Genomic DNA, 144,179 nt, shown 5'->3' with positions numbered 1-144,179 from the left:
TAAGGTGATAAGTAACAGTCAACATGGATTTGTCAAGAACAAATTGTGTCAAACCAACCTCTTAGCTTTCTTTGACAGGGTAACAAGCTTTGTGGATGGGGGGAAGCGGTAGATATGGTATATCTTGACTTTAAGTAAAGCTTTTGATATTGTCTTGCATGACCTTCTCATAAACAATCTAGGGAAATACAACCTAGATGGAGCTACTACAAGGTGGGTGCATAACTGGTTGGATAATCATTCCCGGAGAGGAGTTATCAGTAGTTCACAGTCATGCTGGAAAGGCATAATGAATGGGGTCCTGCAGGGATCGATTCTGGGTCCAGTTCTGTTCAATATCTTCATGAATGATTTAGATAATGACATAGAGAGTACACTTATAAAGTTTGCGGACGATATCAAGCTGAGAGGGGTTGCAAGTGCTTTGGAGGATAGGATTAAAATTCAAAATGATCTGGACAAAGTGGAGAAATGGTCAGAAGTAAATTGGATGAAATTCAAAAAGGAAAAATGCAAAGTACTCCACTGAAGAAGGAACAATCAGTTGCACGTATACAAAATTGGAAATGACTGCCTAGGAAGGAGTACTGTGGAAAGGGATCTGGGGGTCATAGTGGATCACAAGCTAAATATGAGTCAACAGTGTAACACTGTTGCAAAAAAAGCAAAGATCATTCTGGGATGTATTAGCAGGAGTATTGTAAGCAAGACACAAGAAGTAATTCTTCTGCTCTACTCCGCGCTAATTGGGCCTGAACTGGAGTATTGTGTCCAATTCTTGGTGCCGCATTTCAGGAACGATGTGGATAAATTGGAGAAAGTCCAGAGAAGAGCAACAAAAATTATTAAAGGTCTAGAAAACATGACCTATGAAGGAAGATTTAAAAAAATTGGATTTGTTTTGTCTGGAGAAGAGAAGACTTGAGAGGGGACATGATAACAGTTTTCAAGTACATAAAAGCTTGTTAGAAGGAGGAGGGAGAAAAATTGTTCTTCTTAATCCCTAAGGTTAGGACAAGAAGCAATGGGCTTAAATTGCAGCAAGGGAGGTTTAGGCTGGACATTAGGAAAAACTTCCTAACTGTCAGAGTGGTTAAGCACTGGAATAAATTGCTTTGGGAGGTGGTGGAATCTCCATCATTGGGGATTTTTAAGAGCAGGTTGGACAAACACCTGTCAGGGGTGGTCTAGATAATACTTAGTCCTGCCTTGAGTGCAGGGGACTGGACTAGATGACCTCTCTTGGTCACTTCCAGTTCTATGGTTCTATGATTTCTATAGTGGTATGCCAGCTCTGCTTTAGTTAAGGTTGAGAACCCCTTTATGTTTAAAGGATGACATTTCTAAGTATACTAAAATCTGCATGCTTAGTTGGATTGTCTTGACATTTGCTATACTTCATAGAGGTGTGTGGGTTAGGGTTTGTGATCCAAATTTGGGGTCATTTGACCAAATTGTTCCTGAAATACAGCCCCCTGGAAAAAAAAAACAAAATTTCATAAAGTCCACAGATTCTACCAATTTTTAGTGTGCACCTAGGGCTCAAACCAACCTTAAATCTGCCCTCTTTGATCAATACCCCAATATTCCCATAATGTGCATACTCACACTTGCCTTTGCAGATGTTGTAGAGTGCTCTGGGAACAGAGCATATGGCTACAGTAGATCAGAATCTAATACCTTTGCTTTGCTAAGGCAAAACTTTTCTTTAGGTGGAGTATACTGAACAGGAGCTACCTACAACTGCCCTACACTCACACATTTAGCCTACTTCACAGAAACACCATAAAACCTGTTAGATTTTACCATCTCTTCACCTCCTTTTGCAACCTTTTCAGTCTAAGGCACAGGATGCCAATTAACAGATACTTTCACTTATCCATCATTAAATTCCCAGACCTCATCTGGAATACTGTGTGCAGTTCTGGTCTCCCATGTTTTTAATAAAGATCAATTCAAACTGGAATAGGTGCAGAGAAGGGCTACTAGGATGATCTGAGGAATGAAAAACCTACCTTATCACAGGAGACTCAAAGAGCTTGGCTTGTTTAGCCTAACCAAAAGAAATCTGAAGGGAGATATGAATACTCTCTGTAAATACAGCAGAGAGATAAATACCAGGGAGGGAGAGGAGTTTATGTAAAGAACCACTGTGGACACAAGAACAAATGGCTATAAAATGGCCATCAACAAGTTTAGGCTTGAAATTAGACAAAGGTTTCTAACCATAAGAGGAGAGAAGTTCTGGAACAGGCTTCTAAGACTGAACTTGATAAGTTTATGGAGGGGATGGTATGATGAGACTGCCTACATTGGCATGTAGCTGATCTGTGACTGCTATCAGCAAATAAACCCAACTGCCTGTGATGGGACTCTAGACATGGTGGGCTCTGAGCTACCACAGAGAATTCTTTCCCATGTATCTGGCTGGTGGGTCTTGCCCACATGTTCAGGGTCTAACTGATTACCATATTTGGGGTCAGAAAGCATTTCCCCCTGGGTCATATTGACAGAGACCCTGGGGGGTTTCACCTTCCTCTGCAGCATGGGGCACGGGTCACTTGCAGGTTTAAACTAGTGTAAGTGGTGGATTCTTTGTAACTTGAAGTCTTTAAATCATAATTCGAGGACTTCAGTAACTCAGCCGAAGGCCTATTACAGAAGTGGGTGGGAGATCTGTGGCCTGCGATGTGCAGGAGGTCAGACTAGATGATCATGACAGTCCCTTCTGGTCTTAACGTCTAGACCATTCTCATATTCCACCTCGCTGCTGAAAAGCTCTGTGGCAAGAAGACTCCTGTGCACTACTACTGACCCAGCCCACACAACTCAGTGCTGAAATGAGGCATACTGGATCTCTCAAGGTACACGTGCTCCTCTTTCCTCTGGTCACATATCAGGGAAGGGGCAGGGAGAGGGGCTCAGCTCCTCTCCACTCTGCAGAGAACCAGGACATTTCAGATCACTTCACATCACAATCTGAACTAATCCAACACAATCCAACTAATCTCTTCACCATTCAATACCTTTCCACCTAACACAGTATTTTCAGTGCTAGGCAGCAGAGTTCAGAGTTAAGGTGTTTGAAATACCTTAACTCTTCATTTCCTGGTTTTCAGAGGTTTGATTTTGTGAACTCAATGTTCTGGAAGAGCAGAAGATACCACTGGCAGGGCTGGCCCTAGATCAAATGGCACCCCAGGCAAGGAGCATCTTCACTGCCCCCATCCATTTGTTAAACTTTTGAATACCTTACTGCACCCTTAGCCCAGTGTCCCCTCAAGCCAAGCACCCTAGACAGTTGCTTGGGTCACCAGCCCCAACATTGAGCCCTGACCACTAGGCAATGTTAACTGTCCATTAACAAAGTTTTTTGCATGTGAATTACAAGCTATGTTTATTCAGTACTTTATGATTATCTTTCTATACCTGTTCATTGTATGAAGGTTTTCTTCTAATGAACATACTATGTACATATCTGCTTTTTAGTAGTAGTATAAACACTGTCCCTGTAGCTTTACAACCTATCTCATTTCACTGAAAATAAGGCACTATGTCAATTTATCCGGAATGTCATTCTTACTTGAGGTGTTGAAGTAGGGTGACCAGACGTCCCATTTTTAAAGGTGACAGTCCCATATTTAAGCCCTCCTGCAGGTGTCCTGACCTTTTCTTTAAAAATGGGCAAATTGTTCCATATTTTCTGTCTCCCGGCTATCAGTACTGGCAGGTCCTGCTGCTGGCCAGATCCCTGCTCGCCAGCTGCCCGCCTACCAGCGGTAAGTGTGTGTGTGGGGGAGTCCAGTGGCCGACAATTGGGTGTCCAAGGCTGGTGGTAGGGCAAAGCTGCAGCTCACGGGGTCGGCTGATGCTCCTGCTGGTCCATCAGCGCAGCCCACACTGCGTGCCAGCTGTCAGCCAGCAGCCCCCCCCCCCCGCCAACATCCTGGTTCTGTCTGGCACTGGCTGTGCACTACGAGCTGTGGTGACTGGTGAGTGTGGGTAGGTGCCAGGCGGTGGCCAGTTACGTGTCACCTCTGCTGCCCACCCATCAGCCTTTTATGTGCTCCTCCTCTCTCTGCTTTGCCCCTTCACCCCCCAACCCCGCTGCTCCTCCATATCCACCTCCTGGCGGGCCATGGAGCTGTGTTCTCCTCCAGCACTGTGCGGAGAACCAGCCCCTGGTTGGAGCGCTGACCTCACAAACAGCCTGGCCGGCAGCCTCCTTCCTTCTCCCCCTGCCTCTCGCTGGGCCGGCGCCCTGGGAAAGCCAAAGATCCACTGGCCTGGTGTGTTGGACAGGAGGAGCTGAGCCCTGTGCATGCCAGAGCCCCACACAGCGCTGGCACAGGGAAGACTCTCCGCCCCTCAGCTAAGTTCTGGAGTGGTGGTGGGGAAGTGATTTCCAGCCCCTTTGCACCCTAACACTGTAGGCTCCAAAGCAGGCCACCGGGCAAGGGATTAGCACCCTCTTCACCCTTCCCCCATCGCCCTGGGTCCTGCTCCCAAGGAGTGTAGGGCTGCTCCATCCCCTGGGCACCCTCCCCTGCTGAGCCACCTCTCTGGCCAGGTTTGCTGAAGCCCCTGCAGTCAGGTTCCCTGGGCCCTGGTGCACAATGCATCCTTAGGGCTTAACCCCTTCCTGCCCGTGCTGTAGCCAGGGGTGGACAGGAGAGGAGGGAAGGGGGAACAGGAGTCATCTGGGTTACGTAAATTGCCAGCACTAGCCTGGAGGTGTTAGCTGCCTTTCTACACTGTGCGGGCAGGAAAGGACAAGCTGCTTCCAGCCACACAGGGTGGAGGAGTGGGGGAGAGAAGAGTTCTGCAAAGACATGGGCCAGGTCATCCCTCCCCCACCTCCCCTGCGGCTGGAAGCAGCTCCTGTTCCTTCCCTCCCATAGTGCTGAAAGGCTACTGCTGGCTACATTCTGGTGTGAACCCTGGCAGAAATCTGGGGAGGGGAGCATGTGACCCTGTGTGCCTTGCCCACCCAGGTTACTTCCAGGTACCAGGCAGGAGAGGTGGGTCCATCCTGGGGGCCCAGACAGTCATGGAGGGTGGAGAGTGCCGGGCAGGGAGGGGAGAGTTGGTCACTCCCCATGTGAGAGAGATGTACAGGAGTGTGTCACCTCTTCCCGTGTGGGTGTTGGGGTGTGTATGTCACTCCTCCCCATGTGAACCCTAAAGCCTTAAAGATAAGGTAAATAAAAAGAAACCAACTATGCAGGATTTCTTCTTAACAGGGGCTCAGTCAACTTGATGTTAATTTGAACATTTGTACTGCATAGTTCTGATTGATTGTCATTGAACTTGCTTGAATATGAGTAATTTTACCAGGTGTCCTGTATTCAGCATAGGAAATATAGTCATCCTCTGTTGAAGTCACACTCCTTATTTTCTCTGTATTGGTGGTTTTCAACCTTTTGTCATTTAATCGAGGTGTGGACCCTTTTGGAAATCTTACACATAGTGTGCGGACCCCCACGGGTCCATGGACCACAGGTTGAAAACCACTGTTCTACACTGAACATAATAAGAAAAGGAGTACTTGTGGCACCTTAGAGACTAACCAATTTATTAGAGCATAAGCTTTCGTGAGCTACAGCTCACTTCCTCAGATGCATATCGTGGAAACTGCAGCAGGCTTTATATATACACAGAGAATATGAAACAATACCTATTCCCACCCCACTGTCCTGCTGGTAATAGCTTATCTAAAGTGATCATCAGGTGGGCCATTTCCAGCACAAATCCAGGTTTTCTCACCCTCCACGCCCCCACACAAATTCACTCTCCTGCTGGTGATAGCCCATCCAAAGTGACACTTTGTCACTTTGACACTTTGTCACTTTGGATGGGCTATCACCAGCAGGAGAGTGAATTTGTGTGGTGGGGTGGAGGGTGAGAAAACCTGGATTTGTGCTGGAAATGGCCCACCTGATGATCACTTTAGATAAGCTATTACCAGCAGGACAGTGGGGTGGGAATAGGTATTGTTTCATATTCTCTGTGTATATATAAAGCCTGCTGCAGTTTCCACGATATGCATCTGAGGAAGTGAGCTGTAGCTCACGAAAGCTTATGCTCTAATAAATTGGTTAGTCTCTAAGGTGCCACAAGTACTCCTTTTCTTTTTGCGAATACAGACTAACACGGCTGTTACTCTGAAACTGAACATAATGTAATTGACTCATTTCATATTGCAAACATTGTAAATTTAGGACTAAATCAACCTACAACTGTTTGTTTTCCTTTCAATATTTCATTTAGGCCCTAATCCAAAGCCCACTGAAGTCACTGGAGGCCAGATTTTTTATGCTATTTCAGGGGTCAGCAACCTTTGGCAGGTGGCCCATCATGGTAATCTGCTGACGGGCCATGAAGCATTTTGTTTACATCGATCTTCTGCAGGCAATGCCCCACACAGCTCCAAGTGGCTGCAGTTCGCCGATCCCAGCCAATGGGAGCTGCAGGAAGTGGTGCGGGCCGCAGGGGACATGCTGGCCGCTGCTTCCCGCAACTCCCATTGGCTGGGAACAGGGAACTGCAGCCACTGGGCGCTGTGGGGGGCAGTGCCTGTAGACAGTCAGCATAAACAAAATGTCTCACCAGCGGATTACCCTGATGGGCAGCGTGCCGAAGGTTGCCGACCCCTGAGCTATTTTGTTGTCTAAATAAGCAGTTAGGAATGTAGTGGGATTTTAAAAGCACCCAGGCGCTTAGATCCCATTAAAATCAATGAGACTTAGGAGCCTAGGCACTCAGGAAAATTTGAAAATCCCTCTAGGTGCCTATCTGCACCTTTAGGTGCCAAAATACCTTTAAAAATTGGGCTCTGGGAGACTTCCATTGGATGGGCCCTTTGGAAAAAAAGTATCAAATGAGGGCCTCATCTTACAAGGGCTGATTACTTTATTCAAGGGACCGGTGACAGATTTTTAAAGGTCCCTAGCCACATGTAAATACCTTTGAAAATTTGGGCCAGGGTGTCCACGAATCCCTTGAATCAAAGACTCAGCACTTCATGGAATCGTACTGTTATATATCAGATAAATTGCTGAGTCCAAGAACAAGGAACTAATTTTACCACTGATTTTAACATTTAAGGGCCAGATGCTAGGATGGGGACCCGGTTCTATATCTTCATTTTAAAACTTTTGAAAGCAGCTTTCAATGGCTGATGTCCAAGAATAGGTTGGCGCTCTGCATAAAAATCAAACTGATACATAAAGTTACACAGCATCATCTGGTTAGATGCTGTATTGAACATGTTGCATGTGATTTTAATCTCACATTTTGCTTTATATTTGATGAGAGTTTCATGGCTAAAACCTGACTGAAACATTTTGAAAATGTCCCTATAAGTCTCTAAACAGAAACAAGCAGCATTCACAAGAGACTCCACCAATGTAAAGGCTGGCCCATTTCCAGTTGGATACTGAAACTATTCACAATATAATTCTTATTTATTATAATAAATGTTTTGTAGGGGGAATGTCAATAGTTAATAAGTCCTGACTATTGCCATAAAAGGATTGGCTTAGAGATCTCATAAGTGATTTGGGTTGGAGCTTAATCGCATAAAAATTGGAGACATTATTCAGAAACAAATTGAATCACTATAAAATGATGTAGCAAGGACAAGGGTAGCTATATGACAGACCCAGAGGCTACTCTAAAGCTGCCAACATAATTGTCTGAGGAATCTGCCAAGGAGACAGATGCTGCTGATGGAAAATAATGTTCCATTCTTTGGCATCTGGGTCTAGTGATGGCCTACCAAAGACAAGCACAACTGAGACTGTATTCCTTTGCCTTGCAGAATGCTATTTCATAAATACCACATGATTGGTACTGCAGTCCCTTCTCAGTCCTCAGTCAGGTGAACTCCCAACAGATTTCTGCAGTCGGCAGAAATGGCTGCAGAGTTTGACCCTATATTTGCATTATAAATCAATCAATCTCTTATATGAATCCAGAACATATAGAATACACATTGGAATGCCTACAGATCCTGGAACCTACAGCTTTGAGTCTGAGAGGTAATGGTTTTAATGGAAAGCATGGCTACATAGCATGTCCCCCCAGTACAGAAGGGATGTGGACAAATTGGAGAAAGTCCAGCGGAGGGCAACAAAAATGATTAGGGGCCTGGTGCACATGACTTATGAGGAGAGGCTGAGGGAACTGGGGTTATTTAGTCTGCAAAAGAGAAGAGTGAGGGGGAATTTGATAGCAGCTTTCAACTACCTGAAGGGGGGTTCCAAAGAGGATGGAGCTAGACTGTTCTCAGTGGTGGCAGATGACAGAACAAGAAGCAATGATCTCAAGTTGCAGTGGGGGAGGTTTAGGTTGGATATTAGGAAACACTATTTCACTAGGAGGGTGGTGAAGCACTGGAATGGGTTACCTAGGGAGGTGGTGGAATCTCCATCCTTAGAGGTTTTTAAGGCCTGGCTTGACAAAGCCCTGGCTGGGATGATTTAGTTGGTGTTGGTCCTGCTTTGAGCAGGGAATTGGACTAGATAACCTCCTGAGGTCTCTTCCAACCTTAATATTCTATGATTCTATAACATCAGTGCGGTTCTCAACTCTGAAATGGAGGAGGTTTGGACTGGGGTACACTCACATCTTTGTGCTTGAGTTCGTATCTGAGCCTCTCCTTTTGGAAAACAAGGAAGAAATCTTCTTGAGAACCTGTTATAGAGCAGTGGTTCTCAAACTAGGGCCGCCACTTGTTCAGGGATAGCCCCTGGCGGGCAGGGCCAGTTTGTTTACCTGCTGTTTCTGCAGGTTCGGCCGATCGTGGCTCTCACTGGCTGCGGTTGGCCGCTCCAGGCCAATGGGGGCTGCAGGAAGCGGTGCAGGCTGAGGGATGTGCTGGCCGCCCTGACTCCTTATTCACATACCTACTAGTCTTGTGAACCTGGGGGGCTTCACAGCTCCCCGCCACACCCTGCGGCATGTCCAACCACACAAATTTTACTTCTGAAAAAAGTTCCGGGATCTACCCCAAGTACCTTGTAGCTCTAAGGATTAAAGCAATCCCTTTACATGTTCCCAAATAATTTTCCCCAAGGTGCACCAAAGTTATATCTGGTGCCTGCTGATGGGTCCCCACAAGGTACATAAGTGGAATCCACTGGTCCCATAACATGCCCCTCCTTCCATGCCAGCTCAGGACTGCTTCATCATTAAGCCCAAGCTGTGAATCCTTAAGCAACCTGGACACCCTCCTATGTCCAAAGTGAGCAATACTGTGCCTGCAGATCCACACTGCCATCTTCCTGGCCCATTTGCCAGTGTCTGGAATGAAAACATAACAAAATTAACACTGACTCTCCACCTGGGGTCTCACGTACATACTGTGTGCTTCCAAATACCAATGTCCAATTGCCTAAATGCCCCAGACCCCATACCTACTTTTGCGGAAGCTTTTGCCACCTCAATCTTGAATGAGTGAAAACCAAATTCCTGAACTGGGAACCCCAATCTTGTTAGTCCCCATCTCAACATCGTGACAAACTGGTATGTTGTGAGGGGACTCCCATCACTGTGCATAAAGAGGGGCGCATCCTTCCCCTGTCAAAGCATCCACAGTGCAGACTCAGGGCTCACCAGCCTCCCATAAGATAATGGGTTCACTACGATCTCCTTGATCCATCTTTGACTCTCACACATTTAATAAAGCTGCTTGTCCCCCGTTGTGTGTATCCGGCAGTTCCAAAGCCCTTCCAGACAAATTGATATGGGATCCAGGCACTAGCACGCTGATCATAAAAGCTCCAAGAAATGCTACCAGAAACGCTGCCCTGAACAAAGCCATCTCCTGTCCACTACAACATATGTTCCCAAGGATCCACACCAGATCTGCACCAGATCCACAAGCTTATTAGCTGTGATGGGACGTGTAGCCTACCTGGGGCCAGCGCTTCGCAACCACCCTACTAGAAACCTTCAGCCTAAGAAACCACTCCAAGGATGTGGCTTCAACTTGCTGACAAACATAAGGGCTGATATGTGATTGGAGATAGTTGAGGACTCCAGTCAGAGTGCAAACAGCATCATGTACTGAAGTACCCGTTCCTCTGTAATGGGCCATATTGATGACTGGCCTTCCAAATCCTGAAATAGCACAAAAATCATTAAAACTTCTCATAGTTCTGCCATTTTCATGGAGCCACCAACCTATGCACTCCGCTGACAACCATCATACACCAAGAGTTCCATAAACCTAACAGCACCCGCTCGGGTTCCTTGCTGGCTTCTGGTGCCAGCTCCCAAAATCTGTCCATCTCAAAAAAGAGGCAATGCATCTGCTATGCCATTAGCAATCCTCGGCACATGCTTGGGAGAGAAACAGATGTTAAGGCTTAAGAATTGTAGCACACATGCTCTTACCAACCTCATGGCCCTGTTTGATCTGGAAGTCTGGTGACTGATAACATGCACCACTGCCATGTTGTCACTCCGGAAACACACCCTTTTATTAGCAAGCTCCATTCCCCAAATGGCCACTGCAACCAAAATGGGGAAAAGATTCCAGAAATGTCATGTTGTGCACTATCCATTTTTGCGTGCAGGTGGAGGGCCATTGCTGTGTTCACTGCCTGCCTTGGTAAAACCCAGAGCTCCCAGAGCAGGTGAGTGGATTTTTAAATCAGCCTCCAGTAATCTTTCCTCTCGTCATAACACCACACCATTGAAGTGGCTCAGAAACTGCTCCCACACCTCTAAATCCTCCTTCATCTCTCCAGTAACTCATATAAAATGGTGAGAACTTGCTATGTCTGCGGTGGCCACTACCACTCGGGCACAGAATGCCTGTCCCTCAGCCAACACCCAACAGGCAATGTTAAGGTGCCCCATAATAGACTGCAGCTGTCAGAGTGTAACTTTCTTGGCCCATATACCTCTCCTAAGCAAGCCCAGTAGCATCTGAAGTTTATCCTGCAGTGTCGCGATATGCCAGTCCTTGTGTCTAGTTCTATTCCCGAGTAGGTCAATGTAGTGGAAGGTCCCTCTGCTTTTTACCCCAGCTTTTTAACAAGGGTCTGAAAGGTGTCCAACAGGTAAACACACTTATCCTACTTCATCCTGCCTGCAAACAATCATCTAAATAATGCACTATTTGCTGTAATCCAGCTTCCCACATCATTGCCCAGCGTAGCGTTGTATGAAATGTTTCAAATTCTGAACAGTATATTGCACATCCTCCGGGCATAGCTTTACGAAACAAAATTGTCCCTCAAAAGAGTGAAGTCCAAAGAGGCACTGGCAGCAGTCCAAAAGCAGACTGGATATCACACTTAGCCATCGTTGCCCAGGACCACAAGACCTGAGCATGCACACAGTTCCATTAATGGAGGAACAGCACACAGAACACAAAACTAGGGCTGTTTCATCACTAGTTGAGCTACCCCGTCCATGTGACAGGTGATAAATCAGTATTTACCTAGAGCCTTCTTAGGGACCAAGCCTAGGGAAGAAACCCACAAGTTCTGAATAGGTAATTGATTGAATGGCCCTGCTACCCTATTCTCAATTAATTCCAGAGTCATCTTTTTCTTTACAATATGTTCCATCCTCACCAAGGATTTCAAATTTGTAGACATCACATGACTTGTTTTCCCTGTAAGGGGGATCCTAAATCCTACAGTAAACCCTCCACAAATATGCCCTATTTTCTTTGTTTGGGTAATCCCAAAGGAGCAACCTTAACATCTCCAGTTTAACTGGGGATTGTCCAACCCACTGCTTTCAGCTCACTTCCCATCCCTGGTTGTGTTCTGTCCTCCGTATCCTGCTCCTGCCCTGCAGGCAGCACTTGACCTACCCTCATCCTGTTCCCCCACGGCAACCTTCCCCTACAGCCCTGGCATGAATGAGCTGTATGGGCCCCAAAGCACATTTGGCAAGATTGCCTGAATTTACAGATGATGCAAAAATAACTGCTTTCATTCAATGCCCAGTAAATTCTGTTACGTGACTCAGGCCTCTGCCAGGCTTGCTGTGGAATGAACAGGCCACTGTTCACATGGGCTCGGACCCGCCACCGAGGCATCATCCATTCCAACCACAGTGTATGACGCGATATGTACCACAGGATCTCAGTTTGTGTTGCCACCCTCAAACTCAACTGTCATAATTAAACCAAGCCATGCCTCCAAATGCATTATATTCCTTCCTGATTATATCCATATATTTAAACAGTGTTGGGCTTCTCTCTGGGTAAGCCTCGGCAATAACTCCAGCATAGATAAGGAAGGCAGCCTCCCAGTTTTCTCATGTTCTAGCTGCCCTGGTCCTCTTGGGCATTTCATTGCCCTGCTTGCTCTGTCCTGGCGTACCATCTGTCAGCACCTCCCTGAGCAACAATGATAATATATCTACATAGTCACCTTTCAGATTTTTATCCCCAGTAATACTGTGAAGGTGAACATCCGTTGAGTCAGCCACCCCAGCATACCCATTCTCGAGACTGACCCTTGGGGCACCCTGAGTGCCCTGGTGCCCCCCAGTTACCTCTGACCAATGACTCTATCCAGTCAGTTTGTAGCAGATGTGTAATACCATTAGCAATCATACACAGTGTGTGTACCCCAGACATCTCTGATGCAGCTCCTAGGACTCCCAGTCCTTCCTCTGGCCTATTTATTACCCTGCTAGGTTCACCCTCCCTTCCCCACAAGTAAATCCTCAGAGGGAAAAAATGAGCCAGATCCCTGAACCATACCAAGGTCCCACCTACAAGACACCCATTGCCACATTAGTGGCAGGGCTAACGTGAACACCCTGCTCCCGTGACTTCCATCTGGTGCTGATCATATTCACCCTGGCCATCAGTGTTACCCTCCCTTCCTGCAATCTGTTGAATCAAATGTTTTGGCTCTGGGGAGCCCATTATACCTTGCAGTTGTTTGGGAACTACCTCAGAGGCAACCACCCTGACCACTTGAATCAATTCTTTGCGGACTGTCCCACCCACAAGTGTAGCCAGCTCCCGCACAAGATTGTTTGCTTCCCCTGGATCCACCTCACTCCTCAGCCAAGGGGACTCCCGCTGATAACTGGACCTGGTCCAGAGGAAAGGGAGGTTTTCCCACTGGGCTTGCCCTTTATCAATTCCCTTCTCATCCAGTCCCTGGAGGATGAATCAGCATCACCATGCTGGCCTGCTCTGCCTCTTCAGCAATGTAATTGCCTCTCTACCCCCCCCCCCACACACACACTTTAAATCAATATACCCCTTTCTCAGGCAAGCCAGACAATGCCCTCCCTCCCTCTGATTAAATACGTTGTGGTCATTGGGGCTTCACTCACAACCAGGTGCAGCTCCAGTTGTTCTATTGTCAAGGCAAGCGGAGTGGTTCATAAGGACAACTGAGTTCCTATGAGGAGGTCTGAGCTGCAAGTCTTGACATTCTGTAGGCTTATAAGGGCACTCGACAGTCATTTTACTCTGGATTTGAGCATCAAAGCAGGGAGACAGCTGGTGATTGTTCAGGGCAGCTGTTCTCTTCCCGCTTTCTCTGCTGCCTGGTGGTCTTTAGGAATTATATCGTTTGTTAATAAATATATAATAAATTTGCAGCCACTTGGCTAAATCTGGCAAAAAATCTACTACTTCTGTCCATCTTCATTAGGCCCCTGCCAGTTGAAATGTTGCATTAACATAGGCCAGGATTGGCAGGTGCATGGCTCAGCGACTCTGAAAAACCGGTCAAGTGTATTGGGGCACATCTTGAGCTCAGTACAGCATCTGCAGCTCCCATAGACTTCAAAGTCCGTCTCCTTTTCTGCTCCTTTCACAAACTCCATTGAAGTCCTGATTTCAAACCCACAGTATTCAGCTGAGTTCAGAATGAGGTAAAACAAGTGCACCTAGCCCTAGACAATAGTTAAATTCTATCAGTGCTCCATGAATGGGTTGTTAAAAAAAACAGTTACAAATTGCATCTACTCTCCATAAACATTTAATCAACTTATATTTAGATAATCAAATAAGGATCAGCATCAGCATTCCTTTTATGTTTTGAAAGTGGAAAACAGTGATGTACCCACTTTGGCTTTTCAGGATCCAAATGACTGTTAAATTGTTTAGCACAGTTCATCTAATAACCTCCCTCCGATGGCTCCCTTGTACATGCCTGTGGAAGTTAATTCTAATTAGAATTGCTGTGAAACAGTTTGGCATATGTCTCATAAAATTCTTTGCCCTCTGCCCTCCTCCATACTTAATATTTCCTAATTAACTCTGAAAAGAAAATGAAAAAGAAGAGACTTGCATGTCAGTTTTTACACAGACAAACATAGTAGAGGTCACGGCACAGCACCCTCAAGAACTGCATTCATATACAATAATCAGTTAGCCACAAAGGGAAATACTATCTTTGATATGATCTGAAAACAGATCTTCAGCTTCAAAGTCAGTGTCCTGCTGCTTAAAAATAGCTCAACTCGAACCAGCCAACTAATACTCTACAGTTCCTAATTTTGCTTTGAATTGCAGAGCTTTATGACTAAAGAGATGAATTTGGTGCTACTGAATCACTGAGTCCATATATGCATTATCAACCTAAACAGAGTGTGGCATCTGCCCTGACACTTCTTAGATGAAGATATCCTTATGCATTTTAAGGACAAAACAGTGAATAAAGAAGTTACAGTGAAGGACTGACTAGGTGAATCACAATTAACCTTTCTGCACTGTGATAAGAGGAATTTTCTACATTTAGGTGTTAAAACAAAACTGAGTTTATTACTACTCACTATCACAAAATTCTGTCCACCCTTAGCAAGTTTCTCAGTCTGCTGTTAAAATTAATTTCCTCTTGTCCTATACTTACATTGCAAGATCTCCGGAGGCAGTGACTATCTTTTTCTGTGTTTGTACAGCATCTAGCACAACTGGGTCCTGGTTACATGACTCAGGCTCTTTAGTGCTACTGCAATACAAATTAAAAAATAAAAATGATAATAAACTAATAATAATAATAATAATATGAGCAAAACTAGTCTAACTGTTTCTGGTCACAGCTGAAGTAGTTTTTGATTACATCGTATTGAAAGTTGCATTCAAACACCCCTGAGTTTGAACCTGATACAGTCATAAGATGGAAACAAGTGGATATCTTAAAATAATATATTTTGCAGGACTGATAGGATTTATTTGTGTTTTGTTGTGTTATGCGTAGGGTCTAGTTGTACTTTAAATACAGTGTTCTGCATTGATCAACAGAAACCACAGTTACCAGATTAACTTCCCGCTCTGAGTAGAGGGAAACCTGGTGTGGTGTATCAGAAACCACTGTGGGGTAACCGGGGTCAAATGCTGACATTTCAATAGTGATCACTATTTGTGTTTTTGTATGTACTTTTAGTTCTATTTTCTATGGAGTATTTAATGCCACAGTAAGTTATGCATGGGGCTGAAATATTGCAGGATCTGGTTCTCATGATATTTCAATACTGGATAATTGAAACACTGTGAAAAGACCAGAACTCACCTTATTTAGACCATATGCAAGTTAATCTATTCTTTTCTGGTACTATACTATAGCAATCACTGTGGAATTTGAGCATCAAAAACAAAATTACTTGAAAAGAAAAAAACAGGCACACATAAAGCCAGAGGTATTTGGGTTTATTCGGGTTCCTGAGGAATCTGAATTTATAGCCTAAATTTTTGCACATCTACAACATAAATGAAAAGAGGATGGAATTTCATTAGGTTTCAGGCAAATGGAATTAATGTAAATGAATCTAAATGTCAAAAATGAATTTCAACCTGGCCACCCTCCCTTTTGTCATTCACTTCCTTGTTATTCAGAAGCTAACGTCCTACTCACACAGTAGGCATAACAATATTTTAAACTGATGGGCAACTGATGGGCAAGATCCCCTGGGAGAATAACATGAGGGGGAAAGGAGTCCAGGAGAGCTGGCTGTATTCTAAAGAATCCTTATTGAGGTTACAGGGACAAACCAGCACTCTCAGCAAATTTGTGGATGATACTAAACTGGAAGGAGTGGTAGATACGCTGGAGGGCAAGGATAGGATACAGAGGGACCTAGACAAATTGGAGGATTGGGCCAAAAGAAATCTGATGAGGTTCAATAAGGATAAGTGCAGGGTCCTGCACTTAGGACGGAAGAACCCAATGCACAGCTACAGACTAGGGATCGAATGGCTAGGCAGCAGTTCTGCGGAAAAGGACCTAGGGGTGACAGTGGACGAGAAGCTGGATATGAGCCAGCAGTGTGCCCTTGTTGCTAAGAAGGCCAATGGCATTTTGGGATGTATAAGTAGGGGCATAGCGAGCAGATCGAGGGATGTGATCGTCCCCCTCTATTCGACATTGGTGAGGCCTCATCTGGAGTACTGTGTCCAGTTTTGGGCCCCACACTACGAGAAGAATGTGGATAACTTGGAGAGAGTCCAGCGAAGGGCAACAAAAGTGATTAGGGGTCTGGAACACATGACTTATGGGGAGAGGCTGAGGGAACTGGGATTGTTTAGTCTGCAGAAGAAAAGAATGAGGGGGGATTTGATAGCTGCTTTCAACTACCTGAGAGGTAGTTCCAGAGAGGATGGTTCTAGACTATTCTCAGTGGTAGAAGAGGACAGGACAAGGAGTAATGGTCTCAAGTTGCAGTGGGGGAGGTTTAGGTTGGATATTAGGAAAAACTTTTTCACTAGGAGGGTGGTGAAACACTGGAATGCGTTGCCTAGGGAGGTGGTGGAATCTCCTTCCTTAGAAGTTTTTAAGGTCAGGCTTGACAAAGCCCTGGCTGGGATGATTTAATTGGGTATGGGTCCTGTTTTGAGCAGGGGGTTGGACTAGATGATCTCCTGAGGTCCCTTCCAACCCTGATATTCTATGATTCTATGATTCTATGATTAAACCATCCCGATGTGTAGAAAGAATAGTAAATATGGCAGGCGACCAGCTTGGGTTAACAGTGAAATCCTTGCTGCTCTTAAATACAAAAAAGAAGCTTACAAGAAGTGGAAGATTGGACAAATGACCAGGGATGAGTATAAAAATATTGCTGGGGCTTGCAGGAGTGAAATCAGGAAGGCCAAATCACACCTGGAGTTGCAGCTAGCCAGAGATGTTAAGAGTAACAAGAAGGGTTTCTTCAGGTCTGTTAGCAACAAGAAGAAAGTCAAGGAAAGTGTGGGCACCTTACTGAATGAGGGAGGCAACCTAGTGACAGAGGATGTGAAAAAAGCTAATGTACTCAATGCTTTTTTTGCCTCTGTCTTCACAAACAAGGTCAGCTCCCAGACTACTGCACTGGGCAGCACAGCATGGGGAGAACTTGACCAGCCCTCTGTGGAGAAAAACGTGGTTCGGGACTATTTAGAAAAGCTGGACGAGCAAAAGTCCATGGGGCTGGATGCGTTGCATCTGAGAGTGCTAAAGGAGTTGGCAGATGTGATTGCAGAGCCATTGGCCATTATCTTTGAAAACTCATGGCGATTAGGGGAGGTCCCAGACGACTGGAAAAAGGCTAATGTAGTGCCAATCTTTAAAAAAGGGAAGAAGGAGGATCCTGGAAACTACAGGCCAGTCAGCTTCACCTCAGTCCCCGGAAAAATCATGGAGCAGGTCCTCAAGGAATCAATTCTGAAGCACTTTTAGGAGAGGAAAGTGATCAGGAACAGTCAGCATGGATTCACTAAGGGCAAGTCATGCCTGACTAATCTAATTGCCTTCTATGACAAGATAACTGGCTCTGTGAATGAAGGGAAAGCAGTGTACTTGTTGTTCCTTGAATTTAGCAAAGCTTTTGACACGGTCTCCCACAGTATTCTTGCCAGTAAGTTAAAGAAGTATGGGCTGGATGAATGGACTATAAGGTGGATAGAAAGCTGGCTAGATTGTCGGGCTCAATGGGTAGTGATCAATGGCTCCATGTCTAGTTGGCAGCCGGTATCAAGTGGAGTGCCCCAGGGGTTGGTCCTCGGGCCGGTTTTGTTCAATATCTTCATAAATGATCTGGAGGATAGTGTCGATTGCACCCTCAGCAAGCTTGCAGATGACACTAAACTGGGAGGAGAGGTAGATACGCTGGAGGGTAGGGATAGGATATAGAGGGACCTAGACAAATTGGAGGATTGGGCCAAAAGAAATCTGATAAGGTTCAACAAGGACAAGTGCAGAGTCCTGCACTTAGGATGGAAGAATCCAATGCACCGCTACAGACTAGGGACCAAATGGCTCAGCAGCAGTTCTGCAGAAAAGGACCTAGGGGTTACAGTGGATGAGAAGTTGGATATGAGTCAACAGTGTGCCCTTGTTGCCAAGAAGGCCAATGGCATTTTGGGATGTATAAGTAGGGGCATTGCCAGCAGATCGAGGGACGTAATCGTTCCCCTCTATTCAACATTGGTGAGGCCTCATCTGGTGTATTGTGTCCAGTTTTGGGCCCTACACTACAAGAAGGATGTGAAAAAATTGGAAAGAGTCCAGCGGAGGGCAACAAAAATTATTAGGGGGCTGGAACACATGAGTTATGAGGAGAGGCTGAGGGAACTGGGGATGTTTAGTCTTCAGAAGAGAAGAATGAGGGGGGATTTGATAGCTGCTTTCAACTACCTGAAAGGGGGTTCCAAAGAGGATGGCCCTAGACTGTTCTTAGTGGTAGCAGATGACAGAACAAGGAGTAATGGTAGTTGCAGTGGGGGAGATTTAGGTTGGATATTAGGAAAAACTTTTTCACTAGGAGGGTGGTGAAACACTGGAATGCGTTACCTAGGGAAGTGGTAGAATCTCCTTCCCTAGAAGTTTTTAAGGTCAGGCTTGACAAAGCCCTGGCTGGGATGATTTAGTCAGAGATCGGTCCTGCTTTGAGCAGGGGGTTGGACTAGATGACCTCCTGAGGTCCCTTCCAACCCTGATATTCTATGATTCTATGAAACCATGTACAAACCAAGACTCCATTCCTACAATGAGACCCATGCAGGCAGAGCCCTCTGAATGCCTTTAAATACAGTTCTGTTACAGTGGGACTGGACCCTATAACAGGCAGTAGGGTCCAGTGCACCTGAGAGTCATCAGCTGCCTCCATTTGGGTTTAAGTGAAGGCCAGGGAAGCTGGAAGACAGGAAGAGGCTGATGAAAAGCTGCCTGAGAAGGGGAGGAGAAACAAAGCATACAGTAAAGGAGGAAAGAGCTGTAGGAGTGCAGTAATGAGTTGCTGCTGGTGATACACCTCTACCCCGATATAACACGGTCCTCTGGAGCCAAAAAATCTTACTGTGTTATATGTGAAACCAAGTTATATTGAAATTGCTATGGAGGGCCATGTAGGGAAGGTTGTGCCTCCACAAACATCCTGGCCCCACCCCCTATCTGACCCCCATCTACTTCCCACCCCCTGACTGACCCCTCAGAACCTCCAAGCCATCCAACCACACCCCTGCTCTCTGTCCCCTAACCATCCCCCAAGACCCTCTGCCCCTTATCCAACTCCCTGGCCCTGGCCCGGCACCATTAACACGCCTCTCAGAGCACCGTGTCGGAGCCAGACACGCTGCCACCATAAGTGCCGACTCCGTGGTTGCTCCGGGGCTCAAGCACCCACTGGCAGCTCCCTGTCCTGCTCCCCTGCCCCAGCTCGCCTCCGCTCTGCCTCCTCCCCTGAGTGTGTCACTGCTCCACTTCTCCCGCCTCCCTCCCAGGCTTCTCCAAGCCTGGGAAGGAGAGGGGAGCAGGGAAAATGCTTTACCTCATTATATCCAAATTTGCGTTATATCGGATTGCCTTATATCAGGGTAGAGGTGTAGTTCCTGAGGAAAGCTCATAGGAGGACTGGCTATAGCTGAGGAACCCTGCCAAGTTGTGGGAAGTTTTGTGCAGAGGCCCCTAGGCATATGAGGAAGAAACAGCATGGTCAGTGGGCCCAGAAGCAAGGGGTTGACATTGAGGGAGGTCCCCAGGAGCAGGAGTAGGACTCACAGGTGAGAAGGCCTGGGGGAGTAATACACTGCAGAGAGCTCTCTTACTGGAGACCTGACTTGAAGCTACAGGAGAAGATTTTGGGGAAAGAAGTGGGTCTTGGAACTCTCAGGGAGGAAACATGGGTCTTGGAACTCTCAGGGGGCCCTGGAACAGGGATAAAGGAACTGGGACAGGGTAGTTAATGACTCTCGGATGGGCAACCTGGGAACAGTTACCTGTGAATGGGATTGAAGGGCTGCTGCATTGTAACCTTCTCTTACTTTGTGGTTTTAAGAGGAACTGTTTTTACCAAGAGCAATCTGAGAATTGTGTCACTCTATATGAATACAAAGAGTTTGAGTCTGCTGCTACAAGAGAATGTTCCTTTGCATGGTCCATATTAAGGGGAAACTGAGGCAGGTACACTTATTCCATGGACTGCCACAGGAAGGGGCTTGAGGATGAGCCGCCCCAGAGTAAACTCTATATGTACATAGAGGTCTGGCCAAATAGAGCTCATGGTAAACTTATGGCCTAAATTTAAAAAAAAGTATTTAGAAAATGCACTAGTATTTGAGATTAGTCTGCAACGTAGTTGTTTTTAATAAATCCCTATCCCTAGTAGAGCATTAAACTATATTAGCTTTAACTATGTCTGACAACAGCTCCCCTAATCAGTCCTACTTGAGACTAGCCTGTCTTGCTCTCTGCAGTGGGCAAGATCTCTATCTTTTTTTAATTAATTCAGACTCTTTGCTACCCATGTTTCCCCAATGTATTCACACGATTATTCCAATTTGCATTAAAAGAACACCAACATCATTGATTTTTAAAAAAAAAAACTATTAAAAATACTATTTCTAACAAAGGACTCTTTAAATAATATGCTCTGAATTAATCTTTTAAAATTCAGCTAGTACATCCAGGTTTTTATGCTCTCCTGATGTTTATGAATCTCTTCAACAAGACAAAAAATGACTAGTTAGGTATGCCATTTTAAGCCAGCTGAGATTCTGCCAAAATGTTTTGTGTGCATGTATTATTTTACTTCTTTAGTAATGTAAAGGTTTGCTTTGAAATAGATAGAGACCTAGGCAGAGCTTACATCTAGTTTTCTAATTTTGTGATCATGTCCACTCTTGTTCGAAGTCACAATTAGCGTAAAAGATTAATCTGTATCAATTTGACCAAGCCTCTTCTCTTATAGCCTCTTTAGGAGAATTTATACCAACAGTGAATCTGATCCCAAAATCAGAACAAACAAAGAAATAAGAAAAATCAAATACTAGAGTAGAAGGATGAAGTCAGGCTCGATTTCTTTTTCAGATGCAGAGAGGTCTTTGGAGAAGTTGCTTAAGCAGCATTCGATCTTTATGTAGTTTTCTGCTCAACTATTCCCATGCTAAGAAGGGCAATTCTTTTTAGGATGCTTACACTTCTTTGTCTCTCCAACCCCTTTACAGCCCTTCCACCCTTGCAAAAACAAATTTGAAAAAATGTATGGATTTCCTTCTGTGTACATCGAACTGTAGAAGGGTTTCTAAAGAGTCCTAAGGAGAGGCGAGTTGATGCCTCAGTATCCCTCCTCATTTTTTGCACCCTCATCATGTTCTCTCCACATCAGGAATACAGAGTACAAAATGTTCCTTGCTCTGCAGAGCTTAAGTACTAGAATAGAGACACTGCACAGCTTCTAGATGACAAGTCACAATGATAGCCAGAAAAGAGGGAGTATACCCAGGCATTCATTTAATCAGACACACAGAAAATATGTGATGCACAATAAAGGTATATAGCCAATTCCTCCCTGCCCTATAATAAATGACCATAGTGTATCATCTCAACCAATTTCTACCTCCCACCCAAATATTTGTAGGGGTTGGGGCCAGGAATAAATCCCTTATTTCTGCAGGATTGTTGTGTTAGGTGTGTGTGAAGGGAGAAATTCTATGTGATACTGGTCTGTAGCTCAAACAACTTAACAAGTGATGTTTGGTTTTCTTACCTAGGGGCAGGAAGGCGATTACTGGCCTTAGAATGGGAAATTAGCTTTAAACTTGATTACAGAATGTAAATGGCATAGATCCTCCATTTGTGTCAATCAGCATAGTTCCTTTGAAATCCAATGAACTACACTAATTCACCCAGTTGAAAATCTGTCTCATTTACACAAACACACGTGCATGTATGTGCATGAGTATTTATATGTGTATTTGCTGCAATTTGTTATAAACCTCTCCTTCAGTTCTGAACTCTCTATACGAGGATAAAACCTTTACTCTGTTTCTGAAAGATGCTGCCTGAAGTATCACTAATAAAGTCACTAGTCACTAATAACAAATCAATAAAGTCATACCGCAGAGTTGATGTATTGCACTAATACATCATCAAGGTAATGTCTTTCCAAAATATATTGGTACTATTAATCAAGTGCTAGTGCTTCTACACTGTGCTAGGTTTTTTCTGAAAGCAAAAACCAAAAAGAGAGGGATACATTTTACATTTTGGAGGAGTGTGGGAGGACAGATATGTGCAAAACCAACAATATAATAAATTATGACAATGACGATTGACTTGCATTTATGCAGCTCTTTGTTGTGTAAATAGAAACCAAATTGCTTTACAAACTTTAAATATTTTTTATATTAAGATTATTCTTATTTATCCAGCCAATACAAACTCTTTGAAAAAAAAAATACAGGTCCCAGCCACTCCTGACTTACTCTGAAGAAAATACACACAATAATTAAAATATATATGTAACATATTCCACTCTTTAAATATATGAGCATCTGGTTAGCATGGAATGCTTAGTCAGAGGATGTCTACACACAGGAAAAGTTGTCTGCAGAAAGGAGTTATTACTTTGTCTTCTTCTCCATGAACCCCCTTTTCCAATGCATATATTCCTCATGTTCCCTTCCCATTCCCTTGCCCCCCAGTCCCACTTCTCTCCGCAGACCTCCATATCTGTCCCACCTATACCTCAATCCTTCATTACTCACTAATTCCAGCTCCTAGTAAAATATTTTTCCAGCTCCCCAATTCATCTGTTCTCACCTCCCCTGTGCATCTATGGCCAATATATTCCCTACCTTCTCTCACTCTGCTGATGGAGATTTGTCATTAGAGGCTTCCAAGCCTGCCCAAACTAGCAATACATTAATATATCAGCTCAAGATTGGAGGCCTTTCTGGAAGATATGCTTTAGTCAAACACAAGTTATTGGCCTTGATACAGGATAACTGGACGGAAGTTCTGTAGCGTGTGTTATACAGGAGTACAGACTACAGATGATCAATGAACTGGTTCTCAACTGGGGCAGGTTTCAGGGGATCCGCCAAAATAAACTGGACTCTGGCACCAGAGCTTAGGAAGGGAGCACCACCTCCACCCCTGACTCACCTCAGCGGGCTACCCAGCCTGTCTGGATTGGAGGGGAACAACCAACAATTGTAGTGTCATTGCTGATGAGAAATCTCCCCCTGCCACCAGAATGGGTTGCCTCACAGCCATTGACTCCACGAGCAGGCAGCAGCTAGCTAAGGAGACACAACACTGCTCTGCCCTATTACATCAGCATTTCAGGGAGCAGGGCCAAATGGAAGACAGGAATTTGGGATGGCATGTGACCCCACGTGACCCCCCCACACACTGATGTCACCTCTGTTTGGGGGTCTGCAGGTTTGTCTGTTTAAGTTTAGGGGTTCCAGGGTATAAAAAGGTTGAGAACCACTGATCTAATGGTCTCTTCTGGCCTTAGAATCATAGAATCATAGAATATCAGGGTTGGAAGGGACCTCAGGAGGTCATCTAGTCCAACCCCCTGCTCAAAGCAGGACCAATCCCCAATTAAATCATCCCAGCCAGGGCTTTGTCAAGCCTGACCTTAAAAACTTCTAAGGAAGGAGATTCTCACCTCCCTAGGTAACGCATTCCAGTGTTTCACCACCCTCCTAGTGAAAAAGTTTTTCCTAATATCCAACCTAAACCTCCCCCACTGCAACTTGAGACCATTACTCCTTGTCCTGTCCTCTTCTACCACAGAAAATAGTCTAGAACCATTCTCTCTGGAACCACCTCTCAGGTAGTTGAAAGCAGCTATCAAATCCCCCCTCATTCTTCTCTTCTGCAGGGTAAACAATCCCAGCTCCCTCAGCCTCTCCTCATAAGTCATGTGTTCCAGACCCCTAATCATTTTTGTTGCCCTTCGCTGGACTCTTTCCAATTTATCCACATCCTTCTTGTAGTGTGGGGCCCAAAACTGGACACAGTACTCCAGATGAGGCCTCACCAATGCTGAATAGAGGGGGACGATCACGTCCCTCGATCTGCTCGCTATGCCCCTACTTATACACCCCAAAATGCCATTGGCCTTCTTGGCTACAAGGGCACACTGCTGGCTCATATCCAGCTTCTCGTCCACTGTCACCCCTAGGTCCTTTTCCGCAGAACTGCTGCCTAGCCATTCGGTCCCTAGTCTGTAGCTGTGCATTGGGTTCTTCCGTCCTAAGTGCAGGACTCTGCACTTATCCTTATTGAACCTCATCAGATTTCTTTTGGCCCAATCCTCCAATTTGTCTAGGTCCCTCTGTATCCTATCCCTGCCCTCCAGCGTATCTACCACTCCTCCCAGTTTAGTATCATCCGCAAATTTGCTGAGAGTGCAATCCACACCATCCTCCAGATCATTTATGAAGATATTGAACAAAACCGGCCCCAGGACCGACCCCTGGGGCACTCCACTTGACACCGGCTGCCAACTAGACATGGAGCCATTGATTACTACCCGTTGAGCCCGACAATCTAGCCAACTTTCTATCCACCATATAGTGCATTCATCCAGCCCATACTTCTTTAACTTGCTGACAAGAATACTGTGGGAGACCGTGTCAAAAGCTTTGCTAAAGTCAAGAAACAATACATCCACTGCTTTCCCTTCATCCACAGAACCAGTAATCTCATCATAGAAGGCGATTAGATTAGTCAGGCATGAACTTCCCTTGGTGAATCCATGCTGACTGTTCCTGATCACTTTCCTCTCATGTAAGTGCTTCGGGATTGATTCTTTGAGAACCTGCTCCATGATTTTTCCGGGGACTGAGGTGAGGCTGACTGGCCTGTAGTTCCCAGGATCCTCCTTCTTCCCTTTTTTAAAGATTGGCACTACGTTAGCTTTTTTCCAGTCATCCGGGACTTCCCCCGTTCGCCACGAGTTTTCAAAGATAATGGCCAATGGCTCTGCAATCACAGCAGCTAATTCCTTTAGCACTCTCGGATGCAACTCGTCCGGCCCCATGGACTTGTGCACGTCCAGCTTTTCTAAATAGTCCCTAACCACCTCTTTCTCCACAGAGGGCTGGCCATCTATTCCCCATGTTGTGATGCCCAGGGCAGCAGTCTGGGAGCTGACCTTGTTAGTGAAGACAGAGGCAAAAAAAAAAAAACATTGACATGTCTGAATCTGTGGCTATACTACGAGCTAGGAATATTATTCCTAGCTTGTGTGTATGTAACCCATGTGCTTAATAGGGAGATATCTCTTTAGGAGACCCATTCCGGGGGGAGTAGGAGTGAGCTGTGTCTGGGTCATTGTTGCTAGGTAGATTAAGCACTCTATATGCAGAAGCTTCTGGAATTGAGTATGGTAGTTTTGGGAATGCTCCAATAAGTTCCCTGTTGCTAGGGTCAGACTCCATGAGGGCGAACAGTCAGGGCAGCTGCTTTACAGAAGGCCCTGTGCTCTGTGTGAGTTGGGAGAAGCTGAGCCCAGGAGCAGAAACAAGCTGTTGTTCCTAACTCTGAAGCATTTTGCAGCAGGTTAGTGATATTGTTTATCCTCTAACAGGAAAGCATGGGGCAATGCTAATTATAGCAAGGGGAAATTGGGAAGGAAAAATAATTTCTATTTTAATTGTACGCTTTGAATGTTGTTTTGATTTTAGCCAAATTGTTCTAGTTAAATTGTCTCAACTAGTGCGATTCACCAACTTTTCTTTAAATGAAAGTCATTTATATTTTGCTACTCTTAGTTTTGTATTTTCTTGTAACAGGGTTTTCTTTAACTAGTCTATACACTTTACTGATTGGTTAATCAGTTAGCTGACTGGCTTGGAATGATTTCAGCAGGGGAAGAGTCTGCCTGGATTCCAACTGAAGATTCCTACAAGCAAGTGGAGGGAAGATGTTGTTTTAGACTCAGCAAACTGTATAGATTTGGTGATCAAAGACTCTAACTGAGACTTAGCTGAACAGAACCTAAGCTTTTGGGAACACTCAGTTTCTTCTCGTCGTATTTCTGTGGGGACTGAACTGTTCACATTTTAATTTGTTTTCTTTTTTTATGTTTATGTATAACTGTGAAGGTAATGTCTGTGGATTCTAAAATAGCCATGTCATGCTGTAAAAAATAGATTATTATTTGTTTCTTTATCATAAGATTTTATAAAGTTTTTAAATTAAATTCATTTCTTTAGTTCCTTTTGGGACTTGAATGGGGGGAGATTGACTCTGTGCAATCCTCGCTGAAAATCCTTAGAGACTGAACTCTGGGTCTCCAGCTATTTTCTATGGGAGTAGTTTTTTATTTTGTTTTTATTTTTTTAAAGCACTGGCGACGGGAAATGAAGTGAACTCTAGCCCACCCAAAGGTAACATATATATACAAGCTAAATCAAGTATGTATGTATACATATATATATATATATATATATATATATATATACACATACATACTTGATTTAGCTTGTTAAGAGCTAGCATGAAAAGACAGAAAAGATTCAAGTTAAGAGAGAAGAATTAAATAATGAATGGTATAGAAAAATTGGCTCCTATTGCAAATGCCTACTATGGAGTATAATATTGTCATAATAACCTACATTCATACAGTGTGAAAAAAGCTATCCCAGGCCTACGCACCACTTAAGTTGCACTAAAGCCCTATTTTGAGGACCTAACCGGTAAGCACCACAGTGGCACTTTGCACAGGGGTGAGTTACACCCACAGCTCTTTTGATGCATAAGGATACAGATATCATGGCAACCAGCTAAACTAATAGGACTTGATTCACCAGAGCCTGTGATGTCAGAAAGTTCATCTAGAGGCGAGTTGCAGTTGATTGGTACAGCCAATGAGTGAGATGGTGATGTTCACCAGAGAAGGGGCATGGCGAAATCTTCTGGGGAATGCACTGTCAGCTGGGCTTCTGTGGAGCCAGAGCTACAAATTAAAGTTCTGCTCCAATCATGGAATCCCCCAAGATGGTGCAAAGGAGGAATCATGGGGCACAGCCTTCATTGCTGTTGCACAATGGTGCAGATTACAAGCGGGTGGGAATCAAGCCTTTTAACTATATCTTTTATGATGGTTTGTGGTGACAAAATATTCTTTTAATCTCTTTTCTATGTATTCATTATTCACTTCAAAATCAGCTCCAAGCTAAGATAAATTTCAACTAAACCTTGAAGTAGAATCCAATTTAGATGTTCCGCTAATTCAGTAAAGCTAATTAACTTGGTTCTGCTTTTTGAATCGGTTTGCTTGAATTTAATGCTTATGGTTGGTAAGCAGATAGATAAAGAGATAAATGGGTCACTGTATTTATGACTACTCATTATTTCCTTTAATATTCATGCTGAATAGTGTAAGTTCTGATTACAATTAAACTGCTTTTATTCCATTTTAGCAGTAATTGACTGAAACAGGCAATTTGTACTTTGATTCTGTCTTTTAAGTAATTGACGATCACAAACCATTTCTTGATAACACATTTAATCATTCAGCTCTTTTTGGATTGTTTAGAAATAGCTTCATGTAGTCTTGTTCAATTTAGTGAGAGTTCCTACAGGATATTCAACAATTTTTCCTCTCCTGGTTGTCCTCTTTTCTCTCTAATTTCTCCTCCAGTGTTTCCTTCAGAGGAACTTCCTCATCTCTGTTCTAACTTTTGGGGGGGATTCCACAGGGCTCTGTCTTTAGTCCCCTTCTCTTCTCCATCCACACTTTGTCTCTGGGTAATCACATCCTCAAACACAAATTCAGCTGCCATCTCTATGCTGAGGAGTCTCAGATCTATGTCTCTGCTCCAGACAGGTCTCCTTCTTTCCGAACTAAAATCTCAGGCTGTCGTTCTGACATCTTTTCATGGATGTCTAGCCATCAACTCAAGCTCAATATGGCTAAAACAGAGCTCATAATCCCACCTCTCCGCTACCTCCGTTCCTGATTGCTGTGTACAACACCACCATCCTTCCTGTCACTTAGGCTTGTAATCTGGGTGTCATCTTTGACTCAAACCTTTCTCTCTAGATCCTCACATCTAGGCTATGTCCAAAACTTGAAGATGCTTTCTGCATAGCATTTCTGAGATACTACCTTTTCTGTCCATCCTCACAGCTAAAGCGATCATCCAAGCTACTCACACCATTCCACTTCTCAGTTACTGCAGCGTCCTTTTCTCTGGCCTTGACAGATGTAACTGTGTCCTATTCATGTCCATTTAGATGGCTGCTGCAAAGATAATTTCCCTAATCTGTCATGTTGACCAGGTCACCTTCACTTTGCCTCCCTCCACCGGCTCCCCCTTCTCTATTGCATCAAAAAGAAGGTGCTTGTGTTCACTTTAAAGGCCCTTAATGGTCAATCCCCACCCAACCTACCATCTTTCTTTCACTCTCAGGATGTGGACTCCTGCCTCCAATCAACCCATGAAACTAGCCTCCATTGCCCACTTGTTGAATTTTAAACAAGCAACATCATACATTTTGCCCCTCACACTTGAGAAAAGTCCTGTGTAAACATCTGTGAAGCTACCTCATTATTCTGCTTCAAAATGCTCCTCAGAACTCTTTTGTCATGATGCCTATAAAATAACGGTTAGGCCACAGGTGTGCTGAGACCACTGCCTTTTATGCTGACCAACACTGTGCCACTGTTTCCTTGTATGCCCCTTCTGTCTACAGTGTCATCCTTTGTCTTTTGTCTTATACTTAGACTGTAATCTTTCTGGTGCAGCAACAGTCTTTGTGTTCTGTGTTTGTACAGTACTTCGAACAAGGGGGTCCTGATCCATGAGTAGGGCCCATAGGCACTACAATAATACAAACAATTCTTAATAAAACAGTTATTAAAATAAACAAACAAGCAAACACAAAATAACTTAGGGTAAGTTCAGCAAAAGGTTCACTGACTTCTGAGCAAGACTATACTGACTTTACTTGGAGTTTTGAGCAAACCTGGGTTCAGCTGGTGATGGAATGCTGGAGAAATTGGTAGCTTACTTTGAATGGAAGGTTTGAGTTCCTTTGAGCAACACAAAATAGTACCATGTATCCTTAGCAATATTATTTTATACCATTGACCTTATGAGATAATGGGGACAGATCCTCAGCTAGTTTACATCAGTACAACCTCTTTGAAGTAGGTGGAACTACTGTGATGCTACACCAGCTGAGAATCTGTTCCAGGTTTTTAGTCCTATTTATGGTTTACTATTATCACCACAGGGTGTTAGATACATTGATAATAATTTAGAACAGTGGTTTTCAACCTGTGGTCCGCAACCAAAGGGGTCTGCATCTCCAGTCAAAAATTTTCAGGGGGCTGCAAATGAAAAAAAGATTGAAAACCACTAACAGAACAAAGCTGAGGGTCAGTGGAAGTTCATGGGAGGCTACAAGAAATCTGCAGGTTTGCCCTGATATCACAGTTTCCAAAATCTGTTTTATCAGCCTCATTAATTAATTTCCTACACTGTTGAGCTACTCCTTTTTTACCGTATTAGATGCACATGAAGCTGAGAGTTTAAAAACATGAAATCATGTAACCTATGGTTCCCATGGCAGCTGTGACCAAAGTTCAGCCTTAGGCAAATTGTCGAAAGGTTGGTCTCCTTTTTGCAGACAGTACGCATCTATAATGTTAGGACCTGCCATTTTTGCATCTGTCCTTGAATTGTGGGTACAATTGCACCATTATGGCAGAGTGAGTCACAAATTGCATTAATAGAAAAGGAGGTTGAGACTTTGGTCTGGCTTAGATATAGGCAAAGGTATCAAAATAAAAAATCTGGGTAAAGATAAAATTGGTTTACATTTTGTTAGTTAGCACATTTTTGTAATGAGCCTAACAAAAAATATATTTGGGGTTTGGGCTGTCACTGTTGATTGGATATACAATTATTTAGGAAGTAATTTCAACCCAAATGCTTAGAAGGGTTCCGATTGGCTGACTGGATGACAGAACTCCAAACCTCTGTCATTGGCGGGATATAGATTACATACAAATATTATAGCATAAAGACATAACAAAAAGACCATTACATATATATTTCTTTATTGAGGAGCTACTCTACTACAGAAAACTTCTTTTAAATCTCTTTGGTTGAGGACCGGGTAGGCTAGCTGCTACCTGTAAAACTTTTCCTATATGGAGGGGAAACCTCAATATTGATACAAAACTGATTATTAATAAAATTATTATAGCTTATTTTTATAATGCTAGGTTGTTATACGTGTGTGTGTGTGTGTGTTAAATTTCAAGAAATACTTATAAGTATTTTATATACATGGCACTTGGAGAATAATGGTTTCTATATTTATTTTTAAACATCTTGTTTTATTAAAAGAAATGTTGAAGCTAATTAAATAAACTTCTAGGAAATCTCTGCTTTCTCTCTATAAACAAGATGGTTGAAGGAGATGAGACAATTCAAGAATAATATCTCCCCCTTGCCCATAGATCTATACTTAACACCTCCAGGTCATATTACAGAGTCTGGAATGTTTGCTGATTTTTGTCCTTGTATAATGTGTTTAATAGGAGTTTTAATTCTCAGTTATGGGTGAGGCTACTTGTGATTGTTATCTTGGGAAGTGTTTGGTTAAAAGGCAGGAGCGTTTTCTCAACAATCCAGATTCGCCATTGCTAAGGAATGTGCAGATGTTCTGTTTAAAGGGACCTCAGAAAGAAGAAACACATAGCACTTGGTTTGACTAAATCTCAGATGCTCCACCTTTTCTCTTCATAAAGAAAAATCTTCATTTTAAACACACACAAAGAATTCTTGAAACATTCTTAAAAACTGGTTCCTTTTATAAACAGTCTAAAGTTTTCAAGTAACTTTAAGGAAAGCATTTATAGATATAAATTGTTTTTTTTAGAAAATCTTTGTTTAATCCTTAAATGCATAGAAATGGCATATGCTTCTTTGAGATATTCATTTGCAACTGAGTTGTTTTTAAATGCAAGCCCCATAATAACTGCATGATTATATAACTATTGCTATATCAACAGTAAGATGTTTTATAGTAATTACTAAATATAGTAATAATACTATAACTGCTTACTTAATAAAGAAGCCATTGAGTGTAAAATATTGTTATTAATTGGAGAATTAATTTTCTATCTAGCAGTGCTATAGCAAGTTTCTTCCTAAGCTCAAAAAAAGACAAGAACCACCTCTCCAAGAACTGTTAAGGACAAGAGTCAATGCCTTCTTTGAGAACTATTTAAGCTAAAGACTGTTTAAGAATCTTGTAAATTTAAAAAGATTTTTTTAAAGCTAAAAGACAAAAAATTATATAAAAACTAAGGGTGTTTGGACTTATTTGAAAAACTATTTCCTATCAGGGAGTGACTGCAGCCTACTTCCCTGCAGCTGCAGACACCCCCCTTCCTTCTCCCAATAAGTGACTGAAGACTCCTTCCCTCCAGCCCCTTCTGTTGCCAGCTTCCTGGCTTATATAGGCCCTATGTCTTCCTGCCCAGCTGAGCTTCTTCTAATTAAATCCTTGTTCCAGGTTCTCCTTCTCCAGGCACAGCTTGGGCAGATAATTGGCTATCTTATGCTTTCCCCCTCAAACCTATAACCTTCAGGGGTGTGGATGCCTCCTGTCCTGCACTTGCTGTAATTGGGCACACAGATGATCGCTCTCTTCCTTCACTTCACCCACCAGAAGATATGTTTCCTTGGTCCTCCATAGCGTACCTGAACCTTTTCCTCTGGAAATCCAGGTCTCCTTCTGCTAGTCACAGGGCCTGCTCAGCATCTTCCAGTTTCTCCTGTAGTTATTTTCCTTGTCCCCCCAAAACTTCCCAGCTCCCTTTTCCAAATGGGCTGAGTTCCCACCATTGTCTGATTCTCTTAAGTGTTCATACCTCTGTCTGCTCAGGCATTCTGTGTCCCAAATCATTTTATCGGCTAGTTCCTCCATAGCCACTACAATGTGTGTAGATTGACCAGCTGCCAGGTCCATGGTCATCACTGCCATTTCTACCCTGACAGTCTCCAGCATACTCCAGTATACTGATACATCCTTCTTTTTTATTCTCTCTCTGGGGTCCATATCTTCCCCTTCACTATCCCCTTACTTCTTAAGAGGACAGTGTTTTTCTTTATTTGTTTTTATATGGCCAGCCACATGGCACCTAAAACAAAGTCTTGTCCTTGTCTTTTCAGCAGGCCATGCTTTGCCCTTCTCTAGTCTAGCCACCCCTCCTGGTTAGCCTTCAGCTTGCAGCTCGTATATGGGCATCTCCTTCTTAGGTGCCCCTGCTGACCACAGGTGAAACACTCCCCTGCCTCTCCTGTTCTCCCCACAGGATGGACTCTTTTGGACTTTCTCCTCTTCCAAGTAAGGCTTCTCTCCCCCATCCCAGAGGGGCATTCTTTTTTCAGGTGTCCTCATCGCCCACAGGCTTACCACAGTTTTGGCTGGACCTCTGGCCTCCTGTCTCTGATACCTCCCTTCCTATCTCACTCCCCACAGTCTCTACTAACTTCTTCCTGCAGAAACTTAAATAAATACAGTTGCTTTTCCACCAGATGTGCCAAATAGTTTTTCAGGTACACCTGGGCCTCTCACATTATCTGCTGGTTCTCCAGCACCGGCCTCAGCAAGGGCTAGATCTGTCCCTGCTGTTTGTCACCTCCCTTCTGCAGGGACAGCAACTCTGGAGTCCTGCCTGGGAGGGTATAAGTGCCCTCTGCAGAAAAGTCTTCCTCATACTGAGGCTCCATTGTCTCTTTCCCTTTTCCTCTTTTTCTATTATGGCTTTTTGCCTTGTATCGGATGACTACATTATGCAGTCCTTTATCATCCACCACTGTCTCTTAAGCTCCCCTTGTATCAGGGAAACTGTTTGCCCACATTCTCCACCAATTGTCATGCGTTTAACTCATTGCAGGTGGCACCCCCTTCTGGCCATTCTGGGGATTAGCTCTACCAGGTGTTGCACCCTCCTCTTGCAGTGTCTTCACCCACCCTGTCTCACCCTACGGCCCCTCTCTCTCCAGGAACTGCAGCCTCCTCTTTGTGACTCAGCCCTCCGGCCAGGCATGTTCCCCTTCCGGTAGTGATGTAACAAAGTCTTTCCCAAATAAACTGTTTCAGGCAGTTTGCTGTTCTCTGCCACATCCCCAGTGGCTGGTAGGGGAACACAAGTCCACCCTCTGCTCTGAGTTTCAGGTCAGGGGCCTCAATTCAGAAGCCAAGGCCTGCACTGTCCTACCTTGCTGCTTTCCCCTGAGCCTTCTCCCACCTTCCAGGCTTCCCCTCTCTCTGAGTTCACCAGCCTCCCAACTCTCTTCTCTCAGGGAGTGACTACATCCTACTTCCCTATAACACCAGAAACCCCTTCTTTCTCTCAGGGCATGATTGAAGAGTCCTTCCCTCCAGCCCCTTCTGTTGCCAGCTTCCTGGCTGATATAGGCCCTGGCTCTTCCTGTCCAGCTGAGCCTCTTCTTATTGAATCCCTGCTCTCTGTCTCTTTCTCCAGATGCAGCCTGAGCATTTAATTGGCCATCTTAACTCTCCCACGCCTTGTGTGTGAAAGACACCTCACCACATCATCTATAAACTGATTTAGTGATCTATGATACAATAAAACGGATGTGTCTGGCTCAGCAAGACAGGGTGCTGGAGTCCCAAGCTGGCAGGGAAAGTAGGATCAGAAGTAGTCTTGGAACATCAGTTGGCAACCCGAAAGGAGTTTCTGTAAACCAACCCATCACACACATCATTATAACCTACTCAGAATTTATACTTAACTCAATTGAAAATAATATTTCACCTCTTATTTGTATTCATTTTGTTTTTTAAATTAGAAAAACAGAACATAAAGACAAATCTAAAATGGACTCACCCATTCTGAGGTAAGGCAAAAATGGTCCATAAAGTTCCCACTAACCTAAATGGTAGGAACATTTGCTTAAGTCTTGATGAGTAGATAGTTAACTGAGTTCAGCAGCCGGGAAGACCACAGTTAATCAGCTCTGACTTCACTAGTAGTTACCCAGGAGTTAATATGAGTATCTTACATTTTAACCACTTGCGTTTCCCTGGGTATACAGTAAGATAGGTATGACAAATGTGAAGTTTTGCTCTTAGTCTATCACTATGCAATATTGAAAACGGCACACACGCTTTGCTGTATACAAATAATAATGTCCTGACTTAAATAACAAAATGTTAAGGAGATCACAGAATACTAAAAAGGAAATCTGTATCGAGGAAATATTTTATAAAATGGTATAAACTCTTAGCAACCGTGTCTGCTTTAAAAAAGTCCTGAGATTTGAGTCAGTGATTCCTTAAATAGTAAGCACTACTTGTAGACTTCCAGTGAAATTGATTTAAATCATCCACAACCATTACAAACATACACATTTTATCATGAAAGTACTGATTAGTGATTAGGGAGGTCACATACTAAACTTATGCTGATAAGGCTGAATCTGACACAAAAAAGAACAGTAATGTAAAATCCCCACAGATAATATACCTCATTTTCTGTTAAACAACTCAGCTAAGCATATATTCCAATCTCAAGAAAACTTTTTTCAAAGTCATATTAACTTTGAAAATTAGAAATCAGTTCAATCCCAAGGCAAGGTGTAGACACCAAATTAAACACAAGCCCATTTACACATCAGTGTTCCCTGTTTCCCTTTTTGTTGTTGTTGCTACATTCTGACGATGCATATGTCGGAATCAGAATTTTCTTCCAGAGTCTAGCAGTGGGGAGCCTGTGAGCTAATCAGCTTTGGCTCACCACTAGCTGTGACTATAGTCTGTGTGAGTTAAATGGAGGCATTTAAAAGAATGTCGCTAGCTAAGGAGGCATAACACAAATTGTACAAAGGACAATTTAGAACTTGAGAATGGATGAAGACATGGAGATATCAGTGAAACATTCAGAAGCTAAATCTTCATTTTCCACTTGTTTGAACTTGAGGCTTATTAGCTTTTCCTCTCCTCCATCTGTTTGATAGGGCACGTTATTAATTGACAATAGTTAGCTGGTTTATTTTTGTCCTAAATTACTTACAATTGTCAATAGTAATAACAGAGGTGTGATGACTCTATTTTTAAAACATTCAGACAGATATAGCATTGTCTTGCTTTCCTTCCCCACACAAGTCTCTCAGTGGCTTCACAATTGCAGAGTTTGGAGTATACAGGGAATGTCATGTCCATCGGGTAATAATTATGAAATAACATGTCACTTATGAGGGAGCTTGTCTTCACTTTCCCCCTCTTCTCTTTGTAAAATCCCAGTAGAGGTTGATATTTTAAAAACCTATTTAGCAGAGTTAGATATTCCTAGGATTTCTTTCTCCTAACTGACTCCTACTAATTAGTCTTACACAGCTCCCTCAAAGCAGGCCAGGACAGCAAAAGGAAGCTGCACAGCTGAATTAAACAGTTGTAGGACCCATACTGTTGAACATATTCATAAATGATCTGGAAAAAGGGTTAAACAGTGAGATGGGAAAATTTGCAGATGATACAAAATGACTCAGGATAGTTAAGTCCAAAGCAGACTGTGAAGAGTTACAAAGGGATATCACAAAACTGGGTGACTGGGCAATAAAATGGCAGATGAAATTCAATATTGATAAATACAGAATAATGCACATTGGAAAACATAATCCCAACTTTACCTATAAAATGATGGTGTCTAAATTAGCTGTTACCACTCAAGAATGAGATCTTGGAGTTACTGTGGATAGTTCTCTGAAAACATCGATTCAATGTGCAGCAACAGTCAAAAAAGCTAACAGAATGTTGGGAATCATTAGGAAAGGGATAGATAATGAGACAGAAAGTATAAAATTATCTATATAAATCCATTGTATGCCCACATCTTGAATACTGTGTATAGATCTGGTTACCCCATCTCAAAAAAAATATATTGGAATTGGAAAAGTACAGAAAAGGACAACAGAAATGACTGGGGTATGGGACAGATTTTATGTGAGGAGAGATTAATAAGACTGGGACTTTTCAGCTTCGAAAAGAGGTGACTAAGGGAAATATGATAAAGGTCTATAAAATCATGACTGGATTGAGAAACTACATAAGGAAGTATTATTTACTCCTTCTCATAACACAAGGACTAGGGGATCACCAAATGAAATTAATAGGCATCAGGTTTAAAACAAAAGGAAGTATTTCTTCACACAGCACACAGTCAACCTGTGGAACTCTTTGCCAGAGGATGTTGTGAAGGCCAAGACTATAGCAGAGTTCAAAAAAGAACTAGATAAATTCAAGGAAGATATTAGCCAGGATAGACAGGGATGGTGTCCCTAGCCTCTGTTTGCCAGAAGCTAGGAATGGGTAACTGGGGATGGATGACTTTGAATGAAAAGGGAGAAAAAAAACAGTTAAAGATAAGAAATGTTGACATTAAAGAATCATCATGTTTTTATTATAGAATGATAATCAACCCCTTGAATTGCATCCGGAAATAATACCCCCTCCTCACCACATAATGATATTGTGAAAATAAATCAACATTTGTGAAGCACCCAGATACTAGAGTGATGAGAACCATATAAAAGCCCAGGAGGAAATTAATCATTCTGTCTTCTGAGCCCAATTTGAATAGTGTGCAGTAAATCAGGATAAAACAAAATATTGAATGGATTGTCATTAAGTGAGCACCAGCCATTCTGTACACTAAAAGAGGCAGGGTCCTGTGACAAAAATAGTTTATGATCATGTAATTAGAGCCTGTATAGAATCATAGAACTGGAAGGAACCTCGAGCGGTCATCTAGTCCACTCCCCTGCACTCAACTTCTCCTCCTCTTTGTAATATAGTAATACATGTAATAAATGACTTGTAATTATGCATTGTGAATGAGTACAGGTGAGGTAACACTTAGACCAAGGCTTAGGTGGCATAAATGTGGTTTTGCCATTCTTCTTTAACATAGATTTTCCAATCTTCTTAAAGTGGTAGTGCTGACAGAATACAGGTAACGTGGTGTTGGCAGATGTAAGTAAAATATATACAAATATGTAACACCAGCCCCCTTTTTTCTGGGAAGACCCAGGGCAGGGTGACACAAAAACAACATGACCCAGAAACTGAAAACCCAGGAGGAAAAATACAGAAGTTGGGTAACTGAAGCTTGCACATGCATAACGTATGGGTTGCCTGAAATCTAAAGGATTGATATGCTAAAAGCTGATTGGATAAAGATTAAGTAATCTGTAAGGTAGAAATGTATAACAGACCTAAGTGAATATGCGCCCAAATTGAAGAACCCCTGACCAGAAACTGAAGAATGGGACTGAAGGCTCAGAGAAGGTGATCCCTATAATAGAATGTGGAAGAACGTCCCAGTGCCCCAGAATGTGGTAAATTTGGGCCCATTTAGCAATACTGTCTTGTGTGTTATTATTTGTCTGGCATAAATAAATATTTGGAAAGTATAAGTGACAATACTTCTGACTCAATTTCCCAACTTTCTACTCAAACTGTAATTTCACTGAGTTTTAAGATAAGAAGAAACCACTAGATTGTCTATCAGATCTGCTGTATATCAAAAACCATGAAATTTCACCCAGTTACCTTTACCTGAAGCCCACTAACATGGGTTGAAGTAAAACATGTCAGTCCTCAGGAGACTAAATTGTTGTGTGCCACAGCCAGAGAACAGGAGAGACCAAAGTGCCACCAATGCCTGAAGCCCCTGCAATAGCAGGGAATTGATTAGGTGGGATATGCCCAGATGATCCTAGCAGGTGACCCACACTCCATGCTGCGGAGGAAGGTATCAAACTCTCAAGGTGCCTTGCAATCTGATCTGGGGAGAAATTCCTTCCTGACCCTAAATTTGGTGATCATCTTAATCCTATAGCATGTGAGCAAGATCCACTAGCCAAGCATATAGAAAGGATTTTCTGTACCACATCAGAGCATTGGGACACTCAGTCTGGTCTCCCCTCTCCAGCAGTGGCCAATTACTCATGTTTCAGAGGAAGGCAACCCTCCTCCCCAGCCCCTGCCCACCACCACCAGAATATCCCAGGCCAAATGTGCAATCAATTAAAAATATTTCTTTCCTTAGCTCTGTAACCAACTGGCTGAAACCCTGAAGTATGAGATCTGATTATTATTATCATTGTCTTAATGAAGAGCTACAACAGTTACAAGCATTCTGAGGGCAATGCACAGCTCACACTGTTCACTCCAGGGCCCATGAACAGAGGTTATGAACAGGAGGATTCACAGATTCAGAGACTCCAAGCCCAGAAAGGAGCACTATGACCATTCAGCCCTACATCCAGCATATGCAGGCCATAGAATTTCTCCCAGAAACTGGATTAAAAGATCTCTAATTTCATTTTAAAGTCTCCAAGTGATAGTGAGTCCGTCACTTGCCCTGATAAATTGTCCTGATGTTTAATTACCCTCACAGCTTGGAACTCCCATCTTATCTTAAGGATGAATTTGTCTATTTTCATCTTCCAGGCACTGTATCTTGTTATGCCTTTGTCAACAAGGTTGAAAAGCAGCCCTGCTGTCAGATCTCTTTTCCATGTGTAAGTACCTACAAACAGTGATCGCAAGTCACCTCTGTCTTTTTTTCGATAAGTTGAATAGGTTGAGCGTCTACACTGCCCTACTCAGAGCCTCACCATAGGGAGCATACTGGGGGATGAGGCAGAGCCAGAATGCTGCTGCATTCTGGACATATTGACTCTTTGTGGGCCTTTACCAGTTCTTGCAAATTAAAGCCTGCCAGCTGGTTCCAGCCTATAAGGGTCGGGGGTTAAGATGTTATACATCCATCTTTGTGCCCACCTTCAGTTCTACATTTAGCATCCCAACAATTGGTTCATTTAGCCCAGATCCTCAAAGGTATTTAGGCACCTAATTCCAATGGAAGTTATGAACCCAAATATATTTGACTGTCTGGGCCTTTGTGTTCATCTTGTTGCTTCCAGATGCCCCAAACTGAAAATTAATCTAGATATTGTCAAACTAAGATATTACATAGATGTTAAAGATGAGCTTTTAGGTCATCTGTTCTATTCCCAATGTAGGTATGTTCTCTCTTGTATATTTATATGGTTTCTTCAGCTTAGCTATTAGTGTCCTAAACAATAGGCATTAAACTTTTTTCCACTATCCCTTTGACCCAGTGTTGCTGTGAAACAGATTATCAGGATATTCATCTTTTTATAAAAACTTAAATGATCCTTGCCTTAATTTCATCCCATTATTTCCTTGTGCATCTCGTTGTGCTATACTAAGATGTTTGAAAATGCTACAATTATAGCTTACATCTTGGTTTTGAAAGTATCGTGGCTTTGAGAGGTTCCTCCCTGTCCACTTCAGAGGGAGGCCACTCCACCTCACTACACCACCTAGCTATCAGGAGTCAATTGGCAGGGGATTAACAAGGTATAGCATCAATTAACGGTCTAGGGCCCTAGCCCCTTGGGGCAGGGGCAGGTAACCAGCCCTCTCTAACCCAAGCTCCCTCACTTAGGCCAACATCAACCTCCATCAGCCTCTAGCCCTCTGGCTGGGGCAGAGTAACTAGTAGTCTTTAGGCCAGCTTCCTGGCTCGGACAGAGCACAAGCAAACATAACCTTTAGCTGGGCTAGAGTTCATTTCATTGACCTCTTCCAGTGCAAAAAAACAAAAAATAAAAACCACTCCTATAGAAAAGTAGCTGGAGACCCAGAATTCAGTCTCTCTAAGGATTTTCAGCAAGGATTGCAAAGGGTCAACCTCTCCACATTCAAGTCCCAAAAGGAACAAAATAAATGAATTTAAGTAAGTAACTCTATAAAATCTTATGATAAAGAAACAAATAATAGTAATTTAATTTTTACAATCTAACTCGGCTATTTTATAATCCACATACATTATATTCACATAAACATAAATAAAGAGAACAAATTAAAATCTGAACAGTTCAGTCCCCACAGAAACACAGCTGGAAGAAACTGAGAGTTCCCAAAAGCTCAGGATGTGTTCACCTGAGTCTCAGTTACAGTCTTTGATGACCAAATCTTTGATCACCACTCAGTCTGCTGAGTCAAAAACAACATCTTCCCTCCATTTGTTTGTAGGACTCTTCAGCTGGAATCTTCAGCTGGACTCCTTGCAGATTCTTCTTCTTCCTCTGCTGAAATCACAGTTAGCCAGTCAGCTAACTGATTAACCAACTACTCAGTCAAGCATACAGAGTTTTTAAAAAAAAAAAAAAACGGTTACAAGAAAATACAAAATAGCAAAATATAAATTACTCTTTCCCCATTATCACATTTAAAGAAAAGTTGGTGAATCATACTAATTGAGACAATTTAACTGAAACCGTTTGGCTAATGTCAAACAACATTCAAAGTATACAAGTAAAATAGAAGAAATTATTTTTTCCATCTCAGTTTCCCCCCATCTATAATTAACATTGCCCATGCTTCCCTGTTGGAGGTCTAACAATATCACTAACCTGCTGCAAGATGCTTCAGAGTTAGGGACAACAGCCTGCTTTGTGCTCCTGGACTGAGCTTCTCCCAATTCGCACGGGGCACATGGCCTTTTGTAAAGAAGCTGCCCTTACTGTTTGCCCTCATGGAGGCTGACTCCAGCAACAGGGAACCTATTGGAGCAGACCGAAGACTACCACATCCAATTCCAGAAGCTTCTGGATGTCAAGTGTTAAATCTACCTAACAAGCTGGCTCAAGAGAGAGCCTCTTCACCCCAAGGATACCTGAAAGAAACTGGAACAAAGGACAGTAACTGCAGGGGGTGTGAGTGATTGCTGGACCCAGACTAGAAGGAGACTAATCTGTAAAAGGAAGTTTACTGGAACTCCTCTGAGGCTGAGATTGTATCTGTATTCAGTTTTCTTACTGTATTAGGCAAAGATTTGCTGGTTTTATTTTGTTTTACTTGGTAATTCACTTTGTTCTGTCTGCTATTACTTGGAACCACTTAAATCCTACTTTCTGTATTTAATAAAATCACTTTTTACTTATTAATTAAAAAAAAATGACCCAGGCACAACTCACTCCTACCTCCCCCATTGGGTCTGTTAAAGAGATATCTCCCTATGAGGCATATGGGTTGCACAGAGACAGGCCTTTAGGCCTCAGGTGGGTAGGTTGCCCCCACGGGTGGGATTGGCAGAAGGGGGTAGGGAGATCTGGTTCAACCCTACTGCAGCGGGTCCCTTCGCAATGGCTAGTGATCCCGCCACTGGGTCAGCAGGGATTCCACTGCAACACACTCACTCAACTTCCAATCTGATACCATAACCAAACTAATGTCTGGTTTTCCTGGGCTACTTCCTACCACAGTCTCTTTGTAGAGCTCCATTGTTTCCAGTCCTCCATCTCCTCAAGGTACTTGGCAGACAGCAGTCTCAGCAGCTCCTCAGGGTATTCAGCAGATAGCAGACCCAGCAGCTCCTCTGAGTATTTGGCAGATGGCAGCAAGGCAGAGACATCTGTCTCCTTTGCTGGCTCTGGCCCACCTCAGCTGGAGGCCCTGCCTCTTATACTTCCTGTCCAGCCCCTCTACGTCCACTGCAGGGGCCAGTCCTGGCCTGTCTCTGCCCACCAGTGGGAGCAGAGTGGTTGCTCCCGGTCTGCCTGGGAGGGAGGCCACCCTGCTTCACTACAGAAAGGCAGGTTATAGGGTAGATATTTTTGTTTTTAAAAGATCTTTCATTCCAAGAAATAGACAAATTGGCCAGAGCCCATCTGCCAGTCAAAAAGTGAGAGCACACTAACAGAAGCAGAAGATAGATAAAGCTACCATTCTTAATGGTAAATGGCAAGCTACACTATGTGTGTGGAAAACTAAGTCTAATCCTAGCAGACCAAATTCTGCCTTCATTCCTCCTGGTGAAACTCCATTAAAATCAGTGGGATTGCATAAATGGAATTGACAACAGAATTTGACTTCCAGACCTGTGTAATTAATATGAATAATAGCAACCTTTTTACATAAATTCATTTAGTGGTTATGAAAGCTACAGTATTAACAGTCTTGGAGACCTGAAAACTCTTTCATGCCATAGGTAAGATAGGTCACAAGCAACAATAGAGAAAGTTGCCCAACTTCTTCTCACCAACTGGGATTTCACCTCTGTAGTGGTGAAAGTGTGTACCATCATCACCATATCTATAAATGATTTTTTTTTAGATTCTGTGTAGTTGTTGGTTGTTGTTATTATTGTTGTATTTACTGTTGTTATTAAAGTGTAGCTTAAAAAAGATAAGTGAAGATGGACTTCTCATCATGATGTATTAGAGCTCTTTCCATTTTTAATTTGCCGACTTTTCCGCATCTGATCCAGGAGATTAGTGGTCATTCCTTTCTTTCAGAATCTGTTTTGCACATTAGTTTGAAGATATACATTGCCTTAAAATAGTCATAATGAAAATGTTTGGTTAGGTTGTTGTAAAAGAAATAATTATAGCTTACTGCAGTCAGCTATGGTTTTGCAGTTGACAGTCTTACAATGTATCTCAAATATGCAATCAAAGCAAAGTAAGGTTTTATGCGTATGCTAAGCTTTTATACACGTTAAATATTAAAAATCATCATTAATTATTACTTGGTCAACAGTGAGCTACAGTATATGGCATGTATACAATATACCATTCTTTGTTTGGGATATCTGTGCATAAATGTAGGAATGGATTTTTGAAAGTATTCAGTTATTGACTTCCCCTTATCCATGATGAGGCCATCTCAACAAGGGCAAGATTTTTCAAAAGCGACTAGTGATGTAGTGGGTGCCCAAGCTGATATACTTTAAAGGGGTCTGATTTTCAGAAGACACTGCCACACTCTGAAAATCTGGCTCATTTAAGGTGTCTCACATTGGGCCCCCCGAAACTGAGACACTGAAAATCACCAAAATCTTGGAAGTGTTGGCCTTGTTGAGATTGTTAGACTTAAGTAATGGTAGTAGACAGTATAAGGCCATCATCATGGATAATTAATATTTTTCCCCACAGCGATATATTTAGCGTCTACATTTCAGAATTATAGCCAGCACATGCCACTTGTGGCCAATATTACTTACTATTTTTGAAAATATTTTTCCTCCTCTCTCCTCCCCTGTGTGTCTGGTTGTAAAGAACCAAAATACATCACCTCATGCTTTTCAGGACAGAGTTAATGGCAATGTGTGAAATGCACTAATGTCTGGATAAAGTACAGTACTTTGCTGTCTTGAAACATCATGGGTGACCAAACATTTAAAAGGTTGTTGAAACTCAAATGATACACTGGAGAAATGCACATCACACCACAATTAAAGGAATGGGACACATACACATTAGATCAAATTGCCATCACAAAAAAACTTGGAGATAACTTGCCTCATGTGGCCATAAAGGGGCATTGCAATATTTTGGCTTAGCTGGGACATCTGGTCAGTTTATGTAAGGTTCTTTATGATGCTGATTCAACACTGAACAGCTTTCTTTTAATTTCACCATTACTGATTTTCTAAAGTTCTGCATCATTCCCCCTAATTAGTAATGATAATAGGTTAAGTTAAGATAAACCACACTAATTATTGTAACTCTGACTATTAGATGCCCCAGGAAGCACCCAAGAGTCTACTTTGTGCCATTATGGGCTGATTTCATAGCAGTCTTATTGGCACTGTACCAAACCTGCACATATGGACAAAAAGGAGTTTACAATCACTTTCAAAAATACAAATTAGTAGTGCACTAAATACTCTAAAATTAGAATTTAAAACCAGTTGTTTCAGTAAATAACAATTGCACTAGTGCCATAGCAAGCTTGAAAAGTGCATTTAAAATATATATATACAGGTTTCTTGTGTGGTAATTGAAAAAGATTTTATATGTTTTTTTCTTCAGAAGAAAATATAAACAGAAAGTATCATTAACTATATGAAAAGATGACCACTCTGGCCTTTTATCACAGGCAAAAAAACCTTGCAATTTAGTCTGAATGTTTGAACTAAGAATCCTCCAAAATGAACTTAATACCAGGTGAAACCAGTCTGAAATACTAAGACACACTATTAACTTAATAAGGTAAAACTTATAAATTTAACAGCAAAGTATTTTTTTAAAATATGATTTTGTTGACCCATTACACCATGGGTAAAATTCTGCACTCAACTGCATCAGTAAAGCCATGTAACTCCATCAACCTAGGTAAAGTTACTCTGTATTACATCAATGTAGCTGAGAACAGAATTTGTCTCTTAAATTCCAGTTTCTCTACAATCCATGTCAGTCCCCTTTTTTCCTTTAAAATGTACATGGACTTAAGCCACAAAGTTCAGACCTGGTTTGCCAACACGCAAAAATTTGGGACTATTTAGATCTGAAATTTTATTATAGTGATAGGGAGGGTGTTGGCAAAATTTGGATTTGGATTCAGATGTGGACAAACACTTATAGGCTGAAATGGTCTGGGCCAGAGTTTTGTTTCAGGCCCCTTTATACTTTAAAAAATGTTTGTTAGAAATTTTTAGGGGTTGCCTCTGGGACTCTAGCCTCAGCATGGTGGTTCAGGGAACTATGTTTTGCAGCACCTTCCTTTGCAGACAGACTTATATTTAATGCAAGAATCTGGCCAGGAATTAATAGAGCTCAGAGATGTATTAACTGTCTGTGGTTCTTTTCTTTGACTTCTACTCCACAGCCCTAGGAGGCTCCAGCCAATAGCAGCAGGACTTCACTGTAGGGAACAAAAAGATCCTTCTTCTAAATCCTTAATCACAGCTGTACATTACCATCTGGAAATGTCTGATCATTTTTAGAACAAGCTGCAAGACCCACCTTTTTGATAAAGCTTTTCCATCCTAACGGTAAGGTATTTTATATTTTAAAAATAATAACCACATACACCATAAGCAGAGGCTCCTAGAACTTAAGAAAACTGGAAAGCAGAATACTTCATGAAAGATGGATACTGTAGAAAAAACAGATGGATACTTATAATACTTGGGTTGATTAGACAATCATATAGAGAAAAGAGAAATATTCAGGTGTCATCACTAAAGATGCTCGGGGGTAGGAATATATAGAGTTACAAAGAAGAAAAATGAACAGCAAATGAACAAATAGCATAGTTTTAGAAATTCTTTATATGTGGACATTACTACAAAATACATTAATGACACCAGGAATATAGAGATAGACTGACATTACCAACTAATGGAAAGGGTTCAGAGTAACAGCCGTGTTAGTCTGTATTTGCAAAAAGAAAAGGAGTACTTGTGGCACCTTAGAGACTAACCAATTTATTTGAGCATGAGCTTTCGTGAGCTACAGCTCACTTCATCGGATGGGCACTCCTTGTATTCCCTTGCTTCTAAGGCTGGGAAGAAATTAAAATGAAGACTGAGTCACTGGATATTGGGAATGGAAGTACCAGATTCATATAGCTAATGATACCAGCATTCAATGATTGTGCTGTGCTAATAGACTAGGCAGTGTAGACAGTGGTGTGCTAACGTATTGTCCAGTTGTAATCTGCAGTGCAAATATCTGTGGCCTAAAAATCACCGTCTCCACTGGAAATTGACATTTCCAACTTCTTATCATGCTGCTCTTTTCTTGTTATTTTCATAAATCACAAGCTATTTAAAAAAAATCATATTGGCTAATTCTGCTCTCAGGAACACAGGGATAAATTTTAAGTCCATTTATTTCACTGGAAAACTTGGTGCATGGTATTTCCAAATATGAATCTATGGAAAAATCCAAAGAAATATTAATTGCAGCTTTCAAATCCAAATCTTAGCAGCAAAAGCCAGATATAGGATTTTTGGGAAGGGCAATGAGATTTATTGGCCCTCTCCTCAAAATGTTTGAGGTCCTCAAGCTAAAACTCATTTTAAATAAGAAGGGATTGGAAAGAGACATATGGATTGACACCAGCTTCCTCTAAGGCTGCAGAAATACAAGCAAGATGCTTTGGGTGAAGGTGATCCACACGTAGAAACATTCCCCACTCCCACCAAGGGACAATTCTTCAAATAAGCCATTAGGTCCACATCCCCTGAAATGTTTTTTATACAAACTGTTGCATTTTAAGTTATCTCTTTTTTCCCAATAATTTAGCTACAGACAGAGTAGCCAGAAATATGAATATAATATATATGCTCAAAACGGGCTTTCCATCCCACTCCTCTACACTGACAGTGATAACCATGGAAACACAACAAAATACAGCAGCATAAACAATTTATATAAAATTAACTATCATAAAGGATGGACGAGCAACTGGGCCAAACTTGAATGAGAGACATTATGACCAGTCGCAGAGGGTCACAGCACCTCTCAGGTTTGGCATCCACAATCAATAGTGTGGGGACTGACTTGCCTGCCCCAACTAGGCCCTGATCCCACGGTCACCACCACTGAGGCATCATTATTCTGCACCTCAGGCAACCTGCCAAGCTGAAAGTCCAGATACAGGAGTGGGGGTTGCAAGTTGGGGAGACCGCTCCCACCAGGAGTGGGGCCAGAACTCAGGAATAGGTGAAACTGGGAATGGCCTCCTGCCCACACACAAGGCAGAAATACCCCCATCTCCTGGGGAGGGCAGTGACTCTACGGGCCTGGGTCCTCTTTGACTCCCCCCCATCCACTTCCCTGTTCTTAAAGTAACAGCCGTGTTAGTCTGTATTCAGAGTAACAGCCGTGTTAGTCTGTATTCGCAAAAAGAAAAGGAGTACTTGTGGCACCTTAGAGACTAACCAATTTATTTGAGAATAAGCTTTCGTGAGCTACAGCTCACTTCATCGGATGCATACTGTGGAAGTATAGAAGATCTTTTTATACACACAAAGCATAAAAAAAAAATGTGGTACGATCCACTGTCTACAGCCAAGCTCTACGATTCAACCGCATTTGCTTCAACCCCTCAGACAGAGACAAACACCTACAAGATCTCTATCAAGCATTCTTACAACTACAATACCCACCTGTGGAAGTGAAGAAACAGATTGATAGAGCCAGAAGAGTTCCCAGAAGTCACCTACTACAGGACAGGCCTAACAAAGAAAATAACAGAACGCCACTAGCTGTCACCTTCAGCCCCCAACTAAAACCCCTCCAATGCATTATTAAGGATCTACAACCTATCCTGAAGGATGACCCAACACTCTCACAAATCTTGAGAGACAGGCCAGTCCTTGCCTACAGACAGCCCCTCAACCTGAATACTCACCAGCAACCACATACCACACAACAGAACCACTAACCCAGGAACCTATCCCTGCAACAAAGACCGTTGCCAACTGTGCCCACATATCTATTCAGGGGACACCATCACAGGGCCTAATAACATCAGCCACACTATCAGAGGCTCGTTCACCTGCACATCTGCCAATGTGATATATGCCATCATGTGCCAGCAATGCCCCTCTGCCATGTACATTGGTCAAACTGGACAGTCTCTACGTAAAAGAATAAATGGACACAAATCAGATGTCAAGAACATTCATAAACCAGTCGGAGAACACTTCAATCTCTCTGGTCACGCGTTTACAGACATGAAAGTTGCGATATTACAACAAAAAAACTTCAAAACCAGACTCCAGCGAGAGACAGTTGAATTGGAATTCATTTGCAAATTGGATACAATTAACTTAGGCTTGTTACGAATTACACCTGGTAGGACACGCACACAAGTGCTACGAATTACACCTGGTAGGACACGCACATAAGTGCTACGAATTACACCTGATAGGTCACGCACAGTTCGAATCTAGGCTGAGGCACAGAAACAAAGTCCACAACTGCAGAGTTCCCAAAAGACACTAAGTTTATTACGCTCGAGCGTGGTGCCCCCCTGCTAGCCAGGAGGGGACCCTGAATGCAAATTATACAAAGGTTATATACCTTTTAGCAAAGCATGTTGCCCTCGTGCATCGGAAACCTTAGCCAATAAATAAACCCTTGTCTTATCTACCACCTATCCCTGCTTGGTGCATTCCTCGTGCTATACCAATATGTTAATTACACAGCATGGTCCTTAAGCTATGCATCAGTAACTTTTATTATCAGGATGGGAGGCCTCACATCAAGGCCAAGAGACAGGGAGTTAGAGACTGACAAAAAACAGATACTGGGAGTCAAGGCAGGCTGGAGACAAGGGGAGGATTTTCACAGGGATTCAATATCTAAGGATTACTCCTCCTGGTGTATGATGTGCTGGCATTTAAACAATGGTGGGCCCCAAACCAAAATGGAGTCACATGTGCTAACTTTTCCTTAACAGGCTTGAATAGAGACTGGGAGTGGCTAAGTCATTATACAAGGTAAGCTATTTCCCCTTGTTTTTTCCTACACCCCCTCCTCCCAACGTTCTTGTTAAACACTGGATTTGTGCTGGAAATGGCCCACCTTGATTATCATACACATTGTAAGGAGAGTGATCACTTTAGATAAGCTATTACCAGCAGGAGAGTGGGGTGGGGGGAGATATTTTTTCATGTTTTGTGTGTATAAAAAGATCTTCTATACTTTCCACAGTATGTATCCGATGAAGTGAGCTGTAGCTCACGAAAGCTTATTCTCAAATAAATTGGTTAGTCTCTAAGGTGCCACAAGTACTCCTTTTCTTTTTCCTCTTCTTAAACTCTTCCATCGCCATGGTATTTATTTTGAAAGCATGGGTACTCCTCAGTTTCAGATTTTGCCCCACTCCACCAAAAACCTCACTGTGGCCCTCTGAGTTAACCTGAATGTTTTCCCCCACCTTCCCATATGGCTTAATGAATCAGTGATGGGGCCTCAGACAGAAATCTGGGTACCCTTGCCATTGGCTTTGTAGGATCCAATGGGCAGATGTGGCTGGCTATGTGGAGGATCATGAAAAAAAATGATTTTATGGAAAACCCTGTGACACGCTTTCACCCCGTAGCTCCTGGCTGATAGCTTTCAAATCGTCTTTATAATAAAAGAGACTGGAAAATTATTTTTAAAGAATATGACAACTAAGGCTACCATAAACAATTAAAAGTACCACAAAATCTGGGGATTGGCAGACACAGGGGTTTTTTTGAGCCTCAAGACCTCTACTCATCCCCTATTTGAGTACTTTAGCAGCCTGATCCAATGTCCACTGGTGTCAAAGGGAATTTTTCCACCAATTTGAATAGGCTTTGAATTAAGCCTTAGAGGAAGTGAAGATATAGGACACAAGTGTGGGGGAACAGAGTTTCTTTCACATGGGTTCCTTTCTCCCCCTTTCAACTGGGTGCCTACGTTTACACATTCATTGTGTAGTAAACCTCTGAATTTTCAAAGAGTTGTGTGGAGTTTAGCCATAGAAATTCCTGTGATTTTAAAGGGAACCACTTATGCCAGATTCTGAAGACCTTACTTAAACCAGTGAGTCCTTTCTCAGGCAGGTAGCCCTACTGAAATCAGTACAACTAAATGAGAAAGTTAGTCCCTGCTACAGTGAGTAGGATTTCCACAATCAGTCTTTCAATGTCTCTCTTAAAATGTAGGAGCAAATTTCTGTTCCGTGTCTAAACAGCTGCTTTCTTCACCTTAACATGAACTTCAGAGCTAACTTGATGGGTGTGTTTGATCAGATGGAGAAGTGCCCTAAAATATAATCTACTTCCAATTTCTCTTTTTTCCCCCTCTCTAACCTTGTTATTCTTCTATCTATAGTGGAACCAAAGCACTAATAATCATTTCCCATAAGAATTAATGGCTGTGTGTCATGCTGTGATCTGATATAATGCATATTATTTGACTGGGAAGGAAGGTAAAGTGATATCTCTTTAATAAAAAAATTAGCTATCAGCATCACATGGACATGGTGGTGTCAGCTGTGGTGTATAGCTCCTCCAAAACAAATTTGAAAAAAAAATTACTATAAATATAATAAAAATCAGTAAACCCAAATTTCTATCACATTATGTTATGTTCTGACCCCGATCAGGTGTGACCCCATGTGGGTGAGCGTCTGGAGAGAGAACACAACAAGCCTTTACCTCTTGCACTTCTGCACAGGGGCTAGCATTAGCTTTCCTGAAAGGGCAGGGTGAGGCCTAGACCATGATCCTGCTCCTGCTGCTCAGCTGACTCTGGTGGCTGAAACTGGCAAACAGCTGCAGGGGGGAGTTGCACTGGGAGGGGAGCGGGAAAGATGGGCCCAGCCAGAAACTTTGAACTGAGACCTAAACAGGTAAACTCCCGTCTGAAGACATTAGGACCCATGAAGCCTTTGGAAAAGAAACTACAGGGAGGAGCCAGTCAGCAGAGAGCAGCTTCAGAAGCAGTTTAACCAGGGACTGCTGTTCTCAGACTGCCTTCGCAGTTTTCACTCTTGAATTTTCCCTCCCCTGTGCTGATTGGTTCTTTTCTCCTACCCCTTCCTCCCTCAGAGTCTCCAAATAACCCTCTCTCTCTCTGTCCCCCTTTGTCTTAAACTAATCCCCTCCCAGCTAATCCCCAGCCAAAGGATTTCAGTAACAAAACAAAACAGTCAAACAAAAAAACAGATGACACTAATAGGAAGTTTTCAAACCATCACATTGTTCCCTCCACATGTATATTCTAGCCCTTTCCCTTAACTTTCATCTGTCTCATCTATTTAGAATATAAACGCGCTGGGACAGAGGCAGTCTCTCATTCTGTTTGTACACTGCCTGCCATAATGAATCCCTGTTCTCAGCTTGCCCCTCAGCACTCCCATAATAAACATAATAAATAATAACAACAAATACTCCACACTATACTGGAAAATGAACATGGCCCAGTGCTAACAGAGGCACATTCTTTATAGAGTGTTGAAGTGATTAGCTGTGCTCGCCCACATCCCCATGAGGATTATTGGCTGAGTCATCCAGAAGTGTTTTCATCTTCTCTGGATTGATCTTGAAGAGCTGTGCTCTCTGGGCTAAGGCCAGTTTTCAGTATTTAAAGATATTCAAAACAATTTTTTTAATAAAAATATGCAGATGCCTTGTGGAAAACTCATCAGATCTGCTGACCTATGTGTTTTCTGAACATCCCCTCCCTTTGCATAACAAGAGGATCTTTGAAAGACAAGGTGGGTGGGGTAATATCTTTTATTGGACCGATTTCTGTTTATGAGAGAAACAAGCTTTAGATCATACGTAGAGCAGGTCTGTGTAAACTTGAAAGCTTGTCTCTCTCTCACCATCAGAAGTTGGTCCAAAAAAAGTATTACCTCACTCACCTTGTCTCTCTAATATGCTAGGACCGACACAGTTACAACAACAGTGCAAACAAGAGGAGCTTTGTTCTTTCAGAGATCACCTGCTCCTGCTTCTAATTCTCCATCTGAAGATCATACTCCTGTGTTTGTGACATCACAGTTTGTTGGGGAGATGATTATGAAAGGTATTCTAACCAGATGGGGAATAAGGAGTCGATACATTCGTAAGGAGCATAGCAATGCTCTTTTCTGAAAATGTTCTGACTAATAAAACCCAGGGAAGGAAGGAGGGAAGAAATCACTGTGTGGTAAACACAGAACTGTTTCTAATTAGGATTTTTTTTAAAAAAGTTTTCTGTGAGGCATTCTGCAGCTCTGCCCCTGGAGCAACTCAGGATCCTGAGGGTTCAAAAGTGATTTAAAGTTGCTTTATCCCTTCCTCCCCAGGCTGTGAGTTCTAGGCTGCACCTCTTAGAGGCACAGCACAGAATCTCACCAATAAATGTTGGGATCTTTTTACTTGTCTTCTGGTTTTGGAGTCTAGGGGTCACATTTTCAAGCTTTTCTCCATAACCATGAGGTCTAGAAGCTTACATTTTTTAAAAAAGTGAAAGTTGATTTTCTGATGTAAAAGTCTGGCTGGGCTTTTAAGGAAACCATCAAATACCACAAGACTCATGATAAAATTAGAAGAGGCAGCCACACTCAGTCTGCAGCTACACACATCTGCTGGCCAGCCCCCAGTAGAGGGGAGAGAAACAGTCACAGATGCTCCTACTACACTGAAGCTCAGTTATCTGGGAAAAACATTGTACTCCCCCAGACCTAATGGCAAATCCATATAACTGGGTCCATTCACTCATAATTTGTGCAGGAGTTTAAGCCCTATGAAGATATGGAATAAGGGGATGTTATACATCAGACTCACTGATGACAGGAAGAGCACATCACTTGATTTTTGTAAATCAAAATAATATATTTTGAGTGTTAACTGCCTGTTTCGGTTGAGTCCCTTAGTCTAGACTTGGGCTGGCAAGAGAGATCTTTTTTGTTAACATTGTTAACTTGTTTTAAGATGGAGTTTGATAAGTTTATGAAAAAGATTAAAATATGGGGTTGCCTGCAATAGCACAGAAGTAGATTCAATGACCCAGGAGTCCCTTTCCAGTCCTATATTCCCATTTTCCATTTTAAATAGGAAAAAAAGATAATGAGGGATAATGACTGACAAATCATAAGATCTTTGGGACTGGAATGGACTGTTAGTGGTGTCACCTAATCCAAACAATTGCATTATGGCAAAATGGATTTAATTATTCCCAAACTATCTCCAATCTAATTGTATCTGTTAGCTATCCACATGGGAGTTGTACCTGTGTAATTGAGAAGAGAATTTTTCCTTCTGTGTTTATACGGCACTCTCTTCATGGAATTAGAGCACATAATAACTATTAGAAAGGATCTATCAAAGATCAGTGTCCTCAACTAAGAGGTTAAGCACTGCATATTTGTATCATGGGATATGCTATCTGGAATCGTGGTTTTGGATACTTCTGTTGCTATCTTCCCCTTGGCTATTTTATGTTTGTTTTCTGCTTGCTGACCTAAATTGTGTTTCTCCCTCCATAGGAAGTGTCTCATTACCCCCAGCATGTGAGCCATTATTTCCTTCAATCTTTGAAAGTGAGTGCTAACAAAATACAGAAAATGGAGACTTGGGATATCTCCTACCCTTCTGCCATCTCATCATTCACATCTATAATTAATGTCTAGACCCATAGACCCTACACATTCAGTGGGTCCACTATGTTCATGTTATTTTTCTGCCCTTATTTTCTCACTTCAAAACTCTTTGTCTTTCCTTAAACCCATCTGAGCTTTTAAATAATATGAACTGGGAGCTCTTAAGAAAATAATAAGTTCTCTGAGCAAATGGATTTTTATGTGTTCTCTATGCTACATCAGGTGACATACATCACACAAATAAAGATACACTTTCCTTAGAGCTTCTTAAAGATCCTTGCTGTACAGATAATGGGAATCAATTTTATGGTCACACATGCTTTTTATTATTGCTCCTGACAATATGATGTCTCTCCTTTTATCTCTGTTTCAAGATGAAGAAATTATAAAGTGGTCAATCACATAAAAAAGCTTTCCTTAAAATTGAAGTCAGGAGCTAGTGCTGACTAATGGCTGAGTGCTGAAACAGAGCCAGATCCCTTCTTTGTTAATCACAGTGAATAGTACCTTACTCCATATGTGGGCCCACTGAAATGAACAGGCCTAACCAAAGAATAAGGTCTACTCACTATAGGGAATCTGGGGTTTAATGAATACATTCAATCTGGGTAGTCTATGCAAGAGAAGGAACATTGTGTAGTGGTTGGAACAAAGGGATGCAATGTATAACTACAGGATTTCAATCCTGACTCTGCCCCAGGCTTGCTTTTCTAGATTGAAAAAGCTAATCACCCTCTCTCTGTGCCTAAGTGTACTCATCTGTAAAATAGGTTTAATAATACTTATCAGCCTCAAAGGGGTATTTTGAGTCTTATTTAACAAATTGTTTTATTGCATGTTTAGATGCTTAGAAGAAAAACACTTGATATTTGCAAGTTAATTGGAGGTGGATTTGTTTTTCCGAATTTCAAACCCACTTTAACAAAGGAGGTACAAAATCTGGAATTTAACTAATTTGTTGTCAAGTTCATATCATGGACAGAAAAAAAAAATACTGTTTTAAATTATGAGTGAGAAAAATACAGCAAACTTGAGCAAGTATTATCAGCCCCAAAATAATTTGAGTGATTGACGAAACCCAGAACTCCACCTGCTTTCTCCATCCCTAGAGCAAAGTGTTTTCTCATTCAGTAGTATGCAGCTACACACTTGCAGGTGGTGCTACCATGAGCATATTCTGTATGTTGGGATGTAAAGGACTAAATCTGAAAATTAGGGGAGATATTCATTTAAATCCTGGTTGGAATGTGTGAGCCTAGCTGCTTGCACATGATTTTGAAAGATTAATCGGTTTAAGCAAATAACTCATATTCAGTTATGGGGTGGGGTGGGCTATGTTTATAGGCCTCTTTATTTGAAAAAGTTATGAAAGTGGGTATGTTTGTGCAATCCAGTAAATACGTTTATTGTAATATATAACAGAAATGAGAAATCACTTGGATGAGTCAGGCCCTAACAGGATAAAGTAATGAAACATCTTGCAATTATGTAGCAGTGAAAAATATTATATACTATTACTGCTCAAAGTGGGAGTGCACTTTGTTAGCTAAGTAAATTGCCTGTGGAGCCTTCTGCTTCAGAAGCAGACCAACTCTCTGCATGTACGTGTAAGAGTTGGGTTCAGGGGAGTGGAAGAGTAAATGGGGACAGACTGGGCTTAGTAACTGGGTCAAAATGTCAGCTCCTGTTTTGGGAGAGAGTAGGGTGGCAACAGAAGCAACAACACTGAGCAAGAGAATGTAGAATCACTGGGGATGCTATCAGCATCAGTATGTCAGCTATGTCCACAGATCTTTGCCTGTTTTTTCACAGGGTAGTTTTGGTTTCCTGATTTCTGGAAACATCATGTTCACATGAGGCATGCTCAGAGACATGGTGATTTATTCAGGTTATTGTATCATCACTGTGACATCTTAGTTCCCAGCTGCATTGCAGACGACTAGCCTGTCTCTCTGTATGTTTACAACCCTCAGTACCATAGCACCTCATAAACATTAACAGATTTGTCCTCTTTGTGCGAAGGAGGAAAGTAGTATTCATCTCCCTCTAATGTTTAGAGCACAAACAGGGATCTGAAGCACAGAGAGATTAAGCAATTTGCCTAAAGTTACACAGGAATTATAGGGTGGCAGGAATTGAACCCAGGCCTCCAAAGACCATCTCCAATGCTTTAATCAAAAGACTATCCTTCTTCTCATACCTTACAATACTTAATCCCACCCTTATAACAAACATGAGAACTGGATTTGTAAAACACACAATTTTCCTCCTTTGGTTAGTGTTCCAAATTCAGTATATAATAATTGTAGCACATGTATTCCAAAATTCCAATCTATGTGCCTTTTGTGAATCCGGGCCAACATTTCTTGCATAAACATTGGGACATTGACTTATACTTTCCCTCCCTACCACTCCCTATGATGATACAGGTTCAAAGTTATGAATTCTCTGACCAGCAATCATAGTATATAGGGGGAAATATTGCTTTATTTTATGTAATATTCCAGTATTACCCAGTTCTACATTTTAAGCACATATCTTATACATAAACTACAGCATCATTAATCTAATTGATAGTTGTAGAAGTGGGCTGTGTAAGAAGACTCATTATTATTCCAAAATTGTAATAGGAGTAATTCCCTTGTTGCATGCCAGGATTTGCATATAAGTGGTGCATTATGAGTCTGTAGAGCTAAGAAAGTTATCCTGTTTTTTTCCTCTTCAGAATTACTACACCTGTGCACAAATCATTATGAATATTTTAATAAATACCCCCAGGATATTGCTTTTAGCAAAGCAGACAGTGAGCTGATTAAATTCATGTGTTTAAAAAGGAAGGGAGATTTTTAAAGTTATAACAGATCATATCAACATTGGGAAACGTGTGGGTAGGGGGCAGGAATTATCCTGCTTCATACAGGCAGGAAGAAGATTCATGTGCTGAAAGACTATACTGACATTTGTTTATTCAACAGGTAAATTAACAAGCACCAAGGTTAAATATACATAATTGGGAAATATATACAATTAACCAGGAAAAAAACTATAAAATTAGACCTGGAAACAGTTTTCCTGACCTGTGAAAATTTTAGAGATTTCAAAAATGGTTCCTGTTCTTCCTCAGAACAAAATTGAGACCATTTGAAATTTTTCATGAAAACAAGAGAGAGAGACTTGACCATCGCCAATAGCTCAGTAGTTAGGGTACTTACCTATGCGAGACCTATGTTCAAGACTGCGCTGTATGGACTTGGCTCTTTGAGTTGGTGAGTAAGTACCCTAGTCACCAGGCTATTGACTATAACAGATGCGATGTCTCTGGTTTTGACCAGAAATTCCATTCTGGATCTGACGAAAGGTTTATTGAAATTTATATGTTCCTGCAAAGAGTTTCATTTTTGACAAACTGAGATTTTCTAATTGAAAAATATAAACAAATAAGAATAATAATCCCAACCAAGCTCTACTTGGGACTGGCTGAAACATGGGATTTCTGGTTCATGAGAAACGTTGCTTTATCAAAATTCAGTTTTGTTCTGAATTAGAAAAAAATATTCAATAAAGCAAAAACTTTCCCCCAAACCAGAAATTCTTTTTAAAAAATGTTTTGGGAACGCCAACACATTATGTTTCCAAAATGAAATCTGCTCCCTGGGACCCTGGCAGCTGGGTAATAATTGCCTCTTCTGGCCCCTGCTGCACCTGCTACTGAGCACACCTCCTCCTGCAGCCAAAGAAGCAGCAGAAGGAGGTGGCATTAGCTCACAAAAGAGTCCAAAGAGCAAGCACATAAAGCCCCAGAGCAGCTAGAACATGCAGGGACAATGAAGCTGGGCTGCTAATCAGTGGAGGGCTCTTTGAATGCCCCTACCAGGGATTAAGAAAGGGCTGTTATGTGGCTGTTTATCCTGTGTCTTTTAAATATGTAGCATGAAACTAGGCTAGGCAGGGCAAGATCTTGGCAGAAACTTTACAGTGAAACAGAGGGAGACTGAATAGTTTTAGGGATAATGCTGTTGGAATTCCCTCCAAGACCTCTTTCCACTTGGTTTCCCAAGAACTCCATTTGACTCCATACCTCATCACTCACGCATCTTTATTTAGCATATAGCAATGCTACGCTCAGTTGATCAGACTCAACCATAGCACTTGGGGGTGGATTCAGGGTACATCATAGCTCCACAGTTACCCAGAAACTGTCTCCCTTTGTATACATCTGAAGAAGTGGTGTTTTACCCATGGAAGCTTATGCTCAAATAAATCTGTTAGTCTTTAAGGTGCCACCAGACTCCTTGTTGTTTTTATATACATTGAACATTTCAGTACATTTTGGATACATTGCATCACATCTTTTTGGATTGGTTTGGGTACTTTGCAGCAACCAATCTGTGTGCAGCATGCTGTGTCTATGTATTGTTCATGCTTGACCTACTCTTTACCTCATCTCAACATTCCTAACTTATCCTGTTCATTGTTATCTTGTTTGTAGGGAATGGTTCCCTGGGTATTCTCCCTCATATCTTAGCTGGATCAGACATTTGGTCTTTTTAGCCTTATGATCTGTGTTCCTCCCTAACTTTGTCTTTCAAGAAACAAGAGGCCTCTCTCCATGTGTTAATCACTCAAGTCAGTCCCGGCCTCAGCAACATTTCCCTGCTTCAGTCCTTCTATTTTATATTAGTATTTGTTTCATCTGCATCATCTGCCTGTCTTTCTGTCTTTTTAAGTTTTTTACCCAGCAACACATGCCAAAGACCACCGTAGTCGTAATTATTTGAACCACCATCAACATTAGGCTTAAAGTACAAACCAAGGGGTTCAAGCTCACTTTCTCTGGTACAGGCCACAATGGTGTTTCCACTGCCTGAACAGTATTGCCCCAATTGCTTGTTCCACTGCTATTAGCTGGGCAATGGGAACCAATTGTTCTATTGTCTTTTGTACCAAATCATTGGTGTTAATGGTGACAAGAGATTGGTAAGCAGTGACTCCCATTTGGTGTTGTCTGTCATGGCTTCTGCCACATTGTCCTTTATCTGCACATTTGACCATAGGGCATGAGTCCCAATTTCAGTGTGAGAGGCCATCCAGGCTCCCCTGGCAAGTGTTGTCCCCACTGAAAAACTGTGGTATCCCAGAGGACACACTGTGTCCCCAAGCTATACTACCTCTGTCTCTCTCTCTTTGATGACTAATTGGGCCCAACCTCCCTCGTTTGTGGTCAGGTTAATTTGTGCTGAGCGCTCACAGAATCATCTCTGCTTGATTTGTTTGCAGCAGGCTTTGTATATTTCATTTCCTCCTATTGTTTCCACTTTACACTGGGATAATGCTGCTTTGCTTATAGGTCCCATTCTCTATTGTACCCATACTGTTAACATATACCAATTCTTTAGAATTCCCTATCCATCTAGGAACAGGAATCATAATTGGCATCATCAAATTGGCATCATCAAATTGAATAACATAGCTGAAGTCAACGTACTTAGATCTACCGACCCTGGGGTCCACACTACGCGATGTCAACTGGAGATGCTCTCCCGTCAATTCCCCTTGCACTTCTCATTCAGGTGGAGTACAGGAGTTGACAGGAGCGTGATCTGCAGTCGATTTAGCAGGTCTTCACTAGACCTGATAAATCGACCGCTGATGCATTGATTGGCGCGCATTGAACCCCCGGTAAGTGTAGACGAGGCCTCTGTTCCCGGTACCACAACTGGATTAATGTCTGGTTCCCCTGGGCTACTTCCTACCCTGTCTTCCTACTCCATAGTCGGCAGGTCCTCTAGTTCTCTGGGATACTCTGCAGGAGTGGTGCCCAGCAACTCCTTTCCCTTGTCAGCTTCTGTGGACAGCCGGGTATTCACCCGGCCTAGCCTCTGCGGTCTGGAGCTCTGGCAGCTTCCTGGTAGGAAACTGCAACACACATCTCTCCATCCAGGTCAGCGCAGGCTGCACGGGGCTTCTCCCTCTTATACTGTGGTTCCAGTTGGAGCATGCCCAGCAGGGGACAGGGGGCATGGCTTCCTCAGTCCATAGTATGGGATTAACCTCTTCTGCCCCACTGCGTGGCAGGTATATCCCATTACACCCCCTAACATTCTTAATTCCCTTTCCTACTAGTGTGGTTCAGATAAATGTTCTGTTTAACAACCTGGGCCCAGCTTTATTTTATTCCCCCAGCTTTATTTCATAGAATCATAGAATCATAGACTATCAGGGTTGGAAGGGACCCCAGAAGGTCATCTAGTCCAACCCCCTGCTCGAAGCAGGACCAATTCCCAGTTAAATCATCCCAGCCAGGGCTTTGTCAAGCCTGACCTTAAAAACCTCTAAGGAAGGAGATTCTACCACCTACATGTATACATGTCTACATGTATAACAAGTTTGATATAACTTCTCCTTTTCTAATCGTTTGACCAAATCAAATCAAAATCCATCTATTAGTGTGTTAACCTTAAAGTTGAATCCCTCAATATCTGCAGAATTCCATAAGGAGCCCCCTACTCAGTGCCACCCAGTACAGTTGCCGTTATGTCCCTTTTGGCTCTGTGTTTTTTGTATCCTTTCTGGAATACGCTTCCCACCGGAGCCAGCCATAATCAAATGTCTGTCCCGATATTATTAGTAAAATATTTCTTATATGGGGCTGGGGAGGTTCCAGGCGACCTGTATTTTGTAATGTTTAAAATGAGTGGTAGATGTATCCATACTACATCTTCTACCATTGCTTTATGTGTGGTTATTTGACAAAATAGAGGGGAGAGTGTTGACCCCTGTGGTGAGAGGACAGTGGGGCCATGTGGGCTCACAGTGCTGAACCACCCTCCACTAAACCAGCAAATAAGAATTGATGATAATATCAATTATCCATGTGAGTCCAGTGTCAGTACCATCATTGTATACAAGGCATACCCATAGCACTGAAATAGCAGTGCATGCCATAGTTCCTTAAGTTCACATCAACCTGGGCCTCAATAGCCACCTTGACATTCCAGACTCACAGCAACTGGACTCCTGGAAGCTGCAGCTCGTTGCCTGTCACAGAACAGTTCAGATCACATTCGTAGGTCTTGCAGGTAGCCAAACAGGACGCTTCTGCTTTGCAGGGTAAATCACCTCGTGCTTCTATGACCTGAAGCATGGTGTCATGAGGTTTTTTCACAAGACCGTGTGAACATTAATCATTGGCAGTGTGCCAGCATCTCTAGCCTTCTCAATGGATAGGAGTGACCCAAATAGCTGTAAAAATTTGCCAGTAGTCTAGTACTGCTCCAAACCACAAGAGTGCCCGCAATGTTAGAAACCACCAGCACTGTGTGGATGCAGATCTGCAAGACAAAAAGGGGAAAAAAAAATTCTCACTTCTCTCTTTTGCTTACCTTTGTGAGCTTTGAGCTGGCATGTGCGAACCCAACTTTATTTATTTCCTTTGTTTCCCAGGTCTACCAAGTAGACAGAGGGGCCAAGTCAATTCAATATCATGCATGGACCATACCACTTTACTTTTGGGACAGAGTGATAGGGAACCTGATCCTGGATCATGACTCTAGATCCCACTTGGTGCTCAATTAGATCTCCTTTGGCATCAAACTACACTTTGGTCTTCTGTTCTTCTGCCTTGTCAGTTGCCACCACTCTCTTTTGGACCTGTACATGTACAAGTTCTATACCATGGTTTCTGACAGCGCTACTGCACCCAGATAGGCTGGAACTGGGTACCTCTCAATCTGCACTCCCTAGCCCTGACACACATTAGTACCAGAAGTAACACTTCATCCCAATCACTGCTATAGCATAACACCTTTTCTGAGTTCGGATTTATGGTTCTGTTCATTCACTCAACTGGTCCTGCTGCTGCTGGATGATAAGGAACATAGAACTTCTGATCGATGTACAGAAGAATACATATTTCTTTGAAAATGGACCCCATGAATCCACTCCCATTGTCTGAGTCAATCGCCTTTGGCTCCCCCTATCTTCAGAACAAATTGTACACCAATTGTTTTACTGTGATTAGGACAGTCATATTTTTCGGGAGGGGAAGGCTTCCGCCCAATGTGAAAAAGCATCCACAACCACAAGCACATATTTATTACCCCTTAGGATTAAGGGTATAGTATAGTCTATTTGAGTTCTTTCCCATGACCGTCTGGGTGCCAGTCTCATAAGCATTCCCTTACATTTTCTGCTAGTTGGGTCGTATATGGCACAGGTTAGGCAAGCATCAAGATACTCCTTCTGGTCTCTTTCCTATCTGGGCCACAACTCCATTTTTGCTAAGTTGTCTTTGGCCTCTGCTTGTTTCATGTGGCCACCCACAATGGACCCATGCACCCATAGTAGCAGATCTTTTCACATATGCTGTGGTAACACCCACACCAACCCTTTTTTCTGCTTTTGCACATAAGAGTCCCTGCTCTGTTACTAAATCCTGACCTGCTACTTTCACTCCCTTGCTCCCAAACCTGTCCTAACTCCAGTGCTTCAGCTTGTTGTGATTGTTGCTGACCTCGATTGAAAACTGCAACCGGGCTAGCTTCCAAAGCAGTCTCCCATGACCATGGCAGTCCAGTGACTGCTTGTCTGCTAGGTCAGCTGCCTGGTTCCCTTTCACCAGTGGCCCTTTTTTCCTGTGTACCCAAATTTTAGCCATGTCCACTTTGTCAAACTGCTTAGCAATATCATCCAGCATTTGCCACATGTTACTGAATTTGATCTCTCCTCCATCAGTAGCCCAGTACTCATTCTGAGCCCACCAGGCCAACATTAACACAGCTCCCCTGAACACCCAATCTGAGCATAGAACTATGGTAAACTTAGAATGAGATCCCTTTTTGTCCATCAGCACCTTGATAACTGCTGCCAATTCTGCATACTGAGCCAATTTACTGGCACAGTTATATGTAAAGTATTTATAATCATCCATCCCTTAGTTTTACTGCTGTCAGACCTCCTTTCCTCTGTCTTTGTTCATAGTGGCTACCACTACCTTCTTTAACCTTGCCATCATGCAGTTCTTTAAAAATTAGATGTTGGGGTGTTAGAGAGGCTGACATCACATTCATGTGGCATCCTTTCTACATAAATTTCTGCAGTCCACACCTTTGGTTCCTTAAGCTGGACAGTCTCCATATTTTCTCCTTGCAAAGACAAAGTCTATTTCTGAACCCTTTCATTGTTCACTTGCCAGCTGATACTTTCCCCTTTAGCAATACCTTAAGAGGGGTGTGTTGAATAACAATAAACACTTTTTGGCCTCCCACTGAGTATTTGTGCTTGATAATAGCCCAATATGCTGCCAACATAATTTTCTCATACCAGTTATACTTTAGTTCCAAACTCTGCAGCAGTCAGATGGCCAATGCCACCAGCCAATCCTGATCTCTGTATTTCTTCATGAACACCACCCTTATATCGTTTGGAGTTATCACAAGTTACATAAAAATGGTTTACTCTGGCCCAGACTAGCCAGTACTAGAGCACTTCCTAAAAGCCCTTTCAGCTCTGCCACTGCTTCATGCCAGTCATACAATGGGCTTGCTGTTTCAGTATTTGGGGGAGAAAACTCCCTGAAAAACCTGTTATTCCCAGAAAAGATTGTAGTGCCCATTTGTCTGCGGGATGGGCAGTTTTGAAATTAATTATGCCCTCTGGTGGTCTATACTTCACTCTTCTTGAACTATTGACACTCTCAGCAAGGTCACCTCTCTTCCAGCCAACACTGTGCTTTTCTACTATTTACTTTTAATCCTGACTGCTGCAAACAATGCAGAGTCTCAGAAAACAAAAATCCTGTTTATGTTCCTCTTCCATAGGGCATGTATCAGTATGTCATCAAAGTATTGGATGAGTCTGCCCAGGTAAGGAAAGTCCAGGAGACACTGCTTCATGTGGGCATGGAAAATGGTAGGGAAATCTTTGTAGCCTGGGGCAGTATGGTGCATGCATATTGTACTTTCCCACACATCTGAAAGCCATGCCGTACTGACACTCTGGGGCTAAGAGGAGGGACCAGAACCAATTACTTATATCTAGCACTGAAAGCCACTTTATTTTAGGAGAGATTTTTGCAATCATCTCAGGCTAAGCCATCACTATAGGAGCCATAGATTTTGCTCTATTGTTCATGCTCCTATAGTTTGTGGTCAACCTTCATCTCCCTCCTAGCTTCTGCATTGGCCAGGCTGATGAATTACATGCCAAGGGAGTGGGGGGGTGAGAAAACCTGGATTTGTGCTGGAAATGGCCCACCTTGATTATCATGCACATTGTAGGGAGAGTGGTCACTTTGGATGAGCTATTACCAGCAGGAGAGTGAGTTTTTGTGTGTGGTTTTTGGAGGGGGATGAGGGGGTGAGAGAACCTGGATTTGTGAAGGAAATGGCCCACCTTGATTATCATGCACATTGTGAAGAGAGTTGTCACTTTGGATGGGCTATCACCAGCAGGAGAGTGAGTTTGTGTGTGTGTGTGTGGGGGGGGGGGTTTGGAGGGTCAGAAAACCTGGATTTGTGCTGGAAATGGCCCAACTTGATGATCACTTTAGATAAGCTATTACCAGCAGGACAGTGGAGTGGGAGGAGGTATTGTTTCATGATCTCTGTGCGTATATAATGTCTGCTGCAGTTTCCACGGTATGCATCCGATGAAGTGAGCTGTAGCTCACGAAAGCTCATGCTCAAATAAATTGGTTAGTCTCTAAGGTGCCACAAGTACTCCTTTTCTTTTTGCGAATACAGACTAACACGGCTGTTACTCTGAAACATGCCAAGGACAGTGGCTTTATCACACATTGCTTTAACAATGTCCCCAATACCTCCTGAATTGCACTTACAGTTTTCTTAGGTATCGGATACTGCCTCTAGGGTCGTGGGTCCTCTACTTCAAGTGAAATCTGGATATCCATCTGACCACATTACAGTTTGGACTTGGCCCCTACCTCCAATAAAGTGAGGGTACCCATGTCCTCTTCTTATCGTAGAGCAACTTCTTGTGCATTTTTAATTAATCCCACCGCTGTGGCCATTGGCAAAACACCTCCTTCCTCATTCCCCCAAAGCATCATATTAGCCAAATCCACCACTAATTTTATTTTGTAGCCCATGAAATGAGTATATAGCTATGTAGTAATAATATTTATATGGTAAGTAGAGGATTAAGGAGTAAGGAACTGATAGCAGAAATGCAAGGGACCTATAGGATTAGATGTATACAGATATCTTAAGCATTTAGCATAAGCATAATGCTTTATAGTCTGAGTAGGAGTAGTTGTTCAATAAGTTAGCATAAGTAAGTAAACTAACAGTGACCTTATGTCACAAGATGGCACAAGGCTTTGTTGTTTTGTAATAATCAGAAAAGTTAAAAACTTCTGATAATAATCATAAGATGCTAGTTTATACCAGTTTAACATATATTTAGTTAGGGAACTCAACTGATGTCTGATCATAAGAATGCCATGGTAACTAATTTGCATATATGCTAATAACCTTATGGTAAAAGGAGAATATAGGAGAAGGGCACCTCAATATAGGGATAGGGGCTGAAATCCCTACTGAATATGCATTAAGTATAATGGTATCAGCATAACACATCATAAAAGTTGAATCCCAGCCTATGTGCTTTGGGAGGGAGAGATATAGCCCTTGTGAGATGCCAGGATGATAACCACTGGTGATGGTGATGATGGTGACGGGGAAGATGAGGAAGATAACTAACACTTCGGGTTGTTTGCAAGGCATGGTGTATGTATATTGATGCTTAGCTCATTCTGTATTACTTCTAATACCTATATATATAACATTCAAAGTGGGATTTCCTCCAATAATATAAACAGTCTACTCCTTTAACACGATCTCAACAACTTCCTGCTGATTAATAAAATACTTCACACTTCATTATTTTGATTTTCTTCCACTTTGTGATATTAAATAAATTGTGGTGACTTCAGAATTCAAGTGCATGATACTGTGACATATTAAACCTGTTTTTGACATTTCTAAAAAGAGTAATGAAAACTCGTCAGTAGGCAATATTGCATCTTCCATGCTTATTTAGGGTGCCACAGCATGAGTCACTAGTTGTTTTACTACATTCACCTTTCATTTAATGTGCTACAAATATTACAGGAGAGAGATATTTTCACAAATTAATTAGCAATTAAAAACTTTATTTATAAAGTCAGTTCATAAAGACATGTCTTATTAAAATGCAAACTATTATTCCAGATGACTTTTAAATAAGAAATGAACAGAAATGCTAAAGATTGACTACTAACCATTCAAGAACATCTTCAAAAACAATTTGTTGAATATTAATGAACTGAAAATGTCATTTCTGGCCCAATTACTACAAGTAATTAGTTTTTGTCTTTTTTTAATTGTGGAGGAAGTGGAATTTTAATAAGGTCAATGTTACAATTACAGTTTTGAAAAAAATCCTAATTGTATTGTCATCGTATCTTATATAATACATGGAATTAACTTGCTAACAGCTTTGATTTTAATGTAAATAAAGCAAAAATAATTTTGTTAATTTGATAGGAAGTAGAATTTTAATGAGTTCATGTTTAAAGCCAGGAAAATATTTTAGTTACTCAGCCAGGAGCTCTGACAACAAAAGCGGAGGCATCGTTATATACGAAGAATAAAACATTTTTATATACAAAAGAACTGTAGGCAGTAACATACAGTCATTCTTTCTATTAACATATCTGGCTGTGCATCTATTAAGAATGCTGATATAATAACTACTTCCTAAACTGACCACAGATAGTATTCTTTATTAATGCCTAGTCTAAGTCCACAACAAGAACAAGTCTTCTCTATCAACAAAATTCAATCAAAATCCCATCATCTGCTGCAGTAATATTTGGAGGTGCTAAGATTTAAGTGTCATTGTCTGTGGTTTACATTGCTATTCAGCATGTATGTGTCAAAAAAGAATGCTCTTGCTAAGAGTTCCTTGATGTATGATTAAACTTGGTTAAAATTCAAGTCAGTTTTAACCTCTATTTTTATTCAGTCTTTAGCAACAGTGCATGCATTTTATGAAAAAGACTACTACTTTAATGTTTCAGATACCCTATCCAAGATGCATGTATACATCTAGCACAGAGTCTCAGTTAGGAGACATTTTTTTTATACGAGAGTGCAATCCTTTTGCTAACAAATTAGTTATGTGCACATGTCAATCAGTTTATTGCACTTACATTTTCACTTTTATGTACAATTATTCATTGTTTGCATGCAAATTATAATATTGGGGAAGGAGTGTAGTCCTGAGCAATTTGTGTATGAAAATATTGACTTCACCTTTGAAAATTTAACAGAAGATATTTTGTATTATAGTATCACATGGTGAATTCCATATGGTTTCATTTGTAAGGTTATTGAAATGATCAACCTTAAGAAAGTGTGAAGCTTACATAGGCTAAAAATAGATTTTTGGTAGAGTGGTGAGGATGGTTTGAAAGTTCTTTCTGCCTTCATATGTTCAGATTGGATTTTTTTCACTCTTATCTTATTACAGAAATGGAGAACCTGAGAAAAATCTAAATTGTCCCAAACTGGAAATCAGAGATTTCTGTGCTTTCTTTTATATGTTCTTGGCAATTCTTTCGAGAAAATAGTACTTTGAAAAAATCAAGATGAACCCCATAATTGATAACAACATAGGATACATCTCTTTTGGAGGGGGCTGGGGAAACTAAAAGTGCAAGGCAGCAGCAAATAGTTAAGAGAGAAAAGCTGAAGGGCTTCGAAACCATGTTCCACTTTAGAAGAATAAAACACATTGTGATATTTTGATCATGCTAATATTTTATTTTTAAAAAAGTAACAGGAAGAAAATATTTCCAACTGTTAAATGTATGTATCATATAATTTATAATCCATTTAATTCTTCATGTCAGGGAACAGTATGAAAAGACATTGGTGGCTGGACTTTTATTATTTTACCTGTTGCAGAATAGTGGAACTATTCTGTTGAAACACACCATTGCTGCATCAGAAAGGGCTAGATCAGTGGGTTTAAAAAAAAATAGATGAAGCTGATGGATTAAAAAACAGTTCTAAGAGAATCAGTAGCACATAATGCTAGGACTAAGCTGAACATTTGCCGTACTGAGTTGGCATGCCCAGCTGACAAGGGAGTTCAGATAAGGACTGTAGGTCCTATCTATAGATAGGGGCTGATCCACAGCCCACTGAAGTAATGCCCTGAGGACTAGATCCTACCCCCATTGAGGTTAATGGCAAAGCTTCCATTAACTCAATAGTGCAGGATCAGGCCCATAATGACATGTTCAAGGCTATACAAGGCTAGAAAGTGAACCCAGATCTGAACTCAAGTCATGTGCCTGACTCACAAGACCATACTTCCATGATGCAGCTCCAGTGACTGTCAAAGGGGTTGTATGTGTGTAGAGCAGAATCTGGCAAAACATGCACATATGTTTTCCTTTTAAAAGTAAACAAAGCAGGAGACTCAGCTGGATGCACCCCTGAACGTGGAATGCTCATAATTAGGGCCTCTGATGGGGCGCCTGCCCCTCACTGGCTAAAAAAGGGGTTGAAAGCAGCTCTAGGGAGGCTGCATCAGAGGCATCCAATCAGAGAAGGGCTGAAGGGAGCAGCCAACCAGAGCCAAGCAGGCTCATATAAAAAGGGAGCTGCTGGGAGCCCAGGGAGGAAGGACTGTGTCTCTGGAGGGCTGAGAGAACTGCCAGCACCCTGGACAGAGCAGTGCTGCTTGCAGGAACCAGGGAAGCGGGAGACAGCTCCTGGCTGGCTGCTGGGATTTGCAGGCTGAGGCCCTGAGGCAAGGGCAAAGAAGATAGTGGCCAGACAATTCACTGCAGTAGCCATTAAGGAAAGTGGCCAAACAGCAGACTGGTCAGGTTTGGTATTAAGAAGGGACAAAAATGGATTTTTAGGAAACTTTCATAAAAATGAAAGATAGGCAAATGTAGAGTGCCTGGACTAAAATTCAGAAAGAGCCATTTCAGCCCAAATGGTGAGATGAAAACAGAAGGGGAAAACAAATCAGATAAGTGATTATCAAGACTGGGCTGCCTCAGACTACATTATATAATTATTAATAGTAACTCTATCATATGTGTGCTGTAATTATCTTGTTGATAAAAGTGACAGGAATCTTACAAAGAGGATGAAAGCAATGTGATGTGAGATTTATACTTAGTGTTGTGATCATAAGGAGCTAACATTTCCAGAAGTATCAGTAGTTTTGTTTGAGAAGCTATTTGGTTTTCTCTGTGTTTTTCCAGTCTAGTTCCTTTTCATTTGTAGTCATGCTTTCAATAAATAAATAATATAAAGAATAACTAACAGGGCATCATTTTATCACAAAAAAACCCCTAAAGGGAATGGGATTATGATGGTTTCAACCTAAACAAGAGCTCTATGTAGCTCGAAAGCTTGTCTCTTTCACCAGCAGAAGTTGGTCCAATAAAAGATATTACTTCACTCATGTTGTACCTGACAATCGCAGTCCTAGAGCTGGCTGTCTTTAAATGCTGTTTTCTCAGTGTTAGTCACTGTTCTCCTCTTTCAATATGAAAGGCCTGGTTGCCACATGAAGCAGAAATATTATTAGATAGTCACAATTCATGGCGATGCAGGAACCTGACTGATCAGTATGCTGCACGTCATGGCCACTTAGAATTTCTTCGTGATAGAACAGCGATCATCCTCCTCCAAAAGCACAAGTCTCTCCCACTCAAGCCTAAAGAATAGATAAATGTAAGCAGCAAAGGAGTCTATCCAGCAGAAGGCAGTGGTATTCATATACACTAACCGATTCACTGCAGTTTGCACCATCTAGCTAAGGTACTTATATGAGCTAATGTAATATAGCCTCACAATACACTTATGAGAGAGGGAAGTGCTGTTATCTCCATTTATTTACAGATAGGACATTGAGGCACAGAGAAAGTAAGGCCCAGATCCTCAAAGGTACCTAAACCCTGGATCACAGTTCCTCTGGTCCTTCCTTAGCATAAACCTGAAAATGTCATATAAATAGATAGTCCTGTTTCCCCAATTTATTCTAAAAAGTCTTCATTTTAAATATTTGGCATTAACAGATTTTAACAGTCTTTATATTCTTCAAGCTTTCTTTTCCATTGTGCTTGAAAATAAAAGTACAGCCTCATTGTGAGTAGTGACTTTTTCTAAGTAGTCTTTAATTAATTACATGTTGAATGTTTTACATCAGATGTGCTTTATACTCCCATTTCCCACAGTGAACCAAATCCAAGAGTTAAATGTGATATTTTCAGCTACAAAAAATATAATGATAATGAATAACATTAATCAAAATTGGCTAGCAAAATTCATCATCTGAGCTGTTTTTCCTGAAAAAAAATGCAAATGCATGTTTAGTTATTCAAAAAACATGTTATTAGTTTTATCAAAAATTCTTTAAAGGGCAACATTTGTAAAATATTGTATTTTTACATTACAAGAACATAATCTGAAAGTGCAAACATAGGGTTTCACATTGTGGGTTCTGTACCCATTTGGTGTGAGTATTATTTTCCTCACAATATCAGTGAACCACCCCAATTTTGCTTATCATATATATTTTTTGTGATGCAAGAACAATTGGAGATAAAAATCTTAAGGTTGTTCATTTAAGAAAATAGCTTTGTTATTGTTATGGAAAATTTCACTGCCTGCGAGGAATTGCTTTATAATACAAGCGCTGTTAGATAGCTTAATATTTTAAAGTAAAAAAGAGAGATTTTTTAATCTAGGTGCATATATTAAATAAATAATATATTAAAGAAAAAATGTTAAAAATGTTAAATTATATAAATAATATATTAAAGAAAAAAATATATTAACCAACTGCAGAAACACTATTTTAAAATGGGGACTATATTAAAAAAATAAATAAGTTGTCAGAACATTCTGGCATTGTATATTAAAGTATTGTTTTAGCTGTGTGTACCCCAGGATATGAGAGAAATAAGGTGGGGAAGGTAATATCTTTTATTGGACCATCTTCTGGTCGTGGAAAGAGACAAGCGTTTCAACTTTACAGAGCTTTGAGCTTCACAGAGGGACCTGAACAAGAGCCCTGTGAATCTTGAAAGCTTGTCTCTTCCATCAACAGAAGTTTGTCCAATTAATGATATTATCTTTCCCATCTTGTCTGTCTCATTGTATATTAAACATTTTTAAATAAACTTCTCACAATCATTTGCACAATTATCTCCTGACAGCCAGGCATTTCATGCCAATTGTCTATATGTTGCCAAATCATAGTAGTTAATAATCCACCATCATATTTTCCAAGCGTTCAGTTTCCAAAACATAACAAATTGCAGTTATATATACAAATTAGTGGTATCAACTCTGCAGAAGTGATAACTCTAGATAGCTATAGTTATTCGTTACAGTGGTTTGCAATTCCTTGGTCCCTCACAAGGTAATACATTGGCTGTAACACTAATCTGTGTCATCATTGCATGGATCTAATATATATAATATTTCCTAGAATATATATATATATATTCTAAGAAATTTTACCTTAGCCAGAATGCCTATAAAGAAATTTAAACTAGATCTCTTCTCATCACTGTACAGAAAAATCAAGGTTCTGAACTTCACTGATGGCTTGACCACATTGAGTTAGTAATTTAGTAAGTGCAACTTTAAATTACAAGGAAAATTTAAAGCACACATTTTTAAAAGTCTGTGTTCTTTAGGATGTATAGGGTTGACTTCAGATTTTGGTCTCCCAGTCCCTAAATTGATATATGGTCAAAATTTTCAAAATGGATTTGAAGTTCTTAGCCAGATTACATGAACATTTTATGACTCTGGAGATGATAGAAAGGGTTAAATGGCCAATCCCTAAAGAAGACAATATCATAGGTTGGGAGAATGTGGGCTGTTAGAGGCTTTGATGTGGGACTTGTTATGCAGACTGAGGTTCAAATAATCATCACACATTTTAAGATGCTTTTCTGAACCTGAACTCTCAGATTTCTGAGGTTCTGGGTTTTTATCACCATCACTGCTTTTTTTTAATTTGTTTATTTTTTTTTGCATGTTATGGGTATTTTCCCATTGTTAAGGTTGCTTAAGGGTGGCTTGTTTTTTAAGACTGTAGCCTCAAGATTTATTCAAAATCTCAGACCATATAAAACATTTATAGTAAAAGATATATGGAGTGGTGAAATGTAATATTTAATGGGTTATATTGTATTCAGTATGATTTATACAATTGAAATGTATTTCAAAGTTACATAAAATATTTCCATCTGTTTAAGGATTGCAGAGAATAAATCCAAATAGGAAAGATGCATCAGCTATTTTAATAGAAAACTGAAAAATGTATAACTTGACAAAATAAATTATTGATAATCTTATAAATGTGTTAAACAGTCCCCTACATAAATATGTATGTAAACAGGATGAATTTTGTTATGGAGTAATCAAGAGGCCGGTATTTGGCAAATGTAATATGGAGCACATATATATACTCTGGATGATGAAAGCAGAATATTGTTTTTTGTCAAATATTATCAAATTCATTATATTACTAAAGTATTGTAATATATGTACATTTAATATGTAAAATGATTAGCCTATTTGGCAAACTGACTAAAGCATATTATATAATATAGTAATAACAATGGTTTTCAGAAACACATTAGTCCAGATTACCTGTTGCAGTGTGGCTGCTTTATACTGCATTATTAGCATCTGATCATGAAACTGGTTATGGCCTCATCTGAAGACCATTGAGGTCAATCAGGAACTTTTAACAGCCCACGGAATATCTCCCCAGTGTAATGGTAGTCTTCAATAACCAAGAGATAATGTAACTCTATGCCACAAACCATCTTCACTTCACTTTTACGGACTGTGGCCAGTGGAGAGGGGGGGTATGTCAGAATGCCCATGCGCTATGTCATTTCCTGGTTGTGGATTTGTTTCACTGTGATTGTTGCAGCTTGACATAAGTTAGAGCAGTGGTTTTCAAACTTTTTTTCTGGAGACCCAGTTGAAGAAAATTGTTGATGCCCATGATACAACAGAGCTGGGGATGAGGGCTTTGGTGTGTGAGAGGGGCTCAGGGCTGGGGCAGAGGGTTGGGGTGCGGGGGTGAGGACTGCAGGGTGGGGCTGGGAATGAGGGGTTCAGGGTGTGGGGGGGCTCTGGGCTGCGGCAGGGGTTTGGGGTGCAGGAGGGGTCAGGGCTGGGACGGGGTCTGGGGTACTGGAGGGGTGTACAGGCTCTGGGGTGGGGCTGGGGATGAGGGGTTTGGGGTGCAGGAAGGGGCTCTGGGTTTGGGGGGAGCTCAGGGCTGGGGCGGGGATTGGGGCACAGGGTTGGGGCACAGGCTTACCTGGGGTGGCTCCTGGTCAGTGGTGCAGAGGGGGTGCTACGGCAGGCTTCCTGCTTGTCCTCGCACTGCACTCCAGAAGTGGCCAGCAACAGGTCCGGCGCCTAGGCAGAGGCGCACAAGCAGCTCTGCGTGGCTCTTATCCATAGGCACTGCCCCCCCAGCTCCCATTGGCCAGGAAATGGCCAATGGGAGGGCAGAGCTGGTGCAGGGGCAGTATGCTGAGACCCGTGCCCCCGCCCCGCCAGGAGTCGGACCTGCTGCTGGCCACTGCCGGGGCAAGAGCGATGTCAGAACAGGTAGGAACTAGCCTGTCTTATCCAGGCAGCACTGCCGACCGGTGGTGCTGACCAGAGCCTCCGTGACCCAGTGCATTACATTCCACAACCCAGTACTGGGACGCAACCCACAGTTTGAAAACCACTGAGTTAGAGCAGCCCTCTGGGGTAATACTTTTTTAATGGGACTATCCATTGTAGTAAATAGAGCTTTGTTTTGTGAAGGATTATGAAATTTGGCTTTTTTCCCTAAATCACAGCAAAATCCCCAAATTTAGAAGTTCTTCCTGAAGGAAAAAAGTCAATTTGTGTCATGAACATATTTTGCTTCTACAAAATCAAAAAAAGGCTTTATTTTGTATTTTTATAATATATAACATATTATATAAAATATAAAATATAAAAAATCAAAATGAAAAGTAATTTGAAAATCAAAAATGGTAACTTTTTTTCAGAAAGTGTGGAAATGTCACTTTCACACTTTTAGAATTTTTTTCCTGCTTTCATGTTTTTTCTAGAGTTGATCAGAACATACTGGAGAATGAAACACAGACTGAGGGATATATTTTAAAGCAGAAGGTCATGCCCTAACTTAATTAACTGTAATTCCTTGGTATGGGGTATGACTAACCACGCAAAATACCAGGCATTTATTTGGGGCCAGTGTGGTGGAAAATGGCCCCCATAACAAATAACCAGTATTCAAGGTTGCCCTCCTTTAGTCTAACCCCCCCCCATTCATCCCATTTCACTTCCCCCTGCAAGATGGAGTATTGGTGGGTGAAATGAGGGTATATAGAAAGGGTACCAAAGTGTGCAAAGTCTTAAGGTTTCCCCTTCTTCCTCCAGGCTAATACGATCCATCAGTTATCTCCCAGTCTCTGGTCCATATTTACCTCTGGGAGCTGGCCCCTTTGAGACACTCACCTATACCAGACACCCACTTCAAGGGGTGACAGAGTTATGAATTCTATTTATAAATTTACAACTTTTAAATGCTGCCCTTACTCCTTCTGAACCTAAAACCTGACCTCCAGGATGCTACCAGGCTGGCACAAAGCAAGCTCATCAGACACCGCCTCAGTCTTGACCTGAGTGAAAAAATTCTTTCTGATTCCAAAATCTGTGATGGGTTAGACCCACAGCATCTTGGAGACACAGTTTAGACAATGCCTCCATTGTGGGACATGGAGGTAAGGGCAGGGTGTGACTGTATGTGAAGAAATGCAGTAGCCACAGTGCACAATGCATGGAGGGATTCATATGAAGGAAGTGGGGGTGGGTGCATGAGAGAAAAGGAACCATCTCCTCCACCACTCCCCAGCCTGGACAATGGGAGCAGGGAGAGGCAGAAAAATCTCACCTCATCCCCAGCTCTCCTCCCAGCCCACAGTATCCTCATGTATTCTGGGCAGCAGGAAGGCCCCAGACAAGCTTGATCCTCCCCTACCTCCTCCAGGGGTTATCTTTCCAGTTGGATGGGCAGGGAGGAGGGGCATGTGCAGGATCATGACTGATGATTAGCAATGGCAGGAAAGTAAATGCAAAAAAGCAATTATATATGAATGCTTAGTTCATTTGGAGTGAAACATATATTTTGTCTACAGCTTGTCCAAGTGTGCCTAAGAGGCATTTTGAGTCTTATATTCTTGTCTAGCCCCACAAATGTACCTTGCTGAATTTAGCCTTTTAGCTAGTGTTTGAGCACAACACATTTTGTCAAATTCCTTAGATGTGATGCATCATGCCAGAAATGATGTGGCTTTTGTATGACTCAAGATGGCAGCAGGCAGATAGGCTCCAAACTTTTACTTTTGGTGCTTTGCTGAAGAATACTGTGCCTATACAGTGAATTCACTGTATTTTATTGTGGGGTCAGAATCTGCAATATTTCAAGTAAATGAAAGTGCTAACAAGTGTAGAAACAACTATCTCATGTTCTTAGTATACACAGACAGAGAGACCTTGCATTGTTTGTAAATGTCAAACTGTCTTTGTTATAATCAACCAAATAATTTATAAATGCCAAAAGCATTGAAGTTTATATCTGAACCTTCCTAGAGGACTGTTCTGATGTGGGATTTCCTTGTCTTTGGGGATTTGTTGTTTTTCCTTAAGCTATACAGTGTAAACTAATTAATAGTAATTAGTACTGTTAAATTCTAGTGATAACTTTCCATTATTACTTAGGGTCAAGATATGCAAAGCAAACAGTAATTGTGTTAATTACATTGTTTCAGGCTACACTTGTAATTAAACTTAAAGCAGTCTAAGAATGTTTACAATATATAAATAATATTTGACCTAGAATTTCAGTTTATGTAGACTTTCAAATGAAATCCTGTTTCCTTGAGATTTAATTATAATACGTTATGCATATTCATATCTGTCTCAATATATCATGCAAAATAATCCACTGAGATGTACAGTAGTATCTCCTTTATCAGGGCACCTTTTCACAGCACAAACACCAGCTTGCAGGGAGTACAAATTCAGAAGAGATATAATGTTACACAGTTACAAGCTTATCTCTCTCTCACACACACAAACAATGCATAGAAAACATAATGCTAAAATTAATTTTAAAATGTTACATTACGCTTTACATTTTTAAGTGTGAATCTTAAAAAAAAAATCTAGTGTTTGACCTTGAGAAGGTATTTTTGGTTCACTGGTCTATTCTTTGTTCCCAACTGAAATCCCTGTTTTATGAATGGAATGGGCAGACTCTACCAAGTCATTACCTAGAGATGGCTGAAACAGAGCTGGCTACATTAACTTTGTACATTTTTTTGTCAGTTAAAACTGCAGGGTCATACTGATAAGCTCTTTGATTATTTTGTAACAATAGAATGGTCCTTACTTCTGATTTTCAGCTCTTCTTTAGACCTCTTCATCATTCCCAGTCTCTGGTATGGTGGACCACGGTTGCAAAAAAGCGAACATCATTCTGGGATGTATGAGCATAGAATCATAGAATCATAGAATATCAGGGTTGGAAGGGACCCCAGAACGTCATCTAGTCCAACCCCCTGCTCAAAGCAGGACCAATTCCCAGTTAAATCATCCCAGCCAGGGCTTTGTCAAGCCTGACCTTAAAAACCTCTAAGGAAGGAGATTCTACCACCTCCCTAGGTAACGCATTCCAGTGTATCACCACCCTCTTAGTGAAAAAGTTTTTCCTAATATCCAATCTAAACCTCCCCCACTGCAACTTGAGACCATTACTCCTCGTTCTGTCATCTGCTACCATTGAGAACAGTCTAGAGCCATCCTCTTTGGAACCCCCTTTCAGGTAGTTGAAAGCAGCTATCAAATCCCCCCTCATTCTTCTCTTCTGCAGGCTAAACAATCCCAGCTCCCTCAGCCTCTCCTCATAAGTCATGTGTTCCAGTCCCCTAATCATTTTTGTTGCCCTTCGCTGGACTCTCTCCAATTTATCCACATCCTTCTTGAAGTGTGGGGCCCAAAACTGGACACAGTACTCCAGATGAGGCCTCACCAATGTCGAATAGAGGGGAACGATCACGTCCCTCGATCTGCTCGCTATGCCCCTACTTATACATCCCAAAATGCCATTGGCCTTCTTGGCAACAAGGGCACACTGCTGACTCATATCCAGCTTCTCGTCCACTGTCACCCCTAGGTCCTTTTCCGCAGAACTGCTGCCTAGCCATTCGGTCCCTAGTCTGTAGCTGTGCATTGGGTTCTTCCGTCCTAAGTGCAGGACCCTGCACTTATCCTTATTGAACCTCATCAGATTTCTTTTGGCCTAATCCTCCAATTTGTCTAGGTCTTTCTGTATCCTATCCCTGCCCTCCAGCATATCTACCACTCCTCCCAGTTTAGCATCATCCGCAAATTTGCTGAGAGTGCAATCCACACCATCCTCCAGATCATTTATGAAGATATTGAACAAAACCGGCCCCAGGACCGACCATTGGGGTACTCCACTCCAAGTAGGAGTGTTGTAGGAGCAGGAGTATTGTAAGCAAGACGAAAGAAGTAATTCTGTTTTACTCCATGTTGATTAGGCCTTAACTGGGCACCACACTTCAGGAAAGATTTGGACAAATTAGGAAAGTCCAGAGAAGAGCAACAAAAATGATTAAAGGTCTAGAAAATATGACCTCTGAGGGAAGATTGAAAAAATTGGGGTTCTTTAGTCTGGAGAAGAGAAGACTGAAGAGGGACATGATAAGTTTTCAAATACATAGAAGATTGTTACAGGTAGGAGGGAGAAACATTTTTCTCTTTAACCTCTGAGGATAGGACAAGAAGTAATGGGCTTAAATTGCAGCAAGGGTAGTTTTAAATTGGACATTAGGAAAAACTTTCTAACTGTCAGGGTGGTTAAGCACTGGAATAAATTGCCTAGGGAGGTTGTGGAATCTTCTTCATTGGAGATTTTTAAGAGCAGGTTAGACAAACACCTGTCAGGGATGGTCTAAATCAACAGTTCTCAAACAGTGGGACAAGACCCCAAAGTGGGTTGTGATCCCATTTTAATGGGGTTGACAGGGCTAGTTTAGACTGCTGGGGCCCAGGGCAAGAGCCCAAGCCTGAGGGCTTCAGCCCAGAGCAGCAGGGCTCAGGTTACAGGCCCCCTGCCTGTGGCTGAAGCCCTTGGGTTTTGGCTTTGGCCCCCCGGCCTGGGGAGGTGGGGTTTTGGCTTTGCCCCACTCTAACCCTCCGGGGTGGCAGGCCTTGGGGGTGCTCGGGCTCCAGTCCCCCATCCTGAAATCCTGTAGTAATTTTTGTTGTCAGAAGGGATTGCGGTGCAATGAAGTTTGAGAACCCCCTGGTCTAGATAATACTTAGTCCTGCCTTGAGTGCAGGGGACTGGACTAGAAGACCACTTGAGGTCCCTTCCAGACCTACAATTCTATGATTCTATGGAAACAGTGTGTAAATGATACCGAGCTAATCTTTCATAGAATGCTAGAATATTTTCCCTTGTTTAAGCTGCTTTCTATTTGCATATATCTTCCCCTGATATAAATCCCCCTCTATACTTCTTACTTTAACCCCTAGATTAGCATGTTCATGGAGAAGGACATAAAGTAACTAGGATCAATGAAGGCTGAAATTCTCATTATTCATCTTACTTGCCTTCACCAAAAGCATCTACACTGGAGGTTAAGCACAACAGAGAAAGCAAACAGCAGTAGAAAACATGACAAAACTCAAAAGCGAACACATAGGCTGGGTGACTGTAGAGCCAGAATTAGACTTGAGAAATATCAGAGGACTGATGAATATTTTTGAAAGCACATTTTTTCCGTCTGTGTGCCTTCCAGAATATAGTTACTCATTTTCCCCTGCTTTTGACTTCAACAGTTTGAACCCTTTAATATTTAGCCTCAATTAGTATTTCTGGTCCCATTATATAGCCTTTGTTGTAGCTAGACTATATGGATTTCCAAACAGTCTTGTTTCTAGCAATTTTCCTGTATTTACTGTAGAATGCACTTGGTTGGATGTAGACCTAGGTTGAATATGCCAGCAATGAATACAGTTTCCATCTATGGGTGTTCCTGCCTTCCGACTGGTAGAGTTTGTTTTATTTTTATCCACTTACTTTCCAATAGGTTACTGCCATGTTTTTTGTTGTTCTTATCACACCTGAAAACAATTGTACAGCCTTACTGAGGTAATATTTCAAAAGAATTAACCTCCATGTTTTAGCACAAATAAGACAAAGACATTCAGGTACATGTGAAAATCATGGTTTTTAAGCATACATCCTGTTTCAATGTATAATATTTGTTATTCATTATTTGTATTGTAGTAGCCCTAGGACCTGGATCCCATTGTGATGTCAAAAAGAGATCAAGGCAAAGGTAGATTATTTAGGTATGGTATCTCCACATCTCTGCAGAAAGATCCATTATTCATAAAGTATAGCTGATAAGGAGTTTCTCAGGCTATGGATTTTAAAAAGCAGCCAATATCTTTTTTCTCTGTTTTCCCAACATTGAGCTACTTCATATTATACAAAGTTGCAATGATGAGAATTAAAGGAATAATTAAACACAATTGTCTCTGTTAAAGAAAAAAAATCTATTTTGTCTAACAATATTTGCTGTATGATAAATCTCATCAATGTAAACTGGGGGGGGGGAGGCATGGATCAACATTCATGTTGCGTTCTCCATCAGTACCCAGGCTGGGGAAGCTAATGATTCAACCAGCAGATTAAATTCAATGATGAATCCTGGTCATGTGCTACCTGAGACATCTACCAGTAGATCTGTAAGCTGTACTACATCTATGGCCATATTAAGGTTTTGCTAAGTGCATACAGTAAATGATGAGCAGATTTTTAAAATATTTCATTTAAAACCAATTCACTTATCAACTGAGCCATCCACAGCTTTGACTAACAAAAGGATTTTGTTCAATTAGCAAGTCAATGCAAGTAGATTGCCAATGAGTGGATCATATTCTCCCAAGAAGTTTTAGACTGTCAATACCCCTGGCAACCTAGCTACCATCCAGATGACTCCAGTGGCCTGAATCACATCAACAGAAATAGCCTGGCATTGGTCAATAGATGTACTTTTCTCCAAAAGGTCCTTCCAGCTCATTATTGATCACTCAGACAAGAAAAAGCTTGTTCAACCATCTGCTGCTCACTAAGGTGCATTATAAATTGCTCTGCTACTTTGGAAGGCTCAGCAAATTTACAGGTTCTGATGCTCCTCTCTCTTGTACCAGGATAAATAAGAAATAATTCCAATGAAGTCAAAGCAATGACTGATCAGTGTAAGGGACTGCAGAATTAAACCCACAGAATTCTCCCCTTTTTTAGAACTGAAGATATTGGACCAGATTCTCTGCTGCTCTCTACCTTGTGCAGTCATCTACACCAATGTAATGTGATTGTAGTAATATTAGTAATTGTAGTAACATTAGTCAGTAATAAGCTTCCAGATGGATGAACTATTGTATTTGTAAAATATCAACACATTTTCTATTTTTCCAAAAGTCTCTTTCACCCCACTTTGTTAATAGAGCAGTTAGACAGGTCTACTGACAGTCGTGTCAAATGTCATCAATGAAGTCGACTGTTAATGTGATTCATGTCACACAGCTCAGAGTACACGTGACTTCTGATCCTCAGAACCACCCACATCTTCAAAGAGACATGGTGACAACAATTAACACCCAGGTGAGAGAGACGGAGGATTCTGAAACAAGATGGCTTAAAAAAAAACAAAACAAAAAAAAACCCCAAGAAAACAAGTTTAATAATAAAATGGGGTCAATTCTGCTATCTATTCATGTAGGATAGCAATTATTAATTGAATAGTCCCATTGGTTCTGATTAAATACATTAGTTCTGTGTCAGGGAATGGTGATTAAGATTATCAGGGTTGGAAAGGACCTCAGGAGATCATCTAGTCCAACCCCCTGCTCAAAGCAGGACCAATCCCCAATTTTTGCCCCAGAGCCCTAAATGGCCCCCTCAAGGATTGAACTCACAACCCTGGGTTTAGCAGGCCAATGCTCAAACCACTGAGCTATCCCTCCCCCTTTAAATTAAATCCTTTTGCCATTTACATTAGATATACATACTAAGACTACTGCTAAACAAGAAAAGCCTAAAATCCTGGCAATCAATTTTATCTTCCATTGTTTCATATTCTAAGGGGGTCTATTACTGGCTCTGAAACTGATCTGTTGTGTGACCTTGAGTAGGTCATTTGACCTCCCTATGCCTTTGTTTCCCTTCCCACCCTTGTCTTTTCTATTGGAACGTGAGCTCTTCAGGACTGGGACTGTACCCTACTGTGTTGGCCCTATGCAAACACCACAGATCTTTGTCTTGGTTGGGGCCTTTAGTTGCTAGTGTAATACAAATAATAAATAGTAATAATTTTCTCCAAAGTCACTTTTTAAAAAGTAGTACTGTGAGACGCTTACTTGAAAGTGTTCAGCTTTTAGTGACATTCATATCTCTGCTCAGGAGCACTTCTAGCCATGGGAGATTAAAGTGAAACTTTGAATACACTAGGTTGACCTTGTCCCCAGCAGGGACAGGGGCATGTACTTTCTCAATGAAGGGTTCACAAAGGTAGAACCAATTGTCATCAGATTTGAGGCTGAGCCAGAGTCTTATCACCTTCCTTGTATGTTAAAAAACATTCCTCTGTATGCAGGCATTCTTCTAACAACTGAGCAGGGCATCTAAAACCTCTTGGATTCTGATCCTTCAGCAAAGAGGCTACAAAGGAGAAGGGGTTGGAGAGCTGTGGTCCCACTGAGGAGCACCCTTTGTGCAAGGATCATTCTTGTACAAGGCACCAGAAACTTTAAGACTGACTCTGAATAAATTTGCAATGTTTTAAGAGAGAGTTTTATGTCTAATAGAAAGAATACTAGCCATAAGAGTTTTAGCACAGAACTATGCCATTTCTCTTTCAGTATTCAGAGCGCAATGACTGTTCTCATTTCTGAAAGAAAATGGAATCTAAGACATTTCAAGGGTGAGTTCATTTTGGATTTAAATCACTAAAGTCAAGGAGATGGGGGAGGCTTATACTTCAGTGCTGAGATAATGCTGCCTTTCTTGTAGCTATTCATTTTCATAACAATATATTTTGGCTGCAAAGCCCCAAACATTCTGATAAAATAAAACAAAAAAATGGTCATTTTTAAAAGGAAATTTAATAAAATAATTACCAGATCACAGGAAAATATACATTTTCTATGAACAAATCAGTGTTTCCCATTACTCACATAGGATGAGGTTGATTAATTTCCCACAAGCACAAAATATTTTTTATAATCATGGCATTGCTATGAACAGTACCATATTGTGTACTAATATTAATAAATATATTACGCATGCTAGCTAAACATGGAGGAAAACTGTATTTATTGAATAAGAGGGTAAGCAAACCCAAAGCAAGCTGGACTGTAAGTTTAAAGTTAGTTGTTAAATATTCTATTTTTATGGAATTCAAAAGTGTCTATCATTTACCGATATTTATTTATGGTTAGGGCAAACACTTCCTGTTCTCATAATCAAAGTGCACAGTTTTGTTCTGCCATTTAGAAATTCAGTATACACAATTCAATAATGTAAATCTACTAATATTTGATTACCAATCTTAGATTCCACCTTCTAGTCATACATAGGAGAGATGTATAAATGGATAATGTGTGCATTTGTTACTAATAAAACCATTAATACACTGCATACCTATCAATATCCAGGCAATTATATTTTAAAAAGCCATTAAAATGACTAATTTTTATATAATGGATTGATATAAATAAAAATAATGAACTGAAATTTCCTCATGTCTTGCACATGTACAGCATGAGAGGAATATTCTTCCTCATAATCTGTAATGGGTTGTCACAGAAAGGCTGAGTTAACAAGGAATATTGATGATACTTTACAAAACATTAATAATTTGTACTTCAGCACTTGGATACCAAGGTGAAAGATGCCTTCAAGACAGAGGCACTTCAACTGGTGTAACTCTTGAGGAAAAAATATTAAAAATTGCTTGTCTAGTTATTTAGATTCAGTTAAAATGTACCTTGGAATTGAAAAAAAGGGTATGTCCCAGTTTGACAATATAATAATTACTCTTGAAAGGTTATTTTTAGTGTTTTGAAATAATTTTATTTTTGAACACATTAGAAATTTTCATGCAGGGTCTCACTTTCTTTTCCTGGAAGACTGCATAAGCTATAAAGACCAACAAATGAAGAATGAACAGAATGACCTCAGAGACACTATGCAAATAAAACTTGACTGGGGCCTCAATCCATCTCCTATTGAAGTCACCAATCTCTGTATTTAATGGAAGTTGGATCAGACCCTAAATGAAAAGGGAAGGGTTGTTTGTTTAACTGTTGACAATGGACCTATGTCAATTTACATCAATTGAAGATTTGGCCCTTTAAAAAGATTGGATGCTAAAGTAATAAAATCAGTAGTAAAAACTGCAGTAAAAATGACAGAATTTGTCATTTGCTGGCTTTTAGGCTAGCTCACAGGACTGCTGGTATCTTAGTGACACTCTGTCTTACAGAGAAACATTAGTATTTATTTTTTTAACGGAGTCAATACAAGTTTCACAAAAGAAGATTCAGTATTATGTTGATGTGACCTGCATTCATTTTGCAGAATGGTGTCTCACAAGAAATTCTGCAGAGCCCTTATCTATTCTAGGATTAGGTGGCCCTTGACTGTCCCACAGTCCTTTTTTTATCTGCAATGCCGAATGTTTTATCTTCAGTGCCTGCTGTTTAAAGATAGGCTCTATGTATCTAAAAAGTGTCAAAACAATTTCATTGGAAAACTAATAATTCACTGATCATTAATATTCCTATGTGATGTATGTACAGCATATGTACAAAAAGTTATGGATAGGTGTTAGAATTATGTTCTTAAACTGTATTTAGCAAGCAATGCATAAGCACAGTCTTCCCTAGAAAAAGGAATGTATATTTGTTTGTCTTTTAAGGTGGTTTGTCAGGCAGAGGCAATGAAGGTCTATTTACATATAAAGTAAACAAAGCTATCAAGCTAACAAGTGCAGCAGAAGACAGCATAGCAGCTACATCCCAGCAGAAGAGAGAAACTTTATCTGAGGTATAAAGACACAGAATCTGAACCTCAAATGATGAGCAATTGGATAAACTGATTGTACACAATATTATTATAGTTTAAAGGTATATCAAATAAGGTCTTATGAAAGCTAATGGCACAGTAGATGTTAATGTCATTGTAAAATGTATGTAGTACCATGATGAGTAATTATGAATATTCACAATTATTACACTTTAAAGTCTGTGACTATAAGGTGTTTAAATCAGGCAGGTCTGTTGGAGATTATAAACGGACAGGAAGGGGAGAACAGCATGAAGTACTTTTGAGTCTGGGGACAAAACTGTTTTTTGGGAATATAATGTAAGAAGAGAAAAGAAGCCACCTTGGCATCCATCACTAGACAGACACATGGGGCCAGAGCTCTTGCAAGCTGAGAAAGATGGGTTTTGCAATCAAAGGGAACTGAATAGAGATACAACAAAGGAAACCAGCACTTCATACTTCTGTTGAAGGTCCTGACTGAGAGATAGTCAGCCATGATGGGCAAAGACTAACTGGTGAGAGAACCAACTGAAAAAAAGACTGTACCTTCCTAAAATAAGATTTAGACTTTTACTTATATGTTTTCACTTTTGTTTGTAACCATCTCTACCTATATTTTTTCCTTGGCATCGCTTAACCTATGTCCTTTTGTTAATAAACTTGTTTTACTTTTAATCTAAACCAACCCATGAATGGAAGTAATTGTTAACTCCAGTTAATGTAGCTAGCTCTTTACATGAACTTCATTATTCCTGATAGGTCCAGGAAAGGGCTGGACACTTCAGAGCATGGTTTTGGGGAAATTCAGGCCTGGGAGTGTGTTGGAATCACTTGGCTAGTAGTAACCTAGGCAGGTGGAGACTTGCATGTGACTGTGGAATAACAAGCTGGCTGCTAAAGTCAGAGTTGCTGAATCAGCAATGCTTAACATAGACACTTAATGCATGCTTGTATGCTGGTTGTGAGCATCCAGACAGGAAGCAACAGCAGAAGAGCATTTTAAAGCATTCAGGATACCAGGACAAACAGTGACATAATGTCATACTGGTCTGAATTGCACGCCAAAATGTGGTAACTTCCAAGTTGCATATAAAGTGATTCACAACAAGACTCTGAGTTCTCCAAACACTGGAGCTGAATAATCATTTCTAGCTCTCTTTCAATAACACATATTTAGTGGTGTTCAATATCTTATTATTGTGGCCGTATGATGCAATTTAATTATAATAAATCATGGTTCAGAGCATGTTTCATACCTTTTTTCTGTGACTAATTGAGTTCCAGTGTGACTCTTTAAAAAAAAAACAAAAGTATTTTGATGCTACCTGATATGCTCACTGAAGTCTAGAAATAAGCAAGTTTATTATTAATTAAAAATACACATAGCGGAAGAGGGTGCTGAGCAGAGAGTACTACTACTACTACTACAATTTTGAGGAACTGACAATAGTTTTGAGATGCAGGACATAGTTAACCTGATTGCAGATGACCTGTTCCTGGAATCCTGGGAAGTCCTAAGCACCTCACTATAGCACAGGTTACTGTTCTGATTCAACAAGGTACTAAAGCCTGATTGTAGCTTCAGACATTTGAGTAGTTCCACTGACTAAAACCCTTGTTGAATATGGGTCTAGTAAAGCAGCAGAATTAATAGCTAAGGTGATTATTTAGCAAAACAATTAAGCACATGCTCACCTTTAATCATGTGCTTAAGTCCCATAGGCATATACTTACTGAATCAGGACCTAAAAGCAGTACATTAGACAGTAAAATGAATATGGACTCTACATCCCAATATCAGCACTCCTATAGTTAATTCATCCCTTTTGTCAATAACAGAGTGTTATAGTGATGATACTGAAGATTCAAGACACAAGTGGGACCAACATGGTTACAACAACATTGCAAACAACAATGGAAGATATTGAAGAATATCCGGGGACTAACACAGGTATAATAAAACCACAAAGAAAATACTGAAGATGTAAACTGTCCTTGCAATCATAAGTCCTTTCCCTACTTTGGGCTGTGTCTTTAATTGTACTAAGAGCAACTTCGCTGCCTGTCATGGACACCTTTGACCCGGTCATCAAAAAGTCATCCTTAGAAAAGACTTCTTGATGATTCTCTAAGTTAGCCACCTGTGCAGGAATCAGCCCTTTGGCCACCGCTTGAACTGGAACTGGCAGCCTCCCACCACTTCTTGAGGAAAGGAAACTTGTCCTCCCTTCCTCCTCCTTGTCATCCACAGCTCATTCCATTCTCTTCAAATGTTACCTTCATCTGAGGAACTACTTCCTCAGGCTGGTGTGCCTCTGCAGTTCTGTTTCAAGGATGCAACTCCAAAGCCTTCACACTTGAGTTTAGAAAACTTACTGGTACTCTTCCTTTGAGGGCATTAATCAGTACATTGGCTGGCTATAGCCCATTAGGTAGGATTGCCGCAGATGTAGGCTCTCCAAGCACTCCATATCCATTGGTATTTCCTGGTACCCGGCAGCATTCGTAAAGGATCTTCCCTCTCCAGGGAGGAATAACTGTTTTCTATCTTCTGCCCACTTTAACATTTCCAATCTGCCCCATGGGCCCCGAGAATGACTGCCTCTCTGCTCGAGCCAGTATTCTACTCAGCACAGCATTCTTCTTAGAATGCCCATGACTGTTCATCCTCCTGAGTCTTTCTCCTGGCAACAATATCTTCTTAAGCTAACTAATGATGTTAATTCCTAGAATCCCTGGGACTCCTTCTGCCATATGGCTTCTTTCAGAGGCTTTGTCTTTCAGGAGGAAGATGAATTTTCTAGGCAGTGTCTGGCCCATGTACTCTGTCTGTTTCAAGGCATCTCACCACTAGCATTACCAGGCCATTAACTGCTGTTAGACATACAAACTGTGTGCTGTGCATGGTCAGTTCCTTGTCCTTCAATTATTTTTCAAAATGCAACTCCGTAATGGTGGTGACTTCTGAGCCAGTATCTAACAAACATCTGGTCACTTACAGAAGTCACTAGATATGCTGGCACAGCTCACATTCCTTTCATCACTCTATGCAGAGTGATTTTCCACCAAGGACAGGCCTAAGAATCCTTCTGCTACTGCTTAGCCTTCAACTATAGATGGTCAGCTCACTCCTGGTATCCCTTTGGTTTTGAGTGCCTGGGACTCTGTTCTCCTTCTCAGTGGACATTCTCAACTAGTATGCCCTAGCCTTTCATAAGTGTAACAAATATACCTTCCCAGATCATCCTTCAGTGGGGATCTTTGGGATCCCGGTGCCCTTGGACACTTTGGCATACTAATGGGGATTTTTTCTTTCATCAACTCAGTCATCATTTTCAGCATCTCCTCCAGTTGGAGCACCACTTTTTAGACAGCTGCACTTAAACTTTCCAATTTTAACAGTTTGGGACAGGGCCTTTTCCCCAGCAGTTGCATTCACTAGGACCCCACTTTGTGTACAGATGTTAGACTTGACTATCTCTTCCACAGGAACTTCCTCCTCTTTTGACCACATAATGGCAGCCTGCATGAGTTCATGGAACTTTTTACCAGGCTTTTCCTTAAACTTCCTTTTCATTTCATGGCAGAGGGAATCATCCCAGAGCCCCAGCACTAACTACTCTTTCAGAACCGTATCTGGGTCTGGAACTCGTCAAGGGTCTCACCGCTCCACTTTATTCATTCTCTCCTGGAGTTCATATGCATATGCTGGGACAGCTTCACCGGCCTCCTGCTTTCTCTCAAAGAACCCGTTTAGTCAGGTTCCAATAGGTACCTTGTCTCCATACACTTCTAGGAGTTAAAATACCTTTTCCATATCTTTCTTGTCTGCCATTGCCAGGAACTTTACTGTGGCCTTAACCTGGCCATTGGTGTTCCTCTGTGAAGTCCACACAATCTTCTTCAGATACTCTTAGCACATGCATAGCCACCTTCACAGACTTGATCCACTCCTCTACTGTAATGTCTCCTGGCCCATCGATGCTCTTGGGTGTCCATTACTGATCTTCAATATGCTTCACAATAACCTTGTGAACACAGAGAATGGCCTTCAGTCCGTGCTGGATTTTCTTGAACAAGCTTACAGAATTCTAGGACTCTCACTCAATACTGAGAAGACTAAAGTGCTCTATCAACCTGCTTCAGGCCTTGCTCATGACCCACCACAAAAATCATCGAGGGTCAGACTTTGGAGACAGTTGAACACTTTTTCTATCTCAGTAGCCAACTTTCTCAAAATGCAAAAATCGACAGTGAGATCCAGCACAGGATACAGTGTGCAAGTGCTTCCTTTGGTAAATTGCTCCGATGCATTTTAATGGTCCTGTAGCCTATGGATCCAGGTCTATAAGACAATTGTTGCTCCTACACTTCTCTATGGATGCGAAACCTGGGTGACCTATCGACAGCACCTCAAGAGTTTGGAGAGGTATTATCAATGATGCCTCCAGAAGGTCCTTTGCATCAAGTGGCAAGATCGCAGCACTAACACCAGCATCCTCGCTGAAGCAAATGTCAGCATTGAAGCAATGATCCTCATGCACCAACTTTGCTGGGCTGGACATTGTGTGCGGATGCCAGACTCTTGCCTCCCAAAACAAGTCTTCTTTCAGCTCATCCATGGTCAGAGATCCCATGGTGGTCAGAGGAAACTACAAAGATGAACTGAAAGCATATCTTAAGAAAACTGACATGGACATCACAAGCTGGGAAGAGCAAGCCACCAACCAATCCCAACCAATCCCAATCCCTGCTTCGTGGAGAAGCATCTTGCCCACAAAGCTGAAAAGAAAGAGAAGGTAGGAAAAAGAAAGAACATTCTCCCAGCAGGCAGCTGGCCTGTCACAAAATGTCTATACCTACTGAGGGTTGATAAGCGGTTACACGATTGTACTCCTGAGTCATCTCAGGACCCATATGTAATTTTCTGGTAGAGATCATCCTTGTATCGAGGGATCATCAATCAATCAATGTCTCCTGGTCTAGTTGGGAAGCCACCAAACTCTGTGACCTTCTGCTCCCTTGGGACATACATAGTAAGGGATTTCTTAGCTTCTGCTGCCTGTTGGTTTATTACTGCATTAGCCAGCAATAAGGATTCTCTCTGTTCAATTCTAGCTTGTTGTAATGCCTCAGCCTGCTCTGAGCATTTGTGCTGAAGTTCAGCAAATGGGTCCATAGTTCTTCAATTCCAGCCATGGTAGCTTTCTTAACCAGACTTGGACAGTACCACCAGAACTCAATCAGTAAACCAATGGGGTGAATCCTATGGATAAGATCCTGTTCATAACACGAATTATGTAAGCAGGGGATTGGTCCCACTATTGTGGGGAACTTTCCTGGCTTATACACTACCCCAGTGGAATTGGCTAGAGAAAGGATCTGAGTCCTCACTCCCACTCCCTTTACGCAGAGGCCTGACTGACCTCGAGGGCTCCCCTTGCACTCTCTTGTGTGGCAGTCCTTGTAACCCCGACAAGGCTAGGCCTAGGATTCCTGGGGGGGGCTTAACCCCCAATCTTGTCATGGTGACTTAGGACAGGGACTAGGGTACCCCATTCCAAGGTACTCTTTCTGGTCTGGATGCTTCCCTGACTCACTAATCAGTACATATAGTTAAAGCAAATACAATTTATTAAACAGCAATCAATTTAAAAAATAAGGAAAAAATGGGAAAGGTTGAAGGAAAACACATAACCCCTCTGGAATATAAGGGGAGTTCACAGTCTGTTCCTCAGATATGCCAGGCCTCCCTCCCAGGCCCTGGCTGTGCTGCAGGGATGCTGTGGGTTGGACACTTGCTCTGGTAGCAGCCACATGCCCTCAGGCTCGAGGTGGCAGGACCCTTCTTCCCAGCAGCTGCCCCCACCCACACACACATCAGTGTTATGATCCCCTACAAGTCTGGCCTGCCAGGCCCCTTGGCTGGGAGTGTGTCCCTGCACTGGGCCATCTGTCCAGGGTTCCCCTTCACCTTCCCCAGCTGCTCAATGCACCCAACTCCAGAGCGCTCCAGCAGCAGCTCCAGCCCCAGCTGCTGCTCTGCCTCCAGCTCCCTAGGCTGCTTCTCTGGTGTCTCTGGCTCTGGTTGCTGCAGCTCTCCTCCCAGCACAATTTGGCTCTCTGGGCTGCTTCTGAGGCTCTTGTTGCTGTGGCTCTGCTCCCAGCATGAATCTGCTCCCTGGACTCCTTCTCTGGTGCTCTCCAACTGGTGTGGCTCTGCTCCCCACTCAGCTTGGGCTTCTGCGCTCTCCTTAGCTCGGCCTCACTCTGTTCCAGGCAGTTCCAGCTCACAAAGACGACAGGACCCCTCCCCGCCTTGCCTCCTGACTCCTTCATTAGCCTAATAAATTATTATTTATGCTCTAACAAATTTGTTAGTCTCTAAGGTGCCACCAGTACTCCTGTTTTTCTTTCTTCATTAGCCTGCCCGCCCTATCAACCAGGTTGACTTGGAGCATTGATCTCTCCCTATGGCCCCTGAGGACTGTCAATCTCAGGGTCTTGATTTCCCATCAACCCTTCCCCTTTCTTTCAGTACTGAGAGCTTGCCAACCAAAAAAACCCCTCTAAGTTTTAGTAAGGGGCCAATGGTCTCCTTACATTTGGGCTAACTTTGTATAGAAGCTTTTCTCCTTTTAACACACAGTTCACTAGATGCTATCACACCGATTACTAGCTGGTAAAACTACATCCCCAAAGGAAATGATGTAATCCCCATCATATAAGTAACAAACTTATCTTAAAATACATTGATCCTGAGTCTATGTTGCCTAGTACCTTATGTAATCATTTACAGCGGTGTTAAGTGGGTGGGAAATGCTTTGCTTCTGACTCAGTAGCAATTTATATACACTGGGTGAAGGGAAGTATAAATGACTTCTCAAGGGGCAGAGCAACAGATTATCTAACCCTTATACTTGTGGGGAACAAAATGGATGTGACATGCCTTTTTCACCTCTGGATAGTAGAAGTGGAAAAGACATCACATCATATCTAATAACAAGAGGGTCCAGTGGCTAGAGCACTATCCTAGGGTTCAAGTCCCTGCTGCACCACAGTGTTTCTTCTCTAACTTTGTGCAAGTCACAGCTCCTCTGAGCCTCATTTTCCTATGTGTAAAATGGTACTCGTCGTACTTCCCTACCTCACAGGGGTGTTGTGTGGAAAAATACATAACAGATTGATTGGAAAGCACTCACATGCTATGATAGTGGTCATATGGCCAAATAAGTACATACCTTGTAGTATGTCATGGCAGGGACAAAATATATTTCAATCAGATTTATAATTTATCTTATGATGGGTGTATAATTCATCCTTAGTGATTAAATATATGTTGCCCCAGTTTTTCTATGCAGACAACATTTGTACCAATTAATTTTACCAGAATAGAATTCTATGGGAGTACTCACACATGACAGGAATACTGCTCTGTTTTTCTGTGGCTTAAATGTAGCATAAACATTTCTAAAATCAGATCAGATCAGCCTTCTATGAGATACCGTTGAACCTTCCATTCCATCAATATCTGCTTTAACAGCTTTAATTCCTTTTTATAGTCTACTGAAGTTGTAAACTCATGAAAGAGAAGGGAACCACTGATAAATATTAAAATTTGAATAGGTCTTTGATAGAATTTCTTCTTCAGAAACAGACAATTTGTGGTGTATTTTGTCTCAATTACGTGAACAGTGAACAAGGTTGAACTGAATTCATTATCCAGACAAAATCACAAAACTAACAATCATTGCAATCTTGTTTTATCACATTTTTCCACCTGACTGTCTCATATAAGCTTCCTTTAGTTTCATCAGCTAAGCAATGCATTTACTCACTCCTGCTTTATTCAATCAGCATTCAGTACACCCCCTGTTTTAAATGTGGCAGGGATAGTGTTGGAACCCCAAAGTCAGAGAAGTCTTTTCAGCTGTTGGACTTTTATTCCTCTTCTGAATCTGCTGTTTATAGGACAGCATTTATTTACAGAAGAACCAGAATGTAATTATAAGATGTTTTCCTAGCATCTGCATCTTCCTTCTATTTTGGGGAGGGAAGTGAGGGGGAAGACAATAGGAGGAAGGTAAAGAGTAGCGAGAATGTTTAAAATATATCTTTCCTCATTTACTCTCCAGCCTTCCACTAAGTTCACAGTGAACTAACTAAATTAGGAAAAGATGTTGCAGAGATACCCTTAGTCAATTCAGAAAAACAGAAACTGGGATGTAAAGTGATATGCCTTTTTTTATTGTTCACAGTAGCCATTGTCAAACTGTGTTTTATAAGTCAGAATATCCATGTGATTCACATTGTCAAAGAGTTTAAAGTACATGCTGTATAATGTGTATGTTCTAATTTAATAAAAGTTCTCCTGATCGTATAAGATTCCCCCCCCTTACTTTATTACATTTTTTTCAATACTTCCTTACATTTTGAACAGAGTCTGTGCACATTTTCTTTCTGACCATTCCATCAATTTATTGACGGCAGCTGAAGTCTGAATGAATTGGATTTTTCATATTAAATGTACTTGTTTTTCATGTTAATGTTATTCCACAGGCAGAATCCCATTATACTGTTAAAACAACAACAACTATTCTCTGCTAAATTAGATGTAAAATTAGTCTCTTTGGTTCAGTAATACTGTAAAATGCAAATTAACACTCATTTTGCAATTATGTGAACTTATCCTTTCTATTTATTTTAAATTGTAAGTCTGTACCATCCACACGCATTTCCAGAGGTTACCTGAATACAATAGTTGGTTAGAACAGACATTTGTTACAAAAATGTTTTTTACTTCATCTGATGCTCATGGAAGTACAGTACAATGACATCCCTGAATCAGACTGGAGTATTATTTTCTGGTCTCCTGGATTTCATTTCTTTCCTCCTCTTCCATCATTCCTTCATCAGATAGGGTTTGTTTATCTAAGACTTTGGTTATAACACACTTCATTTAACAAACAAAGGAAAAGACATAAAAAGGCTTAGATTGGCTTGGGGAATTCATCTTTATTCAAGAGTAGAACAATAATACATTTGCATTGTATAAGAAACTAACATCTGCGGGAAAGCTTACATCTATTCCCAGATGGTCTTCAGTTTAGTTGCCAAGAAGACAGAAATGCCAGAAGGAAGATCCACAGAAAATGAAGTTTGACTCAGCATTATTTGTAGCTTTATGTGGTATGCTCCTGACCCCAAATCAACTAGACTCAGTGGAATGACTTCCATTGACTTCATTGGTCATTGTATTAGGCCCTGTGAAAATAATCAGAAACTATAGTATGCAATGAAGATGAGAGCCAGGTTTTCAGAGATTCCAGAGTAATAGCCGTGTTAGTCTGTATTCGCAAAAAGAAAAGGAGTACTTGTGGCACCTTAGAGAAAGCTCATGCTCAAATAAATTGGTTAGTCTCTAAGGTGCCACAAGTACTCCTTTTCTTTTTGTTTTCAGAGATGTATGAGTCATTTGCATACACACATCCCTTGGTATTTGCATGTTCTCAGGGCCACCAGAGGTGTCTAATAAGTCATGCCATGCACAAATACACAATGTGTTCAATACTACCACAGATCAGGTCATCTACTGAAATTAATGTCCTCTGTTTTTACACTTACCAGCTAATGGTGTCTGATGAAGTGTTCCACTGAGGTGCATGAAATTTTGCAGTGAAATTCAAAATTTTTGAAATTTGAGTATTTTCACATTCCTACTTTGTCCCAGTTTCAAACAAAATTTTCCTACTAAAATTGACATCTTTTTAAGTGAAATCAGCTTCTTTTCAAACAAAAATGTCATGGGGGGGGGAATGATAGGAGACAAATACATAGGAGATAAAAACAGAAAATAAATGTGTTTCCTATACAGCAGCAAAATCAAATCTAAAATTCTTAAGAAAAGAATAGTTATTTATTTTTTTTTGGTGGGGGGGTGTAGCCAGACAGCCAGCCCACTCCCACCCCCCCCAGACCAGCATTGCTGGAAACACAGGAGGAAGCCGGAACAGGGCATTTCACATATATTCCAGCACAGCCTTTGAAGCTGTGAAAGCACAGGTGTGCTGCTACAATGTGCCTCTGGGAACAGATACAAGGATTAAGCTCACAGCAGGCAGAGGCCCTGTGACAGACATGGCTCTTAGCCCCTACTAAATAGCGTGATGCACACACCCCAACATCCTAGGTGGGAAAATATTTACCCTGATAAAAGAAATGTCCAGTAGTCCACACTTATTGTTTCTCTCCCTTGCAAGTGTAAACTACTCTTGCGAAAGCTGGCGTCACCCAGACAGACCAGCCTCAATTTGGCATAAGAAAGGAGAAAGAGAATAAAGGAGTACAGAGGTATAAGTAGGGGACCTACAGCACCATGATTTTTGAGTGCTTTTCACTATCTATCTGCTGGTCAGATAAGTGACAGCCTCCCAAGGCTTCTGCAGCTAAGAGGGTCCCTACGCCTTGTCCCTTATTCATCTTTCCGCGGAATTGAGTGACCGATCCTGGCTTGGCACCGCTGGAATCGAGAGATGCAAGGAGGGTAAGAAGCACCCACACCTGATCTCCTATCTTTAGTGTACACATATTTTGAAATAGAGCTCTATACTTTGTTTTCTTTCTTTGGGATTGTGGCTTCAGTTTTGTAACTTGTTTGTGTGTGTAACATCTCTACATTTAAATAAGTAGGCACTAGCAATTTTGTAACCACATGATTAGAATCTAGCTTAATAAATTTTGGTAACCATTTATGCATAAGCCTGACTTGTTTTCTCTGGTTTACTGTAAAGCAGCCAACACAATTAAAGAACCTCAGCCGTTTTGGCTCTAAAGCCTGGCCATTAGGTGAGAGTACTAAGAGCCTAGCGTTGAGTTGTGCCGCCTCCACGGGGCAAACTCTTGGGGCACCTGTCAGTCAATCCTGGCTGCCCGCTGCGAAGGAGCTCTGAGCTCTAGCAGTTAAAGTCACGGGTGTGGAGAGGCTCTTAGTGCTGCCATTGGGGCACCTGTCAGTCAGTATTGACTGCCCGCTGCGAAGGAGCTCTGAGCTCTAGCAGTTAAAGTCACGGGTGGTTAGGACCTTGGGGCATCCGTCAGCCTAGCCCAGGCTGCCCGCCGCGAAGGGACAGTGTGTCCTAGCGGTTAAAGTCACGGATGGTATAAACGGGCATAGCTGGCACCTCACCAAACATCCTTGGCCGTCGGCTAACGGGGGGGGGCAATTCATGCCATTAATATCACATAAGTAATTAGTTCTGCGCAATAGCGGTTCCCTGTTAGGCAGTCACAGCATAAATACTGGTGAACTTGCAGTCATGGGAGCAGATTGAATGTTATTACAGAGGTGGACAATAAACACATTGCAAAGAAAACAAGTATTGTTTTGGCTTTAATTTAGACTACCAATTGCAAAGTAGACAGAGAGCTTTTTAAAGAATGAAATATAAGAAAAAACATATTAATAAAATAATTGGACAGAGGCAAGCAGAAGCTTATATAAAAAGACACAGGGTTAAAGAAAAATATATCTGTGGATTGGATTTTTTTGTATTATTAATACAGTGAGATATCAGTTAATATCACATCTAATGAGCATAATAAACTACCTGACATAACATATAAACTATAGTAGTAAGGAGAAATGAAAATGAGACAACAAAATACCTGTAGTAGATATAGAACAATTTAATGTGTTACTAAAAATCTCAGACCAAACCCACTAGCAAAACCAGTATTGAAATAACGTTCCTTAACAGTGCAATGTAAATCTAGAGTATCTGGTAATAGTAGGGATTGATGTACCTTTTATCTTAAATGATAAAAATAATAATAAAAAAGAATAAACATGGAAGGGTAAAAACTGACTTAAAAAAAGTTAAAAGTATCCACTCAGGAGTTTACACAGCCTTCAGGAACTCTACTCTGTTGGTCCTTTAAAGGGGAGTTCCAAGGCAGCTTTTGGCAGAGGAAGACCTGTTAGCACAAAACCACACCCTGGGAATCCGGAGAGAGCTACAGAGGACAGCACTGAGGCACAGGGCTTCCATGTCAACAATGTGGCCTCCCACAGACTCAGATCTGTAGGATTTGGAGGCTAATTCTCTGGCTTTTTTCACATAGAGCAAACCTCTTCCCCAAACAGAACAATCTGTGGAGATCTCTACAAGATGACAGGTTTCAGAGTAGCAGCCGTGTTAGTCTGTATTCGCAAAAAGAAAAGGAGTACTTGTGGCACCTTAGAGACTAACAAATTTGTTTGAGCATAAGCTTTCGTGAGCTACAGCTCACTTCATTGGATGAATCCGATGAAGTGAGCTGTAGCTCACGAAAGCTTATGCTCAAATAAATTTGTTAGTCTCTGAGGTTTTACAAGATGAGTCACACTGAGTTTCGCTCCCCTCTAGGACCTCTCCTTTTATATCTCTGCTTAGGAAGAGACAATCTGGTCCTGGAGAATTTTACAAAGTCTCCTAAAGAGCAACTGAGGCTTTGCTGGGTCCCACTGCTTACCATCACTCACAGTGTGGTAGGAGCTGTCCGATACAGTAGAGGAAAGAATACACCAAGACAAATAGATTCATAATTAAAGATGTAGCAAAGATAGATTATTTTCATTCACTCTAGTGGAAGTGTCAGACAGGGTTGGAGTTTGCATTTGATGCCAGACTAGGACTTCAGATTCTGGAGCAAGTTCAGATGCGATGGGGTCAAATTCTCATGAACTGGTCTCAGGCATTGTGGGGTAGTGTCAGTGATGACATATGTTATGATGTCTTTCATAACCAAAAGGATTTCCTCATGGTTGGAGGTGTGCTTAGACCCCAGACTTGAAGAAAAAGCTGAAAAGGAATTATTTTTAATCAGTGAAAGAAGAGAGGGATGGGCTTCAGAGAGAATTTTTCAGCAGGACATCCAGAATCTAATAGATCTGAAAAGTGCTTCCTCTTCTCCTGATGTTAAGATAAACTGATCAAATGGAGCAGTGTACACCTACACTAGGATCAAAGAAATCAAAGTGAATAGTGAACCGATGTTAAGCTTTGTGATGCTGAATTACAAGCTGTGCTCATGATGAACAATTAAGCCTTCAACTAAAGGGTGGAATTCCTGCAAAATTAAGATAAAGAACACAATATTCTTCTGTGTGGTTGTCAGAGAGAGCAGAGGGCAAAGACATGCCATGATATGTTTGTGGAAATGTTAAGGGGAAAAACGTGAAGATCATCTTGTTTGTAGAAAGATCACATTGTAAAGCAATGAGGAATTCTAATCCAAATGTGTGACCAGGGGAAGTCATTTTATATTAGTTTGAATATAAAATAATAAAAAGTATTCAAAACGTCTTATTGCTAGAAGGAAAGATCTTAACTTCAATATCCAGCAGATTTAGCTATTTCCAGCTATGGTCCTCTGCACAGGATTCAAATCCCCTTCTCTCTCACACGAACTTCCTAAGTGTCTTTGAGCAAGTCATTTAACCTTCTCGACTAAATGCCTTTGTGGATTTAGGTACCTAACTGCCACTTTAGGCACCTAAACACAAAATGTAGATTTTCAAAACCACCTGCTAATGCTGTAGGTGCCTAAATTTCCTTTATTTATTATGATCCTAAATTTCTGCTGATAAAGTCCTGATGGCACCTACATTTCTGCTGCTGGACAAAGGAACTGATGTGTCTGATGCCCAGGAACCCAGCTGTCTCTAGCTCAGGGATGGATCCTCAAGCTAAGTGTTGCTCATTTTACCTGTGAAGCCCCATCTAGTAGGCATTTTTAGACACAGCCTGCTGGATTAGGCCTTGCACAGAATGTCATTGGTGGTGTTATGTTGTGGTTCAGTGATGAGACAGAACACAGCTTTATGCAAGCACACAGGCTGGTCAGCGGAGATGGGCTGTTCTGCCCCCCCCCCCCCCCCCCGCCTTCCACCTTCTCCTTTTATTATATTTCTCCCCCTAAGCATTACACACTGCTACACAAAGGAATGTATGACGTTGATTCATATGCTTAGTTACCATCCTCTATCTACTACAATCCTGGTTCTCAGGCCTTGAGCCCAGGCTAAAGAAACCTCCCACAGTTGCTGTCCAAACAATCAAGTTCTCAGGGTTCATATCTAGCCCTTGTCCTTGGATAGAGCAATGTGTGCATTGCTTCTAGGAAACAGTCAGGGTGTGCCCCGCCTGCTTCCAGGTGGAATAGCTAGACATTAACCCTTCAGGTGTTACTTCCACCACATAACCTTTAGCCTACTGGCTAGAGCATTCACTTGGAATGTGGGAGACTTCTGATTCAAATATCCTCTATGCCTATTGTTAAGCAGGGATTTGAATTTGGCTCTCCCACATATTAGGGGAGTGCTCTAACCACTGGATTACAGAGTCAGTCTCACACTGGTTGGCCCAATTAATATTTATTTATTTCTACCAAGTTAATCGGTAGCCTGTAAAATTTAACATGAAATACCAAGATATGAGTGATCAGTTTTGAGAATCAATCTACTGAGAAACTATAGCACAAACTAAATAAATGGTATGCCTGATCTTGAAGCGTGACAGAATATGATTAAGGGCTTTACACTACAGTTTTCAATTTGAGTAGTAAAGCCAAAATTGAATTTCATATGCAAAGCTTATCTGGATATGTTTGTTATTAGTATTGTGTTCCCCAGAAACATGTATTGTGAAAAGATATACCCCCTGAAAACTGATCTGCATGGAATAAGAGAATTCTAGGCAATAATACTCATCTTGCATTATAAAAATTGTAAGGGCCAAATTCTCTGCTGACAAATCTCCGCTTGCAGGTGACAAAGTTATGTCTTCAGAGAATTTGGCACTAAATTCTGTATATATTTTTTAGGATTTTGTGATTACTTTGAATTTAACATATTGCATCCTGTATCTTAGATATGTTTTGGTTCTTTATCCTGTTCTTTCCATACAAGAGGATATATTAAGACAAATGTTTATTGACCACTTTGTATAGTTTTAGTATAGCTAAACTGTGTTTAGCACCTTTAACTTCTCCTAGTAACTTCACAGTGCCTTATTGCTATTGTTTTATTTTTGTTGCTATCCTTGTATGTATGATGCACACATTATACAATAAAATAAAAGCAGTTTACACATCTATATGGGAAGATAATTCTTCGTCATTAGGCTAAACAATGTTGTTAAGAAGCATATCTGCATCCTTTAAAAGCTTCTAAAACAGCTAGCACCTCTCCCTGCTTACCAAGTGCCACTGTTTGTTCATTTAGTATTGATTGCTTCTCCATAACAAGGTAATATATTTGTTTCAAGCTATCACCACCCTTGATGGTGACATTAATGGGTTTTGGATTCAAAATCCAATACTTGGATTAAGATCTTAGCACTCTTCAGTGTGAAGACAGCTAACTCTTTTAAAAAAGAAAAGGAGGACTTGTGGCACCTTAGAGACTAACCAATTTATTAGAGCATAAGCTTTCGTGAGCTACAGCTCACTTCCTCAGATGCATATCGTGGAAACTGCAGCAGGCTTTATATATACACAGAGAATATGAAACAATACCTATTCCCACCCCACTGTCCTGCTGGTAATAGCTTATCTAAAGTGATTTCCAGCACAAATCCAGGTTTTCTCACCCTCCACCCCCCCACACAAATTCACTCTCCTGCTGGTGATAGCCCATCCAAAGTGACAACTCTTTACACAATGTGCATGACAATCAAGCTGGGCTATTTCCTGCATAAATCCAGGTTCTCACATCCCCCCCACCCCCATACACACACAAACTCACTCTCCTGCTGGTAATAGCTCATCCAAACTGACCACTCTTCAAGTTAAAATCCAAGTTAAACCAGAACATCTGGGGGGGGGGGGTAGGAAAAAACAAGAGGAAACAGGCTACCTTGCATAATGACTTAGCCACTCCAAGTCTCTATTTAAGCCTAAATTAATAGTATCCAATTTGCAAATGAATTCCAATTCAGCAGTTTCTCGCTGGAGTCTGGATTTGAAGTTTTTTTGTTTTAAGATAGCGACCTTCATGTCTGTGATTGCGTGACCAGAGAGATTGAAGTGTTCTCCGACTGGTTTATGAATGTTATAATTCTTGACATCTGATTTGTGTCCATTTATTCTTTTACGTAGAGACTGTCCAGTTTGACCAATGTACATGGCAGAGGGGCATTGCTGGCACATGATGGCATATATCACATTGGTGGATGTGCAGGTGAACGAGCCTCTGATAGTGTGGCTGATGTTATTAGGCCCTGTGATGGTGTCCCCTGAATAGATATGTGGGCACAGTTGGCAACGGGCTTTGTTGCAAGGATAAGTTCCTGGGTTAGTGGTTCTGTTGTGTGGTATGTGGTTGTTGGTGAGTATTTGCTTCAGGTTGCGGGGCTGTCTGTAGGCAAGGACTGGCCTGTCTCCCAAGATTTGTGAGAGTGTTGGGTCATCCTTTAGGATAGGTTGTAGATCCTTAATAATGCGTTGGAGGGGTTTTAGTTGGGGGCTAAAGGTGACGGCTAGTGGCGTTCTGTTATTTTCTTTGTTAGGCCTGTCCTGTAGTAGGTAACTTCTGGGAACTCTTCTGGCTCTATCAATCTGTTTCTTTACTTCTGCAGGTGGGTATTGTAGTTGTAAGAAAGCTTGACAAACAATGGTCACATAAACACCACCCTATACCGGAAACCTACTGACCGCTATTCCTACCTGCATGCCTCCAGCTTTCACCCTGACCACACCACACGATCCATCGTCTACAGCCAAGCTCTGCGATACAACCGCATCTGCTCCAACCCCTCAGACAGAGACAAACACCTACAAGATCTCTGTCAAGCTTTCTTACAACTACAATACCCACCTGCAGAAGTAAAGAAACAGATTGATAGAGCCAGAAGAGTTCCCAGAAGTTACCTACTACAGGACAGGCCTAACAAAGAAAATAACAGAACGCCACTAGCCGTCACCTTTAGCCCCCAACTAAAACCCCTCCAACGCATTATTAAGGATCTACAACCTATCCTAAAGGATGACCCAACACTCTCACAAATCTTGGGAGACAGGCCAGTCCTTGCCTACAGACAGCCCCGCAACCTGAAGCAAATACTCACCAACAACCACATACCACACAACAGAACCACTAACCCAGGAACTTATCCTTGCAACAAAGCCCGTTGCCAACTGTGCCCACATATCTATTCAGGGGACACCATCACAGGGCCTAATAACATCAGCCACACTATCAGAGGCTCGTTCACCTGCACATCCACCAATGTGATATATGCCATCATGTGCCAGCAATGCCCCTCTGCCATGTACATTGGTCAAACTGGACAGTCTCTACGTAAAAGAATAAATGGACACAAATCAGATGTCAAGAACATTCATAAACCAGTCGGAGAACACTTCAATCTCTCTGGTCACGCAATCACAGACATGAAGGTCGCTATCTTAAAACAAAAAAACTTCAAATCCAGACTCCAGCGAGAAACTGCTGAATTGGAATTCATTTGCAAATTGGATACTATTAATTTAGGCTTAAATAGAGACTTGGAGTGGCTAAGTCATTATGCAAGGTAGCCTGTTTCCTCTTGTTTTTTCCTACCCCCCGCCCCCAGATGTTCTGGTTTAACTTGGATTTTAACTTGAAGAGTGGTCAGTTTGGATGAGCTATTACCAGCAGGAGAGTGAGTTTGTGTGTGTATGGGGGTGGGGGGGATGTGAGAACCTGGATTTATGCAGGAAATAGCCCAGCTTGATTGTCATGCACATTGTGTAAAGAGTTGTCACTTTGGATGGGCTATCACCAGCAGGAGAGTGAATTTGTGTGGGGGGGTGGAGGGTGAGAAAACCTGGATTTGTGCTGGAAATCACTTTAGATAAGCTATTACCAGCAGGACAGTGGGGTGGGAATAGGTATTGTTTCATATTCTCTGTGTATATATAAAGCCTGCTGCAGTTTCCACGATATGCATCTGAGGAAGTGAGCTGTAGCTCACGAAAGCTTATGCTCTAATAAATTGGTTAGTCTCTAAGGTGCCACAAGTCCTCCTTTTCTTTTTGCGAATACAGACTAACACGGCTGTTACTCTGAAACCTAACTCTTTTAGTCCTTTATTATTTCTTGCTTGTTTATAAGTAGTTTCTTTCCCACAAAGAATTCCATGGAGGATTGATGAGGGTTCATTGTCGATAGAATCATATAGCACTTAAAATCACAGGTGACGAATTTTCAGTGACTATTTTCGGTGCCTCTGTTTCCGAGTGCCCAATTTGAGCCAACTGTAATGGGCCTAATTTTCAGAAAGTGCTGAGCAATCTATGGGAGTTAAGTGCCCAAATACCTTTGAGGTTCTGGGCCCCAATCTTTCATAATCAGGTCTCTCTAAGGTATCTTAATTTGGATACTAGTCACTTTTGAAGTTCTTGTCAAATATTTTCCAAACACAAGGGCTTCAAATCAAGTACCTAGATCATTGTTAGATCTTTAAATAAGCAGTCTGGGGTTTTCAGAAGTGCCAAGCCCTTGCAAATGTCACTGAAATAAACTGGAGTCAGTTTTCAACACCTGTAGAAATCAGGCTACTCATTTACATGCCTAAATACAAGTTTAGACTCTTAGGCAGCAACATTTGAAAGTTTTGGACTACTACAATATATGCTCACTGATAAAAACATCAGACTAATCAGAGGCATAGTATATAAAACAAAACATAAAAATATGTAATAGAAAATGTTTATCATGCAGATCTTGCAAAGAGTCATCACAGCTGTGAAGGAAATAGTCCATCAACAGGAAAAGGGATCAGCAAATTTGGGGACACCATCATAGGGCCTAATCACATCAGCCACTCTATCAGAGACTCATTCACCTGCACATCTACCAATGTGATATATGCCATCATGTGCGAGCAATGCCCCTCTGCCATGTACATTGGCCAAACTGGACAGTCTCTACGTAAAGAATAAATGGACACAAATCAGACGTCAAGAATTATAACATTCACAAACCAGTCAGAGAACACTTTAATCTCTCTGGTCACTCGATTACAGACCTAAACGTGGCAATATTACAACAAAAAAACTTCAAAAACAGACTCCAATGAGAGACTTCTGAATTGGAATTAATTTGTAAACTGGACACCATTAAATTAGGCTTGAATAAAGACTGGGAGTGGATGTGTCATTACACAAAGTAAAACTATTTCCCCATGCTTATTTCCTCACCCCCTCGCCCCCCGCGCCGTTGTTCCTCACACATTCTTGTCAACTGCTGGAAATGGCCCACCTTGATTATCACTACAAAACGTTTTTTTTCTCTCCTGCTGGTAATAGCTCACCTTATCTGATCATTTCCTTTACAGTGTGTATGGTAACACCCATTGTTTCATGTTCTCTGTGTATATAAAATCCCCCTACTGTATTTTCCATTGCTTGCATCCGATGAAGTGAGCTGTAGCTCACAGAAGCTTATGCTCAAATAAATTGGTTAGTCTCTAAGGTGCCACAAGTCCTCCTTTTCCTTTTGCGGATACAGACTAACACAGCTGCTACTCTGAAGTTTGGGTCTGAATCTCATCCGTTTCATTTAAAGGATATTTAAGTGATATTTCATAGCAATTTCACCTATCACTATTCTCACAGACATCTTTTCACAATAGGCACAATAGGCACTCAGTTAATGTTAGAAATTGGCTTGCATTATTGCATCATTATGAATAATAATATTTATTATTTTCTAATTAATTTTGTTCCATTACATATATGAAAAAATATATAATGGAACTTGTAAAACATTAGTTTGGTTTGATAGGATCATTTTCTAACAGCAATAGTTCCTTTTGGCATTAGATTCTAGCACATGGTAATTTACCCTGATGTCTATTAGGCAATCCTGCATTAAATTTGGGACAATTCACTCTGGACTTCAATTATTAGAGCCCATAACAAGAGGAATTATTTTGTTAAAATATTAATATTTTAATAAATCTACGCTTATCACCAAATTTAGACTCTGTTCAATACAAGAAAAAAGCAGATGATGGAAAAAGTGTGAGGTGGACACATAAAGTGGGTACACAGCCTCAAACAGGGCCTCCAAATGAAGCTACTGAAATACAAGATGAACACTCCAGGTGAAACACTGCAGTGAAACATTATGCTACAAATTCTGTACTACTAGCATCTTGTGCCACATATCTTTGTTTATACCAGTAATATAGAGTAATATTAAGTGACTGCTATGTGAAATATGCTTATTTAAATATAAGCTACAGTATAGAAAATGTGCAATAAAAAGTACTCCTTTTTGCTGAAATACCCATATGAATTTTAGCAACAGATAGTCTATTTTAATAAACTTGAACAAATGAAATGGCTTCTCCAAAAAAGTGTCTTACATTCGTAACAGACAAATGAATCTTAGTTATCACCTGACTTTTTCCTTGACTGTTTCGTTATTTTCTTTTTTATGAAGCCCTATCTTGATGAAAGTATTCAGCACAGTGTGACAGGTTATTCATTTTTATCAAATTACAGTATCTTTAAGACAAAGAATACTATATTAAATGTATTCTCATAAACCTGCTACAAAGTCTTCAGTGAATTTACTGGGAGCATTTTTTTAAGTAAGGAAGATAACATTTATATAAGTCATTCCATCATAACGACTTTGACAGAGCAGTAGGTATTATATGTGATGACAAGTTCATATACAATGTGACACTGATAACTGTTAATGTGCCCACAATGAAAGGAAAAAATATACCATATACCTTTAGACAGGTTTTCTGAAAAATGTCCTTCTGCATTCTGGAAAGGATATAGGATCCTGCTAAATGTATTGCTTAAATTGTATTAAACTAGCAAGCACAGAATGTATTTAGTAAAATACTTTCGGGAGTGGGGAGGAAGGAGGGAGAAGGCTGCAGTGTGATTTAGAACACTTTCCTACAACATAAATGTTTAAACAATTTCAAGAGGGAAAATTCTGAAATCCTTTTTCAAAGAAAACTTCTCTTGATCTCTGTCGGAATCTTCCCTGAAAATGGATTGTGTAAAATCTGAATAAGGACTTTGGGAGCTGGCCCACAGCAGATACAGAACTACACTCTGTTCAGCATTTTGGGGCCCAGTTCAACCCGATACTTAAGCACATGTCTAACCAAGTGAGTCGTCCCTAAGGTCAGACATGAACCAGGGTCTTGAGGAACTGGGCTTTATTTTCTAAATGTGGTCTCTATGTATGGAGGCCCAGCTTGGAAGGTAGTCACTGGTATGCACTGTTTAAGCAATATCAGTTGTAACATAAATGACCTGTACAAAAGAAATAATTAATTTCTTTACCTGTAATTTTTATTTCGCATAACGGAAGGTCTTCACTGTTGTGGACATTGCTCACACCCATGTATTCCCCCACAATAGTAGCTGTTTCTGTTTGGATTTAAATTATTGATTTATTTTAGGATGATGGCAAACTGGAAGGACTAAAGGCTGCATCAGCCACGGGAGGAAAGTTAGTCTTTATAGTGCCTGATGAGGGAATTGCAGCTCTCATTGTTCAAAGCTCTAGACTTGTCAACCAAAGTATTTAGAAGCCCCATGAAGAATTCACATTGAATCCTCCAAGAGGAGGTCTTGTTGGTGCTTTGCTTGCTTGAGATATCTTTGATCTGATCCATTGAGAATCAGAATACTGAAGGCCTTCAAGCGTTGTCTCCCCAAGGAGAAAAATAAGGTATTTGTCTTTTTCCACTCCTTGGTTCAATGTTAATTGGCTATGAAATGGGCTTTAAAGTAAAAGTATGATGTGGTTCTCCAATGATATTAGAAGCTAAAATAAGAGAGATTATTATAAGTGGAAACCTGATCCAGATCAAATAGCACCAGTCATATTGGGGGGACAGTAGGATTAGTGGCAAGGAGGGAGAAGTGAAAGACACATCTGTGCTTCTCCGTCATAAAAAACACTTAGGGATCCAGCCTGAGCAATAAAGCAGTCGCGCAGCCTGAACCTTGTGAGCCCGAAACAGCTGGCATGGGCCAGCCGCAGGTTTTTCTTTGCTGTGTAGACATGCTCTTAGATTGTTCTTTCTGTGTCTGGTGTCTAGAGAGGCTTGAGTGGATTCTGCTTAACTTTTCTGACCTGTCAAACATGCTGGCCAAGGCAATGCAGATTCAGTCATTGTTTATTATTTTATAATGATCGTTTTTGCAATAAGCCCACGTCACTATTCTGGCTGTAGCTTCTCAGAAATATTTTGATGCTGTTGCATTTCATTTCCCCTTCCAGTCACCTAAACTGAGAGCTATTTCTATTTGAGTTAGGCTCATCATTCTGCCTTTCTGCCCACCCATTATGTTTCTGGTTACTGCTCATGCACAACTTTCATTTTTAAATATTTCTTCTCTTTTTGATGTATTTGCAAGTCCCCTGCACTGCTCTGAAAATCAAAAACCTTCTTATTTATGATTGACAAACATAACAAATACTCATAGAATACACAAAGGAACAGTGGGGGAGGCGGGAGACGATGGACATGGACACACAATGTTATGCTATACAAAGCACACGGGATCTTTGATAAGAGAGAAGGCAAATACGTCATATTTATTGAAAATACAAAAGTTAGCATATGCTTTTCAGTCAGACAACATACACACACACACAGAAGTCCTGCAGAGAGTCTTTATAGTTACCAGTCTGTTGTAGCTCAAGTCAATCTAATGGCCAGTTACACTGAGCACGAGTGAGGAACAGGGTTCTGTCAGTCGCGATCAGATACTTTGAGGCTTTGCAGGACTGAACCCAGAGTTCTATGGCAAAACACCCCATCTTTATAGTTGTAAATTCCCATTTGAGTCCATGCATTTTGCACTGTCATCCTATAATCATTAGTCCTTAAGTGGTGGTAATCTTGGGGTTTTCCGCTGTTATCATTTGATGGTTATTGTCGGGCTTCCCATTATTATCTCCTATTTGTTGTCTCGCCTTCGGGGGTGCCTGCCTCACCTCTGAGGTCATCAATGCTGCTAACACGTTTAGCATGGATACAATGGATATTTTCTGATTGTCTCCTGGTGTTTCCAAGTCTCTCACTTTTTTTTGACCATCTGGATATTTGTGATGGCTTTTACAGCTTACCTTTTCCTGATGCATGCATTCCTCATTCACACAAACAGTCTCTCACAGAAACCTTCAAAGGTATACAGAATACATTGTAAATTAAGCCTTGCTAAATCTTATAACTAAAACAATTCACATTGGGTCTTCAGGCCCTCAACATTTCTCTAATATATTTATCATAGACACAATACAAAATCCTGTCTTTTACTAACTAAACTGTATAACAGATCCTAATTGTAATGCATATGGCAAACAGGATCCCAGTCTCAGACGGTCATTCCTTTCTGTTATTCAAAAAGGGTGTCTGGCAGAATGAAATCGAAGTTTACATCAATTCTTATAGAACAGTTATAAAATTTAGCCCTTACAACAACAGAACAGTATATTTATACAACGTAATCTGAACACTTTAAATCAGATTCTAGCCCCCTCCTCATGCAATCCCATGGACTTAAATTGGGTTGATTTCAGTGGAGTTTCAAAGGGGAGGGTAAAATTTGAATCTGGACATTCAGTCGTGCTGTTAAACGTGAAATGTGCATTTTTTGTAAGTGCTGGACAAGTGTGTTTCAAAACAAAAAAAATTCCTTCAGGTTTATGAATTAAGGAAATGTGTAATTAAAACCAACAAGGTCATGTGAAATAAATATTAGAGAGTTTGCATTTTGTACAGAGCTAACAAAGTCTCTCTCTAACTGATTTCATGGAGGATCAGAGTCCTTCCACTTATGTCTAGATTTTCAGTTTTCCCATTGTCTTTTCATCCTTATCCTGAAAGGAAGAAAGGAATTGAGTTTGTGATCACAGCCAAGGGATCTTACAGGGTTTTGAAGCTCTCATGAGCTCACACTACCATGTGGGTGTAGATTCACAGAACTAAATGTTAAAATGAAGTGTGTTTAGTTATGGATTTATTGAAATAAAAATTAATTTCATGATGATTACTTTCACCATCTAAAGGAGGCTAGACAAACAGAACTGGATATCAAATCTTCACACCATCAGCAGCCTCATTCAAATAAAAATCAAAAGGCCTCTGTTCAGACAAGAATCCTGAAGGATATCACAATTTTGACTATTATGATATGATCCTGATCTCATGTATTGCAATGTAAAGAATTACTTCAGTGAACCATCTATGGAGCTACACTACTGTAAAATGAGTCTAAAGGATATCAGAATCAGGGTCTCAGTCCTGATACTTGTCTTTGTCAGAGCTGAGTAAGAATGTGACAGAAGGTGCATATGTAGGTTAGGTACTTTGATGTGTGGGGCTCACTGGCAGCGTCACTTAGTGGTTAGGGAACTAAGTATCTGCCTCCAGTATCTCTCACTGACCACCATCACACCCCATGGTGGTCTGCCTTTTTGTGGGTGTGGACTCAACCCTCTGGTCAGTTCACCAATTAGCTCTAGCTCTCTCCCAACAGTAACAGAGTCCCAAGGAAGATATTGGGTCCCAAGCCTTCATTTACTGAAACTTCACCCCCTCAGTGCTCAGCAGGCAGGCTCTTTCTCCCAGGGAAAGTCTTCTGAGGCACCCTTCTTTAGAAGCTCTTAGGGTAGGTTTCTCTCCCTGTCCTCTCAGGCCCCTTCTGAGCTGTCTGGCTCTCTTTTAAGCTCCACCTTCAGCTAGAACATGCTGTACAGGTGGGGATGGGCAAGGTCACCTGGGCCCAGAGTTGCTCCTTCACCCTTCAATTCCAGTGTGGGGCTTATACACCTCATCACAGGTACCATATATCAGGAAGAGAAAAACCAATACATGTCATTTTCTTGCATGTACAAACTGAGTCTGATTAAACTAACCAATAGATTTCAATTACTTTCAGGGTAGGAGAGTTGGGGGTGGGATTGATTTGGGGTATTTTACAACCTCTTTATTGAGATGTATGTGTATAATTAGAGGTGGCAGATGCAAATCAGTCAAACAAGTAAGATTTGGGGTTCAAATTCTCTCATCTGATATAACATATGCAACCTTGATAAGCGAATGGGTTAATGGGCATAATGGAGGGCAGAATTTGTTTCGAGTTTTATTTTAAACTTCAAATCTAGCAGATATACATGTCTCTTGGATTAAACCATGCATTTCCACTGGGCCAAATCCTTCTTGGCAATCAGTAATCCACAGCCATGAAAAGGATTTGGAATCCACAGTGTTCATTTGCAGACAGCCTTCCTTCTACTTGCCTACCTTCCATAAGGGTCTGGGACAATTGCAGTTTTTGTACTTGAGCAGCAAGGGGCTAGTTCTTCTATGTATCTAAAAGGGCACAAGTCACCTCAAGAGAGGGGGGCAGGAGGCAAGGCCATGCCCTCGGCAACTTCTGCACTGGCTTCACTTCACAGAAATCATCCTCCAGGGATTATCAAGAACTGATGTCATATCCCAGAGAGCTTCATTTTTATCTCTGATGTAGCTGAGAAGAGAGATAAAACCTGTTGGTTAGACAGCTCCTTATTGGCTATTTCTCTGAAGAGGTTCAAGATTGTAAATTATTTTTTCTGAAGTTAGTTTGAATGTCTACTGAAAACATTACTACCTCATCTACTTTTTTCAGCTAGTAGACTAGGGGGAAAAAATAAAACTGATGTATTGTGCTAAACCATTTTGGTCGATTTCCATCACTTTTGGGGGATCAGCCATCAAAGTTGGAGAAGGCATAAGGGTAAAGATGCACACTTTCAGCAGTATAACTGAGTAATTGATAGATCAACAGTAGCTAAGTGTGGAGACTACTATCAGGTACTCAGTGCTTAACTTGTTCAGTGTCTGAAATATAGAGTGCAGAAAAGGCAGAATTTTCCCCAAAGGATGGAGCTTTAGGATTCTCTCTTTAGGTTATGGCAATGCGATTCATAGTTTAAATTAAGAACTTCTACAATCCTGCAGGGTGAAGTTACTTTCTTGGCCTCTGTGACTATCATAACTAATTTTTCTTTCTTGGAGTCTGTGCTGTAAGACACATAGAAGGAAAAAGATACACTGGAGAAAAAAATACACAAAACGCAAGTTGAAGACAGTTCTATGTGTAAAACTCGAGGAATTTTTCGTTAGATACCCTTTCTATAATGTATTTAGAAATTACTGAACCATCAGTAACTTTTCAGAGAATACTCACATAATTGTTTGTTTCCTGTTGATTGACCAATGTAGGCTGATGTGTTCTTTCATGATGTATTGCCTGTTTATTATTTGTCTAGCCACAATAAAGTCACAATATTTAGGTGTCTTAATGGTAATTACTGTGTTCTTTGAAGTTTGAACTATAACATGGATAATTTGTTTGTTTCATATGTTAAGAGAGGACAATCTATCGTTCAGTAGTTTGTTTTGCAGTATACTGGGAAAGAGGAGAAGACTGGAAAGCAGGGCTGTGCAAACCATAAAATTTCAGTTGTTTGGTCCCTGCAGTTTGTTTGATAGGGTTTGGAGTGAAGCATCACATGGAAGATTACGTAGAGGTGAGCAAGTAAGTTTGTACAAGACTTGAGAAATTTATAATTTCCTCTCTCTCCCTTTGTGTTTGTCACTTCTCGCCTCCTATTCTACCAAGCCTCCTTCCTCAACATCATTTTCACCTTGCCTCCTAACATAAATCATATAATTCAATGTTTTCGGCAATCAACTTATAATAAAATGTGTAAACACACACACATGCAACATGCTTTGAAGATGCCTAAAATGGCACCTCTTTTATGAACTTTGTTAATCTAATTAAGCACTAATTATTTTCAATAAGATAAAGTCAGTATTGCCAACATATTATATTCAAAAATTATCAGTCAGGTCTCAAAGTCATGAGATTTTTAAAAGTCTTACAATATTTTAACCAAATGTTGGGTTCTTTTGATTTTCCTGTTTGTTTTGGAGCTGTTAGGGGGGACTTGGGTCAGGATTTACAGTTTCTTTGTGACTGTGAGGGCTATAAACCTTTAGTTAAAAAAAGTAATCTGAGATTCTAGCATAATCACAGGACTCCAGGAGCTTGGGCTTTTATTACAAAAAAAAATATTGCAAGAGTTAGCAATGCTAATTTAGAGTGCATTACTGTATTTTATTCTTCCCCTCCATCCCTTACCCCTCCCCCCATATACTTTTCCCCTCAGCATCTTACTTGCTTCTATCGCCATCTGTCATGATTTTCTATCCTTTTCTCCTGTGGCTCTGTGTTTCATGTTTCTCATTTGCTTTCTCATAAAAAGCTTTTTGCCCTGTTCTGTATATTTACTTTATTCTATATTTCTATTCTCTCACCCTCTCAGTTTCTTTGTATAGGATTTTTTTAAACTTCACTTTGTTCCCTTTCCATTTCTGACAAACTTCCTCCCCTATGGTCATCCCATCTCTTTTCCTCTGCAACAGGCCTCTCTCTCTTTCTCTCTCATATTTGATGCCTTCTCCTTCTCCCCACAAATTTCACATTTCCAAACCTGTTCTTCCACTCATAGGCGAAGTTCTCCAATCCCCAGCCCCACTGAATTAGGCCATTTGTGCCTCATTTTCTGTCTCCTTTTAACACTTGAATGTGCCAAAGTACTTTACTATACAACTTGGGCAGGCCCAAACTTCATAGCTCTGAAATAAGTGATATTTTGAAACATTTGTGGCACACAGACTGGCACATTATTGCTGAGTGAATAAATCACAAACAACAATTAAATCCAACAGAATTAGCTCTTTTTTCTACACTGTGATTTCTTCAAGTTATTTTTTTTTCAAGACTATGCAACACTTTATTTGCAATCTCCCTTTTAACCTTAAGGGGTTGAAAACAAAGACCTTACTGCATGTATTAGCTATTCAACTTAATAAAAAACAGAGAACAAAATAATTATCTGCCTTCTGAGAAAGAATAGTGATGTCCTGATACCTGTCCTATGAAAGGTTAGAAATATATTATTAAGATCAGTCGTTGCTAAGGGTTTTCTAAGTCAAGTAGCTAACACAGTGGGTAACTCAAAGTGCTTTGCATTACCAGTATTCACCTTCCCTGCAAAAAATGTGTTGAAATGCTTACTCACAGACTGAAGTTTTGCCATGTTAATGTAAAGTAATGATATTGCTTCACTATTAACTCTAAATCTCCTTGATTTTGTGAGCTTAAGTTATATCCTTAACATTAATTAACTCTGTGTCTCTGAATTTCATATAAACCCTACATTACGTCCAAATAGATTTTCATTACAAGAAATCTACTATTTGCCAAAACAGTAGTTTCTAAATTGTTGGATTTTTACCAGTATAATTAATATATTGCACAGAATAACCATTAGCACAATATGGTACAATACAGTATGTGTCTATGCAAAACACAAAGGGAAGAGGAGTTAAATTGCTTGATGCTCTCAGCATTTCCATTGAGAAAACACAATTATCCATGGGAGGAAGTGAAGGTAGTTTGATTCACTCAGAAGTAAGAGCACTTGCATGATAACAAACTTTGCTTGCCTACATTTGGATGATAGGAAAGCACACAAATCAGGAAGACACTAAGTAAACAACATTTTTGGACTTAACAATTATGCATTACTATTCAGGGTAAAACTATCACTTAGATGAGTTCAGACAGGCTGTTAACACCAGCTGTCAGAAAATGATCTATCTTCCCTATAGAATAAAACACAGACTTTAATGAAGAATACAAAAACCCTGCTGTCCTGCTAAATTATACTTGCCAAAAGTAAAGTTTCTAACTTCTAAAAACCTCTGACTTGGAAGGATTCTCCTAGAATCCTGTCTTGAGGGATGTATTTTACCTTTAGAAACAGAGTCCTTAATGTATTCACACTCAAATGATCAAATATATTGATATGTATCTATCTAGGTTTTTCTGTTGGCTCAAGGGGAGGTCTGAGAATAGTATCCTGGTAATTCCATGTGGAATGATATAAACATTAAGAGATTATGCTGACTGACCTTCATTATTTTTGCCTTCTTGAGATTTGGAGCCAGATTTCCCATTGCCCTGCACCTTGTGTTGTCATTTATACTGGTGCAAAGTGAACATACACTGCGTGTGACGGGTCACTAAGTCCTAATGAAAAGGAGTACTTGTGGCACCTTAGAGACTAACAAATTTATTTGAGTATAAGCTTTCGTGACCTTATGCTCAAATACATTTGTTAATCTCTAAGGTGCCACAAGTACTCCTTTTCTTTTTGCTGATACAGACTAACACGGCTGCTACTCTGAAATAAGTCCTAATGGTTGCATGCACTTTGTACTTTGTTGGCATTTGTGGAAGTGACAACAAAAGTTGAAGGGCAATGGGAGATTTGGCCCCTTAAAAAAAAGTCAGTTTTGGTTAAGAGGATCAAGCACGAGCAGTAGTAAAAACAAAACTCCCGTTGACTTCAATGAGGCTAAGATTTCACCCAAGTCTTCCTTCTTATGTTTGTACTTGCTAGATATAGTAAATGTAACATACATTATGATTATTTTTTTTTAAAAGTAGAAGGAATGATCCAAACTATGGAACAGAATGGGAGCTTGTGGAAAGGTAGTTACAGTTGTAACATGACATAAGAACACTGAGAACAATTCTAACTAAAAATTTTTTGAGTATCTTTATAGTTATACATCAATAAAAGATATATGTTCATTTCCATAACACCTTCTACCTGACGATCTTAAAAAAAACCCTCTTTACAAACATAAATGAAGCCTCATAAGAGTATGTGAGGTAGGCTATGGTGCTAATTTTACAGCTGGAGAAATGCAGGCACAGAATGATTGACCTGGACGAATGCAGAAGAGATAGGTGATGTAGGATGTAGTCCCTACTCCAAGTTTTTTGGCCATAATCACTAGACCATGCTTCTTTTATTTATTTGCAATTTTGAAGGTTGCAAAGAAAGGAATGGTGTGTATCTTAATGAGCATTCTAACTGCCTTTAGAAATATGCAGAAGTATAATGGCAGCAATTGAAAGGAAAGTGGAAACTATACTATTTGCTTATTAAAATTCTCAAAGAATATACAGTCAAAAAAACAACGAACCAACCAAGCAAACAAAACTCTGCCAAACAGTGAAGTGCCTAGCCATGTGTGTTTACTGCAGAAGTCAAACATTGTGGCTTAAGTCTTCAAAAATTGACTACTGCATCTGGGTAACTCAGTTCTTATAGGTTATCTTAAAGGGGCTTGCTTTTAAGAAAATGCTGAGCATGCACCTTCACAATTGTCCCTGTAAAGTGTCTCAGGTTGGGCACCCAAACACGTAAGTACCCAGAATCACTACTCACTTTTTTAAACGTAAGCCTGTAAACTCTTTGGGTGCTTTCAATTTCATTTCATGTTTTCCTAGCGCCTAGAACAATGTGGTCCTTATCCCTGATTAGGGACACAAAGACCTAGTATAAAACAAATAATAAATCTTCAGAGTTTTATCATTGATTTCAATGGAAAAGGTTAGGGCCCTATATAAAAACTTCAAGATTTTCCTCGCAATAGTAGAACAAACTAAAAATTAGAAGAATTCTGAACAGAGTAGTATTAATCATAATTAGAATGTTGTACTTTGATATTTAGCAGGATTAATAAATATATAGCATTGACAATATTAAATATTGCTCTAATAACAAGAAAAGGAGTACTTGTGGCACCTTAGAGACTAACCAATTTATTTGAGCATAAGCTTTTGTGAGCTACAGCTCACTTCATCGGATGCTGTAGCTCACGAAAGCTTATGCTCAAATAAATTTGTTAGTCTCTAAGGTGCCACAAGTACTCTTTTTCTTTTTGCAAATACAGACTAACACGGCTGCTACTCTGAAACCTGCTCTAATAACAATATTTATATTCAGCATCTGGCAGATAGAAAGCATTACACTGTTTGGGAGGATTTTTCTAAATTGCCAGATATTATTACCTGTCTTTCTAATAATTTTGTTATTTAAAATTCATATGGTTTTTATATCAGTTTCAGCGCCTATCAGAACATGGGCACTTTACATTTCACACATTAAATATTAATCTGCCAGCAATTCACTATCAACAAAGTCTTTGTACTGTGTTACTACTAAATTATTAATATTAAAACAAAGAAACAAAAAATAAGCAGCATGAGGCTCAGAGAACTAGCATTTTATAAGGCCATTGAATTTTGAGGAATAAAGCATATTCTTAACATTTGTTATTCATTCTGTTTCACATCGTTTAGGTTATGTTTAAAATCTAAACTCTTCTTCCCACCCACTTTTTCTCATTCAGAGTAAGAATTCTAGGCTTCTGCTAAGACAGATAACCTTTTCTGCATAAGATAACATTAAATAACATTCTTCACACTTGTTACACCAGTATGCTGCTACAAATTGCTATAGTTGTATACCTACCTCGAATCCAGCTGAGAAATGATGTAACTGACTTGCTCTGCAGTGAAAGTCATAAAGTAATTAGTTTATGAAATCCTATCACTGTGGCATTACTGTTCAATAATAGGCTAATAAAACAACAGGTAAAAAAATGTTGTACTCCCTTTAGCAGAGGTTGTGTGTGCGCTAATGTTATCTTCTTACAACTGAATATCTCTTTCTTTCAATCTATGGAACAAATCCTAAAGTCTTTACTTAGGCAAAATTCCTATTGTGGGATGTGCTTGAGTATGGGCATAGTAACAACTTCCAAATTTCACCCTATTGTTTAAAGTTATTGGGTTCCCTGGAATTCAGTAGCCATTGTTTTTCAAACATGCAGTATAACTTTGCTATACTGTACAACTGTTCATGAAAAAGTGAGCATATTCCTTTCAGAGCAGACTTTTACAATTCTGGTTTTCATGTTTTTTCTCTAATATAGCAAATATATTTTCTCTCAGATCTGCATGATAGGACCCAGTGCATTATGTAAAATTAAAAAATTTCTGATGGAACGTACGGTTAACTTGAAGCAAAAACTTTTTTGTGAAAACATCAATTTTGAAATTTTGTTTTGAAAAAAAATTAAAAATGTGGTTTTTGATAAGATGAAAATAGAATGTTTGAACATTTTTGTAATGGAATGTTTAGATTTTTCATTTTGAAATAACTTGTCATTTAAAAATATATTTTAAAAAGTAAATAAAATAAAAATAAAATGAAATAAAATAAAATGCAAAATCAAAAAAGACATTTTGACTGGCTAATTCATAGGAAAATTCATAGGCTAATTCCTAATTCATAGGAAAAATCAAAACTCTGTTTTCATTCTGATTCAAAACAAACCGTATTTGAAAAAAGTCACAGAATTTCACATGAATTGGAAATTCTGTTTTCTGCATAGCCCTACTGAATACCACTCACCAATTTGGAGTCTGAAATACAACTACCTACCACTGGATAAGAAGGGTTTACAAAAAAATCAGGCATTGTCTGGATATACTGAAAGAAGGACAGGAGACATTTGACATTTAATTAGGCTGCAACTTTATTATTAGATGTCTGGGACTACCCAGCAGACAAAAGTGTACAGTGCAGGTAAATCCATGTTTTTTCCATAATTACTAGGCGAGCTTTTACCAGCTCTTTTTCCATTCAGGTTCCTCAAGCAAATCCATTGCCGGGACCTTACCATCCAACCCCCCATTGTAGAAGGTTAAAGTGGGCTATAATAATAGGGGTTGGCTCCCTGTCGTACCAATCATAGTAGTCCCCAACCACCCCCCATTCACTCCTTTACAGAACACCTCTTTTTAAGTCCTTTTCCAGGCCATTTATCCAGTCACTGGGTACGTCTTCACTACCCACCGGATCGGCAGGCAGCAATCGATCCAGCAGGGATCGATTTATCGCGTCTAGTCTAGATGCGATAAGTCGACCCCTGAGCACTCTCTCATCAACTCCTGTACTCCAGCGCCATGAGAGGTGCAGGCAGAGTCGACTGGGGAGCAGCAACAGTAGACTCACCATGGTGGAGACACCATGGTAAGTCGATCTAAGTATGTCGACTTCAGCTACTTTATTCACGTAGCTGAAGTTGCGTAACTTAGATCAATTTCCCCCCCACCCCCAGTGTAGACCAGGGCACTGTATACCTTTCCTATTGAATACCTGCACGGGACATCCACCACAAGGAGGTGCCAGCCATTAGCTTGACTGCCTCCTCCCCAAACCCAGTAAGGTTCACAGACATCTCCTAATGACATCTTTTATATCACTCAAAAACACGACAGCACTTAAATCTGACAGGAGAACCCCATCCTCCCGAAACAACTCTGGTGCCCCATATACTATACCATAATGTGAAATTACTGTCTCTCCTATGATCCCAAAGAATTTGGCCAGCTCCCTGTTCACATACCTTCTTGTCTTGTCCAGGAAGGGGGGGGGGGCATTCATGACTCCCTGGCAGAGCCTGTGTTGAAGCATGTCTGACCATACAATGGGAATTCCTGGAAAATTTTCAAGGATCAGCCTCAATCCCTCCTTGCTCTGAGCATGAGAGCCACCTCTTTAAGTATTTCCAAATCATTTTCCCCAAGGTGCACCACTATTATATCTGGTGGCCGCTGACGGGCCTGCACAGCATATAGCCGCGGTATCAACTGATCCCATAACATGCCCCTCTTTACATGCTAACTGAGTACTGCTTCACCACCAAAGCTCAGCTGCAAACCCTTGGTTAACTTGGACGCATGCCTATGTGCCCAAAAGACAATACTGTGCCCGCAGATGCACACCACCGTCTCCATGGCTGGTTGTCCAACATCTGTAATGAGATTACAACAAATTAATGCTGACATACCACCTGAGGTCTTACATACATTCAGTATATATCCGAATGCCAACCCCCGATTGCCTGAATAGCCGCTGCTCCCATACCTAGCTGTGCTGCTGCCATTGCTTCCCCGATTCTAAATGAGTGGGAATCGAATTCATGGGCTGGCAGCCCCAACCTCATCAACCCCCATCTCAGCTCAGTTACAAATTGACATGTTGTGAGGGGACTCCCGGCACCGGGCATAAAAACGGGGCCTTTCCCCTTTCACCGTATCACCATAAAGGCCTTCAAAGCTTGAACAGAGCTCACCATCCTCCCAGAGGATAACAAATTCACCTTGGCCAACTAGGATGATCCGAGGAATGGAAAACCTGTCTTATGAAAGGAGACTCAAAGAGCTTGACTTGTTTAGCCTAACCAAAAGAAGGCTGAGAGGAGATATGATTGCTCTCTATAAATATATCAGAGGGATAAATACCACGGATGGAGAAGAATCTAATCTAATTTAAGCTCAGTACCAATGTGGACACAAGAACAAATGGACATAAACTGGCCATCAGGAAGTTTAGACTTGAAATTAGATGAAGGTTTCTAATCATCAGAGGACTGAAGTTCTGGAACAGCCTTCCAAGGGAAGCACTGGGGGCAAAAGACATACCTGGCTTCAAGACTAAGCTTGATAAGTTTATGGAAGGGATGATATGATGGGATAGCCTAATTTGGCAATCTATTGGTCTTCAACTATTAGAGGTAGATATGCCCAATGGCCTGTGATGGGATGTTAGATGTGGTGGGATCTGAGTTACTACAGAAAATTCTTTCCTGGGTGTCTGGCTGGTGAGTCTTGCCCATATGCTCAGGGTTTAGCTGATCGACATATTTGGGGTCAAGAAGGAATTTTCCTCCAGGACAGATTGGCAGAGGCCCTGGGTTTTTTTTTGCTTTCCTCTGCAGTATGGGGCACGGGTCACTTGCTGGAGGATTCTCTGCACCTTGAAGTCTTGAAACCACGATTAGAGGACTTCAATAGCTCAGACATAGGTTAGGGGTTTGTTACAGGAGTGGGTGGGTGAGATTCTGTGGCCTGCATTGTGCAGGAGGAGGTCAGACTAGACGATCATAATGGTCCCTTCTGACCTTAAAGTCTATGATTCTATGATCCATCTTTAACCTTCACAAGATTAATATCACTAAATGCTCATACCATTGTATACCATGCAGTTCCAAAGCCCTTCCCATAGAGTTCCTAACAGACCCAGGTACTAGCTCGCTGATTCTGAAAGTATCAAAGAATGCTATCAAGAATGCCTCCAGGAACAAGACCACCTCCTGTTCACTAAGACAATGGCATCAAGGATCTGCACTAGATCCCTGAGCATGTAAACTGTGATGGGATGATAGGAATCCTCCCTGGGGCCACTGGTACGCGACCACCTGCGAAAAACCTTTGAACTGAAAAAACACTGCAAACATCTGGAGAACCATTTAGCCTACTGACAAATGTAATGGCAGAAAGGTGATACGAGACTGTGGAAGATGCCAGTTGATGGGTTGCCAATGACAGCATGTAACTGTTCCTCTGTCATGGGCCATATTGTTGACTGGCCTTCCTGATCCTGAAATTGTATGAAATCATTAAAACTTCTCTCATAGCTCTGCCACCTGTGGAGCAACTGATCTCCGGCCCACACTGACAACCATCCTATGCCAGGGTTCCATAGCGTGGCATCTGCCTGGGTTCCCAGCTGGCTCCTGGTGTGAGCTCCAGAACTCTGTGGATCTGAAAATGAGATAAGGCATCTGCTATGCCATTATCAACTCCAGAGAAGTTATGAAGTAATGTATATTCCCTGGAGCCTTCTCGGGGGCCAAGCCTTGGGGGAAAAACCCACAAGTTCTCCACAGGCAATTGGTTGAATGGTCCTGACGCTCTACTCTCAATTCATTCCTGCAGAATTAGTGTCTTTAAAACACTCTGGGAAATACTTAAGGAGAGGTTAATGCAAAGCCCCCACCTCTATTTAAGCAAAATTCCAGTCTTTTGGAGCTACCCTCTGAAGAATGGGTCATTGTCTAGTGATCACCTTTTCCTGGAGACTGGAAAGCAAACGCTCAAGCTATGTAAAGAAATGGCTGAATGGCCCAGCTGGGGTTGTGATTCTGAATGTGAGATAGTTATGAACTTGTAACCCTGGGGAAAAACCTGGTTATGGGTTTTGAATGACTGACACCTATCAGAAACCGAGGTTGGAGTTGTGGGTGACTGGGGTAAGCTTTTTAGCATATAAGTAGGTTCTTTTATTGTTTTTAATAGATTTTCTCTGTAAGGTTTCACCTTAAGAATAAATGTGCTAGCTTATAAAGGAATGTATAATAACTAATAACAGCCAGCAATACACTGATCATAGCCTCTCAACAGAGAGCAAAGCATAGATGCTTGCCTTTTAGGCAGTCTTTGGGGATATCACAGTGTCGGGCAGGGCAGCCTTAAAGGCCTGCCCAGGCAGGAGTGGTTGAGTTGCAGATCCCCAACCCACCAAAGGTAATGTCTGGGAGCCAAAAGCCCAGAGTGGGTGCCCTTGAGGGACCTTGGATGGGGAGTACAGGTGCAGCTGCTCTGAAACTGTAGCAGCTCTATTGACTCCAATGAAACAATGATAGCTTACCCCAGCTGAGAATCTACCCCATGATGTTTTCAGTAAGGATAAAGGACCAAAAGCTTTGACTAGAATCAAACAGAGCAGGGACAAGCACTGATCAAATTTTCCTATACAGTTTTGATAATGTATGTCATCTCTGACTTAGAGTATCTTTGTTATTCTAGTTCTTTATCTACCCCGAGTCAAGTGAGACATTTATGCTAAGAGGTATGGATGGGGAATTTGTGATGTGGTAAGAAATCTACTTTGGACGTAATTCTGAATATCAATATTTGAACCCTGTTTTCCCTAACAGGATACAAGTAATTCCCATTAAAATCAATGCTATATACTCATACCCTGCCTCTCAGAGATAAGGGAGAAAATGTGTCCCCTAACTGTCACTACTATTCCTAAATTACAAATATTTAATACATGATAAGCAATGAATTTTGACTTTGATATAAAAAATAAAGCTAGATGAGATAAAGCATTATATACTGCAGTATAGTGAAATGAACAATGAAAGGCAGGAGAATAGACTAGATGACTTAGTAAGTTTTGTCTCTTGACATTTTATAATTTACCGTTTGTATATATATGCACTGAATATATGCACTATATTATTGCACATTACATATTATGTAAATTAGAGCTTTCTTGTGACAGCTTTAACTATTTTATCAAAGTATTTGTACATTATTGTTAGTTTGAGGTTCACATTTTTGTGCAACTTCCCATTTTCTAGGTATTTCTTCCTTTTCAAAAAAAAAAAAATCCTTGAGCAGATACCATGCTCAGAGTCTTTCTAATTCAATGATTGTCTCCAAGATTATTAATGCTAACTTTAATTTAGAGGCTCCTTTGTTTGCTGATGCCTTCAGACTTAAGTTGTCAAAATCCCCTAGGATTTAGGGCTTGGCTACACTTGCAGATGTAGAACGCTTTGAGTTAAACCAGCCTTTGGAGAGCGCACTAGGGAAAGCATTCCAGACTGTCCACACTGAGAGCTGCAAGCGCACTGGTGTGGCCACATTTGCTGCACTTGCAGCTGCATTGGGAGTGGTGCATTATGGGCAGCTATCCCAGCGTTCAAATGGCTGCAACGTGCTTTTCAAATGGTGAGGGGGTGGGGTGGAGTGTGACAGGGAGTGTGTTGTGTGTATTGGGGGGAGAGAATGGGTTTTTGGGGTCCTGAGAGTGTGTCAGCATGCTGTCTTGTAAGTTCACACACACACACACACACGCCGCCTCTCTCTCACTCACTAAAGCAAACAGTAATTGTTTGTTTTTTTCTCGGACCAGATAAGCCACCAGCTTCACAAACGGAGCTTTGAAAGGGCACTTCTGCATTCCTGCACCGATTTCACAACAATGAGAAGAGAGGCCACTTGATTTAAGGGGATTATGGGATGGTTCTGGAAGTCAATCAGACTGCAGCAATGTAATTCCTCGTTCACACTGGTGCCGCAGCACTCCAGCAGGGGTACAACAAACATTCTTCTTGCCGAGGTGGAGTACCAGGAGCGCTCCAGCCACAAAGTCAGAGCGCTCTATGTGCCTTGCCAGTGTGGATGGGGCGTGAGGTAGAGCGCACTGGGTGGCTTTATTGCAGTATAACTTGCAAGTGTAGCTAAGGCCCTAGGGGGGTATGTTTACTGAGAACAAGGCATTGTGCCACTGCATACTAGTCCAGTTATTCAGGGAACTAGAAGTGTGTCTTATTCTGCTTTTAGAAAAAAGTTGGAATCAGATATAAGATCATGAATTCTGTCGGGGGGGCAAAGACTGTATTTTTGTTCTGAGTTTGTATAGTGTCCAGTGCGATGGGGTCTTGTCCCATGACTAGGGGTTGCAGATGCTAAAATACAAATCATAATAATAAATATCAGAAGAGAGGACTAGTGCTGGTTGGGATTGAGAGTTGCCTCTGGTAGAGTTGACCAATATTTTCCATATGTGAGGCATAGGAAAAAAGTTTAAATTTGGGTGCTGGCAGCTAACCAAACCACCCTCACACAAACCATTGCCTTTGCCAGTAGGACTGTAGGCTGTGATTTTCAAAATAACCTAAGGGAATTTGGTGCCTAACTCCTTTACACCTTTTTGAAAATCCGAGCCATAGGGCATTCTGAAGGCCATATCCTGACACACTTAGTGCAAAAAAATGGAGATCATAGCTCCCTGACACCAAATTGGAGTCTACATGTATGCACATATTTCATTCTCAGCTTTCCTGCAGTGAGCATACTGCTACTTTGCCAGCAAATCTATCATATGAATGTATCTAGCTTCCTGCTGTCTTTGTTACGGCTGACTTTGGAGGTGGAATATCAGAACAATGGGCATGTGGTGTGTTTCACTGTGGTTGATCTGTCCCTCTAGCTGCCCTGGTTAGGTACTCACTGTGACCTATAGTAATTTCTGAGCAGTAGTAGTCTATAGTGCTGGTAGGAGATCAGAAGTGGTAGCAGCTTTGGGACTGTGTTAGATCTGATTTCCACCTATCGTAGGCACCTGTCTTTATGCAATGCCTGAATAACTTGCACCAGCATGTCTGCAGCCTTGTTATGAATGGCCAATGTATACTGAAAACATAACCCTAGAGAGTAAGAAATGTGTATGTGAATTAGCACAGGGGATCCAGAGACCTTTACTCTGTATATTTCAGTAGTGAATTGGATTTTGGGTAGGATAATGCTGCATGGACAGAATAATTTGGACCAGTTTTAGCTCTACAAGTAGAAATAATAGGTTATTTATGTATAAACTAGGTTTGACTAAAGTAACTTTGCCATTAAAGAAACATATAAGCATGACTAATAGCTTTTGCTATTGGATACTGAACATCAGAAAGGTTTAAAAGCACCAGGTCTGCAGTAATATTATGTTCATTAATTCCAACAAAACTACAACAGACGGAGCCACATTAAATGGATAACTGATACATGGGTTACTCACCTTCTGACAAGTTAGTAAAATAGACTATTATTTTCTCTCTCTACAGGATCATAACTGACTCTCCATAAAATGTGACTCTTCAAACCAGTTCTCTTAAAGGAATGCGGTGCTGTACTGTGCACATTTTAAAAAAAATTCTATGGCCTGCAGCAAATTTCCCCACTTAAAGTAAGGGTTTGTAAGCAGAGCTGTGTGAATGATTAATTTTTCAGTTTGCTGATCGAACCAAAAACTCCAAATGAAATTCCATTTTGGATAGACCCAAAATGATTTTTAAATGTTCTCAACCAAACAAAAAATGCACAGAATTTCTTTTTTTTTTTTTGTGATGAACTAAATGTTCTGTTTGACCCCAAACAAAATATTACATTCCAGTTTGGGGCATTTCAACCACTTTTTTTTAATGAAAGGCAAAGAATGTTCGGTAATGCCATTCACAAAACTTATAGAGGATGTGATCCCCCTTAAGGCCCCATAATTACAGCTCTCACCCAGCTGTGGGATATCCAGGTTCAAGTCCTCTCTCTGTTTGATTCAGAGCAGGGACTTCAATTTGAGTCTTCCACATTGCAGGGTAGTGCCTTGGTTGTAGGGAATCTCTCCTTTTGAAACTGTTTTACTCTGTATAAAATATTTTAATATTCATTGAAATAGGGTCTGGAACCTGAATACCCGTCTGTAGAGTCATTCTCACATTCTCTGGCCCACTGACTGTCATAAATATAAAGGGAGGGGTAAACCCCTTTAAAATCCCTCCTGGCCAGAGGAAAAATCCTCTCATCTGTATAGGGTTAAGAAGCTAAAGGTAACCTCACTGGCACCTGACCAAAATGACCAATGGGGAGACAAGATACTTTCAAAAGCTGAGAAGAGGGAGAAAAACAAAGGGTCTGGGGCTGTCTGTATGCTGCTTTTTCCGGGGACAGAACAGGAATGGAGTCTTAGAATTTAGGAAGTAATCTAGCTATCTATGTGTTAGATTATGATTTCTTTAAATGGCTGAGAAAATAGCTGTGCTGAATAGAATGAATATTCCTGTCTGTGTGTCTTTTTTGTAACTTAAGGTTTTGCCTAGAGGGATTCTCTATGTTTTTAATCTAATTACTCTGTAAGGTATTCACCATCCTGATTTTACAGAGGTGACTCTTTTCTTTTTACTTCTATTCAAAGTCTTCCTGTAAGGAAACTGAATGTTTTTTCATTGTTCTTAAGATCCAAGGGTTTGGGTCTGTGGTCACCTATGCAAATTGGTGAGGATTTTTACCAAACCTTCCCCAGGAAGTGGGGTGCAAGGTTGGGAGGATTTTGGGGGGAAAGACATGTCCAAACTCCGTTTTTTCAGGAACCCAGATAAAGTTTGGTGGTGGCAGTGGAAATCCAAGGGCAAAGGCTAAAATTAATTTGTACCTTGGGGAAGTTTTAACCTAAGCTGGTAAAAGTAAGCTTAGGAGGTTTTCATGCAGGTCCCCACATCTGTACCCTAGAGTTCAGAGTGGGGAAGGAACCTTGACACTGACTATTTAATTATTTATGCAGACTGGAACAGCTTCAGTGGGAAAGATTGAGAGATCCTCACACTTGAATACCTTATAGCCCAGTGGCTAGGGAAGATCCATGTTCAGATCCCTGCTCTGAATCTGGAGATGTGAATCCAAATCCCTCCCAGCCCAGGTGAGTACTCTACCATAGTGCTATGAGGTATAATAATAATAAGATCCCAACCTCCTCTTCCTGTTCTGCTAATGGCTTCTAAGTCCTCTTTAGACTGTAACACCCGCTCTGCCCAGTTTGGTCCACGTGAAACTGCATTTTCCAGCAAATATACTGTTCATCCCTTGTTTTTTTCTTTCCCCCCAGCTCTAGTTGTGAGCACGAGTGCCTCAAGTGCTCCTGTTCTTTCAAAGTCGGCTTCAACTTCTGTTCGTATCAGGGGCGGCTCTAGCCATTTTGCCACCCCAAGCAGCTGCCACCGAATTGCCGCCGCCACAACAGCGGCGGAGTTGCCGCCAAATTGCCACAGCAGAGGGAAAAGCGGAGGAGCTGCTGCCGAATTGCCGCTGTGGGACCCGGAGTGCCACCCCATTCTAATTCTTGGAAAGCTGGTGCCTGGAGCCAGCCCTGGTTCTTGTGTCCCCACTATTTTAGAATCTGTTAAGTGTACCATCTGCTTCAAAAGGCTGCTGGGCTAACTAGGGCTTGCAGAGCTCAGGCTGTGTGGGGGGCTGTTTCATTGCTGTGTAGACTCCAGGCTCAGGCTGGAGCTGGGCTCTAGGACACTCTGAGGCGAGAGGGTCCCAGAGCATGGACTCCAGCCTGAGACCAGAAGGCTACACTGCAGTGAACAGCCCCACAGCCTGAGCCCCGGGAGGCCAAGCTGGCTGGCCTGGGCCAGCTGGGGGGTTTTCTTTGCTGTGTAGACATATAGAGAGAAGATCAAGCCCCATCTCTTTATAGTCTCCTAAGGGTATCTCTAAATTCTTTTATATGTTAAGTCTTATTAAACTTTTAACTCCTTGGAGGCAAGCTCTATAAAGGAGAAAATTATTCATATGTGGTCTCCCCCACCAGAGACGGAGCAAATGAAACCTTCAAAATGTGTGGATACATGACTGCTTCAGAACTCAAATGGCAGGTTGAAGAGCTGTAGCTATGAAGTGTTTTTACTTTGGTAGGCATTTTTCTTTCCTGGCTTCCTAGACAATCTGGCAAAGAAACAATCCATAAACTTATCAAGTATAGCAAGATGATTTGCTTCCCATTTCCTCCTTGCTTCCTGGTCTGGGCTTAGCAGGCACAAGCACTTCTCCTCAAGGCCCCTTCCTCTCAGCCTACCTCTGTGTTCTGTTTGTATCCTTGCTATAATGAGTCCCCAGTTAACCACTTGGCTGCCTATTATAATGTAAGGTTTATATTACTCAACTTTGTCATATCATTATTATTACTCTCTCTCCCAACAACAAAATACAAAACACCAAAAAACACTTCTCCTCAGAAATGGCAACCAAATAAAGCACATTTTGGAGTTCTTAGGCCAACTTATTTTAGAGGAATGAAGAGCCAAAGGCAACAAAAAAAAAAAAGAACATTTTCAGAGAATCGATAAAAGGAAAAAACATCACTACACCCTAATTTTGAAACTTTTTTTTCAGATTTCTTCCAAATGTCCTTGAAAAAAAAAATTCTTCCCTGGGGGAGTTGGGGACATATAAAGTTTCGAGAAGATTGGCTTCTTCTGGGGAGAGCAGGGAGTGAGTTGTGTTTCAAAAGTGGGTTTGTAATGGAAAGTTAATATAAGCCTTAACTAGGGAGTGGCTTTAAGGCCCCTACTCCTGGAAACTTCTGTACATGGGCTGACTACTTCCCCCATGTGGCACCCCATTGACTTTAGTAGAGCTCTCTGCAGAAGTTTGCTCACATGTATCAGTTTGCAGTATCAGGGCCTTATAATAGTAGAGAGAAGGAAGAAATGAACATGTACATAGTCCAGATTTCCTCATTTGTACAAAAAGAAAAAAATGCTGCTCAGAGAAACCTAATTTTGCACTATCTGCAATCCTCATTTTTTCCTCCTCTCTTCTACAGTGTTGTGTATTGCTTACAACCACATATAGAGCAAAAGCAAAAATAGATCCTTGGAACTTTTTTCCGGCTCCTTTGAATATTGTTGAAATTATGCAAAACACCTGGCATTCTTAGATAAATTACCATATTTAAAAGAGGAAAAACATTTAAATATAAACATTTAAATATGACATCTGAAAGACAGTTATATATATATATATATATACACACACACACACACACAGATGGTTGTCTCCTAGAAAAAGAAATCCTAATAAAACCTCATTGGATGTTCAATTTTGTTGTCAGTTACAGTAACTGTTCCCTTCTATCTCTCACAGCCAATCCTTGTTGTATCCTCCTATAGGTCACCAGCATAAGAAGCATTCACAAACCTAATAGATTGCCTACATGACAAAGGCCTCAGTATTTTTAGGACCATACAAAAAATTCCAGTGTTCAGCAACAAAGCCCAAATGTTGCAAAGACTTGGGCATGTGCTTAACTATATGCACAATGAGACTATTCATATGCATAGAATTAAGCATGTTCTTAAGTGTTTTCAGATTTGGGGCCTACAATATGAAGTTTAAATTATGGCTGAGAGAGAAATAGAAATAAAGAATTAAAAATCAAGTCAAACAATCCCTTTTGATGGGTCAGGCCAGGCCAGAAGTCTTCAGATAAAGAAAGTGAACTCTGCTTAAGGCATTCACAGCATAGGGGCTGACTCAACAGGGCTGGAGCACTCAGGGGAAAAAAATAGCAGGTGCTTAACGCCCACCCGCAGCCTGCTCCATCCCCCCCAGTGCCTTCTGCCTGCTGGCGGCCCTGCCGATCAACTCCCCTCCCCCCTCCGCCACCCTGTGCCTCCTGGAGGTTCTGGGAGGGAGGAGGAAGAGCAGGGATGGGGTGCACTTGGAGGAGGAAGTGGGGTGGGGGCAGAGCAGGGATGGGAAGAGGTGGGGTAGGGTGGGGGCTGAGCCTGGGACTGAGCGAGGGTTGAGCACTCTCCAGGAAAATTGGAAGCTGGTGCCTGTGATTCACAGCAAGTAAAAAAAATATAGAAGAAGAAACAAATGCTCTCATAAAATAACCAGTTAATACTTTGGCATTGATCTTCTGAAATATATATGTCATTACTATATATTATGGAAAAATTCAACCAAAATGAAAAAAAGGTTCCTTCCAAACCCTTCAAAACCAAAACTTTGTCACAAGATATTTTTCCAATTTTTTGGTCAGGTCAATTAGCTTTATTTTAAAGGTCCCCTAAAGTCTCTAGTCTTTCAGTTAAATGGGTGTATCAATTAATCATATTTTATTTGTATATTTCTAACTAGTGATGAAGTATTAATACTGAAAAGAAGGCCTTTGTCCACCTATTCAAGTATAAATATGAATCTATGTCTAGAGCAGTTTTGGAAGCTGCTAAGGGACTAATGATGTCCAAGGACAAATACTAAAAAGTAAACTAAAGCAAAGTACTGGAACTTAAGCTGATAAAAATTCAATGGGAAAGAAGAGGAAAAAGAAAGAATGGATGTCAAAGATGAGCTCAATTTACTTTACCATCAGCTTGGGAGTAAACAGGCATAAGAAGGAGTAAAGGCCTGATCCCAAGCCCATCAAAGTTAATGATAGTCTTTACCTAAATGCACAGAGTCATTTTTCAAGCTTAAACATTTGCTATTTCTAAAAAAAGAGAAAAGTTATATTGATTTTTTGAGGAGGCAAAGGGAGAGGAAGAAGGTCTATTTGCATCGGGTACATTCACATACAGAGAAAGCAGGCACAGAGCATGCCCTCTGCCCCCCAACATTTGCAACATACTTTCTATTCTGTAGTTGTATCATTTGAAGGTGAGCAAAGGATCAGGAGTAAGCTAGTTTTCACTTACTCCCAAAATATCTCTATCCCCATTAAACTTCTGTTCTCTTTTTAGTTGCATACTCCTGTTGCTTAAGAATGGAGACAGTGTGTAAAATAACATGCTCTTGGGTGTCTCAATTTTCAACTCAGAGCAAATTTCTTACTGCCAAGGTATAAACTCTTTAAAATGAGGTTTATAATATAAGTGCTGCTACAACCTTGAACATAGGTGAACAAACAGCATGACTATAATTATGCTCTGTGAGAAATATAATGTATTCTGAAGTCATAATTTGGTCATGTATTGTCTATAATTGCATTTTTAGTTTCTCTTTAAAAAATTTATAAACAGCATGGGCTTCTTCAGTAAAAATCAGATCGGCTGCCCATCTAGTACCACTGTACTTCACAATCTGTAGGCTTCCCTTTTATTCCTTCCTCAATCACTTGGGAGTGTTGGTTGGATATGGAAATGAGATTAAGGCCACATTTCCCAAAGTGGTCTCTGAGTTTTCTGTGCTGCTTCTCAGTGAGTTCAGGTTGGAATTGTAAGTGCTCAGAATCTCTGACCTAGCTCTCTAAAATTAGACAGCCAAAAGCTGAGTCTGTCAAAGTTCAAGATAACTTTTTAAAATTCAAATGATCTCAGATGCTAGGAAACTAACTCAGATTCTTATTGTGGACACTTAAGTGCTGTGTTTGTGTTCAGTTCTTTCTCCTAACCCTCCTTCATACTATGCTTCTTTCATATACTGATAGATTCATAGATTTTAAGGCCAGAGGGGATCATTAGATCATCTAGTTTGACCTTCTGTTCAACACCTCTTAACTTCTTTCCATAGTTCTCCCTTTGGCTAGGATCAAACTAAATACCAAGGTAGTCCAATGCTTTTTTTAGATCAGGGGGTTCTCAAACTGGGGGTCAGAACCCCACAAGGGGTCATGAGATTATTACTTGGGGAGTTGCATGCTGTCAGCCTCCACCCCAAACCCCGCTTTTCCTCCAGCATTTATAATGGTGTTAATGTGTTTTTAATTTATAAGGGGGGGGGGTCACACTCAGAGGTTTGCTATGTGAAAGGGGTCACCAGTACAAAAGTTTGAGAACTACTGCTTTAGATATTTAAACATCTTCAGGTATATGAAAGTATGAAGCTATTAAAAAATAAGGTATTATTCAGAATAAGATCACTTACTCCTGCTCCTATTCTGTAACTTATAGGAATAGTGCAGTATTCCTTAAGCTGTTTGAACCCTTTACAGGTTTCAGAGTAGCAGCCGTGTTAGTCTGTATCCGCAAAAAGAAAAGGAGTACTTGTGGCACCTTAGAGACTAACAAATTTATTTGAGCATAAGCTTTCGTGAGCTACAGCTCACTTCATCGGATACATGCAGTGGAAAAACTTCATGCAGCCGATGAAGTGAGCTGTAGCTCACGAAAGCTTATGCTCAAATAAATTTGTTAGTCTCTAAGACGCCACAAGTACTCCTTTTCTTTTTGAACTCTTTAGTGGCCCTCATTATATTCTCTGTTAGAAGTGGGAAACCAGTCATAGCAATAGCATATATGTAGCTACCTGGAATGTTTGGTCTATTGAGTAAACATAGTTATTTGGGACTCCATTGTGTCCATGTGGTTTCTCCGTATTGTTATTTTGCAAGGTGTTAATGGCTGCCAACAAGTGTGACTTTGATCTACAGGCAATCACAGATCTTGTTAAAGCTGATGGGCATGCTAGCCACCACCTAAAAGCATGGACCACTATGCCAAGGCCCAAGTAGAAGATAAACTAGTGGTGTGAAGAGTTTCATTGGGTATGACTGCAAAGAGGTTGGAGCTACCTTTGTGGGTCAGAGATAGAAAGCAGCTAGGAAGCCAAGAGAATACAATCAGGAAACAGCCAACAGGGATATGGAATGAAGATTTAAAACTTTCAAAGCTATAATGTATTAAAGTAAAATGGATGCAATGATGAATGTATCTGAATTTCTTCTTTCCATCTTTTCTGATCTGTTGTTGTCTGACTTGATAACTCCAACATGGCCTCTGATTTTAACTTCTGATCTCAAGAGAATGCCCTCTAAATGAGATGGACATGACACTCGAAAAGGCCAAGCATGACTGATTGGAGAAGAGGGATAGGAAGATAAACCAATTAATGTTCTTAGTCCATATAGGTATCACAGTTATCTGTCAATATATACATGTGGCACTAAAATGAGAATCTATGGTTCAAAATGCACAGATCCCTATTCCCTCTGCTAAAGGAACAGCCCCTTTATTTCAGCCAGTTCAGAGAACTCATATCAATGTGAGCAAATCTGAGTTAGTCCACCCAGTAAAGGGCCATAGAATTAAAGTGAAGAGGGGGAAAGGGTGCCTTCTGCTGAAAGCAGCAGGAAAGCATCCCTCTTGGCTTTTGGAAAGCTCAGTATCCAAGCCCAGTATCTTGTCCCATAGATCCCCCTTCTCCAGCCTAACACAAGTGCAGCATGAGGAGCTGTTTCTGGGGCTCCCACAAGGACCACCACTAGGTGGAAAAGTAGCATCATATGATGGAACATGAAGAGGTGTCCCAACTCAGCATCCCATATCTGTCTCTTTTAAAAGGTAGTTCTGCCCCGCTGCCAAATTCCCCACTCTTCCAGTGGGAAAGACAAATAAATATATATGTTTTACATATGTAGCTCATAGAGCTAGCTTAGCCTTTTATTATATTCAGCAATAATGCAAGGAACCTATTGGCCTGTATCCTGTAAGACATTAGCTTAAACAAGTTAAGTATAGTTAAGCATAGTAGGCCTGTGACCCGTGGAATAAATGGCCTGACAGTTACCCTTTGCTTTTGGGGAGCTAGGGATACCTTGCTGAATAGCTGGAGTTGGAATCTAATAAAATCAGGCGGCCACAGCAAAACTGAAGTGATACTGGGCTTGGATATTTTAGGATAGAATAGTCAGCAGATGTCGAACCACAAACTTGCTTGACCATTAGGTGACATATATGATAATGACTTAAATGGCCTTAATATGTATTAATTTGTTAACCTATAGGAAAAGTGCACCCCAATATTATTATATAATACTTAGATTTAAACATGGAAGGCTGGCGATTAGAATGAATATTCATGGTAGTGCTCAGGCGCTATAATAGGGCAAACCACCATGTGGAGGTTTGACCCTTCAGCTCTATTGTTATCTGCCATGCATCTTGGGCATTGAAGAACCCCGGACTCATTCAGCATTCTAGAGGCAAGGCTGCTCCATTGTCTCTCACCACTAGGTCCTCAAAGGAAGGGTATAAATATCAAGTCTAAGAGCATATGCAAAAAATGATACCAGAGGTTGTAAATAGTGATGATAATGAGAAAAGAGGGTTCTTTTTGGTACTGAAGCATCAGTAACTAAGGATCTTAGATTATTGTACTGGCTCACCAAGCTGTCCAAGCACTACATGCCTTCACACCTATTTTAATTGTTCCAAAGTGCAAACTGGCTACTCTCAACCAAAGCTATCTTCATCAAAACTCAGATCCAGTAATCTCTGACTGCCAAAGTTGTCATCTCATTCAGTTCACTAAAAAGATAGAACAAATAAAAACCAGACTTTTCAAGTCCAAAGGAACGAACTTATGAACTGTGGCCTCTTCACACAAAAAAGAAGGCATGGAAGCTTTGAGGGATGTGCAAACCATCTGCTTTTCTTTGTAGATGAAAGCAAGCCAAGAGCAGCTAGGCCCTCCTCACCATGATAATTAATGTTTGCTTTAGCAAAGGCAATCAATCAGTCTTTTGAAGTATGCAATAATCACACTGGTTCTCAAGAATAATAAGACACCAATGACCTTGTCAACTACTAACCTACATCCAAACACGTTTCCTATAAAGGTGGGACTGGCAACCAAACTCAATTGCAGCTGTCATCTGACAACATCCTAGACCCTTCAATATCAGCCTTCAGGCTGGTAGATAGAATGAGAATAGTTTAGTGGCTCCCAGTGACTAGTGACAACGAAACAAACTTCCACACATATACTGCTGGATCTTTGCTGAATTAATACCATGAGTTTGCAGCATTGTGGGAATCAGGCCTTCTGGAGCTGAAAAAAGTAATGCACAAAACATTGTGGGTTTACTATATAATAGGCTGAACACTTGACCATGTATCTCATCATCATGTCTAGTGCACTACTGTCTGTGTGGTATCTATGCACATACAAGAATTTTTATGAAAAAAATAAAATAATAAGTTGACATTTATCTCAGAGTGTAAAATGGTCAGGATGAGACAAATGTAGAAAACTTTTTCAGTAAATATTCTTATCTTCCATCATGTCACTCTTTAGTTTCTTTTATTCCAAATGAAACACACTTAATGATTTGACCCTTTCTTCATATGATGGTCATCCCACAACATGGGTTGCCCTCATTGTTTTCCTCTGTGCTTTGACACCCAAATATATCTTTCAAAACTAGATGACCAAAACTGTACACAATATTCCAAGAGAAGCCTTCCCAAAGCCTTAATGACAGAAGAGTTGTTGTGTCATTATTCCTCTCTTTACTAAAATCATACCTCAAGGCCCTTCTTTTGCCACCATGATTATATGCTTTCTTTCTTCTGTCTTGTCAAAGTCAAATCTGTGACATGAGGATTTCACGTTTTTGTTAAGTATGGTTAATACAGTCTTTGTATACATGAAGGGTTAGTAAAAGATTGGTGAAATGATGAACTTTAGTTCATCTTAGTGCATTACGCCACTTCATAGCATGTCTGTTTTAGAAAACCAAGGCCAAGCTATAAAATTCATTATTTCAGTAGCATCAATTCTGCCTTGGCTAAACCAGTTGCTTTGCTGGCTTTGGAGTTGTATACAGATGGGCTATCAGGATTTAAAACCTTTTAATCTTTTGTTCCATTTTTCTTACTCTGTGTAGAATTCACTAGTATGCATTTTTATTCCTCGGCATGTTTACAAACAAGACATTCAGACGTATCTATGTGATAAAACAATTGTGTTATGGCTTCATGTGTAAATTAGATTTAAATGAAGAGTCTAATTTATGTAAATCAAGATACAGGATTTCCCCCCTGTGGAATGGGAAGGGAAATTACATTAAAATTCCAAATCCTGAAAATATGGGACAAGTAAACTTGATTGTCTAGGAAAGATTATGCACAGGTCAAGAAGAAATGAAGAAACCTGTGAAGAGGCTGGACCTCTGTCTTGCTTGAGTCCCTGGAATAATAATAAATAAAAACAATGATATACTAATAGAGTCATATTTAGATAGATCTTCAGACAAAACTTCACTCAGTTGCAAAGTCCTAGTACACAATTTGGCCCACAAAAATTATCTAACTGTTCTATCATTGTAAACTACTTGTACAAAGTCCTTTTTAAAATTCAAATCCTGCTTATTAATGATGTTGAGATGACAAAAACCGGGGTGGTTGAAACCAGTTTCTATCTAAAATATAAAAATATCTGACCCAAGGACATACATGTCTTATGTAAGATTGAGAGAAAATATTTAGCAGCCTGTAATTTTGCACCTGTAGTGTCATACTATGACAGGGTGAACTGTCCCATGGGTGGGAGTCGGGGAGGGAAGAAGAAAAAAAATTAAAAAGTAGGTAACTACACAGTGGCTTCTTGGAGTCAGAGGGATCTGGTGCCTATATAAGCTTGACCCCATTACAGAAAGGAGGAGACTTTTAGTCCTGGGTACGTTAGTTATGGATGGAAAATTGTGTGTCCAAATGTAGATTGAGATTGATTTTATAAATTTAAGAGTGAAAAAGAGACAGTGGGTATTTAAAATGAAGTGTGTTAGTATATAGATGAAAAATAGAGTTGGTTTTGTCAAATATATACAGATCGGTACAAAAAAGAAAAAGGCAGGAAGACTAAGGACAGCATATTGTATACCAACATTCAGAATTGGTATAGCTAAAAGAATCTCCAGTTTTGTAGCTATCATGAGCGATGAACTAGTAGCAATAGAGCTAGCATTAAATTGATCTGGGATGTAAACCCAGCAGCAGCTCTCATTTTTTTGGATTCAATCTCAGACTTTATGGCGATAAAAAATGGGTGTCTCAGTATGTAGAAGTGATCTAATCAATGAAATTATATATCTAACACTATAGTACAGATGGGGATACATGTAGCATTCGTTTTGATCTTAGTACATATTGGAAAAACTGGGAATGAAATGGTGGACAAAGCAGCTAAAAGCAGCTATAAGAAATGGAAGGAATGACACAGAAATACTTCTGAGTAAACAGAAAAGGAGTACTTGTGGCACCTTAGAGACTAACCAATTTATTAGAGCATAAGCTTTCGTGAGCTACAGCTTATGCTTATGCTCTAATAAATTGGTTAGTCTCTAAGGTGCCACAAGTATTCCTTTTCTTTTTGCGAATACAGACTAACACGGCTGTTACTCTGAATTCTGAGTAAACAGGAATTCAAAAGCCTTGCACAGAAAAATTTAAATGAGGAGTGGCCCAAAAAAATTGAATTTATGAAAAAAGAGGAAGACGATTTTTTGAATTGTGCGTTAGATAAAGATGACTACATACTTTAGGGCCTGGATAGAACTAATAAAGTGCTTTTGTTTATAGGACTATTGACCATTGTGTCTTAAACAAACATCTTTTTTGAATACAGAGACACAAGAGATGGACTATACACCCTCCGTAAGGTGGAATAAACAAATCGTCACCTTTTATGGGTGTGTAAATGCTTTGATAAAGAAAGGGGAGTTCAAACATCTGAGGAATTCAAATGTCTTAAGGTAACAAAAATTACATGATCTTATTTAGTAAAAACATCAGGGAAACAGGGCATTATTAAAAAGGTGCTGTACTTTACCTGAAAGACAGAAGGCAAAGTGTGAGAATATAAACTGCTAAAAACTGAGGAATTATAGTAGTTGGTGGCTATAGACTATTCAGTCAAGCCTGCTTCACCATAAAAAAGAGAAAAAAGAAAGAATAGAAAGGAGGAGGAGCAGAGGCAGCATCCAAGAAGACTCGGATTGTGACAGAGTGCCAAGGGAGAAAATAGTTCCAGAAAAAGGCAAGAGGAGAAGGAAAAGAGTGATGAGAGTTGGGCACTAACTGGGACCTGCCTTCCTAGGAAAATTTGGAATTGTGTGAAAGGTAACAGAACTTATGGGGAAATAGGACTGATGACTTTGGTGTAGGTAAACTAAATACTGATATATGTCACTGTTCCTGAGAGGAAAGTGATCAGGAACAGTCAGCATGGATTCACCAAGGGAAAGTCATGCCCTACTAACCTAATTGCCTTCTATGACGAGATAACTGGTTCTATAGATGAAGGGAAAGCAGTGGACGTGTTATTCCTTGACTTTAGCAAAGCTTTTGATACAGTTTCCCACAGTATTCTTGTCAGCAAGTTAAAGAAGTATGGGCTGGATGGATGTACTATAAGGTGGGTAGAAAGTTGGCTAGATTGTCGGGCTCAACGGGTAGTGATCAACGGCTCCATGTCTAGTTGGCAGCCGGTATCTAGCGGAGTGCCCCAAGGGTCGGTTCTGGGGCCGGTTTTGTTCAATATCTTCATAAATGATCTGGAGGATGGTGTTGATTGCACCCTCAGCAAGTTTGCGGATGACACTAAACTGGGAGGAGTGGTAGATACGCTGGAGGGTAGGGATAGGATATAGAGGGACCTAGACAAATTGAAGGATTGGGCCAAAAGAAATCTGATGAGGTTCAACAAGGACAAGTGCAGAGTCCTGCACTTAGGACGGAAGAATCCAATGTACCGCTACAGACTAGGGACCGAATGGCTCGGCAGCAGTTCTGCAGAGAAGGACCTAGGGGTGACAGTGAACGAGAAGCTCATGAGTCAACAGTGTGCCCTTGTTGCCAACAAGGCCAATGGCATTTTGGGATGTATAAGTAGGGGCATTGCCAGCAGATCGAGGGACGTGATCATTCCCCTCTCTTCGACATTGGTGAGGCCTCGTCTGGAATACTGTGTCCAGTTTTGGGCCCCACACTACAAGAAGAATGTGGAAAAATTGGAAAGAGTCCAGCAGAGGGCAACAAAAATGATTAGGGGACTGGAACACATGACTTATGAGGAGAGGCTGAGGGAACTGGGATTGTTTAGTCTGCGGAAGAGAAAAATGAGGAGGGATTTGCTTTTAACTACCTGAAAGGTGGATCCAAAGAGGATGGATCTAGACTATTCTCAGTGATAGCAGATGACAGGACAAGGAGTAATGGTCTCAAGTTGCAGTGTGGGAGATTTAGGTAGGATATTAGGAAAAACTTTTTTCACTAGGAGGGTGGTGAAACACTGGAATGTGTTACCTAGGGAGGTGGTGGAATCCCCTTCCTTAGAAGTTTTTAAGGTCAGGCTTGAGAAAGCCCTGGCTGGGATGATTTAGTTGGGGATTGGTCCTGCTCCGGGCAGGGGGTTGGACTAGATGACCTCCAGAGTTCCCTTCCAACTCTGATATTCTATGATTCTTTCTAAGTACTACTAGATTCTCTTTGGCTTCCTTCCCTTCCTGCCCACCCCCTTGGTGGTCAGGTCACCCTGCACCACCAAGCAATAATTGGTGACATATGCCCAGTCCAACTTGGAGACAATTAACTGTCTAAATGGTATCATTTGGGTTGATTTCAGGAAAACCTAGCTGCTGCACTCATCTGCAGACCCAGATGAGAGCATTGAAATATCTACTTGGCAAGACGAATCCCCTTTAAAAATGATCTAGTTTGTGGAGCTGTGATTTCCACCACTATTTCTATGAATGCCATCTTTTCAATTTCATCAGAATCAGTACAACCAAACTAAAATGGACATATTGAGAATGTTCTTCTCCAAGAAAACATTAAATACCTAGTGCAATTTGTATACTCATTTTATTTTATTTTATTATGTTATTGCTTTAATCATCATTCTGTATTCCCTGTGGATTTGGGAATGTATTAGAAAGATGCTGGCATCTTTTGCATTTTCAACATTACAAAAGGGAGGTTTTTGGTGTTGCTTCATCCTTTTTAATGATTAATAATATTTATATTGATTTCCAGTTGATCCTGATCAATGAGCTGAGGGTAATGGGGTTCTTGTCTCAAAATCAGGCTACACAGAACTAAAACCAACAAGTTCAATATCATGTAGGGAACCTCGAGGTGTATGGCAAGAACACTCACACTGAGGGCAAAGCATCTACATGCCTTCACTACATGCCTTCTCCCCTAAGGAATTCTGGAAGCTCATTGGAGTTGTGAACCTCTAGGAGTGCACCATTCTTATCAGTTACCTTTGTTGTGTGAGGTGGGAGAATGGGAACCTTTGATGTCAGCTTGGTTGGGCCAAGAAAGAAGGATACATTGTGTGCTCTGGGAAACATGAGTCTTAAGGTCAGATTTTAAAAGGCATTTAAGTGCCTAAAGATGCAGATAGGTACCTAATGGAATTTTTAAAACTGCCTAGGCACCTAAGTCCCACTGAAATCAATCCCTTTGTTCATTTTACCAAGTTATTTACAGGCCCTATAGTGAGGCCTCTATTATTCAACTTTTTACTCCTGCCCATTGACCATTTATAATCTGTTGGCAATATTTTCCATGTATGGTACCCAAATAGCAGGACCACAATGGTGGCAGAAAGATTTATAGAGGAAAAAATTGTGTTGAACATGTTGTACTTTTGCAGGAACCACAAGGCTATTATGACTTTACTGAAATTCAATAGACATTGGAATTGGATGATAAAGAAAGCAAGGAGAAATTATTTCAGCCCTGAACAGGCACAGGGGAAAAAAGCATCCATCCATTATGCAGCAGACATTTGTGAAATATGTAAATGGTTATTTGAAAAAGGACATATAATCCTAGCACAAAAGAGAACAAAACATAGCAGCTCTCCAAAGTAAAGCAAGACTAGAGAGAAGACCTTATAGAGTCAGAGTCTATAACTAGTTATGGATATGCAATGGCAAAAAGAAAAAAAAGAAAAGAAACAGAACTCCACAATCTGCTTCACTTGAGTTGAAAACTGTTTGCTTGCTCTATACAATGATGTAAGGCAGAGGAAACCCTATATCTCTTTGGTAATTCACTTGCAATATTAGGAATAGGATTTCTGTGTTCATCTGCTCTAGCCTCTGAAATCAATGGGAGTTAGGTGCCTAAATACCTTTAAAAATCTGGCCCTCTATGTAGACTGTGCATTTGATATAGTTCTATGTGCAGTGAAAAAATCTGTTAAGTGACAAGTCTCTAGATACAATATTCAGCTGTGTCAGTGTTGAATTATAGTAGATGCAGAAAGATGTATCATGAATTTATATAAAATAAGAAATGTATGATATATGTGCTAAATCATAAAGTCTTGACCCATTGTAGTCAATTTTGGAATTTCCTGAGTAAAACCACAGAACGTGAGCAAGTAGAGAAGAAAACTGTAAAACTGTGAGAAAATAAGAAGTTCAGTCCCACATTAATCCATATTAGTCCTTTGATATTTTGTAATATACACTGAAGATGCCCCAGTTCAGCAGAGCACTGAGGCACACACTTAACTTAAACACATGCTTAAGTCCCATGGAAGTCAATGAAACCATATGATTTGATATTATTGACATGGAATGCTGATGTCCTGCCTTAGACAATATATTGTTTCAGTAATACTCACCTCTAAATCTGAACACCCTCATCTTCCAGCTATCACACTGTAACCTGGGAGAGATCAGATGGGTGTAAAAGGGGAGAAGGAAGCACTTCAAAGATCTTGCCAGGAATGTAACATCACTTCCAATACAGGGTGTCTTGTAAGATAAGTCACAGCCTCATGGTCCTTCTGCATTTGGAAATCTAAATTGCTGTAGTTCTTAATCCCATCCACTTCCACCAACAGTGACGCAAGCATTTGTGAGCTCCAGGCTTGCCTATATCAGATACATGGTTTCAAATAATTAAACAGCCAGCTACTAAAAAAAACTTCATCTGGTTCAAAATATAGTTGTCCATCCATACAGAAACTTAGATTCCCCGTAAAATCAAATCAAATTCAAGGACTAGATCCTAATGTTTATAACCCCTCATGGAATGATCCCAGCTACAAAAGAGTCTGTGTGTATCCACAGCTGGGACCGATTTCAGGATAAATGGGAATATTAACCATGAGATTGAGACTTGAGAAAATGGCGGACATCATTTAATTGACAGCCAGCCCACAGCCACTGAATTCACTTACACGACAGATGGGGATGACCATGAGTCTCACCTCCTGCAGAACAAATTATAAAACGTTCTTTTTTGACTTGGCTTTCCTACAACACAGAACAAAAACAAAAATCTTACCAGGTGGAGAGAAAGAGGGATCCTTGTTAAATTGGAATAGCTGCACTGGTTTCAATGCTGTAATGCCAGTTTGCATCAGCTAGGGTTCTGGCCTAGCATATTTAGAATTATGTAGGTTGCCCAGCTACTACAGAAATGGGATACCTTAGATAGAGAGATAAACAGAACCTAGACAAACTTGCTGATAGGACAGAAATGAGAAGTAAGTTCTATGAACTGAAAGTTCGAAACAAGTGTAATGTATTATTGGTGAGGATGGGGAATAGATAGGCTTGGAAGCATTTGATTTTTATTGGGAAAATGTTGGTAAACATTGATTTTGACTTACACAAACCAAGAAAAAAATATTTCCATATACAATAATAATCAAATTTACAAATAAGCCAAGTAAGAAAAATGCTGCTTGAGAACCCATTTGAGATTGCTTTAAGGTTATTAGCTTTGTATCTGTTGACATGTGAAACTACAATTTGTGTTGTAATGGTTATACATTTTAATTTTTGAAACTCATTGTTTACTCTCATTAAGTAATTATTGTCTGACACACACACACACACATTGTTTGACAGCCCCATCATACCAGCTGTGAACATTTAAATTGATACAAATGGAAAACATGCTTAAAAATAAACAGATATTATTTATCAAAATTATATAAAAAAATAAATTTTGCCAAGCCTAGGAATAGAGTATATTTTGACAAGGCCCCAAAGGTGGAGTTCTTTCCCCCTTGTTATACAAGAAAGCAAAACACATTGATGGCCCTGTTTCAGGACAAGATTGAAGATATTCACATTACCAGGTGCAGGGTTTGCAGACATTGTTTCTAGTCCTGAAATTAATCAAGTATGTTGTTTGTTTAGTGTAAGTTATGTTTTTAATTTGTCTCTGGGAAGGCATTCATGAGGTTCCCTTGGGACAGCATCATCCATAATTAAAAGGCTATTTATTTATTTATTATATATTGGCCAAATCTTATGCCCCTCAGTCTGCATTCAACTAAATTTCCCACTGAAGTCAGTTGAAGAGGTGCTCCAGAAAAGCTTGTTGGAATTATGCTGTGTTACTTTTTGCATCCACAGTTTGCTTGTGTATTTATTTTATTATGATATGTTTGCAGAAGAGCCATGGATCTTGCAGCTATTTGCCTTCAGATTCTGCTCTGGGGATAGCTATCTATCTCCTATTACCATAGTATCTGAGAGCTTTACAAATATTACTAAATTTATCCACACACCAGGATATAATTACATCCCCAAAAGACCTTATCTTGGGAATGTTTATGACCATGAGTAACTTTACTCAAGTGAGTAGTCCCATTGACTTCAGTGGGAGTACTCACGTGAGCAAAATTATTCACAGGCCAGTTTGCATGATTGAGCCCTTACAAAGTAACTTTTCCTGGTTTTCAGACTGCTGAGTACCTGCGTCTCGCATGTGAAAGTTCCAGGTGCCCACCAGATGCCTAAATATGGATTTAAATTATTAAAATTAGGCACGCCATTCTGAACATTTTTACTTGCCCAAGGTCACCCAGGAACTTCGTGACAGAGCTAGCATTGCAACCTAGGTTTTAGAAACATCTGCATCTACATTAGAAAAAAAAATATTTTGCTATCACCTTTACAAGACCATCTGCATGGCAGAGTGAATGGGAGGAAAAGATGCCATTATGTGCAAAAGTATATCATTGGGTTGCATTTTTAATAAAAGAAAGAAGAGACAACATTCAAAGGAGAGGGTGATAAAGAACTATTGGTATTCAGTCTATGATAGTTCACTTTTTAACATTACTTTATTCCAATTATGACAATAATTTTCCTTTCAAATGGTGCTTTTTCCTCATCATCGTTTTACAGAGAATATTGGAGTCCAGTGAATAGTTCTGTTCTTCTACAACCTTTGTATTGCTTTATGAAACTTTTATATTAACTGTGTATTTCGGTAAAGAAACTGTCACCTAAAAAAGAAATAAATATGGTGATAAAGTCACTTATATTCTCTCACAACAGCAGTGAATTTGGCACACTGAATGCAGATTCTATAGAAATGCAATTTTAATCAGTTCAGAGTCCTATTAAACAATAAAGGATTTACAAATATGACTTTACCACACATCAATACATAAATTACAATGAAACTTGGAGCTACCAAGAGTATGTAGTTCAAATTATTGCAAACACACATGCAATTAAAGAAATATATAAACCATAGAACACTGTAAAAATGGTTGGCTTGTTTTTTTCTTAAGCACAAATGTCCACTATGAGGAGAATAACAGCCAGAAAAGAGTTTGGAATGCCACATGCAGGGGAAAGATGGTGGGGCAAAGGGTTAATTTAAGCAGCCTTAAAAGAGACAGCTAATATTTCCCTTGTGACGGGTTCAGTCACAGAGACCACTTTGGGACTGTCACCTGACGTGCTGGAATTACCTTGGAGCCAATTTTCCCTGCCAGCTTTGGACTCCAGAACCCTGTTTTGTTGAGCCAGACACACCAGACTGCTGCAACACACCCAGGTCTGGACCATGCCCCCAAAGCTGCAGACTTTAACCAAAAACTGCTCAGCAGGTCACCTATCTCCAGCACCCAGCTCCCAGTGGGATCCCAACCCCAAATAAATCCGTTTTACTCTGTACAAAGCTTATACAGGGTAAACTCATAAATTGTCCGCCCTCTATAACACTGATAGAGAGATATATGAACAGCTGTTTGCTCCCTGAGGTATTAATCACTTAATCTGGGTTCATTAATAAACAGAAGTGATTTTATGAAGTATAAAAAGTAGGATTTAAGTGGTTTCAAATAATAATAGACAGAACAAATTAAGTTACCAAGCAAAATAAAGCAAAAAGCCTAATATATTAAGAAACTGATACAGAAAACATCTCACCCTCAGAGATGTTCCAATATGCTTCTTTCACAGACTAGACTCCTTCCTAGTCTGGGTCCAATCCTTTCACCTGATACAGTCCATGTTAATTCCAGCTCAGGTGGTAACTAGAGGTTCTCTCATGACTGGCAGCCTCCTTTTTTCTATTCCACCCCCTTTTATAGCTTTGGCACAAGTGTAACCCTTCTGCCCGTCAGAGTTGGCAGCAACATGGGCCGGGTTCAATATCTAGGGGATCCATTCCAATAACACAATGCAAACCGGCTCGAGCCCCCACCCAGTGACCTGGGACAAATATATACCACCCCTGCTGGGCGCCTCCAAGAGGCAATACTTCCCCTCTCACAAGCACATAGTCTGAGTGTAGCAAAAGCCTTTTAATAACAGAGAGAAACAATGTGGCATTATGTTGGGGAAACACCACCAACAGGATTCATAACACAACCCATGAGCAAAAAAACCCACCCCAAGCAAATTGGGGCATGCCCTTTTCCCTTTGGTTCTTGAGTCCAGCAACCCCAAATCACCCAAAGTCCCAAAAGTCCAATGCTCCAAAAGTCTCTGGCCCTGGTCAGGGGTGCCCCAGAGTTCGAAAGTTTATCTGCAGAGCTTTACCTCCCAACCTGGGTGGAAATGGGACGGGGGTAAGAGGCACCTTACATGATCTGAAGCTGACCGCCCCATAGCTCCATAGCAGCGCTCCGCTCCGCCAGCCGCCCCACGAACTCCTTCGCACAGCTGTGCTCCGCTCCGCCAGCCGCCCCACGAACTCCTTCACTTAGCTGCGGTCCGCTCTGCCAGCCGCCCCATGAACTCCTTCGCTCAGCTCTACGGCCCACAAGCAGCTCCTGCCATCCACAAACTGCTCCGCGTCAAACTGCTTCACCAGCCAGTCCGCAAGGCACTCCAGCCATCCCGCAAACTGCTCCACAATATATCTTCAGGCTCCCCCACTACTTAACACAACACTCAGTGATTTCAGCTCTTAGGTGGATTCAGCTTGTAGTAGGGGAGCCCCAGTGCTGGTGCACTGTCAGCCCAAAATGAGCTCAGCAGCCTATAACTAGACTCCTTATAGAATCAAAATTAGCTCTGATATTCCACAGTGGAGAGAGGAGGAAGTGTAATTAGCATGTAAGGCCCTCACCAAGGGGCCCATGCCACCAAGTATTAATACTTGTCCCCAACCTCTCTCCATTCACACAGTTTTGGAACCCATGACCCTTGCCTAGCGAGTGCTACTTAGTTGATGGTGAATCCCTCCATCATAACAAAAGGCCACGTACAGTTCCAAGCACAGTTCCCATAATCAGGGTAATAACAATTTATTCTTCCTGCCCCAATAACAGAGACACTGGGGATCCCACAGCAGCCAAAGTGACCATTTGGGCAGCTATGGTCTCATTCTAGGCGTGGTGGGTGTGCCTATGCAAATGAGATTGGCCCCTGAAGTTCTTTTCCACAACTTGCCACACCTCACCACCAGATGTCAGGGTGGAGCTCATCCTGACACTGCTTACACAAGGCAGGAATTTTTTGTCTCTCTGGGTCCCCATTCCTCCTTCTAAATGGAAAAGCACCAGGTTTAAGATGGATTCCAGTATCAGGTTGTAGGAACAGGATTT

Source organism: Lepidochelys kempii, chromosome 1 (genome assembly GCF_965140265.1).
Source record: "Lepidochelys kempii isolate rLepKem1 chromosome 1, rLepKem1.hap2, whole genome shotgun sequence".
In the NCBI taxonomy this organism is placed as follows: domain Eukaryota; kingdom Metazoa; phylum Chordata; order Testudines; family Cheloniidae; genus Lepidochelys; species Lepidochelys kempii.
Note: the sequence above shows the minus strand (reverse complement) of the source record.